The sequence below is a fragment of the Cupressus sempervirens genome, chromosome 1 (assembly GCF_028749045.1).
Source record: "Cupressus sempervirens isolate cs-2001-9-10 chromosome 1, ASM2874904v1, whole genome shotgun sequence".
In the NCBI taxonomy this organism is placed as follows: Eukaryota; Viridiplantae; Streptophyta; class Pinopsida; order Cupressales; family Cupressaceae; genus Cupressus; species Cupressus sempervirens.
Window position 1 is genome coordinate 655,373,205 of NC_143118.1, and position 144,179 is coordinate 655,517,383.

The 144,179-nt window shown below is 32.8% G+C and overlaps 1 pseudogene; it reads right to left on the reverse strand.

Moving 5' to 3' along the window:
* Positions 1-116,365: 116,365 nt before the first annotated feature.
* On the reverse strand, positions 116,366-116,432 carry LOC149579598 (small nucleolar RNA SNORD36; annotated as a pseudogene).
* Between the last annotated feature and the right edge of the window lie 27,747 nt (positions 116,433-144,179).

The window sequence follows — 144,179 nt, forward strand, 5'->3', positions numbered from 1 at the left end:
TGGCAGTGATTTTCATCTGATCTTGAAATCATTGCCAGAAATCATCACATATGTACCAGTCTAAAATGATTTTCAGTTGGGTACATATGTGATTTTTGGAAATGATTTTCATTTGATCTCGAAATCATTGCTAGAAATTACATATGTACCAGACTAAAATGATTTTTAGTCTAGTACATATGGAATTTCTAGCAATGATTTTCATCTGAGCTTGAAATCATTGCTAGAAATCACAACATATGTACCAGACTGAAATTATTTTCATCTGATCTCGAAGTCATTGCCAGAAATCATCACATATGTACCAGACTAAAATGATTTTCAGTCTGGTACATCTGTGATTTCTGGCAATGATTTTCATCTGATCTCAAAATCATTGCTAGCAATCACATATGTACCAGACTAAAATGATTTTCAGTTTGGTACATTTTTAGTCTAGTACATATGTTATTTCTAGCAATGATTTTCATCTAATCTCGAAATCATTGCAAGAAATCACATATGTACTAGACTGAAATGATTTGTGGCAATGATTTTCATCTGGTCTCGAAATCATTGCAAGAAATCATCACATATGTACCAGACTAAAATAATTTGGAGTCAAGTACATATGTTATTTTTAGCAATGGTTTTCATCTGATCTCGAAATCATTGCCAAAAATAACATATGTACCAGACTGAAATGATTTTTAGTCTAGTACATATGTGATTTTTAGCAATAATTTTTATTTTATCTCAAAATCAATGTAAGAAATCATCACATATGTACCAGACTGAAATGATTTTAAGTATGGTATATATGTGATTTGTAGCAATGATTTTCATCTGATCTCGAAATCATTGCTAGAAATCACACATGTGCCACACTAAAATGATTTTTAGTATGGTATATTTTCTATTTGGTATATATGTGATTTCTAGCAATGATAACAAAATCATTGTAAAAAAATATCACCTATGTACTAGACAAAAATAATTTTCAGTCTGGTACATATGTGATTTCTGGCAATGATTTTCATCTGATCTCAAAATCATTGCCAAAAGTCATTAGATATGTACTAGACTAAAATGATTTTCAGTTAGGTACACATGTGATTTTTGGCAATGATTTTCATCTGATCTCAAAATCATTGCCAAAAATCACATATGTACTAGGCTGAAATGATTTTCTGTCTGGAACATATGTGATTTCTGGCAATGATTTTCATTTGATCTCAAAAAAAATGTCAGAAATCATCACATATGTACCTAATTGAAATGGTTTTCAGTCTAGTACATATGTGATTTCTAGCAATGATTTTCATCTGATCTCAAAATCATTGCTTGAAATCATATATGTACTAGACTGAAATGATTTTCAGTTTGGTACATATGTGATTTCTGGCAATGATTTTCAACTGATCTCGAAATCATTGCCAGAAATCATCACATATGTACTAGACTGAAATGATTTTTAGTCTGGTACATAGGTGGTTTTTGGGAATGATTTTTATTTGATCTTGAAATCATTGCCAGAAATCATCACATATGTAGTAGACTAAAATGATTTTTTGTCTGGTACATATGTGGTTTCTAACAATGATTTTCATTTGAACTCAAAATCATTGCTAGAAATCAATGTGTAGCAGACTAAAATGATTTTTAGTCTTGTACATAAGTGATTTCTGACAATTATTTTCATCTGATCTCAAAATCATTGCCAGATATCATCACATATGTACTAGATGGAAATGATTTTCAATTTGGTACGTATGTGAGTTCTAGCAATGATTTTCATCTAATCTCAAAATGATTGCCAGAAATCACATATGTACCAAACTGAAATGATTTTCAATTTAGTACATATGTGATTTCTGGCAATGATTTTCATTTGATCTCGAAATCATTGCCAAAAATCATCACATGTGTACCAAACTGAAATTATTTTTAATTTGGTACACATTTGATTTTTGGCAATGATTTTCATCTGATCACGAAATTATTGCCAGAAATTTCATATGTACCAAACTAAAATAATTTTTAGTCTGGTACATTTTCAATCTAGTAGATATGTGATTTTTGGCAATGATCTTCACTTGATCTCAAAATCATTGTCAGAAATCATCACATATGTACCAGACTAAAATGATTTTCAGTTTGGTACATATGTGATTTCTCACAATGATTTTCATTTGATCTTGAAATAATTGCTAGAAATCATCACATATGTACCAGACTGAAATAATTTTCAGTTTGGTACATATGTGATTTTTGGTAATGATTTTCATCTAATATCGAAATCACTGCCGAAAACCATATATTTGCTAGACTAAAATTATTTTCAGTTTGGTACATATGTGATCTTTGGCAATGATTTTCATCTGATCTCGAAATCATTGTCAAAAATAATCACATATGTACCAGACTCAAATGATTTTTAGTCTGGTACATATGTGATTTCTGGAAATGATTTTCATCTGAGCTAGAAATCATTGCCAGAAATCATTACATATGTACCAGACTGAAATAATTTTCAGTTTGGTACATATGTGATTTCTGGCAATGATTTTCATCTGATCTCAAAATTATTCCCATAAATCACATATGTACCAGATTGAAATGATTTTAGTATGGTACATATGTGATTTTTTGGCAATGATTTTCATCTGATCTTGAAATCATTGTCAGAAATCATCACATATGTACCAGACCGAAATGATTTTCAGTCTGGTACATATGTGATTTCTGGCAATGATTTTCATCTTATCGCAAAATCATTGTCAGAAATCATCACATATGTACTAGCCTGAAATGATATTTAGTCTAGTACATATGTGATTTCTGGAATTGATTTTCATCTGATCTCAAAATCATTGCCAAAAGTCATCACATATGTACCAGACTGAAAATCATTTTAGTTTGGTACATATGTGATGAATTTTGGCAATGATTTTCATCCGATCTCGAAATCATTGCCAAAAATCACATATGTACTAGTCTAAAATGATTTTTAGTCTTGTACATATGTGATTTCTGGCAATGATTTTCATCTGATCTAAAAGTTATTTCCAGAAATCATCCCATATGTACCTAACTAAAATGATTTTTAGTCTAGTACATACGTGATTTCTTACAATTATTTTCATCTGATCTCAAAATCATTGCCTGAAATCACATATTTACTAGATTTTCAGTTTGGTACATATGTGATTTCTGGTAATGATTTTCAACTGATCTCAAAATCATTGCAAGAAATCATCACATATGTACCAGACTGAAATGATCTTCAGTCTAGTACATATGGGCTTTCTAGGAATGATTTTTATCTAATTTTGAAATCATTGCCAGAAATCATCACATATGTACTAGACTGCAATGATTTTTAGTCTGGTACATATGTGATTTCTGACAATGATTTTCAATTAATCTCAAAATCATTGTTAGAAATCACATATGTAGCAAACTGAAATGATTTTTAGTCTTGTACATGTGTGATTTCTGGCCATTATTTTCATCTGATCTCAAAATCATTGCTAGAAATCATCACAATGATCAGATGAGTTCTGATATCATTGCTAGAAATCATCATTATTTTCAGTCTGGTACATATGTGAGTTCTGAAAATGATTTTCATCTGATCTCGAAATGATTGCCAGAAATCAAATATGTACCAGACTGAAATGATTTTTAATTTAGTACATATGTGATTTCTGGTAATGATTTTCATCTGATCTCGAAATCATCACATATGTACCAAACTGAAATGATTTTCAATCTGGTACATATGTGATTTTTTGTAATGATTTTCATTTGATCTCAAAATCATTGCCAAAGATTACATATCTAACAAACTGAAATGATATTTTGTCTAGCACATTTTCAGTCTAGTACATATGTGATTTCTGGCAATGATTTTCATTTGATCTCAAAATCATTGTCAAAAATCATCACATATGTACCAGACTGAAATGATTTTCAGCTTGGTACATATGTGATTTTTGGCAATGATTTTCATCTGATCTTAAATCATTACCAAAAATCATCACATATGTACCAGACTGAAATAATTTTCAGTGTGGTACATATGTGATTTTTGGCAATGATTTTCATCTAATCTCAAAATCACTACCAAAAATCACATATGCACCAGTCTAAAATGATTTTTAGTTTGGTAGATATGTGATTTTTCGCAATGATTTTCATCTGATCTCGAAATCATTGCAAAAAATATCACATATGTACCAAACTCAAATGATTTTCAGTCTGGTACATATGTGATTTTTGGCAATAATTTTCATCTCATCTCGAAATCATTGCCAGAAATCATCACATATGTACCAAAATGAAATAATTTTTAGTGTGGTACATATGTGATTTCTGGCAATGATTTTCATCTAATCTCAGAATCATTCCCAGAAGTCACATATGTACCAGATTGAAATGATTTTTAGTATGGTATGTATGTGATTTTTGGCAATGATTTTCATCTAATCTTGAAATCATTGCCAGAAATGATCACATATGTACCGGACTCAAATGATTTTTAGTCTGATACATATGTGATTTCTGGCAATGATTTTCATTTGATCTCAAAATCATTGCCAGAAACCACATATGTACCATACTAAAATAATTTTCAATCTGGTACATATGTGATTTCTAGCAATGATTTTCATTTGATCTTAAAATTATTGCCAAAAATCATCACATATGTACTAGACTGAAATGATTTTCAATCTGGTACATATGTGATTTTTGGCAATGATTTTTATGTGATCTAAAAATCATTGCTAGAAGTCAGATATCTACAAGACTGAAATGATTTTCAGTCTGGTACATATGTGATTTTTGGTAATGATTTTTATTTGATCTCAAAATTATTGTTGGAAATCATCACATATATACTAGACTAAATTTTTTTTAGTCTGGTACATATGTGATTTTCTTGAAATGATTTTCGTTTGCTCTTGAAATCATTGCCAGAAATCATCACATATGTACCAGACTGAAATGAGTTTTAGTTTGGTACATATGTGATTGTTGGAAAATGATTTTCATCTGATCTTGAAATCATTGCCAAAAATTACATATATACCAGACTGAAATGATTTTTAGTCTATAACATATGTGATTTTTGGCAATGATTTTCATTTGATCTTGAAATCATTGCCAAAAATCATCACATATGTACAAGACTGAAATGATTTTCAGTCTTGTACATATGTGATTGCTAGCAATGATTTTCATCTAATCTCAAAATCATTACCAGAAATCACATATGTACTAGAATGAAATAATTTTTAGTTTGGTAAATTTTTAGTTTGGTACATATGTAATTTTTGACAATGATTTTCATTTGATCTAGAAATCATTGCCAGAAATCACATATGTACCAGACTGAAATGATTTTTAGTCTAGTACATTTTTAGTATGGTAAATTTTTAGTCTGGTACATAAGTGATTTCTGATAATGATTTCCAACTAATCTCAAAATCATTGTCATAAATCATCACATATGTAACAGATTGAAATGATTTTCAGTCTGGTACATATGTGATTTCTAGCAATGATTTTCATTTGATCTAGAAATCATTGTAAGAAATCATCACATATGTACCAGTCTAAAATAATTTTCAGTTTGGTACATATGTGATTTTTGGCAATGATTTTCATCTAATCTCGAAATAATTGTCAGAAATCACATATGTACTAGATTGAAATGATTTTTGGTATGGTACATATGTGATTTCTGGCAATGATTTTCATTTGATCTCAAAATCATTGCAAAAAATATCACATATGTACCAAACTGAAATGATTTTCAGTTTGGTACATATGTGATTTTTGGCAATAATTTTCATCTGATCTCAAAATCATTGAAAAAAATCACATATATACCAGATTGAAATGATTTTTAGTGTGGTATATTTTTTGTCTGGTACATAGGTGATTTCAGGCAATGATTTTCATCTAATCTCGAAATCATGGCCAGAAATCATCACATATGTACCAGACTGAAATGATTTTCAATCTAGTACATATGTGATTTCTAGAAATAATTTTCATCTAATCTCAAAATCATTCGAGAAATCATCACATCTGTATTAGACTCAAATGATTTTTAGTCTTGTACATATGTGATTTCTGACAATGATTTTCATCTGATCTTGAAATCATTGCCAGAAATCACATATGTACCAGACTGTAATGATTTTTAGTTTGGTACATATGAGATTTCTGGTAATGATTTTCATCTGATCTCGAAATCATTGCAAGAAATGATTACACATGTACCAGAAGTAAATAATTTTTAGTCTAGTACATATGTGATTTCTGGCAATGATTTTCATTTGCTCTCGAAATCATTGCCAAAAATCACATATGTACAAGACTAAAATGATTTTCAGTCTAGTACATATGTGATGTTTGGCAATGATTTTCATCTGATCTCATAATCATTGCAAGAAAGCATCACATATGTACCAAACTGAAATGATTTTAAGTATGGTACATATGTGATTTCTTGCAATGGTTTTCATCTGATCTCGAAATCATTGCTATAAATCACATATGTACTAGACCAAAATTATTTTTAGTCTGGTACATTTTTGATTTGGTACATATGTGATTTCTGGCAATGATTTTCATTTGATCTCAAGATCATTCTCAAAAATTATCACATATGTACCAGACTGAAATGATTTTCAGTCTAGTACATATGTGATTTATGGCAATTAATTTTATTTGATCTCAAAATCATTGCTAGAAATCATGACATATGTACCAGACTGAAATGATTTTAAGTCTAGTACATATGTGGTTTTTGGCAATGATTTTCATTTGATATTGAAATCATTGCCAGAAATCACATATGTATCAAATTGAAAATCATTTCAGTCTAGTACAGATGTGATTTCTAGCAATAATTTTCATGCAATCTCAAAATTATTGCTAAAAATATCACATATGTACCTGACTGAAATGATTTTCAATCTGGTACATATGTGATTTCTGGCAATGATTTTCATCTGATCTCAAAATCATTGCAAAAAATCACATATGTACTCAACTGAAATAGTTTTTAGTTTGGTACATTTTTAGTTTGGTACATATGTGATTTTTGGCAATGATTTTCATCTGATCTCGAAATCATTGCCAGAAATTATCACTTATGTACTAGACAAAAATGATTTTCAGTCTAGTTCATATATGGTTTCTGGCAATGATTTTCATCTGATCTTGAAATCATTTCCAAAAATCATTACATATGTACCAGACTGAAATGATTTTCAATCCAATACATATGTGATTTCTAGAAATGATTTTCATCTAATCTCGAAATCATTACTAGAAATGACATATGTACCAGACTGAAATGATTTTTTGTCTTGTACATATGTGATTTCTGGCAATTATTTTCATCTAATCTCAAAATCATTGCCATAAAGCATCACATATGTACCAGACTAAAATGATTTTCAGTATGGTACATATGTGATTTCTAGCAATGATTTTCATCTGATCTCAAAATCATTGCCAAAAAATCACATATGTACCAAACTAAAATGATTTTCATTCTGGTACATTTTTAATTTGGTACATATATCATTTTTGGCAATGATTTTCATCTGATCTCAAGATCATTGTTAGAAATCATCATATATGTACCAGATTGAAATGATTGTAAGTCTGGTACATATGTGATTTATGGAAATAATTTTCATTTGATCTCAAAATCATTGTTAGAAATCATGATATATGTTACAGACTGAAATAATTTTTAGTTTGGTACATATGTGATTTTTGGCAATGATTTTCATCTGATCTCAAAAGTATTGCCAAAAATCATCACATATGGACTAGACTAAAATTATTTTTAATCTGGTACATATGTGATCTCTGGCAATGATTTTCATCTGATCTCAAAATCATTGCTAGAAATCACATATGTACTAGATTGAAATAGTTTTCAATTTGGTACATTTTTAGTTTGGTACATATGTGATTTTTGGCAATGATTTTCATCTAATCTCGAAATCATTGCAAGAAATGATCACTTATGTACTAGACAAAAATGATTTTCAGTCTGGTACATATGTGGTTTCTGGCAATGATTTTCATCTGATCTTGAAATCATTGCCAAAAATCATCACATATGTACTAGAATGAAATGATTTTCAGTCCAATACATATGTGATTTCTGGAAATGATTTTCATATGATCTCAAAATCATTGCTAAAAATGACATATCTACCAGATTGAAATGATTTTTAGTCTAGTACATATGTGATTTCTAGCAATTATTTTCATCTAATCTCGAACTCATTACTAGAAATCATCACATATATACTAGACTGAAATGATTTTTAGTCTGGTACATATGTGAATTTTGACAATGATTTTCATCTGATCTTGAAATCATTGCCAGAAATCACATATGTACCAGACTGAAATGATTTTTAGTTTGGTATATATGTGATTTCTGACAATGATTTTCATCTGATCTTGATATCATTGCTAGAAATCATCACACATGTACTAGACTGAAATGATTTTCAGTCTGGTACATATGTGATATTTGGAAATGATTTTTATTTGATCTCAAAATCATTGCCAAAAATCACATATGTACCAAACTAAAATGATTTTTAGTCTAGTATATATGTGATTTCTGGTAATGATTTTCATCTGATCTCAAAATCATTCATAGAAATCATCACATATGTACCACATTGAAATGATTTTTAGTATAGTACATATGTGATTTCTAGTATTGATTTTCATCTAATCTCGAAATTATTGCCAGAAATCATCACATATGTACCAAACTGAAATGATCTCTAGTCTCATACATATGTGATTTTTGGCAATGATTTTCATTTGATCTCGAAATCATTGCAAGAAATCACATATTTACTAGACTGAAATGATTTTCAGTCTGGTACATATGTGATTTCTAGCAATGATTTTCTTCTGATCTCAAAATCATTGCAAAAAATCATCACATATGTACCAAACTTAAATGATTTTTAGTCTTCTACTTATGTCATTTCTGGAAATGATTTTCATTTAATCTCAAAATCATTACCAGAAATCACATATGTACTAGACTAAAATGATTTTCTGTCTTCTACATTTTCAGTTTGGTACATATGTGATTTCTGTCAATAATTTTCATCTGATCTTAAAATCATTGCCAAAAATAATCACATATGTACCGGACTGAAATGATTTTCAGTCTGGTACATATGTTATTTTTGGCAATGATTTTCATTTGATCTAAAAATCATTGCTAGAAGTCACATATGTACCAGATTGAAATGATTTTTAGTCTGGTACATATGTGATTTTTGGTAATGATTTTCATCTGATCTTGAAATCATTGCCAGAAACCATCACATATGTACTAGACTAAAATAAAATTTAGTTTGGTACATATGTGATTTTTTGGCAATGATTTTCATCTGTTCTCGAAATCATTGCCAAAAATCATCACATATGTACCAGACTGATACGATTTTTAGTCTGGTACATATGTGAATTTTGGAAAATGATTTTCATTTGATCTTGAAATTATTTCTAGAAATCACATATGTAACTGACTGCAATGATTTTTAGTCTGTAACATATGTGATTTTTGGCAATGATTTTCATCTGATCTTGAAATCATTGCCAGAAATCATCACATATGTACAAGACTGAAATGATTTTTAGTCTTGTACATATGTGATTGCTAGCAATGATTTTCATCTGATCTCGAAATCATTTCCAGAAATCATCACATATGTACCAAAATTAAATAATTTTTAGTCTGATACATATGTGATTCCTAGCAATGATTTTCATCTGCTCTCAAAATCATTGCCAAAAATCACATATGTACCAAACTGGAATGATTTTCAGTCTAGTACATATGTGATGTCTGGCAATAATTTTCATCTAATCTCAAAATCATTGTCAGAAAGAATCACATATGTACCAGACTAAAATGATTTTTAGTATGGTATATATGTGATTTCTAGCAATGATTTTCATTTGATTTCAAAATCATTGCTAGAAATCACATATGTACCAGACTGAAATGATTTTCAGTCTCGTACATTTTTAATTTGTTACATATGTGATTTTTTGTAATGATATTCATCTGATTTCGAGATTATTGTCAGAAATCATCACATATGTACTGGACTGAAATGATTTTTAGTCTGGTACATATATGATTTATAGCAATGATTTTCATTTAATCTCCAAATCATTGCCAAAAATCATGACATATGTACTAGACTAAAATAATTTTCAGTTTGGTACATATGTGATTTTTGGTAATGATTTTCATCTGATCTCAAAATTATTGCCAAAAATCATCACATATGTACTAGACTAAAATGATTTTCGATTTGGTACATATGCGATTTCTGGCAATGATTTTCATCTGATCTCAAAATCATTCCTAGAAATCACATATGTATTAGACTGAAATAGTTTTTAGTCTGGAACTTTTTCAGTTTGGTACATATGTGATTTCTGGCAATGATTTTCATCTGATCTCGAAATCATTTTATGAAATTATGACTTATGTACTAGACAAAAATGATTTTCAGTTTGGTACATATGTGGTTTCTGGCAATGATTTTCATCTGATCTTGAAATCATTGCCAGAAATCATCACATATGTACCAGACTGAAATGATTTTCAATCCAATACATATGTGATTTTTGGAAATAATTTTCATCTAATCTTGAAATCATTGCTAAAAATGACATATGTACTAGACTGAAATGATTTTTAGTCTAGTACATATGTGATTTCTGGCAATTATTTTCATCTGATCTCGAAATCATTGCTAGAAATTATCACATATATACTAGACTGAAAAGATTTTCAATATGGTACATATGTGAATTTTGATAATGATTTTCATCTGATCTCGTAATCATTGCCAGAAATCACATATGTACCAGACTGAAATAATTTTCAGCCTGGTACATATGTGATTTCTGATAATGATTTTCATCTAATCTTGAAATCATTGCTAGAAATCATCACATATGTACTAGACTGAAATGATTTTCAGTCTGGTACATATGCAATTTTTGGAAATGATTTTCATTTGATCTCAAAATCATTGCTAGAAATCACATATGTACTAGGCTGAAATGATTTTTAGTCTGACATATATGTGATTTCTAGCAATGATTTTCATCTGATCTCGAAATCATTTGTAGAAATCATCACATATGTACAACACTGAAATGATTTTCAGTCTAGTACATATGTGATTTCTAGTATTGATTTTCATTTGATCTCAAAATTATTGCCAGAAATCATCACATATGTACTAGAATGAAATGATTTCTAGTCTCGTACATATGTGATTTTTGGCAATGATTTTTATCTGATCTCGAAATCATTGCCAGAAATCACATATGTACCAGACTGAAATGATTTTTAGTCTGGTACATATGTGATTTCTAGCAATGATTTTCTTTTGATCTCGAAATCATTGCCAAAAATCATCACATATGTACCACACTAAAATGATTTTCAGTCTAGTACATATGTCATTTCTGGCAATGATTTTCATCTAATCTCGAAATCATTACCAGAAATCACATATGTACTAGACTAAAATGATTTTCTATCTTCTACATTTTTAGTCTGGTACATATGTGATTTCTAGCAATGATTTTCATCTAATCTCAAAATCATTGCCAGAAATCATCACATATGTACCAGACTCAAATGATTTTCAGTTTGGTACATATGTGATTTTTGGCAACGATTTTCATCTGATCTCGAAATCATTTCTAGAAATCATCACATATGTACTAGACTGAAATGATTTTCAGTCAGGTACATATGTGATTTCTTGCAATGATTTTCATCTGATCTCAAAATCATTGCTAGAAATTAGATATGTCCCAGATTGAAATGGTTTTCAGTTTGGTAGATATGTGATTTCTGGCAATCATTTTCATCTGATCTCGAAATCATTACCAAAGATCATCACATCTACACTAGACTAAAATGATTTTCAGTCTGGTAAATATGTTATTTCTGGCAATAATTTTCATCTGATCTCAAAATCATTGCTAGAAGTCACATATGCACCAGACTGAAATGATTTTTAGTCTGGTAAATTTTCAATCTAATACATATGTGATTTCTGAGAATGATTTTCATTTGATCTCAAAATCATTGTCAGAAATCATCACATATGTACCAGACTGAAATAATTTTCTATTTGGTAAATATGTTATTTCTGGAAATGATTTTCATTTGATTTCCAAATCAATGCCAAAAATCATCACATATGTACAACACTGAAATAATTTTTTGTCTGGTAAATATGTGATTTTTGGAAATAATTTTCATCTAATCTTGAAATCAGTGTTAGAAATCACATATGTACCAGACTAAAATGATTTTTAGTTTGTACATATGTGATTTCTAGCAATGGTTTTCATCTGATCTCAAAATCATTGCCAAAAATCACATATGTACTAGAGTGAAATGATTTTTAGTCTGGTACATTTTCAATTTAGTACATATGTAATTTCTGGTAATGATTTTCATCTGATCTCAAAATCATTGCAAAAAATCATCACATATGTACTAGACTGAAATGATTTTCAGTTAGGTACATATGTGATTTCTTGCACTGATTTTCATCTGATCTTGAAATCATTGCTAGAAATTGCAAATGTACTAGACTGAAATAATTATCAGTTTGGTACATATTTGATTTCTGTTAATGATTTTCATCTGATCTCAAAATCATTGTTAGAAATCATCACATATGTACAAGACTGAAATGATTTTCAGTTTCGTAGATATGTTATTTTTGGCAATGATTTTTATCTGATCTTGAAATCATTACATATGTATCAATTTGAAATTATTTTCAATCTGGTACATATGTTATTCTTGGCAATGATTTTCATCTGATCTTGAAATTATTGCCAGAAATCACATATGTAGTAGACTGAAATAGATTTTTGTCTGGTACATATGTGATTTCTGGCAATGATTTTCATCTGATCTCAAAATCATTGCCAAAAATCATCACATATGTACTAACTAAAATGATTTTTATTCTAGTACATATGTGATTTCTGGCAATGATTTTCATCTAAATTCGAAATCATTTCCAAAAATCACATATGTACTAGACTGAAATGATTTTCAGTGTGGTACATTTTCAGTCTGGTACATATGAGATTTCTGGCAATGATTTTCATCTAATCTCAAAATCATTGCCACAAGTCATCACATATGTATCATTTTCAATCTAGTACATATGTGATTTCTGGTAGTGATTTTCATTTGATGTCGAAATCATTGCCAAAAATCATCACATATATACTAGACTAAGATGATTTTATGTCTAGTACATATGTGATTTCTGGCAGTGATTTTTATTTGATCTCGAAATCATTTCCAGAAATCACATATCACTACTAAATTTAACATCATTTTTTGACCAAAAATTTTGACCATCAACTAAATAAATTTAGGGTGGTCGAAATGTAAAGGCAAAAATTTCATTTTTTTACATATAAGACCTGTGTTGGTCAAAATTTTGACCAACACAGGGCTTATACATCCGCAAAGTTCAAAAAATATTTGCCCAATTATGTTTTTCACGCTCGGTTTAATTTGATGTTTTTGGAGCATTTTTGCATGGTTATCTCTACATTTTCGCATGGTTTTCTTTGAACCCAATTTCGTTTCAGGTTTTCTCCACCCACTTGATTAATGATACCTTCTAACCCTGGGAATAATATGAAAGGGGGCCCTGCATTTGCATCAATATAGGGGGGGTGGAATAGTAGTTCAAAAATCTCGATATTGTCTTTCTTTCATTCTTCCTTATGTGCTCGACTTCAAAAGTTGTTCCATTCATGACCTTCAATCACACCTGCATCTTTGATGGTCGAGGAGAGTGATTTCTCTTCGAGCATATCTCCATAGGTACATGTGTATTTTTGTTGTAGGTTTTTATGATAATATTGAAGATGGAAGTGAATACTATTACTATCATAATTATTTTTTATGCCAAAGTTAAGCCATTGTTGTGTAATATAAATGGGAGAGTCTCCGCTCAAGTGTTTTTTCTCAGTGATGTTTTGATGATAAGTGTTAAAAAGAGTCTAGTTGCAAAAAGAATGTAATGTACTTGTTGTTTCATTTTATTGAAAGTGTGTAGATGCAGATTTATCATTTGGAATGTTGGTCTATTGTAACAACTATTATACTTTTTGTTATAGTAATGAAAGAAAAGAAAGGAAATGTATATGCAGAAGCTGTAGTTGTAAAAGCTTAGAAGAAATAATAATCACAAATTTTTTGTTTTATAAATATAGTTGTGTTGGTATCATATTTTCCTTGTATTTTTGTTTTAATAATACATAATTATATTGTATCATTTAGACAATAGTTTCATATTCAAGAAAAGAACAAAAAGAAAAAAAAATTGAGTGTGTTTCTCTCTTCAACTCTAGAACATTCAACTTAAACATCAACACATAAAGATAATAATTTGAAATCTGGCGTGTTTTGTGCTTAGAGTTGTACCCTCAATACCTAAGCCATGTGGGCTATAAAACATGATATTCATGTGATTCTATGTTAGATGATGATGATGATAATGAATAATCACCATCTACTACTAGCTCATGTAGTGATAAAAGGTCTTCAATGCACCTCTAACTACAAGTATGCCATGGAAAACTTTTGATGGAGATGACTCGTCAAACTAATAGACTATCATGGAAATTTTTTGATGAAGACGACACCTAAAAATACTGGACTATCTTCAAAAACTTATGATGAAGATGGCACCTAAATTTACTAGACTATAATTGAATTGATGTCCTTTGGATCCTTCACCGAAAGTCTATGTCATTTTGTTAGAAGATGATTTATCTTCTAGGTCAACCAAAAGAATCTCTCTCCTATATTTCAACATTACATTTAATTGTTGCATTGCAATTAGGTCTTCCTACAAGGGTTTCCATTTGGATGAATAACAAACTTGTTGGTGTTTTAAAACTACTAAGCAACAAAATGCTTAATACCAAGATGACAATACTCACACAGTCTAAAGACTAGCCAATTCTTATTATCAATTGTATGTGCACACCATTTGGGCCAAACTTCTACAAAACCAAGGGTGGGAAGCTGTTAAGCTTCCTTGGAATTTTTCTTGACATGAAAGATACCCAACCCAGCAATGAGGAAGACTAACTAGGTAAAACCAAGAGAAGTAATGGAATTGTGTAGCACATTATCAATAGTAAAATAAATAAATAAAACACTATATCCATTCTTGGTTTATCATAACCAAAACCTATCTTTATCAGTTCCTACCATTTAATGAAATCCACTCCATATCAATACATGGATAACTTAGTAGTGATTATTTAATTACGAAATCATAGCACACCCAATCCACAATAGTATGCACTAGACTAATAATATAGAATAAAACAACATAAATTCTAATTTTCCCATCTAACACATTGGCCCTACCATTTAACACAAAAACATCAATTCACCAAACAATATCTTTACACATTAATGAATTTACATGATGCCACTTCTTTCAAGAGAATAAAATTTCTTTGAAATACAATACTTCCACTGAATCACATTCAATAATTTACATCAACAATTAATATTTTACAAAATCCTTTCTTACATACAACTTTTAAATAAGCATATGAGCAGAGTTTCACAAGTAGCATCAACCTTTCAATGTCTTATCATACAAAAGTTTAATCAAGGATTTTAGAATTTAAAACTAGGAGTATATCATCGAAAAGATAAGAGCAGTGGAGTTGGGGTCATTCTCACCAAGACTCATTGTGTATGTTTTCTAAGTGAATATTAGAATGAATCATTCACTTAAGTCTACTGTAGGGTTTCCAATCTAACTTTCAAATTTATATAATGAGCATGAACCCCTATCTACCTTCAATTACAAATATGATCAAATTAAATTTGATTATTCTATCTTGTGGTAGAACTGAAAAATAAATGTTGATATCATGTTAATCAAAATGTGCATTCCATCTATATTTTTTTAACAAGTGTTAAGAGCACTCAGATAACTACCTATGAAATTATGTAGGCTCATTGGTTAAGTATCATCTTTATTGGTCCTAAGTAAGTATTAATATTTGCATCATTTGTTCTTATTTAACATCAGAACTGCACTTAACTGATCCAAGAAAGATCTTCCTATTTTGTACTAGAATTGTTAGCTAAGAAAAAGAAAGTTAGCCAAAATAGAGTTTCGTTTTTTTTTGGTGAGACTAAAACCATATGCATGGTGATTGTTTACACAGTGCTCTTCTCAGTTTCAAAGTACGTTTCAACTAGTCGGCTTGAAAATTTACAATATTTAGACAGTTTGAACAAAGAATCTCTAATGAAATTCAGCCTTCGCTATATTTTGTATAGTCCAAAATGGTACCGAGACCGAGCCTAACTCATTTCATATGTGATGTATTATACCCAGGTTCAAGTCATAGTTTCACACACCTTATACATGTCTAGCAGGTTATTTGTTTTCTTCTATTTACTAGTTAATACCCAAACCAATGGACACGTTATTAATGGTTTCATATATATACCAATCAATGATAGTAGTTCAGTCACAAATCTATTAACATAAAGGATATACTAATGTATTACTAGCTTTGGCTACAGTGAGCAACATACCGATTATACAACAAGAACGTGGTAAGGAACACAACATAGCCCAACTGATAAGGTGTTAACAATGATCAAGCTTCTTTCTAAGATGGCATTCCCCATTTCTAATTGAATGAAAGAAAATTACCTAAGTCTAAGCTTCATCACCCGGAATGATCAATTACAGTAAATTTCCCACAATCTATTTTATTCACAATTTGGCATTAATTTCTAATCATTCCTACTAAGTAGAAAAAGAAATATATTCTTTAATATTGAAATGAAATCAGAGAACCTGGTTGGTACTAGAAGTGATAATGGAGAGATTCCAATCTATCATTGCTCTGGGTTCACCTTTGAAACTTCTTCCACCTTTCCGACACTATCTAAGACTTCCTGTAAAACTATAATATTTCCCTCAAAACCTTATTCTAAAGCTCTCCCACTCTTTGAGCCACCCTGTATCTTGGAAGCCGTCTTCCATGCGAGAGAGAGAAAGTAGTGGGAGACATCTGAGGAGGGACTATGGTGAATGGAAAAGAATGTAATTGCAATCAGATCTTATTGAGACACATGCAACAATTGGGGAAGAGGCAGGGCATAGAACATAGATGTCATGAATGCAATGCGCCTACCAAGGTTGCAGTAAAAAAAAAAACTATCCCTGACCTCCCTAAATTTGTATATGCATGCAGATTATAACGGTTTGGAAGTTATTTCCTTAAAACACCTTTTAACAAAATTAGTCATTATTTTATTCTAATTCAAGCAATTAATTTAATGGCTTTGTCCAGGTGGCAATCCAATACCGATTTATTTGGTATGTTAAGGAGTGGGTTGCGACACATATGTGATTTCTAGCAATGATTTTCAGTCTGGTATGTATGTTATTTCTGACAATGATTTTCATTTGATCTCATGTGAAGATGTTTTCCAAGTTTTTAATGGTATTCTCATTTAAGGTAGGGTACCATCCATCCCATGGAAATGCCACAACCCACATGGTATTCTCATTTAAGGAGGGGTACCCATGCATCCCATGGTAATGCCACAACACCACAACCCACAACCACCATACACCCAAAAATAAAGCCTCGTATACTTTGTAATGTTTTTGTCACAAATTCTACCCCTTTTTCTTTTGGTGATTGCCTATGATTAAAAAGAATAAGAATGGATAGTTTACGGACTAAACTATCTGACCAAAACTAATATTGGAATTAAATTATATTATTATGTGTTATGTTTTTATGTTTTGTATTAAAAATTGTTTGTTAAATATAAATATATTAGAAAAGTAATATATTACTTTCATCTCAATTAGAAATGTAATATATTTCTCTTCTTTTTCAATCAACCGTATGTAATATTAGAAAAGTAATATATTAATTTGTCAATTAGACAAATTATTGATTCTCAGTGACAGTTCGTAAAATGGTTATGGGCAAAATTTAGGTAAAAAATAGGGGTTTTCCATCGCTTTGACACTTACGACATCCTCAGTGCATCTCTAGTTGAAACCCGAGAAAGTATATTTGTAATGAGGTCATCACAACATTCCACCTACTCTACACTGCTGGGACTATTGCCAGTCTAGGAATGCTTGCCATTTTCAGCTCACTCGAAAAAACCTTTTGCTATGAATAGTGTTCAAATAACCCTAATGTAATGTGGTAGGGTAATTCTGTATTTGTTGACATGTACATATTATATAAACTATTTTATCAATTTAAAATGTTATTGATTGACATGCACACATTATATAAATTGTTTTATCAATTTAAAATGTTATTTATACAAATATAAAATTTGAAATTTACTTAAGTTTTGTAATTTTATAATTAATTTGTATAATTTTATATTATTTTATTAAATCATATGAATTTAGAAATTTTAACATATGAAATTTATGTAAATATTATTAATTAAGCGGAGGGTTGTTTTAATAAAATTTTGAATGTTTTATAAAATGGTGAGCTGGTAGAATGATGAATTGACAAATCACACTTATTTATATTTTAGAATTAGTTTTAATTTATAGTCTATCCATCTATCCATACAGCTATAAAGAATGATGTTTGCTTGTATTTAATTGTGTAACTACAAATATTGAAGAGCCACTTGATAGAACTAATAAAGAAAGATGTTGCTAAATTAGTGAAAAACTTTCTCTTTTCCTAATGACAATATTAGAAAAAAATCTTTTAGTAAATATGTAAATAAAAAATATATAACAACTTATTATTTTTCAATATCTTATTATTAAAAAGTTTACAAGAAGATCTAAAAAAGCCTATAGGAAAATAAGATATTTCTAAATTTTTCCATTGCATTATATTTCTAAATTATTTATCCTATATACAAGATACAAATTGCTTTAATGTCAAATGAATCTATTGTGCTAAACACATTGCATTGAGAATGCTACTAGCTTATATATATATTGAAAGGATATCTCTCCACTTATTATATATATATAGAATATGTATATAAGCTAGTATCTATATTGTAGTGATTTTTATAAAACATAAAATGCAAGGCATTAACATGACCAAACTATGATAAAATGACATCTGTTTTTAAAAGAGTGAATAAATTTTATTTTAATTTATAGAATTGTTATGTTTAAATTTTAGAAATTTGATATTTCTTTCAATTTATTTTTAAACTAGAATTCCCACCTTCATATGCAATAGGTATGCCCAAGAGAAGCTGAAAGTTAAATAGGAGGAAAATTGTTTATTATTTTGCACATATATTTAAGCAACTAATAGTGGTGTGATATATTATTTACATGAACCTTTACCCTAAAACTCCTCAAAATCATAATCATAACCATGATAAGAATCTTAAATTGTTCATAACCTAATTTGTAAATAAAATCTTAAATCTAAGGATGACAATAGCCCCAGTTATGATTCTAACTGTAATTTTAATCATTGTATATTAGGAAAGCAAGGATAGAATTCAATGAGGTAAATACTTTATGTACTTCCATGAGGTAAATATTTTATGTACTTCCATGTAGTCATGCAAGATAGGGGAAGATAATTAGTGTAAATGATATCCTTATGAAATAACATTTTACTTTGAAGGAGTTGTGTCCTTAATGATTGGCACAAAAGATCTCACATTATGTCTTGGTTAATCTAAATTTTAAATCTTATTTCTTATCATTATGTAAATCTTGATAAACTTCAATATAAAGAAAAGAAATTAAAAGTTAAATTAATTCCTACATAGTTTGTAATATAATTTGTAAACACTACTTTAGCTCTAGTTACAACAATAGCCCTAACAATGAACTTGAGTCATTTACTTAGTTCATACTAAACAAGTAACATATGTCAAGCATAAAAGGAGCGAGAGCGCAAGTTCAAATTTCAAATTTGGAGATAGGCGAGAATTCACAGGGAGGCGAACCTCGATCACTAGGCATGCAAGAGGGAATCCAAGCCGGCATCGAGGAGGAGTCAGGCGATGAGGACCCATGTGAGGACATTCCAGGGATTCTCCCAAAGCATTGGGCCTCACTCTTTGGAGTCAAGCCATCAGGTAAATCCTCTTTCCCTCCGGTTAAGGTTGTGTCAGGTCTGGAAAAGGGATCTTACATGATCGCTATTCTAGACGAGATTGTTGATCACAACATTGCCTCTATGGCCTCAACACTCGTTAGAAAGTTTATTGGCCCTAGACCAAATATTGATGTGGTCTGGGCCTATACTTTGAAAAAATGGAGCTTGAAAGGTCAGGTCTTTGTCATTGCAATGGCTAAGGGTTTCCTTTCTTTTGAGTTCTCATGTCATGAGAATATGGCTGAGATTCTGTGTGTAGTCCCTGGAGCTTTGGAAGGGCCACCCACATGCTTCAGAGATGGTCATCCCAATTGGACTTAAACAAATCTTTCCTCTAGCAAGCTCTGGTATGGGTCAGACTCCCAGAGCTACCTTTGGAGTTCTGGAATGAGGATGTCTTCAAGGGAGTGGCCAACTCTTTCGGAGAGCTTCTCTCCATTGACCCAATCACTGCTTTGAAGAGTAGGCTAACTTATGCGAGGATCTACATTGGAGTAAGGGAAGGGGAGGATATGCCCAAAGTGGTTTGTTTTCAGTCCAAAGTTGGTACCCATATCCAACAGCTGGACTTTGAAAGTGTTCCTTTTGGGTGTTTTCACTGCCTAAAAATTGATCATAAGGCATTTTAGTGCCCGAAAGCTAAGATGACTAGCAAGTAGAATCCCCCTTCTTCTTCTCAATAGAGGTTGAAGAAAGTTTGGAAAAAAAAGACCATGGCTCAAGGCTAGAAGGACCTATCTTCGAGGACCTAGGTTGTAGCAGAAGCCCCAAAGAGGTCAGACCAAGCACCTAAGGGAAAGACTAGTGAGGAAGGAGAGTTTCCCAATTCCTCTCTACCTTTAACCAAACCCCGGCCATTAGTGGATGATCAGGTCAAGGAAAGGACCCTCAAGCCTGGAGAAGAGGGAGTTAAGGGTGTCTCGCAGAATGATCTTCAAGAGGATGGTTTGGACCTTCCCCCTAGAGAGGAGCAGTCAGTTCTGGGCTCCATGGAGGAGATCAAGGAAAGAGATAATAGGGAAATTATCATCTTCTAGGATCCAGAGGAAAACTTAGTCTCCACCATTGATGCACCTATCCAAACAAGAAATAAGGAGGATAAGGAGATAGATCAGAACCAAAGAGTTGATCTTTACAGCACCCCAAGGAATGCTAATAAGGCTTTTAGATCCCTGAAGTCTGCAAAGAAGGAAGAGATACTAAGGAAGAATCAAATCAAAGATCCGTCTAAGGCTTCTCCGATAGCGACCAGGAGCAATTGCAAACTAGATGTGGGCTCTACAACCAAAGCAAGAAGGAAATCGGAAAGGGAGTCCAGAGAAGAAGAGACTAGAAGATGTTTGGCGAATGGGTGCCAAAGCACCCTGAAGGACTTATCCAAGAGTAAAAAATGAAGCTCATCTCATGGAATATCATGGGCCTAAATGGTGCCCATAAACAAGAAATCACTAGGAATTTGATCAGAGACCAGAGACCAAATATTTTGATGATCCAAGAAACAAAAATGAAAAAGGATTCTTTGAGAGAGTTCAGTAACATGATGAGTGGAGAGGCTGCAGACTCAGATGGAGCCTCTAGGGGCTTGCTAACTTTATGCAAGTCTAATCTTTTTAGGGTGGAATCAGTTTCCAATGCTAGTAACATTCTATTTTGTAAAGTGTACAATATTCATTCCAATGAATTTTGGTTCTTGCTCAACATTTATGCCCCTAACAACAAGAGAGAAAGAAATTCCTACTGGTCCAGAGTAGTAGGGATGGTTCAAAATAGCAACTTGAAAAAAGGCATCATTATGGGAGACTTCAATACCCCTTTTCTGGATAAGGAGAAGAAGGGTAGTCTGCCTCAAGACTGGGATAGCAAGCATGATCTTTCAAACTTCATCAATGATTTGGCCCTTTTGGATCTGGACCTCATGGGTGGTAACTTCACTTGGTCCAATAAACGCTTAGGTAAGGAGTGTATTCAAGTTAGACTGGATAGAGCCCTCATTTCTCCTGATTGGTTGTAGTCCTCTTACTAAAAATTAGCTCTTTTGCCTAGAATTGGGTTCGACCACTCCCCCATTTCCCTCTCGATTGTCCCTTTTGACCCCTGCAGACCTCCTCCTTTTTGTTTTGAGAAAATGTGGACCTCCCACCCCGACCTTCTAGAGAGATTAAAGGGCTGGTGGAACATAGATGTGGAAGACACTGCTATGTTCAGGGTAGCAAGGAAACTCAGTAATGTTAAAAGGATATTAAAAGCATGGAATAAATTAGATTTTGGTCATTTGTTCTCTATGAAAGAGGATCTTTCTTCTAATCTCTCTTCCATCCAAGCCTCCATTCAGGAAAATGGATATGATGCCTCAAGTAGAGATGCAGAGCTATCCATCATGTCTAATTTACATGACACCATTAGTAAAGAGGACAAGTTCTGGAGGTAGAGATCTAGAATCAACTGGCTCAAGGAAGGAGACAAGAACACAAAGTTCCATTTATCCATACTTAAACATAGAGCTAACAATAGGATTTCTGGCCTGAAAAAAGACCAGGGTGTGTTGACTAAGGAAGATGATATTTCATAAGAAGCTATCTCTTTCTTCTCCTCCCTTCTTTCTTGGGATCCTTTTCTCTCTAAGGTGGATCAGGATGATATTGTCTCTTGCATCCCTCAGATCCTCCAACTGCACCATAATAATTTGATCTGGGCCATTCCTTCTGATTCTGAAGTGAGAGAAGCTCTTTTTTCTCTTCTGGTGGACAAGTCACCTGGACCTAATGGTTTTCCTACCTTATTTTTCCAAATGTACTGGCCTATCATTATGAAGGATGTCGTTAAGGTGGTTCAGGAGTTCTTTGGAGCCAGATGCATCCTGAAGGAAATCAACTCCACTTTCTTAGTTCTTATTCCCAAAGTGCTAGGGGCTGACACTCTGGATAAGTTCAGACCCATCAGCTTATGCAACTCGTTTTATAAGATCATCTTGAAGGTGCTCACTTTGAGGCTGCTTAAGCTCCTCACCTTGTTCATCTCTCAACAACAATCTAGTTTTGTCCCAGGCAGACAGATTTTAGATTTGATTATCATGGTGCATGAAGTGATTCACTCTATGGAAGTTGGTAAGAGAGAAGGGATGTTACTCAAAATTGACATGTCTAAAGCTTACAACCAGGTGGATTGGTCCTTTTTGGAGTTAGTGTTGAAGGCTTTTGGCTTTGATGCCAAATCTTGCAAGCTAACTTCCCAGCTGGTCACCACCCCCTTTCTAGCTATTTTAGTGAATGGTTCCTCCTTTGATTTCTTCAAACCCACTAGAGGCCTTTGTCAAGGAGATCCTCTATCACTGATTCACTTCATCATCTTGGCAAAATGTGTTGGCAGACTTATGGAGAAGAAAAAGAAAGATGGGAGGATCAAAGGCTTTAAACCTTCTTCCAAATGCACTCCCTTCACACATCAGCAATTTTTTGATGACACCATTATGGGAGGAGAGGCTTCGATCAAGGATGTCAAGGCTTTGAAAGACACTTTGGACACGTATTCTAGAGGGTTAGGGCATCTTATAAATTAGGACAAAAGCTCTATTTTCTTTATCAACACTCCGGAGGGAAGACAACAAAGAATCTCTAGAATCTTGGGTTGTCAAGTGGGGAAGCTTCCTTCTTCCTACCTTGGTCTCCCCTTGGGCACGACCACTTCTGATTCCTTCTGGAACAACATCTTTGATAGGTTCAGTAAGAAGCTGGCTAGCTGAAAAGGATCCTCTCTCAGCCAAGCTAGAAAATGTCAACTGGTTAAATCCATCCTTCAAAACTGCCTATATATGCCCTGAGCCTTTTCACCATACCTGGTAAATACACCGAGAGAATGGAAAAAATCCAAAGGGATTTTTTATGGACAGGTACTGATAGGAATAAAAGGTACCCCCTTGTTTCTTGGGACATAGTTTGTCTCCCTAAAAAGAACGAGGGTCTGGGGATCAAGAAGATCACTCATATCAACAAGGCCCTCCTGGCAAAGAAAATTTGGTGCATCTTTAGTAGCACGGGGGAATGGAGAGACACTATGGTGAACAAGTATATAAAAAGACCCTCTTTTTAGTTCACTCTTTTCAGTGGGGATTTACCTAGAGGCTCAGTTGTTTGGAATGGCTTCCTAAAAGCCAAGGATTTGGATAACTCTAAGATCTCCTAGAAGCTGGGAAATGGGGAGAACATTCTTTTCTGGTCAGAAAGCTGGCTTTCTTAGGGCCCACTCATTAATAGCCCCACCTATGGTGTTTGGGCTAATGATTGCATCAACTTTTTTGGGCATAAAGTTAGTAACTATAGGACTGATCAGGGATGGAAGGACCTTTCTATCATCTTAGAGGAACTCAAACCAATTATGATCATGCTTAACTCCTTATCCCTAAGCACCAACAAGGATGAACTGGTTTGGAGGGATAATGCCAACGGCCTCTATTCAATTGCCTCTGGGTACTCTGCTTTATGGAGTACAAATGTGTCCCCCCCTTGGTTGAGGGCTTGGCTCCCAGGCGTAACGCCAAAAGTCAACATGTTTTTTTGGTTGGCACTTCAGGACAAAAATATCACCTAGGAAAATCTCATTAAAATAGGTCATATCATGCCTAGTAGATGTGTTTTATGCAAAGATGAGTCAGAGACCGGAAATCATTTGTTCATTCATTGCTCTTATTTGAGAACAGTCTGGGACTTCCTCACCTTGGACCTTGACCACAGCTGGTGCATTCCTTCCAACCTCCTAGATTTCTTTTACCAATGGCAAGGAATGTTCAATGGGACTACCTTGAAGGAAATCAGCTCTTGGCTCCTGCCCCATTTTTGTTGGAGCATATGGAAGGAGAGAAACAACCAAATTTTCAGAGACAGGGAGGAGCCAACTTTGGTTGTTGGAAGGAAGATCTTCAGTAACATAAAGGAAAATATTTCCATGAGAAAGGGGGGAGTTTTTGAGACAGGAGGTAGGAAGAAGGAGAAGGTAAAAGAAAAAATGAGAAAAAGACAGGAAGCCAAATGGCACCTCCCCCCTGAAGGCTGGCACAAAGCCAACTTCGACGGAGCCTCCAAGGGCAACCCTGGATCCTCCGGTAGTGGAGGTGTGGTCAGAAATGAAAATGGTGATAGTATTGTGGCTTTCACTCTTCCGTTGGGTTTCCAAACAAATCATTTTGCGGAAGCCAACACCGCTTGCAATACAGTTAAGCTAGCTTTTGAAATTGGGGTCACCAATTTATGGTTGGAGGGGGACTCGAGTAACATTATTAAGTGCATTAATGGAAATTCGTATCCTTCTTGGATGATTGCAAATCTTATCAATGAGATGAGAGAGACACTTAACAAATTCAAAAAATTCCATGTCACCCATACTTTCCGGGAAGCAAACCCGGTTGTTGACAAGTTGGAAAATATAGGGGTCAGCACAGACCAAAAAATGACATGGCTTCCTGAAACTTCTTTGCTGATGGATGTCAAGTGTCTGATCAACTTGGAGAAAATCCAAGGAAGTACAGAGGATATCAAGATGTAATTATGAATATGAAAGGGTTAAGATATATGGGTACTTTTCATTATAGAAAAATCAATTTTCGTAAATGTAGATATCCTACTATGATTAATTGCCATGCTTTGTGGGTTCTTCATTGCATTCGTTTCAGGGGCAACAATAGAGTTATTTTTCTCTACTCCTTGCTTAATCTTGGTGATCCTTTCCAGTGTCACAGTGAAGAGCTTATGAATAAAATGGGTGCACAGAGTGAGGAGATGGTGGGTGAGAGATGCAGAAAGGAGCCGACAGGGGACTTTGAGAAATGGAGAAGCAGGCCGAAAGTTTGGGAAAAGCTCGAAGAGGATGGGTTAACCAAGTATCTCATGAATCTGCACAATTATGATCAGGAGGTGACTAACAGTATGATGGGGTCATGGAAAGAAGGCAGGGTTAAGATGAACAACATCAACTTCTAGATAACAAAGGAGGTTATCGTGGCTATCATAGAGATCCCAATCGAGGGTTTCAAATTCTATAGGGACAAGAAGCTCTCAGCCAATGTGGTAAGGGATTTTGTGGAGAGTGAGAAGGAATTGAAGGCATTAAAAAATCTTGACACCTACTATGTCCCCGAATCCATGAAGAAACAATGGAGGTATGTGCTGAAAGCTATCATTGAATATATTACTTTAGACCCAAGATTTGATAGAGCCCGTACCCACCACTTTGTTATTTTAAATCATTTTCAAAAGAAAGCTAGAATTTCTTTTCCTTTTTATTTGTTAACCTCTATGAGTAAGGCAATGGACAGCTTCAAAAAGAATCCCATTGCAAACCCGGCTCTGCATGAAGGGCTGATGCTTCTTATCCATGAGCACTTCAAAGCTGAGACCATCGGTAATGCCCCCCCTCAGACTAAGACTGTGGAGTCTGGAAGTTCTAGTTACTCCTCAGACTTAGATGAAATTCAGAGCCTCAGTTCTGAGAAAGGCAAAGTCTCCTCCTCAGGGAAAGCTACGACTATTAAAAAATTCCCCTCCCCCATAACCCTAAGTAGAAAAGCCCTAGGGATCTTGGGTAGAAGTAGGTTGAGAAGGCTGAGGAGGGTAGTAGTGATGATGAGGAGGATCCGGAGTCTAAGGAGGTGGTGAAGGAGATGCAAGAGGAAATAAAGGTCGATAGTGGAAGGAAGAAGCACAAGAGGGAGAGCCTGCAAGATGTGCGCTCTCATTATGAGGAGATGTCTACACTGCCCCTTTCTCCTATCCATCTCCACCCTGAGGATCAGAAAGAGGAGAAAGCTGGGTATGCAGAAGGGGAAGTGCCAACCAATGACAGGAGGAAAGCATGGATTAATTTCAATGTCAAGACCGCCAAAATGGGAATCTTTAGGGAGACCATGAATCCCCAAATCCTAGTGGATAATCAAGAAGAGTAGCTACTGGAAGAATTAATTGATCCAGCGATTGTGGCTATTTCGGACAGAGCCAGGGAGATAGGGACGAATCTCTTAAATAATGCTCACAATAGCATGATTGATAATTTTAGATCAATCAAATGGATCTTCCATGAGCTCAAGGAGGTTAAAGACTAGGTGAAACACATTGAGGCAACAAGGGAGGGAAAGGATGCCAATAGGAGGATAGACTCGATCGATAGGCTCACTCTGGCAGAACAGAGGATACACAATTTGGAAAACTACACTCATAACCTCACCAACCAGATGTTTCCCTTGTTAAGCTCCATCAACAACAACATTATCTCTCTCATGGGCTGGATCAAAGATATAGAAATGCACGAGGATGAGGATGGAAATGATAGAGATGAGACCAGAATGGAGGACGACCCTACAAAGGAAAAATCCACTCCTGCACAACACCAGGGGAATAAAAGAGGGCAACAAATGGAAATGGAGGAGAATCAACAGGCCTTTGAGGCTGCTCAAGTGATGCAGGATCTGGAGCGAAAGAACGAGGAATAACTCTTGTGTGTTCCTTTTTTTTTCGTTGTATTTTGGCTTTTTGTACTGGATTTTGGTTGTGGCTTTGTCTATTTCTTTTTCCTGGTCTTTTCTCAGAAATTTTTCCTTTGGTTGGGCTTAATGCTTATTATCAGCCTTCTTTTGTATGAACTTTTGGGTTTCAGGTTCCCTGTAAAACCTGTTTATCTAATAATAATAAAATAGCCCTAACCATGATCTTAACTATAATCTCAATCATTAAATATTAAAAATCTTAAAGAAAAAAGGAGAGAATTCAATGAGATAAATATTTTATGTACTTTCATATAGTAATGGACTACATGAATTTAATTAAGAAGTTATTTAACAAATGATGCTTATGCTAGATAGATTTATAAGAAGAGAAAGAGAATTAGTCTAAATTTGATAAATAACATTTTACTTTCCTTATAACTCCCATAAGGAAATATGATAGGATCACCTCACTCTTGTCAAAGTTATACAACAACAACGTGGACTAGCATGACTTGTCACCATTTTGAAGGGAACCAAAGATGCAAATGCCTCTTTAGTAACAAACATTAAAATTAAGTTATAGTTTTGTTGGTTATCAGCTGTAATTAAGTTTTTATTTGGCATGGATGCCTTGTTGGACTTTGGTTAGTTGCTACGGTTCCTTTTTGGTTCTTGCTCTTTGGTTTTAGGTTCTTGTCTCTGATTGCTGGTTCTCCTATTCTTTTTGTCTATTTTTGTTACTGGTTGGTAATGTGCTGGTTACCAGCCTTTTGACTGTTAAGGGCCGACCCCCTTGCTTTTGGTTTCTTTTAATTTCAAAAATAAATATTAAAATTGGAAAAATTAGCTCCATAGATTGCTCTGAGAAGACATGCTCCTCATATCATCATAGACATAGACTTGTTTAAACCACCATTATGCATTAAAGAATCCCCCATAGCCACCCTTAAACATCACAAAGAAAATTAAGCTTGGAAAAAATAAGTCAACTTTATTTTTTTTACACTTTTGGTCTTGAAATGAAGCTTAGTGTGTGGTTTTTAAGTAGTCCACCCACAACTTTGTAGCTTGAGAAGAAAAAATGCACCCATTCATTTTGTAAAAAGTTATTTTTTTACTCTTTGTTTCAGGCACCAATATAACACCTTCTATTTCCACACTTGAATTCTAAGAAAAACAGGGTTGGCCCAGCTGGGATTCAACCTTGTAATGTTGCAAAGAAGAAGGACATTTTTTAGTAGGGTTGACATCATGGACAGAGCCAATGCTGAGTGCAATCATTTGACTGCACTTGTTAGAGAGCACAATACCCACATTTTTATTAGAAATGGAGTCGGGAATGAGGCTATGAATAGGGTTGCAGTTTTCAAGTGTTGTTGAACAAATGCATGACAAAATCAATTATACTATTAGGAATCTATAAGACTACTCCATGTAGTTCCAACCATGATTTCTGAATTATGCAATTGGAATTTAAAATGAAGCAACAACAAAAGAGAATAAGGGTATGATTTTATGTAGAAGGTATAAGACGAATCAATTATAAAACATAAACAACTTCTAGATGGAGAAACCAAACTAACAATTTTTTTAAAAAAATCAATAGACAAGACCTGCAACACAAACAGGCGTTTGGAAAGTTTAAGGAATTCACCCAAAACATCAATAAATGTAACATCTAAACTATATGCACATTTGGTAGATAAGAGCACCAAATCAAATTTAGTTGTTATTGCAAAAATAGTACCCAGGCATAAGGATTTACAACATCTTGATAAAATGCGATATAGATGTTGTTGATAACAACACTTATATGGGTTTGTTTGGTTGCAGGTATAGGAATGGAGAATAGGAATGCATATTGGGAATAAGAATGACTATTTGAATAAGAGCTATTTTTTGGAATGGGTATAACCTCATTTTAGAGGCAAAATGGGAATATGTATTCTTATTCCCTATTCCAATTGCAACCAAATGACCCAGAGATTTAGTAATCCATCCATATCATTGCAATAATATGTGACATAAAAGATAAGGATCAGCTTTGTCAATCAATATTTAGCCACCACAAAGACAAAGGAAGTAACCATCATGTTGCTAACTTTTAGCTTTTCTCTTGTCAGTTATAGTTATTGGTATTTGTTGACATTTTGTCCAAGATTGCATGTCAAAATAGCATTTAGGTAACTTACTTCTCATGAAATTCCCAAGGCTCTCACTTTACATCTTTCCTAGGCATCCCTTTGCTTTGCCTTTCCATATCCCTCCATGTAGTTTTCTTGTTATTTTAATGCATCTAGTGTTTAGGTGATTTAGGCTTGGTTGGGATAAGTTTTAAGTATCTTCCTGATGAGAAGTAAGTTATCCTTGTTTCCATAACTGTCATCTTGAACCAACATTCCCATTTGCTTTGAATTTTGAACAATCGGGTTGGTTTTCCTCTTTGGTGAAGTTCATCAAACATGTACCCAAGGAATGAAGTCATGATGGTGTTAACAAGTTGTACACTTAATTGTCTCATAATGGAGAGATCTAGGAAAGTGCAAGTTGAAGTCAAGAAGGTCTTGAAACGAGTTTCAGAGGTAAAATCTATTTCTATGAAGACAGATGGGTCTAGGGGTTTCTAGTTGCTCACTAATGGAAATAAAGGTTTTTTTGTTTTGTTTTCGAAGCCAACTTGGCTTATGCCCAATTCTAGGTCTTTATGTATAAATAGGACCTAGGCATGATGCCAAAAGAATTATTCTAAACCTGTAATGAAGGATCCATGCTCAAAATCTCACCTCAAAGCTATCTGATCGAGATTAAAGGAAAAATGTTGCAAAATTTTCCCCTCTCTAGAAAGTGTTTCTTTCAGAGGACTTTTCCATCCTTAGGAAATATAAAAGGCCACTTTTCCAAAGACTTCAAAATTAAAAGATAAGTGACTTTGATATAAAAATATTCTATTGAGATGCTTAAAAGATGCTTTCAAAAAATTCAATAGTAGAGGTGTAACCCCAATATAAGCAAATCAAGTGTTAGATGCTCAACGTGGAGAATAAGAAAATGTGGTGAGAGTAAGTTCTCCTTGTCTCCATAACTTTTATCTTGAATCAACATTCCCATTTCCTTTAGATTCTGAACAATTGGGTTAGTTTTCCCCTTTGGCGAAGTTCATCAAGCATGTACCTAAGGAATGAAGTCACAATGGTGTTAACAAGTTGTACACTTGATTGTCTCATAATGGAGAGACCCAATAAAGTGCAAGCAAAGCCAAGAAGGTCTTGAATCAAGTTTCAGAGGTAAAATCTATTTCTATGAAGAAAGATGAGTTTGCGGGTTTCTAGCTGCTCACTGATGGAAAGAAGGTTTTCTATTCTATTTCTGAAGCCAACTTGGCTTGTGCCCAACTCTAAGTCTATATGTATAAATAGGACCTAGGCATGATGCCAAAAGAATTATTCTAAGCCTATAATGAAGGATCCATGCTCAAAATCTCACCTCAAAGCTATCTGATCAAGATCAAAGGAAAAATGTTGTAAAGTTTTTCTCTCTCCAAAAAGTGTTTCTTTTAGAAGAGTTTTTCATCCTTAGGAAATATAAAAGGCCACTTTTTCAAAGACTTTAAAAATAAAAGGTAAGTGACTTTGATATGCAAATATTCTACAAAGATGTCTAAAATATGCTTTGAAAAAATTCAATTGTAGAGGTGCAACCCCGATATAAGAAGATCAATTGTTAGATGCTCAATGTGAAGGATAAGAAAATGTGGTGCTCAAGCTATTAAAGGATCATTCGCCACACTGTGATTCTAAATCGAAGGAAAATTGGGTTTATGAAAAAGTTGAGCTATGCTCTCTCCCCTGCACATATTAAGTTATTGAATAAATCTTCATTTTGGATTCTAAAGGAAATAAGGTGTTTTCTACTAAACTAAAACCTTGTTTCGGTAAGTGGCTTTAAATGATATGAATTTTCTTTAAGTAAATTAATATGGCTTTCAAGATTATGAGTTTGTATGTGCATGGAAATAGAAAGTTTTAAATAGTCATTAATTATGAAATTTATTGCAAATCCTGCCTTTATGATCATTGGTTGAACTTAATTTCATTTGTGTGGCACCAACATTCAGACTTCTACATCTATTTCATTAGAATTGCCTCAAATTTGTTTCCTTAAATATTTTAAACAACTATTTATTGAGAACTACATCCTTATGAAATCATAGCAGATGACAATCAGAGTAGTAGGTTATACTAAACTTATTAGCCTGGAAAGTGAGTTAAAGGATTTAACTAATACATCATTCAAGTTCAATGATTGAGGTGATCTTCATAGAAGATTCAACTCTCAACCCATCCACCCGGTTACTCAGAAGTTGAAAGAGAGCGGAATGGTGGATGCTGCCAGATTTCTTGTGGTTGTACAAGCTCTAGAGCTAGTAAGGGAATGCATAGAAAGATATGATCCAGAGACAAAGAAAATCTTGCTTCCTGATCAGTCGATCCTCCTTTCAATAAACTTGAGGCCTTGATGTAGTTTGCATTCAATGTGCCAGGGAAGGATGAATACTATGATATTGATTTTGGTTCCTCTGCATCAATGGTTAATGAGAAGAAAACCTTGAGAAGAGAGGATATGCAAAGGACCTAGTTCCAAGTGCCTCACTCAAAAAAGAGAAAAATGCAAAAAATCCTTTTTGGGACCAATTTAAAAAGGGAGATTGTTGACATCCTAGCATTGCTACTCAGTTTAAAAGGAAAGGAGAAAATTCTAGAATTCACTGAGCACCACTTCTTCCTATTGCAAGTTGTTTGTGCCAAATGTTTGCAAATTGACTAGGGCTAGATTATATGTGATGAGCTTGCCTCATGGTTGAATTTAGCTAAGGGATTCAAGCATTTTACATGTCTTCTTATCTAATCTATGCCTTGTCTATGTATCACCTATGGTCAGGCCTTCCTAGCATTAAAGACTATGATGAAAATACAAAGGTGTATGAGTTCTATCCACACCTTTAGCTGCAGAGGAGCTTTGAAGAGTATGTGACAGTGAACGATGCCTTCACTATGAGGTTATGCTAGGAATTTCAAGGTTACCCTTAGAGAAGATTTTCACTAGAAGCAATTTTGAACATTAGCTAATCTGGATGCTCTTTCATCCAATTTGCAGGCTTCTCCTGCCTATGGATTGGTGCTTTTGATGGATTTCCCAAAAGACTTCCTAGGTACCTAGAGGACAAGGTTGTTCTGGTTGAATTGTGTCAACAAATACTTAAAGTGAACACCTTGTGTTCAAATGTGAAGAAGATAGTTGAGATGTCCTTCCCTAGTGTGGTTGGACCCTATTCCTATGCCTCTAGATCTGATGCTTGGAATCTTGTTAAGAGTTTTGAAAGCAAAATAAAGTTGATTGATTATGAGGTACTTAGGCCTCAGTATGACCCAATAAACTTCATTAGAGATCATTTGAAGCTGGGATACACCTATAGACATGTTCTAGATATTGAAGATTTTTGGGCTAGATGTCTTAATGAGTATCAAACCTTGGAGAAATTTTCATCTCAATTCACAATTGATGACATTAAATTATATAATGACTCTATTGACATTTTTGATCTTGCAGATGATGGCTCCTATATGCATCCCTCATCTTGTGAGTAGATTAAAGGCATTCTCATTGTGTCTACCCCACCTGTAGGTCTTGTCATTGATACCATGGAGGTCCTCATGCATGTAATCATGAAGAGGATAGAAAAATGGGTAGAGTGGACCTGAGTGAGAAAGAAGAGAATAGGAAGCACAGGATCCACTAGTGGAGTATCTTCTAGAGTTGCCTAGTCAACTACTATGACCACCACTACTATTGCTACTTCAACTTTGGCAGGCCCAACCCAATCTATTGGCCAATGTGGAGACCAACCTCTAGATAAGAAATATCCTCTGCAAATCTCTAGTTGAAACCCTAGAAAGTATGTTTGTGATGAGGTTATCACAACATTCCACCTGCTATGCACTGTTGCTTCTTGCTGCCAGTCTAGGAATGCTCACCATTTTTAGCTCGCTCGAAGAAACCTTCTACTATGAATAGTGTGTTCAAATAACACTAATGTAATGTGGTAGGGTAATTTTGTATTGATTGACATGTACATATTATAGAAACTTGTTTTATCAATTTAAAATATTATTATACAAATATAAAATTTGAAATTTTCTTAAGTCTTATAATTTTATAATTAATTTGTATACTTTTATATTATTTTATTAAATCATATGAATTTAGAAATTTTAACATATGAAATTTATGTAAATATTACTAATTTATATTTTAATTGTACTGATTTTTATAAAATGTAAAATGCAAGGCAAAAACATGATCAAACTATGATAAAAATAATAAAATATAAATTCTATTTCTATGAAGAAAGATGGGTCTACAGGTTTCCAATTACTCATTGATGGAAACAAAGGTTTTCTATTTTGTTTCCAAAGTCAACTTGGCTTGTGCCCAATTCTAAGTCTTAATGTATAAATAGGACCCAAGCATGATACCAAAAGAATTATTCTAAGCCCATAATGAGGGATCCATGCTCAAAATCTCACCTCAAAGCTATCTGATTGAGATCAAAGAAAAAATGTTGCAAATTTTTCCTCTCTCCAGGAAGTGTTTCTTTTAGATGAGTTTTCCATCCTTAAAAAATATAAAAGGCCACTTTTCCAAAGACTTTAAAAATAAAAGGTAAGTGACTTTGATATGAAAATATTCTTCGAAGATGCATAAAAGATAATTCAAGAAAATTCAATCGTAGAGGTGCAACCTTGATATAAGAAAATCAAGTGTTAGATGCTCAACGTAGAGAATAAGAAAATGTGGCGAGAGTAAGTTCTCCTTGTCTCCATAACTTTCATCTTGAACCAGCATTCCCATTTCCTCCAAATTCTAAACAATTGGATTGGTTTTCCCCTTTGGCAAAGTTCATCAAGCATGTACCTGAGGAATGAAGTCACAATGGTGTTAACAAGTTGTACACTTGATTGTCTTGTAATGGAGAGATCCAAGAAAGTGCAAGTCGAAGTCGAGAAGGTCTTGAATCAAGTTTTAGAGGTAAAATATATTTGTAAGAAGAAAGACAGGTCTTTAGGTTTCTAGTTGCTCACTAATAGAAATGAAGGTTTTCTATTTTTTTTTTGAAGCCAACTTGGCTTGTGCCCAATTCTAAGTTTGTATGTATAAATAAGACCTAGGCATGATGCAAAAAGAATTATTCTGAGCCCATAGTGAAGGATCCATGCTTGAAATCTCACCTCAAAGCTATCTGATCGTGATCAAAGGAAAAATGTTGTAAAGTTTTCCTCTCTTTGCAAAGTGTCACTTTTAGAGGAGTTTTTTATCCTTAGGAAATATAAAAGGCCACTTTTCCAAAGACTTTAAAAATAAAAGGTAAGTGACTTTGATGTGAAAATATTCTATGGAGATGCCTAAAAGATGCTTCCAAAAAATTCAATCATAGAAGTGCAACCCCGATATAAGAAAATCAAGTGTTAGATGCTCAACACAAAGAATAAGAAAATGCAATGCTCAAGATATTAAAAGATCATTCCCCACATTGTGATTTTTAATCAAAGGAAAACTAGGTTTACAAAAAATTTGTTCTATGCTCTCTTCCTGACACATATTAAGTTATTGAATAAATCTTCATTCTGGATTCTAAAGGAAACAAGGCATTTTCCACTAAACTAAAACTTGGTTTCGGTAAGTGGCTTTTCATGATATGAATTTTCTTTAAGTAAAGTAATATGGCTTTTAGGATTTTGAGTTTTTATGTGCATGAAAATGAAAAGTTTTGAATAGTCATTGATTATGATATTTATTGCAAATCATGCCTTTATGATTGTTGGTTGAACTTAATTTCATTCATATGGCACCAACATTCAAATTTATCCATATATTTCATCAAAATTGCCTCAAATTTACTTCTTCAAATATTTTAAACAACAATTTATCGAGAACTGCATCCTTGTGAAATCATAGCAAATGTCAATCAGAGCAGTAGGTTATGATAAACTTATCAGCTTGGAAAGTGAGTTAAAGGATTTAACTGATACATCATTCAAGTTCAACGATTTAGGTGATCTTCATAGAAGATTTAACTCTTATCCAATCCACCCAATTACTCAAAAGTTGAAAGAGAGAAGATTAGTGGAAGCTGTCAAATTTCCCATGGTTGTACAAGCTCCAGAGCTAGTAAGGGAATGCATAGAACAAGTCAGACATGTAAAGCTCAATATTATAAGAGATGTTATACAACAGACATAGATTCAACATGTCTCAAAAATGTCTGTAAATGGCTATTTGTAATCATTTGTCATACAAGTACCAATTGATATCAGTGTATCCTTTATAGTCATGGCATTTGTGTGAATGCAAGTTTTTGTTATCAAATCAATCTACTTTGGTTATTATTCACATATAATTATGTATAGGGTTCTATTCTCAAAATGTTAAAGCTATTTGAATTATAGTAGCATTTATAGTAGCATATTGAACTATGGTGTCCTTCTGTATTGCCTAAAACCAATAGATTCACACAATTAGTTGTTTAATATTCTCTACTAATCAGGGCCAACCATGTGAAGGTCAAAGCTCATTTGGCCCCACTCCCCCCCTAACATCTAAATTCCCCATTAACATCTAAAATTCATTCATTCTTTAATATAATTCATTCTTTCCATTCATAAATTCCCCATCAACATTATATCATTGACTTGATAAACTTGTGAATGCCACTCTGAATTGAGAATGCGCATGTCGCTACATTCTATATGCATGGATAATTGGCAGAGCTAAATAAACCCACCATGTTTACATTTATTTAATAGGTCTATGCAAACCTATTGGGTTTTTCAGCTCCACCTAATGGCGTATGCATATGAATTGAGATTGATATTGAACTATGGTGTCCTTTTGCAATTCCTAAAACTAAGACATTCACATAGTTACTTGTCATGCAATCATGGTTAATGTTGAGCTTCACTTGGTTTCAAGAATAGTTTAATATTCTCTACTAATTAGGGCCAACCACATGAAGGTAGAAACTCATTTGACCCCATCTCCCCCTCCCCCCAACATCTAAATTTCCTATTAAAATCTAAAATCTTTAAGAAAAGATCAATATTTAAAGTACCTGGAATGTCCTCATCGCCTCCTGCTACTCTCAGGGGAAGTCCATCTTCATTGATCATGAGTAATTCATGACAATTCTTTTGTGATTCTCGTTCATCTAACATAGGTACATCCAAGAATGTCCTCATCACATCCTTCATAAAATGAATCCAATATTAAAATATTGCCCCCTAAGATAAAATAGTTCAAATGAAATAAACACATGAAAATGAGAGAGAAAAAGAGGAATCCACTTACCAATGGGAATTTTCATTGCATCTATGGCCGTGCTATGTGTTGAGTGAGTTTTATTATTATTTTATTGTGCCAAGATCTCTCTATTTTTATATACATACATACATACATAGACACACACACATATATACATATATACATGTATATACATATACATATGTATATATACATACATACATCTACATATGCAATTTTATCACCTTGGAAAATTGTATTTGAACCTGCTAGCTAGGAACAACTGATTGTTCCTACTATGATATGTTTTTGCAATATTTCTTGTGAACTCCACCATTTTTCCTACTCTACATTATTTTTCTGTAGGATCTTGAGGTAAGTCACCTAGCACGGGTTGAGTGAGTTTTTTTTTTTTTTTTTTGGAATTTTGGAATATATATGTCCCAAGACCTCTCTATATATATACATATATAGGTGCGCGCGCGCGCACGCACACACACACACACACACATATACATACATACATACATATATATATATATATATATATATATATATATATATATATATATATATATATATATATATATATATATATATATATATATATATATATATATATATATATATATATATATATATATATATATATATATATATATATGTATATGGTAGAGGCTTCTACAAGGGAATGGCCTCATGATTATGGCATTTATATAGAAGCATAATTTGTTTCTTCAACTCCTCACACTCAACTCTTCATTGAAGCTATTCTTCTAGTAGTGAGAATAATTGCTACAAATTCCTAGGAGCCAAGGGACCCTAAACCTATGCCACATTTTTTGGAGACATGGGATAAGTTACTACTGGCTTTAGTACTTCATAACATTCTGGATCATATAATGATTCCCAAATTAACATCAGTAGATACTTGGGATCCTTGTAGGGAGAGTGTGTCAATACATGCATGGTTACATCCTTGGCTTTCATTATTGGGCTAGCGTATGGAGCCTTTATATCCAACCATTCATTATAAATTTAGGAATGCACTTCATGCCTAACATGCAAGGGATGCATCTGTATATGCAATTTTATCACCTTGGAAAATTGTATTTGATCCTGCTAGCTAGGAATAGCTGATTGTTCATTTTATTATACCTAAAATGATGAAAGTTCTATAGGAATTTGTAATCAACCCAACTAATCAGAAACTAGACCCATTTAACTCAGTTATGGCTAGTTTATTTCTAAAAATATCTGCTATGATATGCTTTTGTAAAATTTCTTGCAAACTCTACCCATATTTTTCTTAGTTTACATTATTTTTGTGCAGGATCTTGAGGTAAGTCACTTGGCACTGGTTGAGTGAGTTTTATTGTTTTATTATTTGGATTATGGAATATGTATGTAGTTGGATCAATTTTTTTGTTGTACCAAGATGTAATAAGCACCTTAAAAATGATCTCTAAGATATACATGTTTAAAAGGAAATATAAAGAGACACATGTTTAGAAGGAAAAGAAAAGAACATTTACATATCCCTTGAAGAAAATTATAGAGCAAGGGCATGAAATGACAATGAAATCATAGATCAAGGGCATGCTAATGAAATGTAGAGCAAGGGTATGGAAAAAAAATGTAAAGCAAGGGCAAAACAATGTTCGAAGCTCTCCGTCCTCATTCAGAACTCTCCACCTTCTTTCATGCAAAGCTCTCCACAAGAAAAACAAATGAAAATCATTTATGTCATTTAAAAAAAAAATTATAATCACGTGAGTGTCACAATTATGACACTAATGTCGGTATTGTGACAGCATTGTGGACAATTGCAAAAAAAATTGAAAATCACCACAAATTACATCACCATCGCAAATTACCATCACAATTTGACCCCAAATGTTGTAGTGTCAATATAAGTTGTTTCAAAATGATCTATTTATGTTATACATTTTCTCATGAGTGGGATGCACTTCATTTGTATATTACAAACAATCTTCATTGGATGATGGTTTGGATTGAATGATCTCAACAAAATGGTCCCTCATTAACATGGGAAGGTGTTTCTTCATTGGTTAAAGAAGCTCATTGTAATGAAGATTCCAATGTAATGCCAATAGTAATTGATCTAGCAAATAGTTCAAGAGGTGGAAAGGTATGTATAAGTTAATCTGTCATGACCCATTTGTTTAATATCAACTCACTGATGGATGCATAATTTTGATATGTTTGAAAAATAACAATTCAGGCACCATAAAGCTATGTACTACAATGGTCGTAAATTTTTCATAAAAAAACTAGATGACATGAAGAGAACTTATGATTTTGGGATAACTATAGTATTTGAGGTCACTAATATTTTCTCTAGAATCGACATGCATCCTCAACAATCTAAAAATATATACCATGGCATTTTGGATGATATAATTGAGTGTGACTTTAATTCCTTCAAACTAGTTCTATTCATTGTCAAATGGTACAGGCTATGGCTAAATAAAAATGATCCTAATAGAACTATTATTGAACATGATAATGGATTTACAATGATTAATACAAGGTCATTTGAGTTAGTTGGAAATGAGCCATATGTTCTTCCAAGCTAATTTGAGAAAGTTGTTTACTTTGGCATTCCACAAAAACTAGGTTGGTCATTTTTCATTAGACACAATCCAAGAGGAAGACTAGTAGAGTATAATGTGATTGTAGAAGAAGATATTGAACAAGTGGAGGATGAAGTAGATGATGATGATGATGATGGTAGAGATGTTATTGATGATGGTGGTGGTGGTGGTGGTGATGGAAAAGATGTTATTGATGATGGTGGTTGTGATGGTGGTGGTGGTGGTGGTGGTGATGATGATGATGGTCATAGTGACAATCACAACAATGATGATGGTCATTTTGATGATGTTGATGATGTCGATAATGATAATGTTCGTGATGATGAGATGGACAAAGAAGAAAATCAATGACATGATCAATGGAAATGTATGGAATATTGATACATTCATTGAAAATTTGTTTAAGTTGTGATAATTTATCATGATTAATGATAAAAAAATTGGTGACTTATAATACACATGTTATAAATATGTGTTACAATGCTTAATTCTTGGTATTGATTACTTATAATATTTTTTTGTAGAGGTAATGGATTAAAAAGTATAAAATGATTATGATGTATGCATATTGTTCATGTTACATTCTATGTAATTTATAGCATAAGTATCATGTAATTTGTAACTAACTTAAGAAAAATGATTTACATATGTAGGAAACTATACCCCTTTGATGAGGATCGTACATAGTGACATGGATCGAGAGGTATAAGTTGATTACGTGCTTGCTTTCTCTTTACCTTCAACATTAACTTTAGGCCAAATTCATCAATATTAGCCTCATTTTAAAGAGAAATATTTCTCTCATTCAACTATATCTCTCATTTGATGGGCTATAGGTATCACCAAATAGGCATATGTTAGATTTGTCTTCCTCAAGTGAGGGATATATGGGAATAGAAGAGGATAGTGAGACATGTAGTAGGTCTACAAAAGAGAGAAAAACTAGTGGTCAAAAGATTAGAAGAAAATTCAATTAATGCATGTAATTTTTCCTTGCTCAAGGGGGGTCATGTTTTTATGATAAAGAGACAAAAGGAAACATCAAGGTTCCCTTAAGGTACACACATCTTCATAAATAATGGGCACCCAAGGAATTGCCTCCAATTAACACTAGTGTTTGTGTTAACAAGAGGATATATTGCATAACTCTTGCATCATCATTACATGGTTTGGGCCTATTTTCCATGGATGGCATAAAAATCAGTTATAAAAAAATTGTTGAATTGATGGAGTATGTAGGACCTTGTTCTAATTACAATAATTGGATGCAAATAGTTCAATGTAAAAAAAGTATGCGTAGGTATGCACTATTAGCAAATTATCTACAATGGAAAGAAAATGATCAAAGTAAAAGACTTACTGTGTACATTGATGGAAGGCCAAAAGCAACATGAAACATTGCAGGATTTATAAATGGTACATATATTGGGTCAACTAATAAGCAACCCAATTGCATTTCTAGGTACGTGAGGGAAATCATTATTTTGTATGTATGATAAAGACAATAAGTGCCAGGGAAGAGTTGCTAATAGATTACAATTTGAATCACATAGTTACAAAGAAATTTATTATCATGGAACTTGTAAGTACTATATATGTAATATTTAAACTAATTACTTGCAATTAATAACTCGAATATACAATATACCATTTTAATAATAAGTTTTTTTGCTAAGTCGACTATTTCTTTTATTATGCTAATATTTGTATATATATATATATATGTGTGTGTGTGTGTATAAATATATATGTATATGTATATATATGTACACACACACACACACACACACACACACACACACACACACACACACACATATATATATGTATGTATGTATGTATGTATGTATGTATGTATGTATGTATATTCTCTTTGTTACAGGGCCACATGGCCGATCCATTGAATGATAGAGCCAAGGATGTTGGTCCCACCCCTTCTTTAGTATAGATAAACCTTTTGTATAAAAATTGGTGTAATTGAAATTTTACAAAATGTCATATTATTATGTTATTTTCCTGAAGATTTTGAACTAGTTTTGATTTTTTTACTGATGTTTTTGTCATAGTTTGATTCTTAGGAAAAGGGAAAAGAACCAATTACACAAGAGCAATTAGTTGATGATATGGCAGCAACAGTATTATGCGGTGATGACATTGCATATACTATTGACCCTATAAGCATGTGTAAAAATGGCCTAAAAATCATCAATCTAAAAATTAGTGTGCTTGTGATGGATGCAAATCCAATCAAATAGAAAAAGGAAACAAGAAATGAATTGTGTTGGAGAGCATGTTGTTTGGAAGTAAGCAACAATGAATCTTTATCTAGTACAATAGTTCGATAAAGCATTATATTTTTGATGCAGGAGCATCTTGCATCATGAAAAAGGGGTGTGATCAAAATTATAAATTTTTAAAAAAATTGTGGAGAGAGAAAGTAACGAAAATATAAAGAAATTATTATTTTTTAAATGAAAATTAGGAAAAAAAGGAGAAAGAGGAATTTCTATTTTCAAGGTGCATAGGTGGCATAAATAGAAAAATAAGAAAATGGTTGTCATTCCATTTATCGAGGTGTGTAGGTGGCATCTTAGAAGTTTGTGGAAAGTTCATTAAATCATGCATTTAATATTTTTTGTGATCCAAAAAAGAAATGTAATTTTCTAATTGGGCCACATGGTGGTGCTTAGTTGTATTTGGGTGGAAATTTAATATTTGTTTTAAGGTAGTTGTATTTACTTTTTATCCCACATTGGTTGTGTTTGTAATCTCTTGGTTGGTAAGTGCCTATTCAAGCAAGGCATATGAGCTTTTGTAATCAAGCTCTTCAAATGTAAGCTCTTCAAGTGTAAGCTCTTCAAGTATAAGCTCTTCTAGTGAAGCTCTCATTGTGTAATCTCTTGTAATAAAGCTTGGAGGTGAAAGATCTTAGTGTGTAAGATCTTGAGAGGAAGTTTCTTCTTGGTGAAGCTCTTCTTTTTGGATGTTCTCTTGGTGGAAGCTCTTGGTGAAGCTCTTGGTGTGAAGACTCTTCTTGTCAAAGCTCTTATTTGGGAGTTCTCTTATGTTGAAGCATTTGTAAACTTATTTTGGAAGAAGTCATACCTATGATATCATCTTGTTGATGTTGTAAGGTTTTTCAAGTATAATAAAAGCATGCTTTGTGAAGCATTTTTTCATCTCTTTGTCTCTGTATTGTTGTGATTTTGTAAGGATGGAGTGGATCTTCATCAATTTTATACTAATTTATGGATCATGAACCAAAATATGTATGTGTTGTTACAACATTTTTCGAGTCCTCACCAAGTTGTTCCACTTGACTAGGTACTAGTGCAACTCCTACATGTATGTGATTTGAATTTTCAACCATCAGAAGGGACATCATCAATATTACCATATACCATGCTTCTATATTATAGTCCATTAATAGTCAAAATTGTACCATTATTTTCTTCATGATTATTATTGATAGTTTTATATTACTGTTGTCATGTTTTTCCAATCTATATTTTAAAAAGACAATACATTGTATATATGATTATTTTTCAATAACTAATGACATGCATATGCCTCCTTCAGTGAGGTTGGCCAACACTTTGAAGTTCCTACAACAAGATCGAAAAGAAGGAGCATGCAAACATCCATGCTTGTTGCAACTAGAGCTAGTAAATCCTTCTTTTGCTATATTTTGTTATGTGTTAAATATGATTTGATCATACTATGTCATTGATTAACTTTGTGCAGTGACAAGTACACCTTCTCTTGATTATAGAACAGATACCAGTACTAGTGATAATGTACCATTCTTTCTTGGAGCATCCCATGTTACTTCTACTAGATCGTTGGAGGCATCATTGTAATGGTCAAGAAAGATATGATTCTCTTAAAATTGCCTAAGCTTCTAGGTACTTTAAATTTGTAATTATTTACAATGTAATTATAGTTTACTTATTCTTAACTCATTTTTGACTAATGATCCCATGATGATTTTGTAGGAAATGATCTTTCATGAAACTTTTTTTGATTTAACATTGAAGATATTTGGGCCCACATTACATAAAAGGTACGTAGCTTCATATGATTGGTATAATATTTTTTTGTTCATCCATTTTTTATAATATATTCAAGGTTCATAGCTTGAAATGATTTTTTTATCTAACAATTTTTTTCTTGGTTAAAAGGTGGAATGAGCAAGGCCTTGAATTAAAGGATTACCTCGTAAAATCTCAAGAGGATCTCTTTGGTCAAAATATTATTTAACAAAGTCCAAATTCTTAAAAAAGCTTGCAAATATATAAAGATTGTGAGAGGCCAAAACAAAAGGGTTCTAAAGATCAGCCCAAAGTATGAGTGTCCTCCTATGGCTCCAAAGCTAGAGTGGAATGAAATCATTGAAGATGCAAAAGAGATAAGACTAAAAGATAAAGGAATTAAACCACCACCTGACACATATAGCTATAGTAGTATTAATGTAATTATGCACAAATCACTTTATATATATATATATTCATTCTAACATATTTCAAAGTTTACATATATAGGTTGCAGGATACATCAAAGGCCACACAAGCTAGAAAAGATAAGGTTTGTCAACACCATCTTTCCTCTAATGGATATATGAGAACTCATTCACGACTTGTAATTAGCAATAAATGAAATTTTTTATCAATTTTTTAATGTAAAATTACAAATAAGAAATATATTCAATATTGATGATATTATGCAAAAAAATCAAGACAATGAGTTTAATCTAGCACCCATAGAAGAGGACAAACAAATTGGCCTCAAACAAGGCTATAAAGAAGTGGTTTCCCGCCACTGCATAGATTTCAGTGGCCAAAGAGATGTAGAAGATTCTAGTGCATCTTTTCAAACACAAGTAAATAGGCCTAATGAATAATAACTAAAATTGAGAACTTCATGAGAAATAATCTATTTAATGTTAATTTCAAAAAATGATAACAACATGCATGACATTTCACTGCAACCTTCTACTACTAGCACAGATCCTACTCATAACGAAGGCACAAACCCTGTACATGATGAAGGCCTTGATGTGCATCACAGTGATAGAGGTATATATTCAATTTCTATTGAAATTAATTATGTAATTATTAATAAAATTTAACATTTTAAATTGCAATTGGTGTAACCTTTATGTGATAATTTTTTAGTATGCAAAACATCATGGTGGCGAAGTTGAGTGCAATGTTAGTGTTGAGGATATTGAGGTTAGGATAAACAAAATGTGATAGTAGATGATGTGGCATTATCAGGTCAAGAAAACTACCTGTTATATTCTTTAGATTAATGAAATACTTATAACATTAAAAATATATATATATAATTAAACCCATGTATTTCTTATTGCAGGGGCACATCAACCTTATGCTCAAAAAAGAAGAAGGAAGTGTCATGTCATAAAATCATAACCACAAAAGCCATAGGAGGATGCCAAAGATAGTCACGATGTGCCTATTAGTCTTTATCTTCAACAAACATCAAAGAAAAAACAAAAGAAGAAATGAATGTTAAAAGGCTTGTTTGATGATGAATGTGTTGATGAATTATTGATGAATGTTTATACATATTAATGAATTTTATGTCATCTTAATGAATGTTATGTGATTATAATGATTCAATATTATAGTTCTTAAATGAATGAATGAAATATTTACTTAGACATTAATGGGGAATTTAGAGTGATTATGTGGAGGAGAGGCCAAATGAGCTTCCACCTTCACATGGTTGGCCTTGTTAAGTAGAGAATATTAAAGGATTCTCAAAACCAAGTGAGGCTCAAACTAAACCTATCAAAACTAAATACCAATATATGGTACCATCATCGAGTGGATAAAGAACTTCACCATAGTCACTAAAAACTCGCATTTCTTCCATGTTGATGTAGATGTGTCTATGATGTTCATTTATATAGACTCCATATCAATTGCCACTATAGTTTCATCACATGTATACACTATTAGTTATTGTTGCTATATTTCCATAATGAATCACAGTCATCTCGTCTGTGATAAAATATTATCTATTAGTAAATAGACTTGTCACTTTGAAAATCTTGACAACGTGTCCAATAGAGTGTGAAAAAATAAATACAATTATAGGATCAACCACTTCATAGTTTGATATTCCTTTTCATTTAGGAGGGGAAACTCCCTTGTATATATTTTAAGAATGAGACAAGAACATAGGAACACATTACACACTTGGTAATACTCTCAAAATCTTCTTTGTATACTGATAATTTGTTTTTCTTCTATTTCTATTTTGTAGGTATGTAAAGTAATTGAAGCAATGGTTAAACTCTTCATTGCATCTACATCAGACACTTTATTTTCTATCTGTGAGTTGATCCCGTTAGTGAACATATTCAAGAGAAATTGGTAATTAATATGTTGGATATCCTTTAAACTTTATGTTTCAAAGAAAAATTAAAATATTATGCTTGGCTGGACCAAAAAAATGGAGATAGTATTAGATGTTAATTGTGTCAGTCTCTTGGTTTTAGGCAATGCAAAAGGAGGTCCTAGTTCAATATGCAATCTCAATTCTTATGCATAGGACATCAGGTGGAGTTGAAAAATGCAACATGTTTGCATTTTTTATATAGGTCATTAATTAGTTATTTTAAGTTATAGATCATCATGAACATTGTAATTTTGACTCTTATAATTGAGGGTAATGCCCTCAACATGCAAGCAAATGAAGACTTTGTATTTTCTCCCTTACTGAGGACATTATCTCGGCCATAGCAACTAGAGTTCTAATGTTCATGATGGTCTATAAAATTTAGAAAAAAAAACTTATAGGTTTATTAAAATAATGTAAATGTGGTACATTTTTTTAGCTCCACCTACTAGGTAAGTCCACCAAGTTGTGGTGTCAAGAGGGGGGTATAAGTGGCCACTTTTTTTCCAAAATCAACAATTTCTACACTTCAACAAGAATTTGAAGATAGTTACGCTCAAAAATTCAAGATATGACAAAAAAAAAAGTAGTAGTCCTTTGAATCTAGTTTCTAAACTACTATTTTTTTTTCAAAATGGTCTAGTTTTAGGTCCTCAAAAAAAGTGGACACAGAAAGTGATATTATTTTTTTTATAGAAAAAACATAACATAGTGCAAAGTGTGGCCCCCCTAAAATTTTAACTTTAAAAAAAAAATATTTAACCCCTATGGTCAAAAACTATCTAACACTATGTAGTTTATCCCATATTTTTCAGGTAATTTTATAATGTGTATTTTTTTTAATGAATTTTTTAATTGGACACATCTCAAAAATGTGAAATATTTGTGTGCTCCCCCTAGAAATGATTGAAAACTAATCTAAAATCAAAACTTTTTTTTTTAAAGTGTGTAGAATGGAGTCATGTTTCTAAAAAACTATGCTACTACGAAATTTGATGAACGAGCTAAAATCTACACCCCAATTAGTACATGTTGGTTTTTGATAGAAAATGGACATACATTCAAAAGAAAGTATAGTTGAAAGGCTTGAAATAGTTCAAATTTGAAATAAATTATATGGTTATATAGCTAACATAGAGATCTATAATGTCATGTAACCTAATTTTATTGATGTTCAACCATGAGAAAACTTAAAGGAGAGCATACAAGAAAAATCAATCATTTTTTTATGTTTGTTGCAAAACATGTCTCAAACCAATTTAGAGACTCTAAAACTTTGCATTGGATCCCCAAGGCAAAGCCAAGCCTTAGGCTTGGTAGAATCAAAAGTTTTAAATAGAACATGTGCACTATAGCGTGCACACATTATTTAAAGAATTTTTAAATCCAGACTTACTTAGCACATACAAGTTATAGTGCGCACACACTTTGTAAGCCTAAATTTCAATAGAGAGGGAAGGAGAGAGGGAGAGAGGGTAGAGAATGAGAGAGAGTAGAGTATGGGGAGAGAGTAGGAGATGAGAGAGGGAGGGATAGGGAGAGAGGGAGGGAGAAATAGAGAGAAATTAGAGGATGGGAGAAGGTGGTATAGAGAGAGAGGGATAAATAAATGGAGGGAGAGAGGGAGAGAGAGAGAGAGAGAGAGAGAGAGTAGGGGATTAAAGAGGGAGAGTGAGGGAGAGGGAGAGTAGGAGATGGGAGAGGGTGTGATAGGGGGTAGAGAGAGAGAGAGAAAGAGAGAGAGATGTGTGTCTAAGAAATATATAGTAAAAGAGAGGAGTGGGAGAGAGATTTAGCTAGAGAAATATCACTAGTAAATTTTGACCTAAATTTCGACATGAAAAGGTCAAAATTTTGACAAGAGTAGGTTGATAAGGCAACCAAGCTTGCTGTTGGTCTTTTTTGGTTAGTTTTTTGCCACATACATTTTGCATCAAAATTTCAACTTCATAAAGGTGGACTTACCGACGCGAAATTCGTCGATTTCCCTAGTCCAACCTAAACTGTTATTTCCTCATTTACAGGTGTCGCTGGTCAAAATTTTGATGTAAACCTTCACCAATTTGGCATCTAAATTGCAACCAAAACCCCTTACTTTTCTATGCTGGTGCCATACAAGCGATGCCAAAGGCGACCAGTTTGGTGTCAAAATTGCAACCAAAACACCTACCTTTCTATGCATTTGAATCAAAATTGAGACCAAGATATGTAGAAATTTCAACGAGCTGTGCCAATTATTGCAAAAGCTTTGCTCTCATAGGAGCCTTCTAAACTGCACAAAACTTGATTCTAAAGTGTAATTGCTCGGTGCATGAGAGTCAGGGTATCGTGCACATTTCTACCTCCACACCATTGTTTTGTTCGTCGCATGATTCATTTCATACAAAAAAATGGGAAGGAGGAAGAAATGTGCACGATATCCTAAGTCTCCACCGAGCAATTATGCTTTACAACTCAAATTTTGTGCAATTTAGAAGGCTCCTATGAGAGCAAAGCTTTTGCAATAATTGGCACAGCGCATCTAAATTTTGGTTGTTGCAGGGAAGAATAAAATTAGGAAATAATTATTTGTCAGGAATGAAAGCCAATAATTTCATCTATTTTTCAAACAAATAAACATGACAAAAAAAATTACAGTCCCAATCACATCATCATAAGAGCGCATATATATAACTATGTCTAAAACCAACATAATTTAAAAATATCCACAATTCAAATATTATCCCTTGATGTTTTCTTTAATGCAAAGTTTTAAGTCAACTATGTTATCACCCTAGATGTAATACCAAACTATCATTAGGCTAAAGACTACAGCAAGATTTACGATTTACAAATGCAAGGAGAACTACCTAACCAAAGTAGAAAATGACATGAAAAGTTAACAATCTATCAATTCACAATCTAGATGAAATATTTCTAGCAATTGAACTGTACATTATAGAAACAAAAATTACCTTAAAATTGACACCTCACCAGTTGTTCATTTGCATCCGTAATGACTTCACAAAAGTTGAAAGCTTACGATTTGTCAAGAACACAAAAGGCACTCATAGTTCAGCTACATCAATAAAACTAAAGTAGTCTAGTTGCACGGTGAGGCCAAGAGACTGTCAATATCAATTGTGGAGTTGCAGATAGGTAAGCGATAAACATAGAAAGGTAGTACAAGATTTTAATAGCAATTATGACCTTCACAATTTTTCTCAGTAGTTTTAGGTCATTAAATTGGATAGAAAATTGATAGTAAAATGTGAAAGAGAACACACATAATGTCACATCAAAATAAGTTTGCATCCTACATATGAGTATGTATCAAAACTAAATTTTTACCTCCTCAATCTATCTATATCAATAAAGAAATAAGACATTTTTGTAATACAAAATTCTTGAACCCTATTCCATTGTAATCTTTCAAACCTGCAAAATAAAACAAAAGCCATAAGAACTAAAATAAAAGGATTTATTTCTAACAAACTATCACAGATGCTTTGTATATACCTTAGGACATGATACAAGTTGTTTCACAAGCAACACTTACATTCCAATTTTTTTCTCATTTACTAGAGTGATGATAAACTATATGCAAATTAGAAATATTACAACATAATAGATGATTAGCATCTACAATTTTTAATACTGAAAATTATAAAGAATGTAATACTCATAAGTGTCACTGCCTAAGAGAATGCAACCCAAGTTTATCATGATCTCTGCAGCATTCATTGCATTGGGAATATCCTACTTATTTGCAAACACCAATAACACTGCATCTCGTAGTTCATCTTGCAAGAACAAGAAACTTAAATGATAAAAAAATTTCTACGGATAACATGAAAATAATTGGTAAAAGAATAAGGCCAATTTTACACATAATAACCAAAGTTTCCATTAGAAAGACATGAAATCTTCTTGATCCATTTTTTTGGACAATATTTCTCAGGACAATTTCTAGCAAATAACAATTACATGTGGTAATCATAGTACCGCATAGGGGAAATATGTGGATAGATTACTTGACCCAATGATGAAGAACATGCATTGATAAAAATAAACAAAAAAAAAATACCATTTTATGGTTTCTTGTATTATAAGAAAGCTTGTAGATTAATGAAGAGCATAGAAGCATAATCCCTCACTATCAATGTGAGCATCATTAACTTTCTAGATATCTTGATATCTATTTGTAGAGAAATGAGAGCACAAATTTGGTAACTGAAGTTGAGAAATGCATGTTTTGGTTTTTAGAATCATTTGCAAGATAGATTACTCGCGAGTTAACTAGATAAAAGATTTTGATAATTAAAAATGGTTGATCTAGTTATTGTAGTGCCTACCCCTAGTTCGCATTTTTGTTATCATTGCCGAACTCTTTTAGGGCTAGTTTTATGTTGTTGGTTAGCAGCATTGTTTTGAGATTATCAATTATCATGTTATGGATTTAGTTATTATGTGATGAGATTTCTTAGACTCTACATTTCATGTATATATAATGATTATTTGGTGATTTCAGTTATTGAAGAGGATTAGTTAGATGGTTTATTATTATATGTGTTTTCTCATGGATACTTACCCCGTACCTGCATGTGTATGGTGTGCATGTTTGTTCTTGGATGGCATTTCTGATGTGGTTAAGGAAGGGATTCGTAGTTACCTGCTAGTCGGGATCTACATGATGTACCACTTCTTGCCATTGCCTATTTAGTTTAGTATATATTGTGCTTGCACATGCATAGTTTTTATGCAGGTTGCAGGTACTGAGTATTGACTTTCCTGAATTGTCAGGATAAGTGTACCCTATCACATTATCTCAATGGTAAGAGAGGGGAGATAAATTCTCAAGTCCAAATCCCAACCCTTTAAACCATTTGTCCTAATTGAAAATTAGGACAAGTATCCGAGTTGAGTACCCTTCGAATGCATTGGATGACGTAATTCATGATATTAACCCTTGGTTTGATTTTGTATGTATTTTGGCTATGATGGGTTTTCATATTTTACTTTGTGACTCTTTGGTGTATTTTCTATTAATCAAGCCTAATTAAAAGATTTAATTAATGGTTTAATTTAATGGAAAATTAATATGATATTTTAATATTTATTTTATTTAATTAATTGGGAAATTAATTATATAAAATAATTAGATTTGAAGATAAAAGTTATAAATTTAAAAGTGGAAAAGATATTAAATTATTAAAAGATTCTAAATTGCATGATGTGTGCATGTGATTAAAATATAAATCTATTAAGATAAAACAAGTGGAGTTATTAAAGTTAGTGCATGAAATTTAATAAATAAATAAATAAAATTGAAAAGAGTAAAGTAAATATTATATTAAATAATGTGCATTATTTTAATATTTTTTCACATAGGAGTTTGCAAATTCTCGAGAGTTGTCATGTAGGCAACACAGGAGTTTGCACTCTAAGTTTGCACAAGTTGTCTACACTTAAGAGTTAGCATATTATTTGAGCAGTTAGCATATTATTTGAGCACATGGTGTCTACAACCTTATGACTCATCTAGAAGATTGGAGAAGACTCATGCTTAATTGTCATGCTTATCTTCTAGTTCTTTCTAGACACATTCTAGATGCATCTTAGAGGCCTTTAAATAGAGGCTCTCCTAGTGTGTTTAGACAAGCTTCAAAGCTTACATGTATTTGAGAAGCTCGTATGCTTCTACATGCTCATATGTTTCTACATGCTCTTATGCTTCTTCAAGCACTTTAGTCATGTGGGAATTTTGGTTGGCTTGGATCATGGAGGAATTGCGAATGTTGGAGAAGGAAGGGATTTTTCTATGGACTTCTAAGACATGGCAAATTAGCATCAGTGTCTAATGGGGACACAACCCAACCATAAAATGGAAATAACAGGAAAGGGAAAATTGTATTAACTATGTAAATATGCTATTACATTCAGTACAGAGAAAATAGACTTCAACACATGCCCTAAGGGCTTACAACAGTATAAGTCTAGAGATAATTTCTCCTTATAGTACGTCCTCTCAAACTCCACTCCAAACTGCCTTTTACAATGCCAAAAATGTTCTTAAATAGACCCCAAAGGGTTAAGGATTAGGAATACATTCTAAAAAGTGCTAGTTGGCATCCACTGACCAAATAGAAGGCTCTAGAAGTCGGCACAAAATTAGAAGAATCCAGAAATGGTAACCGAACTTCTGGGAGGCATAACTTTTGAACCGTAACTCCGATTGAAAAACCATTTATATTTCTAAAAAGCTCTCGAAGCACTCTATAGCCCTATGGAGAGCTTTGCTCATTCCCCATTTTTTAGCCCTGTTCAAAGTCATTTAATGCCCCTAACTTGACTTTGAAGCATTCTTAGGAGGTCTCCAAAAATAAAAAAAATGCAAGACCTGATTCTTTTTTTGGAATGCTCTAAATTACAATTACAATCTTCTAACCAATTTACACCTTCTAGTTCACCAAAATGATGGCTCAATTACATACTCTTTTTTTTTTGGCATTTACATGTATCCCAAGGTGTTCAAATACTCTATCCTAGAACACTGATAGTGGAACTGTGAGAGTTGGAACCTTTATTTGACCCAAATGGGTATCCAGAAATGAAAACACATGAAACAAAAACTAAATTTAAGTACATTTTTTTGGTTGACATAGGATTGCCCTTATACCTCTGGATGCTCCTGAATCAGTGTCCAGGTGCACTCGTGATTTTCACTTATTCTATTTGCACTCTTTCTCTTCCTAACTTCATCATTTCTATTATATGTGTCTGAATACACTCCATGAATGAATCCTTAATCTTGAAATTGGAATCTAGATATGTATTTATTTGGTTGCAAAGAAAATAATAGAAAACCATAATTTCAAATGAGAAAGAATTAGTTATAAATTAGGTTTGGGTTCGAATTAGAATCAAATTGATAAATAGATTTGAAAAGGGTTTCTAAATCTATAGTCAAACCTATTAGAGAAATTAATGGATAAATTTAGAGAAAAATTACCATCCTTAATTCATCGAAATGAGAAACCCTTCTTGTGTAAAAGTAAATATATGTTCTCTTTGAAAATACTAATTTGCATATGTGTGTGTGTGTGTGTGTGTGTGTGTGTGTGTGTGTGTGTGTGTGTGAATGTTTATAATTTTGCATGTTATTTTCCTGTCGCCACTAGACTTCCTGTCACAATGCAATTCTAGATTTATAATTCTGCATGCTATTTTCCTATCGCCACTAGACTTCCTATCGCGACACAATCCTGGATTTATAATTCTACATGCTATTTTCCTGTCGCCACTAGACTTCCTGTCGCGATGCAATTCTGGATTTATAATTCTATATGCTATTTTCCTGTCACCGCTAGACTTTCTCTCGCAATGCAATTTTGGATTTATAATTCTGTATGCTATTTTCCTATCACCGCTAGACTTTCTGTCGCAATGTAATTCTGGATTTATAATTCTATATGCTATCACCGCTAGACTTTTTGTCGCAATGTAATTCTAGATTTATAATTCTGTATGCTATTTTCTTGTCGCTGCTAGACTTCCTGTTGCAATGCAATTCTAGATTTATAATTATGTATGTTGTCACCACTAGACTTTCTATCGCAATGCAATTCTAGATTTATAATTTTGTATGCTATTCTCCTATCCCCGCTAGACTTTCTGTCGCAATGCAATTCTAGATTTATAATTTTGTATGCTATTTTCCTGTCGCCGATAGACTTCATGTCGCGATGCGATTCTGGATTTATAGTTCTGAATGTTATCTTCCTGTCACCACTAGACTTCCTGTCGCATAAGCTCTATACTCTGCCACTGCAGTAGGTTTGAATAGAATCTTATTACTATGCATTAGTTTTATATGATTTATTAACTAATCTAATTAAATTAAATTTAATTAAGATTAGTTAATAGTAGAAGAAGTGTAATTAATTATTAGTCAATTTAAGTAAATGGATTTTTAAATGAGGTCGATTTAAAAGAAAAGAGATATTAATAAGTGTTTAGTGAAATGAAATAATTGAATTATTAATGAGATTGATTTTACTTAAAATCAATAAGGATTATTTTAAATAAATGATTGTCCTTGAAGTGTTTAAAGGAATTGTAAACTAATTATTTGAAAATAGTAGTTGACTTATAACTTACAAATTATAGTTAGTTATTAATCAACTGATATTCATTGGGTCGTTGATATGGTTATGTAATTATTATTTAAATCAATTAATTAGAGTTAATTAGATTTAATTAATAATTAAGTTATGTTATAGAGTTTTTAATTGATATGATTCTTACATCGAAGTTGATAAGTCTTATTCTAATGACTTGAATAATGACCTTCAATATTTTAATGGTTGTTAGTGATGATTTAATCAAGAGACTTAAAGTTTTAGTGATATTGAGTTTTTGTGTACCTAGGTTAATTGATCATTTTAATAAAGTTATAATCTTCTTATTCAAAGATTGATAATTGGTTTTCTTATAGTTTAACGAATAATGATCCTCTGATTATGTCGAAAAGTTGAAGTAACATTAAAGAATAGTTAATCAATTAGAATATGGATCTTAGTTAAATAAAGAGAACAATTTAATTAAAGGTCAGTGATGATCAATTTAATGAGTAAAGTATTTACCCTTAAGTTATTCTTAGAATATTATTTTTAATTAATGGAAGGATAATGCTATCTAGGAACAAACAAGTTGACTTGTAGGTCAAATGATAATCCTATACACTTGAAGTATACTGGTAAACAAAAACTAAAACATCTACACTTAATTCATCCATGTGATTTTAGTAAACCAAAACATGAGTTTGCATTGTGTATTCTATATGCTTCTTGTTTTGGATTTTTGGGTTGACTAGTGTTGACCAATCTTAGGTTGTTACCAGAGGCTCAAGGGTTTATGAGATGTGATGGCATGTTGATCTTATTTGGTCTCAATCTTTCTAAACTCAACCATGGTTATGTGATAGTATGGTCTATGAGATGTTTGTATTTACTGATTGTTATTTCTTATGAGTGGAGCTGAGATGTATTTGTATGAGATACTTGAACTAATCATTTTTGAGTCATCGATCAGTTATCCGTGGATTATTTTCCAGTTTCCATGACGGGACTAAAATGTTGATTTATGATGTCATGTTGTGACATGTTTTGACTCAACCATTTTGGAGTCTTTGATCATTATGATTTTGAGATATATTTTGGTTATTGAGAACCAATGGATACTTTTGATCATCAGTGATGCTTCAGTTGCCAATAGAGAGTTGTTGTGGTCATGATTTTCTATGGATGCTTTTCAGATGCTCATGGAGATTTGATGCTTTTATTATGGATATTTGATGATTCTTATTGTAGATTATCTTTTGGTATTTTTTTCTAGTCGCTTGCATAGGACTAGGGTGATTTATGATTCCATGAGCTTAGGGTAGGTTATCTGCTTATAGTGTCAAGAAGTGGCTTGCAATGGGGGCTGGGGCCCTAAGTGGCTGCCAGGGTAACTCATTGTAAGTTTTGTTAATAAGTGATAACATTTACACACTAAAAGGGGATTAAATGAACCTAAAAAGATAATTCTTTTGTTCTCGCCCATGCCTCGAGTGCTAGTACAGACTAGGATGGGAGTAGAGAGAACGCTTGGTTGTGACCTTGCATTCCATAGTATGCCTCATCAGTATGAGAGGATACTAGTGGCCGCATGAAGATCAGTAAGGACCCATGTAGTTTAGCTAACTGCCAGGGTAACTTCTACATGATATATGTGATGACACTTTCCCACTTGCATAGTAGGTTCCTACATGTCATTGTGTGCCTCTGGGATTAGATGTCAATTTTGTGATTGGAACCTTAAAGTTAGTATACTTTTAGGATTCCTAGACTTAGAGAGTATTTTTGTGCTATGTGATTTTGATAGCCTGTATGGGACTTGAGATTATCTCCTCAGCACAGTGGGAGTGGACCACTTAGGTTCCACGCGGTTGGGTGGTAGTGCTTTATCACTCTTATCATTTGAGATCTATTCGAGAAATCATGGCTGAAGCATTCTTGGTTGGTATTTATCTTCATTTTTTTCTTGGATCATTATGATAGATGATATACCTTATGATGGATGTATTTACTAGTATGTTTCTTATATTGATGATTTGCATATGTTAGATGATGTTATCTTATGCTTTACTTGCATGTTAGATTTTTTTATGCTTATGTAGTAGCATGTTTAGGTGTGACATTCCTACTATGTTAATGTTGATGATCTCTTTGATGATTTGGAATGTTACGCACGAAGGGATGGCTAGGATCCATGATGGTCTAATGATGCTATTTACAGTTGGGAGGAACCATGCACTTAGTTATTTATGTTTGTGATATATGGTTATCTTTTATGATGGATGTTTATATCTTTTGTGATGATGTATCATGTATGATATGTGGTTTCATTTACTTTAATTGCATCATGGATTAATATTGGATGATGATGTACTTTATTTACACGGATGTTTATTCTTTTAAGCCTTTTTATACCCTGTGACATGTATAGTGGATGATTGAGCAATCTAAAATGTAATTACTAAAAGGACACATGTATATGGTTTAAGAATGTTGGATGTATCATTTTTATTTCATAAGGATGTGATTTTAGATGAATAGTTAATTAAGATGTGATTCAACATTAATGGATCTTTAAATAATGTAACCTGTTATGTTTACTTTCAGTTGGATGTTACTATTGCTTCTATGAATATTGTGAATGATTTTACTTTCATGCTTTAAAAAAAAATGCTACCAAACTTAGTGAAACTTTAGGTTAATTCTTTGGATCCCTTGGTGGGGCAGTACAGTTATGGTAGTGAAAGATATAAATAGTAAGTACAAGATATCAATAAATTTTGATGTTTATTTTTTGATTGATAAGAGGTCAAAGCTAAGATTAATTATTATTATATGTTTTAATTAATTACTACTATTATTATTTAGTAGATTTGAAACCAAAATCATAAGAGGCTCGCAATTTTATCCTTGTGTTGTAGGTTCTTGCCTAAGTTATGAAAATAGTATATCCATGTATATGACCATATGTTTATTTTCTCTAACAAATGCTAGCTAATAGAAAAAATTAGTATGCTAAATCCTTCTTTCATGAAGTTATTGTTGGATATTACAATAATCATAACAATAAGTAATATTGATATAATGTGCCAACAGATACAACAAGCAAATATAAAACAATAATAAATTGTGAAACCATTATATATCTGAATGATATAAGTTTTAAGTAATATTATAGTAAGGCACAACACAAATTCTCAAATATAAATAATAGTCAACTGTCATTTTACTTAGATCCCTATGAAAATGTAGCACTGAAATACAATATACATTGGAGTTAGAAATTTGGTTGACAACCAAAATCAATTGAATTGAAATAAGAAACTTCACCAAAGAATCAACTAAATATGTATCTTTAAGCATATTTTGCTACTCAAAATGTTACGACTTCTTCCTTCTTGACCTTAAACTCATGACATTTTCTATTTTTACTGGGGAAACATGATCTCTCCAACTATTAGTTCTAAATGGCTTCCACCTTAGGTGCATATAGTCTTTGAACTAGATAGATAAAATACACAACCATGTTGAAGACCATGGAAATAGAGGATAACATGGAAAATACCAAACAACAAGTTGGATGATGACAAAGACTACAGTGAAGGTAGAAGATCCCAGACATCATCAATTAATAGCAAATTACCAAATGGATTATACAAACTTGAAAAGATAAGACACACCTTACAACTAAATGAAACTCTAGAAGCTACCATCAAATGGCATGACATTGAATCATTACCAATAAATGAATACAACATGGAGAAGCTACTAGATATGGTATTTCTATTCATTTTTCAAATGAAAGAGTGTAGTAGGTATGCAACCATGACTAAGGAAAGTACAATTTCACACCATTTTCCATGTTCTAATATGATGATAACAGATGCCCAATACCCTAATCTAATAGTATTGTATTGTCACCCAAAATAGAAAAGTAAATGATAAAAGATGCCTAATACCCTTTTTCAATTTGTGCTCTTCCCTTAAATCAATATTTAATTCCAGCAATCAATATTCATAGGAAAAAAAAAAATTGTTATTGAAATTTGTTGGTCATTAACTTTTTCCATGGTATATGCTTTAGAAATTGCACCTGCACATGCTATCCTTATATGTGTCTAATTTCTCACAAACATAAACCATTTGTTATATTTTTTGATGTTATCTTTATTATGTAAGACTTCTGTTAAGCACAAGTGCTTCCTTGGAAAAATAATTATACAAGGCTTTCTACATTCAAGAATCAAAACAATAAAAGAACGTGAAAGCATGATTTTATTACAAACTTAGTCACTTACTCATCAATGAACTAGCAAAAATATAAAAGAAAGTAGCTTTGGCTTCTCCTGCCATAGCTTATCCAATCATCATTTTCCCAGTACCCTAAGAGCAAATTAAATGTACTTTATTGTAAACAAAAATGAATCTCCAACATATAAAGAACAAAGAATAAATCAGACTGGCTTACAAGAGGGCCAAATAAGAGGAGCCCTTTGCCTAGAGAGAGGCAGCCTTGAAAGATGTCAGGTCGTAATAGAAGCCATATGACTATTTCCATCACACACTTTTTGGCATGCTCTAGCCTAGCTTCAGTATAATTTTGGAAAAATAAACATTAATGTTAATGGGTACATAGAAATAAACATGAATAATATTATCATCAATTCATTTAGCCATATTAAATTTACCAATATCATCCCACCGAACATTGGGATCCTAGTCCATTATCTCATTGCTAACATGCTCTATCAGACATGGTTCCAAGTTATGTAGCTTATTAGGAAGCTCACCATCAGGACCAACAAGCATTTCTAAACTAAAAATATAGGACAGAAAAGAAACAACCGTTAGCATGCTTCAGACCAAAACTACTAGAGATGGTTATTTACTTACTTAAAATCAAAATCAACTAATCCTATTCAAAAACAATGGCTATGAGTTATTGTCAAACTACCTTTAGATTTACAATACTTATCTTGGCACAAGATATTTTTATAACCAAATAGTTTGAAGGATCGTGACCAAAGCAACAAACCCAAGAAACCAAGGTTACTGAAGACAAGCAAAGGTAGTCTACTATAGAATATGCATGTGGATAGAGTATTTCCCAACCTATCTAAACATTTGAAATGCAAAAAGATGTTGATTGCATACTTTACACTACAAAAAATTAGTATACACAGACAAGGTTGAATAGGCACTATAGCAACATATTTAGAACTAATCAAACATCCAAATCACCATTAAAGAAAGGAATCATACATGAATAACTCCGCTACCATCTTAAGATGAAACATAGTTGTCTCATCTTTTGGCTTAGAAGAATTTTTATCGTTGCCTAACCACAAAATTATTGTAGTATTCAACTATGTTCTTCATAGCCTATTAAAGCTGACTAAGGCTGCAATGTTTATAATGACTATAGACAAAAATATAAATTAAAACAAGCAATATTATCATCAATGTTTTTAAATGTAGAATGAAATGGTACAGTACTTTCCTGATTAGTCACCACAATCTAATAGAAATAAGGTTATTACTTTTAAAATAACATTTAATCTTCAAAGCCACCCAAATGAAAACACACAATATTTTGGTCTTTTTGTTTCAATAATCCACTTATCTAATGAGAAATCATATCATTAAAAGCTTCATTACAATATTTATAAAGGTCTTAAATTTTGTCAATTACAATTTTCCATAGAAAGAAAAGAAGTTACCAACTGCCCAGCCTAGATAATTTTGTTGAAGGAGATCTATGTTGTGGAACACTTCCAAGAAATTTAAGTTACACTTCAAAACAAACAAAGAAACACAAAGTTAGATGGTACTTTCTGCTTCTATAAATTCCATTTAATCCTAATATTAACATAAAATAGAATGAGTTTAAATGACCATAAACAAATTGGCTTTAGAAACTTTCATTAATTCTTGGAAATTTTTGAAACATTTAAAATGAAACCAAAGTAACATGAATAATTGGACTTAGTTATCAAACCTTATTTTAGTAGCATACTGAGGACTCCAAGAGCCTTACAGCAACCAAGGAGGGTGGAAGTAATCCACCATTGGTAAGAAATAAAGATTGCAGGTGCATATAGCCTCAATCAGAGAGGATGATCTTAACAAGAACATCACATAAGAAATGAGATTAAATATCAGAAACAGAGATAAAAAAACTTCAGACTAGCCATTATATCAAGCCATCATTTGGATAAAAAAGTGGATCATCACGTACACAAAATTGATGAACATCAAAAACAATGATGAGCATATTACTTTGAGATTGATTTAAAGTTCTATATTTGATTGATACAATATAGAAATAATATTCAACAATATAAAACCCTTCGCAATTAGTAGTAAAAACTTCAAGAGATGATACCAAACCCTACTATAGCCCTAGGCTTCTTATAATTTTTGTTGATTTTTTTTGTGATCAGATTCAATTAGGGTTTCTATTTTACTGTTAGTTGTCACTCTAAGAATGATGCCATCAATACTTCCTAATATTGCATTCAATGTCATGAATCTCTCTTATCAATGACTTGAAAACCTCACTTTTCTTTTACAGATGCCTATTATGTTGTTGAAGTTTAAAAAACCACCTTAAAAGTGCATATAAATAGAATAGTCAATTAAACCTGTCTGATGTACCTAAGAAGAGCAAAGTCATCAATCTTTAGGCTCAAATTTAAAAGATCGAAAGAAAATTTTATAATATGCAAAGTCTTGCCTCAAGAAAGTCTGTCATTATTTCCTTAGAATGCTTCAACAAGAGAAATGGCTCAAACAATGAGTGGTTTATAAGATGTGTAGACTATCAACAATTGATAACTTATTATGAAATATATAATATAAATTACCAACAATTATGCATAAATATGTATAATACATAAAACTAATAACCAATGTAACCTACAACATGTGCCTAAGGAAAGAAATTTTCATCAATACATGAGAACGTTGTAATGTGCAAAGTCTTCTATCAAGAAAATCTATGCCTATTGCCTAAATATATTTTCGAAAATGTAGCAATTTATCAAACAATGGTTGGTTATAAGAATGTAGTTATCAACAATAAAAAAGCATTAAGACATTTGTGAATGCAATAAAAATTTGATTGAACATTAAAGATCATGATGATGCATAAAACAAACTATAGTCATCTCTCATAAAATTGTGTCATCATGTGTGTGCAGTGTGCATGCCTGCACACTTAGGCAAGGAAAATTGTTTGATGAGAGGTGACTGCAATTATTTTATTCATCATAATATTCTCCAATATTTATTCATCACTTTTATTATACTAATTCATACCTGTATGTTGTCGATGGCTATATTAAACATCCACAATTTGATGAAAGAAACTGCATATATCCATCGTGATGTTGGAAACTAAATAACTAACTAACTGTGTGTGTGTGTGTGTGTGTGTGTGATATCTTGCTCTTTGTTACTATAGGGGAAACCCCTACTTTCCATAGCCTAGTCCCATGAGAGCATCAGGTTCTGGTCTGTACTTGCATATAAAGATATATAAATACACTAAGTGTATAAATTGTGAAAGGCCGTTGCATTTTGTTTACTGCATCATTATAATCTTTAGTAATCATTTAACATTCTTATTTCTCTCATTTGTTGCCTTTTCCTATCCATATATCTATGTTGATTACCTATAAACTACACACTAATTAATGAACTATTTCTCTTCTAAGCATGTGTGGACTATTTCTATAGTTGATTTAAATTGATATGTTTACCAGGAGCTATCGGGTGTGTCCAAAGACTTATGATATAGAGTATTGGTTGCTTTTTTGCAACAATAACCAAGGTTCATATACCATTAGTGTGATAAGACAATCCTAGAGATTATGTGCTAAAGTGGTAATGTAATGTCAAACTCAAGGTAAAATTACGCTATTAAGCACCAAGTTTCTAACATAACCATCTATATGACATTGATCATAAGAAGAAATAATTTCATCAATTTAGAGAATCAAGTCTCCAAAATAAGCATCTATATGATGTTGATCATAAGAATAAATACTTTCATCAGTTCAGAGAATCTAATTAATTTTGGAATAGTTTAGACCGAATTCCAAGGGGCAAATGTAAACCGATCGATACCCAAAGTCTCTTAATTGTATAGTCTCTTCATTGATCTAATTATTCCATGAAACTAAGGGCCCATTTAGCTGCAAATAAAACATCATTACAGATGGTTTAAATAGATCAAAATGTAAACATGGGCAACTTTGGTTAATGCAAATCTATCATACATTGGACTCACCCTACCAATCACAATCGACACATTGGTGGTTGAGTCAAGGCATTTTATGGAGACCATGCTCCAATTGTTGTCTGTAGCCAATACTGGCACACTGACCATATTAATTTTGTATAGGTGATTATGCCTTTTGAACTTGACTATAGCACTTATTGCTTTAATCATAGTATAGAATATGAAGGAAAATTAACATCTTAGTTAATGATACAAATAATACATTTGAAGTAATAATCAATTGAGTGAGAGTTCTATGAAATGGAGGTTTAAAGGTTTAATTTGGTTGAGATTAAACCTAAAGTGAACTTGTTCATAAACAATCAAAATCAGGGAAAAGAATTAAAAGATAAATCATTATCCTTAACGATTCCTTTTAACTAAAAGAATTTTTACTAAATTCTTTCTTGAAAAAGAATCCGTGAAAAGCTACTTTGTGCCAAGAAAGAAAAACATAAAGAATTTGTTCATGAGCAAAGGAAAAGGGAGAAGAAAAAAACTATACTTTTGGTTGAGTCAGGTGTAAGGAATGATTTTACTCTAAAGAAAGACCTTAATAACGTAAGATGAACACCTTCAAGTTTGTCTTGGAAACAAGTAATCAATTAGGCATCTACCTTCCATCTTGTCATAGTGATGTAATACTTCTTCTAATACAAGAATAAGAGTTCAATATAGAATATTATAATCTATAATCATATATCGAATAGTAAAAAAAAGCTATTTATAATATAAAGTCCAACATAAAAAATGGCCTCACTATGCAAGAATGAAACTGAAGGTAGGTTACTTTAAATATACATCACGTAACCTAAGACAAGCTTGGATAAAAGAGATGCTTTAAGTAAACAATGAAGACATTACAACATTTGATAATCACCTTTATCAGCAATTTGATATGGCTCTATTATCAAAGTAGAAAACAAAGCTTGAAGGATATGTGCTTTGTATATATACAAGTGAAAAGGCATTGAAAGGAATCAGATAGCATGTTATTTTTGAGTAAAGATGCTTAAAATCTTGGATAAAGAATAGTTTTTTTAAGCTCTTCATTATAAACACATGTGAGGTGGGTAAAATCTTTAATAAAGAATAGTTGTCTAAGATTTTGCATTATAAACCCATCTGAGTTACTTAAACTCATGAAGTGAGAACAATTTTTCAAGCTCTTCCACTATGAACCAATCTTAAGGTGCCTAGAATCTTCATTAAAAATTAGTTTCTATTTTTCTCTTGGCTATCTCTAAACCCTAAACCCTATCGCAGCCTCTTCGACTGCATCCTAAGGACCTAAGGATGGATACTTGGATAAAATTCCCAATGTCTTGTGCCATATACCTTGCCTCCCCACTGGAATTGAAATATTCTTGACAATGCCATCTCCATTCAAATCAAACACAAACACATAATCCACTAAAATTGTACCTATTACATCCCTACACAATGTCGAGTCCTCTCTTTCAGAACGCCCCTTGAAAATCTATGCCCTCATGCGAGCAAAATGCTGGAATGCAAAAACATATGTACTAAAATCATTGTGAATTTGATGCTATATAATATTATTCTAAATTTAAGAACATTAAAGACCAATGGAAAGGATTTATATGTCCTCATCAAAGTTTTTACACATTACCAAGAAACTAGTGGGAGCAAGGTTTTATCGCTCAACAGAGTAGAAGGAATTGAAGGAGTTGAAGTGCCCTTGGATTGATGCAGGCAGAACCATATCAAATCTTTGGACATACCATTAACTCGCTCAAGAGTAGAGCTTTCAATTGCCAAAAATTTTAACCCGCATATATTTTGACTTTGCGAATACTCTAGAACCCTCGACACCAAATGAAATGTGATTTTTTGTGCCCCCCCCCCCCTTTTTTTGTTTTATGTTGCGGTGTATGTCGCAATTGCAACCAACATGGGCATACTATTTTAAAAAAATTTAAAAATTCTTTATAAATCGACCAACCAACCCATTTAAAAGACTTAGTCAAAAATTTTGACCAAAATTTAGGGTAAAATGCACTAGTGTATGGAGATGAAGATCAAGATAGATACATGAAATATATATATATATATAGAGAGAGAGAGAGAGAGAGAGTAGGGGATGGGAGAGGGCAAGATAAGGGGGAGAGAGAGAGAGAGAGAGAGAGAGAGAGAGAGAGAGAGAGAGAGAGAGAGAGAGAGAAACTAGGGGATGGGAGAGGGTGCGCTAGAGAGAGATATTTTTCACATAGTAGGAGAGAGAGGGAGAGAGAGAAGGGGATGGAGAGAGAGAGAGAGAGAGAGAGAGAGAGAGAGAGAGAGAGAGAGAGAGAGAGACTATGGGATAGGAGATGGAGAGGGAGAGGGAGAGTAGGGGATGGGAGAGGATAGGATGGGGGGGGGAGAGAGAGAGACAGAGAGAGAGAGAGAGAGAGAGAGAGAGAGAGAGAGAGAGAGAGAGAGAGAAGGGGATGGAAGAGGGTAGGATAGGGTAGAGAGAAAGAGACAAAGTAGGGGATGGGAGAGGGTGGGATAGGGTGGGATAGGGAGAGAGATTTTTCACATAACAAGGGAGAGAGAGAGAGAGAGAGAGTAGGAGATGGGAGGGAGGGAGGGAGAGAGAGAGAGAGAGAGAGAGAGAGAGTAGGGGATGGGAGATGGTGGGATAGGGGGAGGGAGGGAGAGAGAGTAGGGGGTGGGAGAGAGGGAGAGAGAGAGGGATGAAAGAATAAGGGGGGGGAGGGAGGGAGGGAGGGAGAGAGAGAGAGAGAGAGAGAGAGAGAGAGAGAGAGAGAGAGAGGGTAGGATAGAGGAGAGAGAGTTGGGGATGGGAGAGGGTGGGAGAAATACATTGGAACCTCATGATTATTGCAGCAAGGGACATCAAAGACTATCCACCATCTATACCAAAATGTATTTCTAATATTATCATGTATGCACCAATGGATGGGGAATTTTTAGTTGTATGTTTAATAGTGTCATCTTCTCTAGGATTTTTAAACAATGCACATATGCTACCTTTTGTATGTCTTTTTTTTCTTAAATCTTAATAGGATAGCTTATTTGCATAATATCTGCTTTGTTTGTCTCTCTTAACATACCAAATATCCAATTGACCACTAATAGAAGCTACATGGATCATAAGGGACATAAGGGAGGATACCAATGGTGTTCTCATATGATTAATTTTTCCACAAGCTTTCAACCTACCAATGATTGCTTCTAATTCATTATTCCCTCTTTCTATTTCATTCATTATATAGTCTTGGGTGCCAAGAGGAGGTCTTTCAATTGGTGGAGGTTGCAGAATTTCTTGCTCTTCTTGTGGAGGGTTTTCATTTTAATTTTGTTGATTAGGCTAGGGATTTGGTGGTTGATTATTCACATTTGCCAATAAGAAACCAATTGCATTTTAAATAAATAAACAAATTTGAAGCAAAATATAAAAAACAATGCAAAGAGAAGATTAGAAAACATACTTGACGATTCTGATCTTGATCTTCAATGATGAGGAGCCATTTTGAGAAGGAGAATGAGAAAATTCTTCAAATTCCACAAACTGTGTGGGCATTGTTGAGCAGAAAAAAGAAATAAGGGAAAATGGAATGGACCACAGGTTTGCAACTCATTTATAGAGTTCTTAAAAAGCATGCACACACTTTTAGAAATTTACAAATTTGAGGTGTGTGTCATCTTTTTGGCACCACAACTTGGTGCATTTGCCCTACTCTCCATGCATATGTAATGCAGTTGCACGTGCATTCTTGATTCAAAGTGGTTGAATCTTATTTGGATGGGAGGGAGAGAAGCCAAAGACATATGGGTGCTTCAGTGGCTAAAGACAATGATTCTTCACTATTTACATCATAGTTCTATCGCTGAGTTCCTTATTTTGACTATTGGTACATTCTACATTTTGTTGTTATTAAAAGTAATATTTTGTTTCCTTTGTTGAAATGTGTCATGCCTTCATTCACTAAAATTTATCTCTATTAATTGCAACCATATTGGTAACATGTTGATCTTAGTCTTATTAAAGTTGTTGTTATAACACTATAGATCCTAATATGCATATAGCACATTCACCAATGCAACAAAACTAGAACATATCTTAACAATTTTCAACATCTTTTGTAATGCTAATTGATCATGATTTATTTGTATTTAATTGCAAGGTACCAAGCAAAAAAATTAAATGAGAAATAGAGGTTGTAGGGTAAAGAAAGCATCTCTCCATCATTTGAGGGTAATTCTAGGTAAGGACTAAATCTATTTAGGGTTTGAATCTAGAAGGAAAGTATTGATGACAATGTTTTTAAAGGTTCTTGCATAATGTTGTTTTGTTACATGTTTGGTGTTGAATGAGGGACATTATGTACATGTAACTCTCTTGCTCATGAATTTCTTATTTTGTAAATTTCTCTATTTATAGACCATATGCCAACCATTCTCTTTTTAGAACCTATACCTCTCTAGTGGTTAACATACAAAGTAATTGGTATCTTGCATTTAGAACCTTTATTTGCTTTTCATAGTCATCATTTTAGCCTAGAAAAATACAAAAGCCTAGCTTGCATATCTTAGGGAGTTATTTTCTGAATTAGAAGGAACATTTTTCATAGGTCATTACTTTAGTGATCATACATAGTCTCTTGATTTCTCAAATATCATTTATATTCACTCACCTTAGATTAGACACCTTAAATTTGTCTTTGATTGACATTTTGTCATGTCCCCTCCCTAGTTTGACTAGCGGAGTCATGAGAGTTGGCCTATTATTGGAGTCTCATAGGCTAGCAGTGGTGGATAGAGACTCATACTAGATACATAGTGATCAGAGTTGGTTTTACAATCAGTTTGAGAGCCAGTTAGGACAGGTCCTTAATTTTAGAGATTTTCCTAAAATTTAGGAGGTTGTGGTAGTGATTAGATTTGAGACTCCTCAGGACCAATACATGGTTCCAATTTCAGATTGATAGGGTATATTCCCTAGTTTCCAGGAGCATCCCTAGTTTTTAGGGATGGGACTTCTAGTTGGCCCACATTGCCTAGCATCAATCACAGACAGGTGACAAGACCCATTCACTGATTACTTGGTTGGTTTGTCTTTCCATTTGAATAAAAGGAAATATTTTTAATATTTCCTAAATTTTTGTTTGAATAAATTAAAATAAAGTTATTTATATAGCTAATTGGAGTAATAATGGGATTTTGGCTTCATCTGGTAAGGTAGACACTATGTGTTATAGCTCATTTAAAAGGTCTTGAATTATTATAACTTATTTTCATCATCTAGAGACCTTCAAGCACCTAAAGTTATGTTATTTGAGGAAAGGGGTTTTTTCCCTATACATACAGACCTTTTAATTGAGAAGATGCCAACTTATAATAAAGGAAAACGCATATTCTATATTTAGGGTTCGATTGGATTTGAGAGGGAGATAAAAGGAGATGTTGGCTCATTCTTTCATTATCTTTTACATATCCAATCTTGATATTTGCAATTTTGCTCTGAGGAGTGATTCTAGAGCTTTGGGATGCAAACCTTAGAGCCTTGTTATTGGGATGCAAACCCCAATAGGTAGTTTCAACAAGATTCTACAATATTGTTTCAGCAGTTGACAAAGATTATGTTCAGCATTGAGGGTGCTTGTGCATTGCACATTGGGGGTCTTGTTTGGCATAGTGGGATCTTCTTACTTCTCTAGCGTGACTATAGCAATTGTATGACTGCCTTTCAGCTGGCACGTGGTTTGTTGGTTGGATTATGTAATCCATCTCTACACTTTTGGAGTGTGGCTGGTCCATTCTTGCAGCTAGCATCATCATTCTTTGTTTGTAATCACCTTTGCTAGCATACTAATTACATATATTGTCTAGTACAATTTGAAGCTATTCTAGTTGACTGATTATTATATTATTTATTATTTTTAATTATTGTTTTACTTATCTAGAAAATACAAAAAAGAAGAAACAATATTTCTACAACTTTTGTCTAATTCTCTAGGACCACAAGGAAAGCAAAAGAAAAATCCATTATTTTATTAATACTTACAGAAGTTCAGTGAAAGGATCCTTTTGGAATATTTTAGTGGTATTAGAGCTTGAATCTTGCTAGCATGTAGGGTTTTAGTGAAATTATCACAAGTTACCAAAAAGGGTTTGATAGTTCATTTCAGCATTTGGCATCTATTTTTATATATCAACTATGTATCCCGGTGGAGAAATACACAGGTTTTATGAGCATAAGAGAAACTAGTGGAAAGTAGAGGCTGCCAAAGATGCAAAGACACCATGGGTGAGGAACAAGGTGTTGCTGGTGATGGCATGCCTATAGAGGAAAAGGAGAGAGAGTTCATGAGAACTCTGATCGTTTTGCAACCTAGGATAGTCCAAACACTGGACAGATTATAGGAGACCTTGGAGTGGATGGAATTGGATAGACGTGGAGGTAGACAAGAAAGACAGGTGAGTAGGTCAGTTTTCGTTGTGGGAAGCTAGCACAATCATTGATCCCATGTCTCAGCAGAGAGCTCCCTTCATTCCCATAGGCAAGAATGTTCACATATTATTACTTTTCATAGACCATTATTGCCTCAGTTTAGGCAAGTTGAGCAACTAGCACAAGTGGAGCCACCCGAGGTTGGATTCCAAGATTTAGTCGTGGTAGCTACAACTAAGTGGAGGATCCTTATCCCTAGAGGTTAGGGATGTTTTTCCTTTTCCATAGTATTGTGCATAGCACAGGGATAACACTAGGTTTAGAGGAGGTAGGGGCTATAGACAACAACAAAACAATGACCTCAATAGAGCCACTAGGAAGATCTCACTGACTACCTATGATGGTACAAGTGATACAAGTGCATGAGCTTGGGTGCACAAGTTGGATATCTATTTATCATTGAGACCTATGCTTGAGAGAGAGGCTATATAGTTTGTAGTTTTTCATTTGGACAGGGTTGCCTATGATTGGTGGCACCATGGATTGGTCATCCAAGATCACATCATGATTCACTCCTGTGCTGAATTCACTGAGTAGCTCATTGCAAGGTTTGATCATAAAGACACAGAAATTTACTACTAGGAGTTGGCACATATTAGGTAGACATGCAACATGGAGTCTTTTGTGAAAGAGTTCCAACGTATTTGTAGTCATGGTTCTAGACATGTCTCATTGTCATTATGTGATGATGTTCATAGAGGGTTTACAAGATAGGTTGAAGGGATTGGTATGAGCATTTAGGCCAACCACTATCAAGGAGACCATTGATGTTACATTTAGATTGGACACCCCTCCTAATCCTTATCAAGCATATAAGAAACCTTTCAAGGATTCTTGACCTCCCCAGAAGGCTAACATTTCTCAGGACGAAGGGGGACCACCTAGGATGGACTAGGAGTTGAGGAATGAGATGAGGAGGAAGAAACTATGCTTCTCTAGTAAGGAGCCATGGGAGCTTTGACATTGTTTCCTTGGTAAAGGCAAGGTTCATTTGATAGAGGTAACATCTAAGATACCGGATGAGGAGATACCTAATATTGATACTGAAGATAGTCTGGAGGAGGTAGAGCAGGAACACCCACAGTTAGAGCTAGAAACTCTAGAGCCTTTGGCGTTAGCTAATGTGACTATGGCTACTCCTCTAGTTATCCCAAATTTTATGCCTTTCATTTGAAAGGTACATTAAGAGGCCAATGGGTTATGAGCTTAGTAGACACAGGTGCCACACATAACTTTATTAACCAAAAGCTAGTTGACAAGCATGGGTTCCAATCATAGGAGTTTGTTGGTTTTGGAGTGAAGGTCATAGATAGTGACTTTTTGAGATATACTTAGAGGATTCCCCACCTTAGCATCCAAATGGGGGACTATACTCTGATAGATGATTTTTATATGCTACCATTGGAGGATTATGATGTAGTTTTGGGTATGCAGTGGTTATAGGGTATTGGGTGATACATCATTGACCACCACTGCATGCAGCTAGAGTTTCTTTTTGGAAGGAAGAAGATTATCTTGAGGTAGCATCAGATGATGGTCCTAAGGAGGTAACTTCCCACAAGATGGAGACTATCATTCATCATGATGACATACTTTGCGCTATACATTGTTTTGTGAAGTCCAAAATACCTACACCTTGCGATGGTAGGGCCTTTCATGCAGACATAGAGTTCATCAAGGGGAAGAACAATATTGTTGTTGATGCACTTTCCAAGAAGCCATCACTTGTTGCCCTATGTTCATTGAGCAATATTTTGGCAGATTGGAAGGCTCAACTTTTAGTTGAGTATTCGAAAAATTAGCATGCTTGTGAGATCATGGATGGGTTGACATAGGATGACGGATGTAGTGTAGTGGATGATGGCATCTACTACAATGGAAGGGTCTACCGTGTTCTTGAATAACAATTGAAGGAGCATGTTTTGCATGCTTATCATGATACTCCTACAATAGGACATCTAGGTTATGGTAAGACCTATAGGGCGGTACAGGAGAGATTCTCTTGGAAGGGTCTCAAGGATGATGTCTTACGCCATGTTCATAAATGCTTGACTTGTTAGCAAAACAAGTCAGAGCATACTTTTCCAGTTCAAATGTTGCATCATCTACCTATACCAGAGTAGAAGTGGACAGGGATATCTATGGACTTCATTAAAATTCTTCCTCAAGTTTAGGGGAAGGACTGTATTTATGTTGTGGTCAACAGGTTGACTAAGTATGCCCACTTTTTTCCTATTGCAGTAGACTTCACAACTTCATAGGTAGCTAAGTTGTTTTTCAAAGAGATATTTAGACTCCATGGTCTCCCCATGACTATAGTGATTGATAGGGACAATAGGTTCATGAGTTCCTTCTAGCATGAACTTTTTAGGCTTGCAAGCACAGAGTTGACCCCCAACACTAGCTACAATCCTTAGACAAATGGACAGACTAAGGTAATTAATAAGTGGGTGGAGGGGTATCTACACAACTACGTGTTAGGGTAGTAGAAAGCATGGGTGCATTGCTATATTTGGGCAAATATTGTTACAATACTACGCACCACATGTTCATTGACATGACTCCCTTCAAAGCTCTTTATGGCTATGAGGCATTATCTTTTGTTCATTTGGCTTTTAGTGACAACATAGTTCCCTTGGCACATGATTGGTTGCAGGAGAACCAAGATATCATGAGATCTCTCAGGGAAAACTTATAGCATGCTCAAAACTAGTAGAAGATGTGTGTTGATTGAAACAGGATGGAGAGAGCATTTGAGGTGGGTGGCATGGTTTTCCTTCATATATAGCCTTACAGACAAAGCACCCTTAAACAAGGAGGAGCTAAGAAGCTTAGGCCTCATTTTTATGGACCTTATAGAGTACTCAAACAAGTTGGAGAGGTAGCCTATGAGATCAAGTTACCAATAAATAGTAGGGTTCATAATGTTATCCACGTGTCATGCCTGGAGAAGGCATTGGGGCAGCATATTACAACATCATACAATTTACTTCCTTTGGATGAAGAGGGTAAATTGAATTTGGTCCCTAAAGAGATTTTGGAGGTCAAGGAGAGATGATTGAAGAGTAGGGTGATTTGAGAGTACTTGGTGAGCTGGAGAGGTCTACCCATAGAAGACATCACCTAGGAGGGTAAGTCCATTTTGCAGCATCCAGTGTTGCAATTGCTTGTGGGCAAGCATCTCTGAGAGGGGAGGACTATTATATCCCCTTTCTAGTTTGACTAGTAGAGTCATGAGAGTTGGCCTATTATTGGAGTCTTGTAGGCTAGCAATGGTGGATAGAGACTCATACTGAATACTCAATGACCAAAGTTGGTTCTACAATTAGTATGAGAGTTAGTCGAGGTAATTCCTTAATTTTAGGGATTTTCCTAAAATTTAGGAGGTTATGGCAGTGATCAAATTTGTGGCTCGTTGGGACTAGTACACAGTTTTAGTTTCAGGGTGACAAGGTATATTCCCTAGTTTCTAGGAGCATCCCTAGTTTTTAGGGATGGGATTGCCAATTGGCCCACATTGCTTGGCATCAGTCACAAGCAAGTGATAGGACCCATTCACTAATTATTTGGTTGGTTTGGCTTTCCATTTGAATAAAAGAAAATAGTTTGTGTTTAAATAAATTATAATAAAGTTATTTATATAGCTAATTGGAGTAATAAGGGGATTTTGGCTTCATCTGGTCAAGCATACACTATGTGTTATAGCTCATTGGAAAGGTCCTGAATTATTATAACTTATTTTCATCGGTCGGAGGCCTTTGAGCACCTAGAGTTATGTTATTTGAGGAAAGAGGTATTTTTCCTATAGATAAAGATCTTTTAATTGAGAAGATGTCATTTTATAATAAAGGGAAAGCCATATTCTCCCTTTAGGGTTCAACTAGCTTTGAGAGGTAGATAAAAGGAGATGTAGGCTCATTCTTTCATTATCTTTTACATCTTCATTCTTGGTATTTGTGATTTTTCTCTAATTAGTGATTCTAGAGGTCTAGGATGCAAACCCTAGTCTAGCCTGGCTATTGGGACAAAAACTCTAATAGGTGGTTTCAATAGCATTCTACAATATTGTTTCTATAGTTGACAAAGATTGTTAAGTTCAGCATTGAGGGTGCTTGTGCATTGCACATTAGGGGTCTTGTTTGGCACATTGGGATCTTCTTGCTGCCTTGGTGTGACTATAGCAACTGTATGACTACCTTTTAGCTAGCACGTGGTTTGTGGGTTTGATTACGTCAACCATCTCTACACTTTTGGTGTGTGGCTAGTCCATTATTGCAGCCGGCATCATCATTCTTTGTTTGTAAACACCTTTGTTGGCATACTAATTACATATTTTGCCCGGTACAATTTGTAGCTATTTTAGTTGACTAAATATTATATTATTTGTTATTGTTTTAATTATTGTTTTAATTATCTAGAAAATACAACAAAAAAAAATTTAAAAAAAATCTTTCTGCAACTTCTGTCTAATTATCTAAGACCACAAGGAAAGCATAGGAAAATCTATTATTTTAATTAAAATTTACAAAAGTTTAGTGAAAGGATCCTTTTGGGATCTTTCACATTCTTATCACACATTTGTCCTATCTTTTTGAAATCAACAAAACCCACAATCTTATAAAACTATTCAATCTTCTATCAAATGCAGGTAGCTGGAGCTAATACTTAGGAGTATGGTTTATTTTCAAGATTTTGAGGAATTGCAATGAACCCCAACATGATGCTTATGATGCTATTAAGCTCTAAAAAATATTTTATGCTTGGTCATGATAGAGACTAGATGTTCCACATTCTCAGTTTGGTCTTAGCACATGTGAAATTTGTTTTAAAAAATTGCCATCCAATAGGAAATCATAACAATAATATTCAATGTGTGTCATGGTAGTGTTCTGAAATTGCCAATCGGTTCAATGTGTATGTCGAGCATATGGGGAAAGTTGACTTGGGATCATACCTTTATAAATGCTCTCCAGTAAAATTGTCCATGAATCCTCTTTGTTTAAGAGTCTACTATGGTATTACAATCTCAGTCATTATAGATTGAACTGAAGTTTTATGGATGCATGAGTCATAATGCTTATTGTGTAACTTAGTAGAAGAAGTTTTATTTTAAGTAATCACAACTGGATTTGACAACCTTTTTTATATATATGTTCTCCATTGCCACTACAATCCTAATTATAATGTCTTTGAACTCTATATGGATTCATGATGAATTGTATAAAATGAGACTGTACAAATATATAGCCTTTTCTATTTCTTTGATAGCTTTGCATTTGGCCAAGCTTATCGATCATAAGCAAGCTTTGTTTATATCTAATAAAATGTACTTTTCCTAATAAAATCATGGGCATCTATTTGTAACAACCCCATCTCCACTTCTACTTCTCTCCCTAGAGTGGAGGAGCTAGTCCAAACTAAGATAGCAGATGAAAGGGTCAGGCATGCTGTTGAGCTCAACTTGCGAGTCTGTGGTCTCCCTCTTCCTTCTTCTTTTTTAGAGCCGCTTGTGGCGGGTTACTCTTTCCTTAAGGACCAATTGGATATCACTGACATCACACTAGACTGTGCTTGGGTTGGGCATGATAACACCCTCTTTATCCAGTTCCTCTCACTTGCTGACCACCCTCAGGTTCTTAGGGAAAAGAGGAAGCTTTTCCCTCTCTCTACCAAGATTTATCTTGATGAGGATCTTACTAGATCACAAGTGACAAAACTTAAGCAGGCTTGGGTTCTTGTTATGGCTGCCGGTAGGAGGGTAAGTGGACAGTGATCAGAAACCTCAAGGTGGTGATTCAAGACACTTTTCCTACAAGTTGGGAGTCGAGGTCAGCCTCTAAGGCTAATTGATGTATGCAATCTATATAGCTTCGCCACACACAAATATCCTCGCTCCCTCACTCTCTCTCTTCTTCGTTTGTTGCTTGATTTTGTTCTTGTTCTTTCGCAAATACCATTTGGTGTTCTTTTATCGGCACCGTTTGGTGTTCCATCTAGTGCTATCTTATTGGTTGTAAGCTTCCAGTCCCATAGACCCGCGTTGTGGTCTCTCATCAAACATTAATATATTTATCTAATGCAATCATAACACAATGCACTTCACAACTTTTTGCTACTATATAAATTCAAATCTAAAGCTTTTCTTTAGAAATAATTTGTTAGTTGTAGTTTTCTTGCCTCTTTCTTCTTTTGTTATAAATATTTAATATTTTTAATTAATATAATATTTTTAGAAAAATAGTAAAAATGAAATCATCCTTTAAAAGGTATAATTGGTAATTGTATCTTTGTATACAATGGGTATGCCAAAAAGATGTAAAAAGTTAATTAGGAAAATTTAGGTTGATTATCTATATACATCTTTTTTAAGTGTATTTGGTTTATGTATCAAAAGTTTTGATGGAGAAATGATAGTTTCAAAACAACTATACATTTAGGGAGAAAAAAGAGAGAGAGAGCGGAAAAATAAATTATGAGAGAGAGAGAGAGAGAGAGAGAGAGAGAGAGAGAGAGAGAGAGAGAGAGAGAGAGAGAGAGAGAGAGAGAGAGAGATTTATAGTGTTGATATGAAAATGAGAACATTTGAAATATGCATGGACAAGCCAACCACAACAGCCTAAAACAACATGCAAACTATATGCCTAATCAGACTATTAAGGTCATTAAGACAAAGTGCATAAAACATGGAAAATAAACCAAACAAGGCACTCCCTCAATGAAGCTTTCAATTCTTTTTCTTTCTCTCCAAATGTTGATATATTGCTCCTATGTTGGACAAAGTACACATAGAATGAAAACAATTATGATAGGATGATAACGAGAATACTCAAAACTGTGGTTTTCAAGAATAAGGATTTTGAGTCCAATTTATAGAGTTTTGGGACTTGAATTAATGGGTGAGATTAAAACTCAATCAACAATCACCATCACCTTTAGAAATTCAAAATTGGGAATGGACATGACTGCAACAAATTGAAGTTATGTATTTAGAAAATGACAAGTTATGACAAAAATAAATGCATAAATTAAGAGGAATTATTGAAACTAAATTATTTATGGTTCTTATGAATTTATTTTTTATTTTTTTTACAAAACAAGGATATCATCAAAATTTCAACAATTTTTCATCAATCTGTCGACGATAGTTGTCGTCCATGACATGACAACATTGTCAAAATCTCATAACATCCATGGAATACGTGTGGAGGAAAAACTTAATAGTGCTTTTACCAAAACAATTTGCAAGTTTGGGCCACATGAAAGCATAGGCTTGTGATGTGTGCCTCAAATGAAGGGCTCATATGACTTGCCCTTGCCCTTATGGCCAATGCACAGTGCTTCAAGTTTTTTTTTTTGCCTCCATCATGATTTTCCCCATCACTCTATTGCCAATTTTAGAGACTTCTAGAATAAGAAGAGGAAATGCGGGGAGACTTTTTAGAATAATGTATTTGATATATGCATAGAAAATACTTGACAGTAGGTTTTAGTTTTTATATTTGTCTAATTTTTTAATTCAAAATTCAATTTCTTCCTTGCCTTTTTTTGTGACAAACAATAGTATTTGAAATAATTGATATTTTTTGAAATTTAAAAATATCTCAAAAAGGTAAAATTATAGAACAAAGTTATAATATAGAAAAATATTTGATTCTTATTGGTCAGATAATATAGTTTTTAAATGCAGTAAACGATGACATAAGTATCCTTAGTGGGAACTAATAATGTAGAATCAAAATATACATTTCAAACAAAAAAAGTTCCATATTCATCTCTAAATTGAAATATAGTTTATTTACACTCTCACAGAAAGTCAAAGAACCATCATTATTAAATATTTTATTAAATACCTTCACAAAAGATCTTAACATTATAATCATAAAGAGCAATGAAGAACATAATGTCCATAAAGAATACCTTTCATAAAAAATCACCAATTTTATGAACTACATATTAAGTATATATTAACATAAAAACAAGTTTCAAATAAGCTTGAGGAATTGCCCAAGGTTTATTAATAAATATATCAACTTTGAACAAATGACTTTCTTAAGAAAAAGATATAAACTGATTATCCAAAAGGCTATGGGAAGGGGGTCCCAAAATGAATTGAAGGTGTAAACCTTCATCATAAGTTCAAGTTCGTATCACAAATATTTTTAGACTATACAATAAGAACTCTTGTTCATAAATGTGTATAGGTCTTGTAAAAAAGTTCATCTACAACTGGAGCATTGCTTCTTTCAAAACAACTTTGCTCTGTTATCATGATTTTTAAGGATCTACCAATCTATAGAGCTATTTCTCCATTTTTCTTGCAACCCTAACTTATTGTGCTTAACCTTTTTTATGACTTTGTTTATTCCCTCTCCTTTTGTTTGTTTTTCTACTCTCATCCACATATTTTTTGTAATAGGCCCAAAGAATGTAAAATGAAATGCACACACCGAAAATTTTACTATAACAAGGGAATATATACAACCTAAAAATTGTTCCGGGAATTGTGTATAACTATATAAATAGTTACATAAGTAAACAGCGAGAAAACTACTTCCTAAAAAATAAATAAACTAAAGATATCCTAAAGGATTAGTTAGCATTCTCCCCTTAATCTAAAGGGATGTTTGTCATGCCAAGTGGTATTCGACATTGTTCAAATTTAACACGTCCCGGTGCTTTAGTAAAAATATTAGCAATTTGTTCTTCAATGGAACAATGTTTTAGCTGTATAGTTTTGGCCTCAACATGATGTCGAATCAAGTGATATTTGGTATTGATATGCTTGGTTCGATCATGAAATTTAGGATTCTTGGCTAATTGTATTGCAGAATTATTATCAATAAATAAAGTTGTTGAAGTTATATGTTTCTCCTGCAACTCATCAAGAAATTTATTGAGCCACACAATTTCTTTCAGAGCTTGAGTTGTTGCTACATATTCTGCTTCAGTTGTAGAGTCAGTAGGAATTTTTTGTTTCTTTGATCTCCAAGTAATAGGAGCTGATCCTAGAGTGATCAAATAACTAGAAGTAGATAACCCATTCTTTTTGTCACCATCAAAATCTGAGTCAGAATGGCGAGTAAGATGGAAGTCTGAAACTTTTGAATATTTTATGGAGAGAGTTTGAGTTCCTTTTAGATATTTTAAAACTTGTTGTGTTGCAAACTAGTGCCCTTCACATGGTTTATTCATAAATCTCCAGAAAATTCCTATTACAAAGGCAATGTTAGAACGAGTAGTATTGAGATAAATCAAACTTCCAACGAGTTCCCTATACTTGGTTGGATCTTCAAAAGCATTTTCTTCATTGGATGAAACCTTTGAATTTTGCTCCATTGGAGTGGGAACAAAATTACAATCTTTCATGCCAAATCTACATAATAACTCTCCTATATATTTTTTCTGAGAAATATAAATGAACTTGGGATTTTGAATGACTTCAATACCTAAGTAATAATGAAGTAATCCCAAGTCAGTCATATCAAAACACTTTTTCAACTCTCTCATAATGGATTCTATATAATCATCATTATTGCCAATGATGAGAAGATCATCAACATATACAACTAGATACATAATTGATCTACCAATTTTCTTGACAAAGAGAGTTGCATCATCTAGACTAAAATGCTTGTAGTCTAATTTGAGGAGGTGCTCAGTTAATTTTTCATACCAAGCATGTGGTGCTTTCTTCAAACCATACAAAGATTTAACCAATTTACATACCTTTCATTCCTGGCCTTTGATAACAAAACCTTGAGGTTGTAGCATATAGACATCTTCCTTCAAATCTCCATTCAAAAAGGTTGTTTTAACATCCATATGATGTATATTCCATCCTTTTTGTGCTACCAAAGAAAACAATGCTCGAATAGTTCCCCACTTGGTAATAGGAGCAAAAATTTTGGTGTAGTCAACACCACCTCTCTGAGCATATCCTTTTGCTACAAGTCTTGCTTGTGTTTGTCAAGTGAACCATCAACTTTATATTTGTTCTTATATACCCACTTGCAACCAGTAGGTTTGGTTTCAATTGGAGGGTCCACTAACCTCCAAGTTCCATTTTTTATGAGAGCATCGTACTCTCTTTGCATTGCACTTCTCCATGCATCACTTCTTGTTGCTTCTTGAAATGAAGAAGGTTCATCAACAACAGAAAAATTTAATTCAAAATCTTTATACCTTTTTGGAATTTTCTTGGTACGCATTAATCTATGTATTGATTGCTCTAGTGTTTTATCAATCTCAAGAGCCTTTGTATTAGATTCTTCACAAGCTAGTTCATAATCTTTTTCTGGTTCATAATCCTTCTCAATAGGTTCTTCACAAACAATTTCAAATTTTTTAGAACTGTTCTCTTCTCTTTCAACAGGTTCTTCACAAACTATTTCAGATTCTTTAGAATTTTTCTCTTTCATATTGTCTTCATTCTCTGTAACTTCCAAAGATTGACTTAGAAAGGGAATCCCCCCTTCAAGAGTTGGAAGTTCATTATCTCATTCGTAATAGAAATTTTGTGATTGAAATCTATCAAGATGAGAAAGTTGTTTGTCAATATTGTGTCCATCTTTTTCAAATTCAAGAAATATAACATCTCTAGAAATAACAAATTTTTTGTTTTCCTCATCATATAGACAATAAGCTTTCATAGTAGTAGAATATCCCACAAAAATGCATTTTCTACTCCTAGCTTCCAATTTATTTCTCAACTAAGCAGGAATTAAAGCATAATAGGTGCATCCAAAAACCCTAAAATGCTTAACACTTGGAAGATGGCCATGCTACATTTCATAGGGAGTTTTGCTTTGTAGTCTAGCAAAATGACTTCTATTCTTTATGTAGACAACACAAAGAACTGCTTCTCCCCAAAGCATTAATTTAACATTCTTTAAAAACATCATAGATCTTACCATATCGAGGAGTGTTCAATTCATATGTTTTGCTACACCATTATGTTGTAGGTTATAAGGAACAGTTGTCCGATGCTTAATACCATTTTCCTGCAAATATTTCTCAAAATCTTTAGAAGTGTACTCACCACCAATATCAATTCTTAGGGTTCCAACATTGAGTTGAGTTTCATTTTTAATCCACACATGAAAATCTTTGAAGGTATCAAAAGCTTGAGATTTCTCTTTTAATAAATAAACCCAACACATCCTGGTATAGTCATTAATAAAAGTCATTATGTATTTGTTTCGATTTGCCGATAGAAAAGGCATAGGCCCTTACAAATCTAAGTGAATGAGACCCATCTTTCTAGAAGCTCTAAACATAGAATCATGAAAAGGTTGTTTACCATGTTTGCCTAAAATGTAAGCATCGCATTGAGAAATTTGTTTTGGTATAGTGGGAAGTCCTTGAATTCCTTTTTGTTTCATAATTTTGAGACTATCATAGTTAATGTGATCGAATCTTGCATGCCATAACAAGTTGGAAGAAATATTACCACCATGCTGTGAGAAATTTGCATAATTTTAAGAACTGGATGAAGTACCTTTCAAATATAAAAGTTTGTCATCTTCCACTCCAGTCATTACAATCACATGATCATCGTCTCTTCTAATCTCAATAATACCATCAAACATATGGATCAAATGACCTTGTTGCCTAATATGCACAAATGATATTAAATTTCTCTTCAATTGTGGAAGATAAAGAACATTAGAAAGTATGTAATCAACAAGACCTGGTAATTTAAGTCTAATAGATCCAATGCCTGAAGGTTTTAACTCAAAATTTTCAGCAAAATGTTCTACTCCATCCACTTGATCATTGAATGTTTCAAAAAAATCTCTTCTAAATGTCATATGACATGTGGCTCCAGTATCTAACAACCAAGTATCATTCAAACTAGAATTTGAAGTACTAAAAACCTCTTCAATCCCAACATTACAATGTGTTATAACATAATGTGCAGATTTAGGAGGGTTACCTCTATTTGGCAACTTCTCCTTCTTATCACAAATCTTCTCCCATGGAGTTTGACAAAGATTGGCACTATGACCCATTTTTCCCCATCTATAGCATTGCATGGATTGCCTCTTATTTTCTTATAATCCCTATGCTAGTGTTGTGGTTGAGAATATTGTCCATCACCTTGATAATTTTTATTCCCCCTACCTCTAGATTGTCTTCTTCCATGGCCTTTGTTGCTACGGTCATGTCTGGAAGGCTCATCTTTGAATGTTTGCCCCTATTGTTTTTGTGCAAGACACAAAATCTCAGCATTTGAAAGTGACTCTTTCTTCCCAAATGTTTTTTCTCTCTGCAATCTTCTCCACAAGTTTGTCAAATGTTATATCTTTCATCTTTTCACTAGCTTGAAGAGATTCAAGATAGTGTGAATAGGTAGGATAAAGAGTTCTAATAAAAGCAGTGAGTTATAGATCTACTTTTACACCCATGGCTTCAAAATCATGAAATAAAGCCCCAATTTCAAAGGCTAACTTCATCGGATCATTATCTTTCATTTCTAAGTTGAATAACTTCATTAATAATTGAATGATTTCAAGTTCTGAATTAGAATCATACATATCTTTGAATTTCTTTAATGCTGCAAATGCACTCTTACAAGAGATTATATGTCTGCTTACTTGTTCCATAATGGAGGCAGCAATGAGAGCATAAGCCTTTTTGTCTTTACTCTTCCAAATAACGAGTTCCTTTTCGTTTGTAGGCTGCTCCAGCTCTTCATTTTCATCTTTGCTTTCACAAATATCATCCCACAAATAATTAAAAATAAGAGTATTTTTAACTTTTCGAAACCATTCATAGTAATTATCTTTTCCAGAAAGAACTATTCCAACAATTGAAATTAAAGAATGTATTGGAATCACAATTCAATCTAAATTCCTTTTTTCCAACAACTTGGCTTTGATACCACTGTAACAACCCCAAAGAATGTAAAATGAAATGCACACACCGGCAAATTTATTATAACAAAAAGGGAATATATACAACCTAAAAACTGTTCAAGCAGTTGTGTACAACTATATAAATAGTGACATAAGTAAATTGCCAAAAAACTACTTCCTAGAAAATAAATAAACTAAAGATATCCCGACGGATTAGTTAGCATTTTTTACCTATTCATTAATTCCCATTCAGCTCCTGCAAATCTTTATTCAGATTTAAACTGCAGCTCACTTGCAACAGAAGTCTTTAAGGAAGCACTTAGACAAAGGAAACTCATCAGCCAGGGCAGACGGAGATCTTCTAAGTTCTCAAAGTGTGCATGGTGAAAGTAGTAGTAGTAATAGAGATATTTCAGGAGCAGTGATCCTTGTGTTCTCCTCACCCCTCTGCAGCCATGTTTGTAATCTCTCTCCATTCTTCAATCTTTTCTTCATTTATGTTGAATATAAGATGTAATAGGTTTTCCCTTTGTTCCTCTGTTTCGGAATGTATAAATTTTAACCCTATTTTTCCTCAAAGGTAGACAAAATTCGAGTAATGAACAAATAACCTTAATCCAGCTTGAAATGAAGGTTTTAGATTTCCTATAGAGAGTAGAAAAGATCGTGTACTCAAAGTGGCATGATCTCCTCATTTAACTTTTTTCAATGAATTCTTTGACTAATTAATATATTTGAATGCAGAGAACAATTTAGCTGTTAAGCCAGTCATCAGTGAGTCATTTTACGCAAGCAAATTTTGCTATTTCAATCAAAATGTGAAATTAATCTAAGAATGGATGTTAATCGTGATTTGCAGGAAATATGGAATAATGACTCATTTGAGTTGGACGACAAGCTGGCAACTTTCTCATCTTTTATGTCTTAGAGAACGTAAAAGATAAGAAAGGTGTGCCTCCTTGCAAGAAGAACTGCCTATACACACATAGCAGCAACAAGCCCATGCAAAGGACTAAGGTGCAGAAAACTTTCTTGAAGCTTCGCAATGTTGAATCTAGTGTCTTGTCTTAAAGCTTTATACTATTTTCTAGACTGTTTGAACTGAGGCCAGACCAGGTTCATGAGTCCATGCTTGATTGTCATGGTATATTGTATGAATTCTTGTTGATTTTCATGGTTGTCTGAATAGTAGAATCCACGGATGCATGCCTCATGATGCCTTTCACAAAGCCAGTTTATAAATTGGGAAGTTAAAAAACTAGTCCTTATTCAGTGGAACCCTCTTTACTACCATAACTTCTACAGGGGATTCATCTGACTCAGGAAATAGTTCTTCTCTAGAATACTCTCTACTGCCAAACCTTCAAGTGGAACATTCTCAGAAAAATAATTAATTTCTATTTGATTCAGGAAATAGTACTTATTCGGCAGAATTCTCTCTAACAAAAAAAATTTAAGCGGGACACTCTCCATATATATCATTGGATGCTTGACAAGTCTCATTTTTCTACATAAAACTGCCCCATTTATTTTCCATATGTTGCTTCCTTTTCAATTGTCTAGTAGATCGTCCTTTTCTTCTTCATTGTGATAGTTTCTACGATTCCCATTGCTCTAGTATCAAGCGAATTGTCAGCATACTAGATAAACTTATCTTATTTTGCTTCTTACTCAGTCGGTGTTAAACAAATCTTTCATGGGAATCAATTTATAATACCAATCATAGTGTCATAACACTCCATACAAATCTACTGTCAGATGCTGTAATACTCATCAAAACATGTATTTGATTTTCTTTCAAGTGTTAATGATACCATTCATCCTGCTGGTTCTTTAAAACGCCAGTCCAAGTTTCTTCATAACTAAGGGAAATAATCTACGGACTAGAAGCCATGATACAATCTCAAAGTCACAGACAAAGGAAGTCAAGTGTAGGATCTAGGGTGTATCTCCCCAACTATAAGACTTCAGCAGGAATTCTTTCCTTTGGAGTTTTTTTATTGCTTCACCCTTGCTGATCTTGAAATATTGTAACATAGGCAAAAGAGTGTGTTTTTTCATTCTTTACCAATATATATAAAAAGCAGCATTAAACTGTTGAAGCACTTGATTGGAGGAGAAAATTTCAATTAGGTGACTAAGACTTCCCTTTCCACTTCCTTCTACACTTTTAAAATTCTCACAGTGAGAAGATCAGCAAGTTCCCATTTTGAGGGCTGCTCTTTTAAATTTGTGTCATCGGTGTAGCTCTGTTCAGCCTATCACTGCTTTTTTTGCACCTTTATCTCCTTTGCAAGGTGTGAAAAGGCCGACTAGTTCTATCAGTGGTCATTCCAGATCTGTTAGATCAGTCAGATCTCGCAGTGGTTTCTTGCGTCAGCGACACTCCTCCATGAGTTCACAGAGACAGCTCAGGGCTCCTGTCCATTCACAGTCTTATCCTTCAGTGACTGATTTCTTTTTGCAAAGAAAGGACTAATCTTTTTCTCTCTCCTCTTCTTTTTCTTGTTGTTTCGTGTTGTTCGCTTTTCTTGAACACCGTTTGGTGATCCTGCTGTTTTCAGCTTTCTAGCTGTAAACTCTCAGTCCCATAGACCTTTTGTGGTCTTTTGTTGGACATTAATAGTTTTATCTTATCTTATCTTATCTAAAGCCACCATATGTGCCCTGTTATTTCAGAATTTATAATCCCTCTGAATCAATAAACATTATTATTCATCATGATTAATTTCACAACTTCTACAAAAAAATCCACTTTAGCATTTTGCCAATCCTTGGAAGTAGAATTTTCACTCTCACTATTTTGAACAAGCCTGGATCTATTTGGGAAAAATAACCTTCTCTTAAGGTTAATCTACATCTTGTTTTCTCATGGTACTAAGCTAATAAGGAGCAGCACCAATATTACAGATTTTTGATTTGCAGAGCAACCCTGCAATGGTTAGATGGGGATCTTTAAGCTTCCCAATATGTCTAGACTCCTGACTACTCTATATACTCATCACTACTGCTCTCTATGATCATCACTAAATGATATAATAAACGTGGAAATAATATCTCTAGCCAGATTCTTTATGCTTTACCAGCATAATGCATGAATATTATTGTATTCCAGTTCTCATTAAGAGTTGATATCATCTCTCACGGAACAAATCATCTGAGATCAATCCATAAGTACCATGGCAAAAATATCAACACGTTCAGTTGTGTCCTAAACTATATCATCAATATATGGAACTTTTGAATAGGAGCTCGGCTCTTGTCTATAGAAATCTAAATTCAGGCTGAGGAACTAAGAAAAAACATAATAAATCAATGAGTAGTTCCAATGGACACAAAATTGAAATAGCAAATTGTTTAAGGCAAAAACATGGAAGGTGTGAATGGTAGAAAGATGAGAAGCAATCCTCTGTTACAAATTTACATAAAAGCAAAAAACAAAATTGTAATCCAACTCCCTCTTTCCATAAAGGTTTTCATAATGACAAAAGGGTAGGCTCACAAGATACAAATGATGTAAGTTTTATGTTTTAGAGGAGAACATAAAAGAAAAGAAAGTTGTAAAATATAAAAGATAAGAAATTTGTGCTTCCTTGCAAGGAGAACTGTCCATACAGAGATAGCAGCAACTAGCCTGCGCAAAGGACAAAGATCCAGGAAGCTTCAAGCAATGTTGAATCTAGTATCTTGACTTTGTGGTTTGAAAGGTCTGCTTAGAGCCTGACACTGTTTTCTAGATATTTAAACTAAGGCCAGACCAGGTTCATAAGTCCATGCTTGATTTTCATGGTGTGTTGTATGAATTCTTGTTGATTTTCATGTTAGTCTGAATAGTAGAATCTATGGATGCATGCCTGATGATGCCTTACACAAAACCAGTTTATAAATTGGGAAGTTAAGAAACTAGTCCTTATCAGCGGAACCCTCTTTACTACCATGACTTCTATAGGTGATTCATTTGATTCAGGAAATACTTCTCCAGTAGAATACTCTCTACCGCCAAACCTTTGAGTGGAACATTCTCATAAGAACAATTAATTTCTATTTGATTCAGGAAATAGTACTTATTCAGCAGAATTCTCTCGAATGCCAAAAATTCAAGCAGAACACTCTCCATATATCATTGGATGCTTGACAAGTCTCATTTTTGTACGTAAAACTGCCCCATTTATTTTCCATTTCCTATGTTGCTTCCTTTTCAATAGTCTAGTAGGTCTTCCTTTTCTTCTTCAATGTGATAGTTTCTACGATTCCCTTTGCTCTATTATCAAGCAAATTGTCAGCATACTAGATAAACTTATCTTATTTTGCTTCTTATTCAGTCAGTGTGAAACAAATCTTTCATGGGAATCAATTTATAATACCAATCATAGTGTCATAACACTCCATACAAATCTAGTGTTAGATGCTGTAATACTCATCAAAACTTGTATTTGATTTTCTTTCAAGTGTTAGTGATACCATTCATCCTGCTGGTTCTTAAAAATGCCAGTCCAAGTTTCTTCATAACTAAGGGAAATAATCTACGGACTAGAAGCCATGATACAATCTCAGAGTCACAGACAAAGGAAGTCAAGTGTAGAATCTAGGTGTATCTCACCAACTGTAAGACTTCAGCACGAATTCTTTCCTTTGGAGTTTTCCTATTGCTTCACCCTTGCTGATCTTGAAATATTGTAACACAAGCAAGAGAGTATGTGTTTTTTCCTTCTTTACCAATGTATCAAAAAAGCAGCATTAAACTGTTGAAGCACTTTATTGGAGGAGTAAATTTCAATTAGGTGACTAAGACTTCCCTTTCCACTTCCTTCTACACTTTTAAAATTGTCACAATGAGAAGATCAGCAAGTTCCCATTTTGAGGGCTGCTCTTTTAAATTTGTGTTCTAAAGCCACCATATGTGCCCTGTTATTTCAGGATTTATGATCCCTCTGAATCAATAAGCATTATTATTCATCATGATCAATTTCACAAATTCTATGAAAAAAATCCACATTAGCATTTTGCCAATCCTTGGAAGTAGAATTTTCACTCTCACTATTTTGAACAGGCCTGGATCTATTTGGGAAAAATTACCTTCTCTTAAGGTTAATCTACATCTTGTTTTCTCATGGTACTAAGCTAATAAGGAGCAGCACCAATATTACAGATTTTTCACTTGCAGAACAACCTGCAATGGTTAGATGAGGATCCTTAAGCTTCCCAATATGTCCAGACTCCTGACTACTCTATATACACATCACTACTGCTCTCTATGATCATCACTAAATGATATAATGAAAATGGGAATAATATCTCTAGCCAGATTATTTATGCTTTATCAGCATAATGCATGAATATTATTGTATTCCAGTTCTCATTAAGAGTTGATATCATTTCTCACAGAACTAATCATCTGAGATCAATCCATAAGTACCATGGCAAAAATATCAACACTTTCAATTGTGATTTAAACTATATCATCAATATATGGAAGTTTTGAATACGAGCTTGGTTCTTGTCTGTAGAAATCTAAATTCATGCTGAGGAACTAAGAAAAAACATAATAAACCAATGAGTAACTGCAATGGACAAAAAAAATGAAATAGTAAATTGTTTAAGACAAAAACATGGAAGGTGTGAATGGTAGAAAGACAAGAAGCAATCCTCTGTTACAAATTTACATGAAAGAAAAGAACAAAATTGTAATATAACTCCCTCTTTCCATAAAGGGTTTCATAATGACAAAAGGGTAGGCTCACAAGATACAAATGATGTAAGTTTTGGCTGCCACGAAGAAAAAGAATCATCTAGTCGATGAGTTAATAGTTGCCTATTCTTCATGTCGTAAACTGTGACAAAATTGTAACCAGATAAAAACCATACTACACCACCACTTGCAGATACCTTCCAGGAAGTGTGAATATGATGTGACAAATCTAATTCTCGTTCTCGAATCCACAGTTTGTGTTCTGTATCCAGTATCCAGAACACAAAACGCCCATCACAAACTTCCCAGCTTGCTGCCAATTCAAATTGATTTTCCTCATGAGTGGAATTAGATGCACAAACAAAGAGACTTTCCTCCCATTCAGTGAGGCAATACACATAGCCTACCGAGGCAGGAACTAAAATAGAAAAAGCCCATTGGTCTTGATTCACATCATAACCTATAATCTTGTATAAAATGTCATCTGTTAAAAAGGCATCTAAGTCTCCAACTTCTCTCAATTCCTGGTCACCGTAGTTTGAGTCTCCAACAAGCATGTAAATGACACCATTGAAAAAACATCGAATCTCTGGAGAAGCGTAATTCGAGGATTGTAATAGAGGTGCACCCTCATGCCACGAATTTGATTGAGAATCAAACACCAGGGTAAAGTTCCGCCTCTCAAAGAAAGAGTAGCCCGCCATCACAAATTTTAAAGCATTCTCTATATAACAGATTTGAGCAACATATGTCGAGCCTATAGTCATTCTGAAAGGCATGGACAATTTTATCGAAAACTTTCTCACAGGGTTATACACCCACAATGGGGTATCCGAATCAGGCGAATGTGTATAAAGAAACATCAGCCCATTTGATGCAGCAAATAACTTAAAAATACCATTTTGAACAGAACTGTCTAAGCCCTCCCAAGAAAAAGGAGCAGTAGAAAGATTGCCCGTTTGGGAATTGTAAGAGCAGAAGTGGTACCGTTGTAGCAGCGTTCGGGTATCGAATTTCTCTTCTTCTTCGACCGACTGCATGTCAATGAGGCAAAATATCGATTCTCGCTGACAATTCGTGTGATGGGTATGGGCAAAATCTGGGTCAAAAACAAGGGTTTTCCATCGCTTTGAGACTGTGGACATCCTCAGCGCATCTCTAGTTGAAATCCTGGCGAGTATGTCTGTAATGAGGTCATCACAGCATTCCACCTGCTCTGCACTGCTGCTTCCTGCTGCAAGTCTAGGAATGCTCGCCATTTTCGGCTCGCTCGAAAAATCCTTCCGCTATGAGTAGTGTATTCAAATAACCCTAATGTATTGATTGATATGTACATATTATATAAACTTGTTTTATCAATTTAAAATATTATTATACAAATATAAATTTTGAAATTTTCATAAGTTTTGTAATTTTATAATTAATTTGTGTAATTTTATATTATTTTAATAAAACATATGAATTCAGAAATTTTAACATATGAAATTCCTGTAAATATTACTAATTTATATTTTAAGTGTATTGATTTTTATAAAGTGTACAATGTAAGGTAGTAACATGATCAAACTATGATAAAAAATATAAAATGTAAATTTTAAAATTTATGTAAATATTATATAAACTTGTTTTATCAATTTAAAACATTATTATATAAATATAAATTTTAAATTTTTTTAAAGTTTTGCAATTTTATAATTAATTTGTATAATTTTATATTATTTTATTGAATCGTATGAATTAAGAAACTCTAACGTATAAAATTTATGTAAATATTACTAATTTATATTTATATTGTATTAAAACGTAAAATGCAAGGCATTGACATGATCAAACTGTGATAAAATGACATTTATTTTTTAAAGAGTGAATAAATTCTATTTCAATTTATAGAATTGTGTTGTTTAAATTTTAGAAATTTGATGGTTCTTTCAATTATTTTTTAAACTAGCAATCTCACAAATTAGATCCAATAGGTACGCCCAAGAGAAATTAAAAGTTAAATAGGGGGTAGAAATTTGATAGTTCTTTCAATTGATTTTTAAACTAGCAATCTCACCTTTAGATGCAATAGGTATGTCCAAGAGAAATTGAAAGTTAAATAGGGGGAAAATTGTTTATTATTTTGCACATATATTTAAGCAACTAATAATGGTGTGCCATATTATTTACATGAACCTTTACCTTAAACCTCCTCAAAATTATAATCATTTAACCATGATAAGAATCGTAAATAGTTCATAACCTAATTTGTAAACAAAATCTTAACTCTAAGGATGACAATAGCCCTAGTTATGATCCTAACTATAATCTCAATCATTACATATTAGGGAGAAAGAATAGAATTCAATGAGGTAAATATTTTATGTACTTCCATGTAGTCATGCGAGATAGCGGAAGATAATTAGTGTAAATGATATTCTTGATGAAATAACATTTTACTTTGAAGGAGTTGTATTTTTAATGATTGGCAGAAAAGATCTAATCAACACACATTATGTCTTGGTTAAACTAAATTTTAAAGTTGATTTCTTATTATTATGTAAATCTTGATAAACTTTAATATAAAGACAATAAATAAAAAGTTAAATTTATTCCTACGTAGTTTGTAATGTAATTTGTAAACACTACTTTAGCTCTCGTTACAACAATAGCCCTAACCATGACCTTAACTATAATCTCAATCATTAAATATTAAAAATATTAAATAAAAAAGGAGAGAATTCAATAAGAAAAACATTTTATGTACTTTCGTATGGTAATGGATTACATGAATTTAATTAAGAAGTTATTTAACAAATGATGCTTACGCTAGATAGATTTAGAAGAAGAGAAAGATAATTGGTCTAAATGATAAGTAACATTTTACTTTCCCTATAACTCCCATAAGGAAGTTTGATGGGATCACCTCACACTTGCCAAAGTCAAACAATAATAGAGTGGACTAACATGAGCTATCATGGCACAAAATTATTTAAACCACCATTATGCATCAAAGAATGCCACATAGCCACCCTTAAACATCACACATTAAAAAGAAAATTAAGCTTGGAAAAAAATAAGTCAACTTTGACTATTTTACACTTTTAGTCTTGAAATGAAGCTTAGTGTGTGATGTTTAAGCAGTCCACCCACAACTTCATAGCTTGAGAAGAAAAAATGCACCCATTCATTTTGTAAAAAAATCATTTTTTTACTCTTTGTTTCGGGCACCAATATAGCACCTTCTGTTTTCACACCTGAATTCTAAGAAAAACAAGGTTGGCCTGGTTGAGATTTGACCTTGTGATGTTGTGATGAGGAAGGACATTTTTTAGTTGAGTCAACATCATGGGTAGAGCCAGCGGTGAGTGCAACCTTTTGAATGCACTTGGGGGAGGGTGCAAGACCCACATTTTTCTTTGAAATGGAGTCAAGAATGAGGATATGAATAGGGTTGCAGTTTTAAAGTGTTGTTGAACAAGTGCATAACCCTCAAAATCAATTATACTATTGTGAATCTATGAGACTACTTCATGTAGTTCCAACCATGATTTCTGAATTATGCAATTGGAATTTAAAATGGAGAAGCAACAAAAGAGAATAAGGATTTGATTTTATTAAGAAGGTATAAGACAAATCAATTATAAAACAGAAACAACTTCCAAATGGAGAAACCAACTAACATTTAAAAATCCAATCAAATCAATGCACAAGATGGATAACACAAATAGGTGTTTGACAAGTTTAAGGAATTCACCCAAAACATCAATAAATGCAACATCTTAAGTATATGCACATTTGGTAAAAAAGAGCACGAAATGAAGTTCAGTTGCTATTGCAAAAATAGTACCCAAGCATAAGGATTTACAATGTCCCGATAAAATGTGGTATAGATGTTGTTGATAACAACACTTATATGGGGTAGTTTGGTTGTAGACATAGGAATGGAGAACAGGAATGCATATTGGAAATATGAATGGCTATTCCAATAATAACTATTTCTTGGAATGGGTATAAGCTCATTTTAGAGGCAAAATGGGAATATGTATTTGTATTCCATATTCCAATTGTAACCAAACGACCCCAAGATTTAGCAATCCACCCATATCATTGCAATAAGATGTGACATAAAAGATAAGGATTGGCTTTGTCAATCAATATTTAGCCACCACAAAGATAAAGGAAGTAACCATTTGCAGTGAAAGACTGAAGAATAAATCTAATGTTATGAATAACAAGGTCATTTGCTCATCTTTATTAATGCCTAAAAAATAGCATGCTCCTGTGGTAAAAATCTATGCAACATATGTTGAAGTATAGCTTCCTTTGAAGTTGAGTACTCATTATATTGAGTGTATTTATTCATGATTTACATGAACATATGTTTTGCATATGATATTCATGACAACAACTATGTGTGTGTGTGTGTGTGCGCGCGCGCATGCGTGCGTGTGTATATATTTATTTATTTATTTATTTATGAATGGTATTCCTTCTCTAATTGGGCTCTTATTATAAGAAGAGACAATCTAAATATTGTATCGAGTTATTATTGGTTGAAAGACTTTTTAATGTAATCGTTAACCATTGAATTATGATTAGTTATGATCTAGTTGTTGGAAATATATATGACAAGCTAAGTTACTGAGAGGGGAGGGGTGAATCAGTAACTAAGAAAATTTTACTCTTTATTTTCAAATTAAACCTTTATGTGTATTCTGATATAATTGTATGCATGAGAAACTAAAAACAATAAGCATTCAAAATATTTAACACACAATTTTGGTGACCTAGAAACCTTCCAAATAGAAAGTAAAACTAGGGTGGGGATGATACCCACAAGCATTAATATTGTAGTATAAAGTTGGCCTGTTAAGGCTTACAATGATCACTTATGATGATCTTTCCTATTGGGAGCTATAAGGATTACTAGGTCTTCCTTGGAAAAGGATTTACAAACATACAATAAAGTATGCACCTGATAAAGAGATTTACAAAAAATTGTTAAGTCTACCTTGTGAAAGGATTTAACTGATTCACCTGTTAAGAAGAAACAATGATTGATCTCTGATTTGCAACTTGGTTTGTTGATTAAGATACCTTTGAGTGTAATGATCACCTTGTAGTGATAAATAATTCTTTGATGCTCCTTTTACTACTTGTAGCCTTGTCTTCACTCTTCTACTCTTCTCTGCTTATTATATTACTTCTATTCATTAGATTGGATATTACATATATACCAATCCAATTTACAAATTACAAAGTCGACTACAATACAATTTTACACGAAATACACAAAGTTGGTCCAAATTGTAGGAAATTAAGTTTTGAAGACTAGCTCAATGAGGTTCTAATACTCGGCATTCATAGTCAATGCTTGGCATCATCATGTATTCGGTAGACATAGAAGCTCAGTCCATATTGATCACTTTTCAAGTAGTCTAAACTCAATCTGCACTGGTGACTCAGTGAATACTGTGAAACTCGGCATATAAATTGAATCACTTGATTCATACTACATGGCTCAGTAAATACTATCACTATGAGCTCAGTATAAACTAAATCAGTTGGTTAACACTGAGTGGCTCAGTCAACACTAGATTCTCATTGTTCTAACTGCGAACTCGATAAGCACTACATAACTCGATTTGCACTGAGAGACTTGATAAACTTTATGAAGCTTGGTTTACACTGGTGATCACCATTATGTTAGAAATTGCTTAGCACAAACTGAATATTGTCTTTTGGATTCAGTAGCAACTATAGAAATCGGTGGAGACCAAAATACTTGGTTAACTCTTTTAACTATACAATATGCTCGATAGGTACAATCTAAATAAGTGTGTGTCACTAATAACAAACATGACTATAATGTCAACAATCTCCCCCTTTGGCATTAGTGAAAAAAAAACTTATTAGCCAAAATTGAATTTCAAGAACGCTATTTATCCATCACCTTGTGTCTCAAACTCAATGGAGTACTCTATTTTTGAGATTTTTCAAAATTGTTTTTGTAGAAGATGTATTTCTGAGTAACTATACATACAATACTCCCACATTATTTTTCACAATTGATATATACATTTTCTCCCTTTTATTTATTTATGCTCCCTTTATAATGTCCATCTTTTATACAGTATACATCTTCTCCCCCTTTTTGAAATTAATGCCAAAGATATATGCTATTTATTATACAGTAATGCCAAAATGTGACAAGAAATCTTAATGTACCTTTAGGAGTAGTGTCATTGTCTTGTCTTAATTCTCTTACACACCTTGCATGTGTGTAATGTAATCTACACTTCTACTGATAGTTCTATCATTTGATCTACAATTGAGAAGTTAATATCATGGATGAGTGTTTTGGCACGTGCAATCTGATTCTACAATGCATCCATGTTCAGAAGAATCATGCCTTGAATTTCTACTAATGTAGCTCTTATTCTGGCTTCTTCTCTCAACAATTCTTCCTACATATCAATTAGGAATATGATCTTTAAACAGTGGGCAGAGTTGTAACTTAGGTCAAGTTGTAGTTGATGTGCACTTGCTTGTAAATCTTCATCAATCTTTGACAATTTGTCTCTTATTTCCTTTGTAAAACTTAATGTATTATAGATTTTACCAAATAGTGTAGTTACATTATTCCAGGAGGTCTCCAATGAGCCTAGAATAGTAGATAATTCTACTTGATGAAGAGCTATCTATTGAGCAATAAGTTCAAACACTTTATTCTCAAACTTCTTCTCAACCCTTTGTAACATTTTTTCTTGACCATTCACATATTTGTTAAATTTGTGAACTACCTCTGCTAATTGAATCAAAATTGGTTGAGAAGTGTCAACCTCTATGTTTAGTGCCTCAATTAAAATGTTCATAGCATGTTCAGTTATTTGGAATTCCTTATTCATTTCTTCTCTAAGCCTTTTTTTCTTAGCTTTCTTTTGTAAAAGTTCTCCAAATGTTTGCATTTGATCAAGATTGAAATTTTAGATGTCCCAATTAGGAATAACAATCTCCTCATCAAGATCTATTTCTTCTTCCTTCTCTTTCCCTTTACTCAAAAATTTTGACTCAGTTGAGACTTGGCCTCAAATATCTTCTTACTTATTGTTTGCATGCTAGGAATTGAAACAATTGTAGAAATGGTAAGACTTGCTGAAAAAGTAGATACAATACTCATTGTTGAAATACCTGATGTAACCAAAATTGATGTAGAGGGAGGTGTTGTATGCTTGGTAGATGAAGTGCTTGTCACATCTATCAATGAAACTAAGTTGGATAGGTGCAAAAATTGATTGAGTGCTTGGGCTTTCAATGTTTGACACAATCAATCCTACAATAGCTTTATCCAGACTTGATGTTTTCACTGTTTGGCTCAAAGAATGAGGAAGTGAGGCTATGACCACTGCAGCAATCTTCTCTAGGTCGGTCTCCTTAGTGTTATGAGTTTCTTCCTTGGTAGCTTGTTGTCCATGTTCCTCTTCCTCATCATCTATGTTGTCAAAATGAGTTACTTCTTCATCATCAATTTCTTCATCCTTTTCTTGCTCATCATCATCCTTATCACTGACATACACTACAAAATCACTCAACTTGTGAAGAAGATAAATGTTCTTCCAAGTGTTTGTAGCATTCCTCACTACATGTTCTGTGTCATTCATCAGTATAAGGCAAGTGTTGAATCTCAAGGTAAGTTTTTCTTCATTTTTCTTTAGAGATTCTTTCACTTCCTTATCACTTAAGCTTAGCATGAGCTACCTCAGGGTCTGCTCATATATGTCTCTTGCAGTTTTCATGGCATTTTCCCATCTTGGCTTGATCTTCTCCATTAGTTCATTAGGAATCTATTGAACAAGTTGATTTGGGGAATATTTCCATTTTCCCATTTTAGACATTATCACATCTTCTATCTATTTATGTTCTTCTACAGTCCTAGTCTCATATTTTAGTTCTTTAAAATTTTTTATCTCGGCTCTTGACTCTATTTCTTTCAACCTTTCCTAGAAGGTGGGTGGAGGTCTTCTAAATATTACATCTCCTTCTTCTTTGTCAAGTTTCTTTCTTGATGTTCTCCTTGTGAATACATCAGTAGAAGGTTTGGTAGGATTCATAATAATTACCTTACCTTTCTTCTTTAATGGCTCTTCTTCCTCCAATTTCTCTTCACCTTCCTCTATATCTTCACCTCTTCCTTCAGTCAATAGAAGAGTGGAACTGGTTTTTAGTTTGGCAATTTTCTTCTTCTCTTTGTTGACTGCCTGAGAGAGTTTGATTTCCAATTCAATTCTAGCTTTTGCTTCATCATATGTGCCAAAATAAGTAGCTTTAGTGCCAAAAGGCTCATTTATTAGTGCCTCAATGATGTCTTTCATTTCATCTATGTTTAACTCATAACCTAGAGGTTTGACCCATAAAATTCTCAGTCTAACTACCTGAATGTATACTTTCTCACTATCAACCATGAAATAAACATCATCTTTGTAATCATCAATGAGTTTCTTGGGTATCTTGAATCTATTATTCATCTTCTCCTTGAATACATCAAAATAATTTTCGATATTACTAACATGATTTTCTCCCATTTTAGGTATATATTCATTAATTTGATAAAGCACAAATACATCCTTCCTCCATACGACAATATCTTTAGATGGGAAGAACTTTTGAACATAGAAAAATAGACAAGTTAATAGTGAACCAAACTTACAAAGATTTTTCTTTCAAGTTCTTATGCTCTCCATGTTCTTGTTGAACTAGTTCAACATCAACTTGGCAAGCTCAAGTGACAGGTTATTCTTGACCACTTTGTATGACAATCCACTACTTCACACGACATGTTGTTGGGTCTTCTTGAACTATAAATGTAATGGGTAATGACATGTATCCAAAATTTCAATTCCATGTTAGTAACACAATTGATCTTCATTCCCTTTCCATCCCACTTAGCAAGAGTTTTCTTCTCAAGTTTAACTCGACTTAGGGTTTTGGTCATTTCAACATAGGAAGACTAGTGATCTTATGGATCATCTTCTTGGTTATCAAAATAGGTTGTTCCAACCATAATTGACCATTGTGCATATGGCTAAGAATGAATCTTATCCATTTAATCTAAAATCTCGTGGTATATGTAGAATGCAGGTTAAACCTTTTTCTTCTAGGTGTTGATGTTCTAGTTTTAACACATCATTTACATAGCTTTTGTAGGGTTTAATCCATTTTCAATGTTCTAATATCTTGAATAGTACACTTAAAATGAGAAGGAATATCATTGATTAACAATACCTTTGGTGAAATTTGTGATTGATCTTCGCTTAGATCTAGGGCTTCTACAATAATAGGACTCAACTTAAAATGTGGTGCCTTCCATTCCACGCCTCAAACTAACATATCAAATCCTTTCTTTACTTTTCTGCCAATGGATGCCATTTTTCTCAGTAGGGTTTTATGAAAACACAAAAATATTTAATAGTGATTCACTTAGGTTGCTCGGATGCACAAAAATCACCTTGCACAAGTAACTCTATAAAATTTGTGGTGACAAAAGACTTCAATTTCATCCTTTTATCAATTTTTTCCTTTTGATCACCATAAATACTTGGTACAATTGTTCTCTCAAATGATAGACTATCATCCACTTTGTTTGCATTGAAAGCTTGGCAATCATTCATGACTCAGTAATCACACAAAACTTTAGTTGCTCCCAACCTTGCTTAATAGAGTCTTGTAACATGACCTTGCTCGATAAGGATAGTAACCTGACTTTACTTAGTAATGACTTGCATCTTTTCTAGGTGATCTTTTTGCATCTTAAATGCTGATTTGGATCATTCACTCTGCTAACTGGAACTAATATGAGATGTCTTCTTCAGAATCCTAGTTCTAGTTATCCTTGAGAGATCAAGTGGAAATACTTGAGTCACCCAATTCTTGAGTGACATGATTATCACTGCTAGGACTTACATTTTTGGTAGATTTTGGAATCCATTGTTCTCTCATCTATTTTCTAATGTTATCATCTTTTTTCTTCTTTTCATCTTCAATTCTTCTAGTATTCATATAGTTCTTAGCAAGATGACCAAGTTCTGTATAGATAAAACATCTTTTGTTGGTGTTTGTTGTCCTCATGTGATGTTTTACACAATACATTTCAATGTGTCCAAATTCTCCATAGTGATGACATCTACACCAACTATTGTAGTCCCAACCAAATATAGCTTTTACAATATGTTTTGCTAGGTTCAATATCTTAGTTTTACATTCTAAATATTTGTGCCCATGTTTCTTGCATTTCTGACATTTGCCTTCAAATTTAGGTTTTACTTTGCATTCATTAGCTTTATGACCATGCTAATTGCAATTGTAGCATTTTTCATTGAATTTTTCTTTCCCATTGCTCCAACATTTGTTTGATGTATGCCCAATCTTACCACAATGGATGTAAGTAGGTTTTTGATTCTTTTGAGCTCCTTGCTTAGATGATTCACCTTCTTCTGTATATCCAATTCCTACTTTACCCTCTTGTCTAAAGTGATTTTTCTCATTCAATTAACTCATGTTTTCTTGAGATTTCATCATTCTCTCATTGATTTTCTTTTCAGTGTCTAAATCATTCAACAACCTTTCATTTTTTGATCTTAGATTCGTGATTTCTTCATTTGCATTAGTGAGTTGATCAATGAAGTCTACTTGGTGAAGGGATAAATGTTGAATCTCATTATTCTTTCCTTCTATTTCTTCTTTAATCTTGTTGTTCTCTTCCGTAACTTCACATAGTCTTATTGACTGAACTTTTTGATCTCTTCTTAGTTTTCTTACTTCTTCCTAAAGTGAACCATTCTTTTCTAATAGTTCTTTGATTGCTTCATTGGCTTCCTCTGGACTGCTTGTTGAATGGATGTCTTCAACTCTTTCTTTAATGTAGAGATTGTCATTCATTTGGATTGAAAGAGTTGCTCCTTTGCTTTCTTGAGTTGTGCAATAGCCATTTCCAAATCTAGCTTCTCATTTTCAATAACCTTATGAAGTCTGAATACTTCCATAACCTTTGATCTTTGCTCAAGTTGTTAAAATTTTCTCTAAGAACCAAAAAAGCTATGAGACCAATTGTTGGAAATATATATGACAAGCTAAGTTACTGAGAGGGGAGGGGTGAATCAATAACTAAGAAAATTTTACATTTTTTTATTCAAATTAAATCTTTGTGTATTCTAATCTAATTGTATGCATGCAAAATTGAAAACAATAAGCATTCAAAACATTTGACACACAATTTTGGTGACCCAAAAACCTTCCAAATAGAAAGTAAAATTAGGATGGGGATGATACCCATAAGCATTAGTATTGCAGTATAAAGTTGGTTTGTTAAGGCTTCCAATGATCAGTTCTAATGATCTACCCTATTAGGAGCTATAAGGACTGCTAGGTCCACCTTGCAAAAGGATTTAAAAACATATAATAAAGTATGCACTGAAGAGATTTAAATTTTTTTATTAAGTCTACCTTGTGAAAGGATTTAACTAATCCTCTTGTTAAGATGAAATAGTGATTGATCTCTAATTTGCAACTTGGTTTGCTAATTGAGATACCTTTGAGTGTAATAATCACCTTGTAGTGATAGATAATTCTTTACTGCTCCTTATACTGCGTGTAGCCTTGTACTTTACTCTTCTTCTCTTCTCTAATTGTTATATTATTTACATTCATTATATTTGATATTACATATATACCAATCCAATTTACAAATTACAAAGTCGACTACAATACAAGTTTACACAAAATACACAAAGTTGGCCCAAACTACAAGAACTAGGGTTCTAAAGACTAGCTTAGTGAGGTTTTGATACTCGACATCCATAGTCAATGCTCGACATCATCATGCATTCAATAGATGTAGAAGCTCAGTCCATACTAATCACTTTCCAAGTAGTTAAAACTCGGTCTATACTGGTGACTCAGTGAATACTGTGAAACTCAACGTATAGACTAAATCACTTGATTCGCACTGCATGGCTGAATAAATACTATCACTATGAGCTCGATATAAACTAAATCACTTGGTTAACACTAAGTGGTTCAATCAATACTAGGTTCTCATTGTTGTAACTACAAACTCAATAAGCACTGCATAACTCAATTTGCATTGAGAGATTTGGTAAACCTTACGAAGCTCAGTTTACACTGTTGATCACCATTATGTTAGAAACTAGTTGGCACAAACTAAATACTATCTTTTGGATTCAATAGCAACTATAGAACTTGGTAGAGACTAAAATGCTTGGTTAACTCTGTTAATTATACAATATGCTTGGTAGATACTTACAATCTAAATAAGTGTGTGTCACCAATAACAAACATGACTGTAATGTCAACACACTAAATTATGTCCACATAGGGACATGACCCTATGTGGCCTTTGGCCATGTAGATTCATGTCTCTACAGAGACATAATACTTCACATATATAACAAAGGAGATATCATATAGTCTAATCATCAATTACAAGGCATTTTTAGTCTTTGCGGTTACTCTAGCAAATAAAGACATTAAACAATATTCAGTCTCAGCAATTACATCAAGATATCAATCAAAGTAAGTTTGTCCATCCTTAGTGACTACCCAGTTTTGGAGATCTACACATTAAGAATAGCATATTACATAATATCAAATTGGTAAGTAAATCTAAGTCTATTCTATCAATAATAATATCTCATCTATCAAAGATCCTTTTCGTAAAATATATATACTTTAGAATTAAAAGTAAAACTCAGATTTATTAATCTTAAATTTTATCCTCAAAATTTAAAATGGTTAATCATGTAAGATTAGAGGATAGACTTGAGGGGGCATCAAATTTTTCATCATGGAAAATTCAAGTCATGATAGTACTAAGAGAAATGGAGTTAGAAGAGTACATAGAATCAAACAAATCAATACCTAAAAATGATCCTGATAAAACGACATAGAAAAGGAATAACAACAAGGCCATGAAAATTATTATAGACTTAGTAAATGATCATATTATTTTGTCAATCTCCAGTCTTAAAAGTGCATTTGAGATGTTCTCTACTATTAAGAACACTTTCAAAATTAAAAATACTCGTAAATTGTTATCTTTAAAGCAAGATCTCCTATACATAAAAATGAAAAATGGAGAGTGAATTATGTCTTATTTTTCTAAGAAAACCTTCGAGTTAAAAGATCAACTTGCAATAATTGGAAATCAAGTTGATGACAAAGAACTTAGCATCGTAGCATTAAACGAACTTCTACTATGTTGGGAAACCTTTATTCATGGTCTAAGCTCCTGACCTGATCTTCTTAGATTTGAATTACTCAAAAATGAATGCACTCAAGAAGAATCAAGATTAGTTCCAGAGGAATAAGCATAAATCAAGAGGGAGATATTTAAGCTCTTCGTGCTAATACAAACAATAAAGAAAAGAAAGGTACAATCAAATGTAATAGGAAGGAATTCAACAGATTATACAAGAAACAAGATTGGTCAAAAGTACAATGTTTCAAATGTGACAAATTTGGTCATACTCATAACTTCTACCCTAAACGAATGAAAATTCAAGAAGCCCTAGCAAAAATCAAAGAAGAGAAAGAGGAAAATAAGAAGAAAACCTTGCATTTTATCTAGCTCTCTCAAGTGAATTAAACTCAAACAAAAACACCTAGATTATAGATAGTGGATCATCTTATCATATTACAGGTTTTAGAGACAAATTTGAAAGCTTCAAAGAATTATCCTCAGAAGAAGTAACCATTGGAGACAATTCTACTTATCTGGTTAGAGGTATTGGATCATGTACAATTCATCTAAATTTAGCTATCACTCTCCAACTTAAAAATGTTTTACTTGTACCTGGTATAAAAGGAAATTTTGTTTCTATCTCTGGTCTTGTTGATCAAGGGTAAAAAATCACCTTTCAAGAAGATAGAGTTCTATACTAGCCAAAGAACTCCAACATCAAGAAAGCTATATCTATTGGATTTAGAGATGGAAGTTTATTCAAACTTTGTAACTGATAAAATTTAGCCCTAAGACGTATAACATCAAACTCAACTAAAATTTGGCATAGGAGACTAGGTCACCTTCATTTTTATGCATTGTCATTAATAGGGAAAATTGTAAAAGGATTACCTAGTCTCAAATTTGATCACTTAGGCATTTGCAAAGGATGTGCCCTAGGCAAGAACACCAAGAAATCCTTTCCTAAAAGCATACAAAAATCTAAATCTATAATTAAACTTATTCACACTAATCTACGTGGTCCTATAATTTTACCTTCCCTAAATGGGTGTCTCTATTATGTGATTTTTATTGATGACTATTCTAGAAGAACTTGGATCTATTTCCTCAAAAAAAAAAAGAATCAGTTGAGGTATTATCTAAATTCGAAGAATTCAAGGCACTAGTTGAAAATTAGTCTGGATAGAAAATCAAAACACTAAGATTAGACAATGGAGGTGAATACATCTCTCAAATTTTCAAATATTTCTACATTACTATTGGGATTAAGAAGGAGTTTTATGTACCATATAATCCTCAATAGAATGGAGTTATAGAACATAAAAATATATCAATTATTGAATTAGCTAGAGCAATGATACATGATCAAAATCTTCATACTTCTTTTTGGATTGAAGCTTCTAATACTATAGTTTATATTCAAAATAGACGTCCTCACTCAATATTATAAAACACCATTCCTAAAGAAGTATTTTTAGGTATCAAACTAGATCTAAGTCACATAAGAATATTTGGGTGTCCTTTTTATGTTCATATTCCTAAAGATAAAAGAACAAAACTAGAATCATCTAGAAAGAAGGGAATACTCATTAGATAGAATGAAACAACCAAAGGTTACAGGGTCTATCTTCCAGGTCAAAGAATAATTGAGATCAGTGGAGATGTTAAATTTAAAGAAGATATTTCCTTCAATATTTCTAAGAACCTACTACTAAACTAGATGAAAATCACCTAGTAGAAAACAAGGGGGAGAATGATCCCGAACCTCCTTCACCTACTATCTCAAATTTTGTGAACATTGCAAATTCCAATAATAAAAAGAGGCCACTTTGGGCTAGAAAAATGATAGAAGAGAATCAAATTGAACATGATGAAGTAATCAAAGAAAGCAAGAGAACAAGAAATCAATCATGTTATATGGATCTACTAACTAAACTTATCAAAAAAAAACCTTCAAATGTGGAAGAAGCCTTATCAAGAAAACCTTGGAAAGAAGTAATGATTGAAGAATATCAATCAATAATAAAAAATGATGTGTGTGATATTTTACCTAGACCTAAGAACAAATTAGTTGTCTCTTCATAGTGGCTATAAAAAATCAAGCATACACTTGATGTCAGCGTTGAAAAATACAAAGCCAGATTTGTAGCATGCGGGTTCTCACAAAAGGAAAGTATCAATTATGAAGAATTTTTTGCTCTAGTTGCTAGTTACACATTTTTTAGGATTATCTTGGCAATTATAGCATCCAAAGGATGGAAATTTCATCAAATGGATGTTAAAACAACATTCTTAAATGGCGAAATTGAAGAAGTTCATATTGAGCAACCAAAAGGGTTCATCAATCATGACAAAAATTCCCACATGTGTAAATTAAAGAAAGAACTATATGGCCTTAAACAAGCTCTCAAGGCATGGTATGAAAAAAATTGATAGCTATATAACAAAATTAGGGTATTCTAGGAACGAAGTTAATTCAAACATATACTTCAAAATAAATGGTGATGACATAATTATTCTTGTGTTATATGTTGATGATTTGTTAATAATAGGTGAAGAACATATTATAAACAAGTGCAAAGAAGAACTAATAGTAGAGTTTGATATGAAAGATCTAGGTCTTCTCCAGTACTTCTTAGGACTAGAATTCTAGCAAAAGGGGAACTATTTTCCTAAATCAAGTAAAATACACTATTAATATTTTGACAAAATTTGGAATGATTGATTGTAAACTAGTTACTACTCCTATGGAAGTCAATGTACATAAGTTAAAGGATGATATGATTGAATCTGAATCTATTGATCTTGCTTACTATAGGCAGGTCATTGGATCTTTAATGTATTTGGTGAATACTCATCTTGATATATGTTATGCCACTAATACCTTAAGTTAGTTCATGTGTGAACCAAAGAATATATATCTAATGGTAGCCAAGTATATCTTAAGATATTTAAGAGGTATAGTTGGTATGGGACTCAAATATGATCAAGTCAAAATCAATCTTCATCGATATTTAGATTCTAATTGGGTAGGCAACTCTACTGAATGTGAAAGTACTACAGGATGTTGCTTCAATCTCAAATATGGGATAATTTCTTGGTTTAGCAAAAATTAATCATCAATTGCATTAGTTCCACTAAAGAAGAATATACTCCATGGGAGCCATAGTAGTTGTATGGTTATGAAAGTTCCTAGTTAGATTGTTTAAGAAACCCTTGAAGCCAACTATCATTTACTATGATAATTAGAGTTGTATCAAGCTTTCAGCTAATACATTTTTTCACAATCGATCCAAGCATATTGAAATACCTTATCATTACATTAGAGATATGGTAGATTGAGGTGTTATCAAACTAGAATACATAAGTAAAAATGAGCAAACAACGAATGTTTTTACCAAGCCTCTTGCCAAAGTAAAATTGGAATACTTTAGAGGAAAACTTGGTATGATTAAATTGTAATGTTGAATATTGAATTTAAGTTTCAATTTTATATGTGTTTATGCTTCTAAAATTTTCTAGTTGCATCAGATATGTAATAAAAGATGATGATCTTTGATGGACATATATATTCAAAAGGAAATCTTTGTAAGGTGATGATCTTACAAATGATAGGCATGTTATTATGAAAATTTTGTTCTGGATACACTAGAAGTCATCGATAACAAAAGTATTATGATTACTCTAGATATTGTTTTGGACAATTAGGGATTTTAATACATGTTATGATAGTGTTGATAACATTGTGATTGTAGTTATTTGACATCCTTGATACTAATATCTACTTCTCCCTTGCTAAGAGGGAGTATTGAAGTACAACTTTAGTCGAAGTGGACTACTCAATATAAATTTACATGAACATTTATTTTACATTTGATATTCTTTATAAGAACTACACACACACACACACACACACACACACACACACACACACACACACACACACACACACACACACACACACACACACACACACACACACACACACACACACACACACACACACACACCCACCTTTATTCATAAATGGTATTCCTTTTCTAATTGGGCTCTTATTATAAGAAGAGACAATCTAAATATTGCACTGAATGATTATCAGTTGAAAGATGTTTTAATGTAATTGTTAACAATTGAATTATGATCGATTATGATCTAGTACTATGTCCATTTAGGGACACAACCCAACGTAGCCTTTGGCCACATAGAGTCATGTCTCTACGGAGACATAATACTTTTCATATATAAAAAAGGAGATATCATATAGTCTAATCATTAATTACAAGGCATTTTCAGTCTTTGCGATTACTCCAACAAATAAAGACATAAAACAATATTTAGTCTCAGCAATTGCATCAAGATATTAATCAAAGTAGGTTCATCCATCCTTAATGACTACCCAGTCTTGGAGATCTGCACTTAGAACAAAACAATACATAATATCATATAGGTAAGTAAATCCGATTCTATTCTATCAATAATAATATCTCATGTTTCTATTGGAGATCCTAATTTTACAACATAGAGAATCAATGTTAAACAACTCTCACTTGCATCTTAAAATTAAAACACTAAATGCCAGATGTTTTGATTGTTTATATGCAACCTGTTGCAATATTTAACTTCTTGTTTACCTTCCAACCTGCCACATTGAAAAGCTACAATGGTCCATGAGATACATGCCTAAATCTTGTATAATAAATTTGCATAACATCATGAATACAATTTAATACAAAATTGTGATTTCATGATGTTTTTAGATTCTGTTGCAAATAAATATTTGTTTTCTTTGGAACAATTGTTTAATGAATATTTGGGATTGTAAATAATTCATTAAAAAAAAAATTGTTAAAGTTTTAAATATATTAAAAGAGTAACGAGTTTTAAAATCCCTCTTATGTACCATATGTAATGTGTAAGCCCATAAACATTCGATTGAAATGGACAAAAATAAATGGTTTAGATTAATTATGTTGCCTTGCATTGTTTGTAATGAGAAAAGAACTGTTAATTGAAAAGTGAGCTAAAACATCTTAGAATATGTATGCCTTCCACCTAAATATCCTTTTAGATTGATAGCCTACTCATTTTTTGAGAATTTCTTAAAAGTAAGTGAATTTTCTTAGACTTTGGTCTTGATTCATTTATTTTTGATATTTATAGATCAAAAGTAATTAATAATAAATATTATTTATATTAAATGATTTTTATCTTGTTTGATTAGAATATATAAAAATTATCTAAAATTGTCTCTATTTTTAGCTTGTTTGATAAGAATATATAAAAATGATTTAAAATTAACTTTTTCTAGTTATATATCATATTTGCACACCTAAGAGTAAAATCCCTACTAGAATTCTATTTCTACCAACAAGAAAGAGAAAAACCATTTGATTCAAAATATTCCTAAAAATACAATAAGGTCACATTTAGATAAATGTTTAATCCTACCAGATACTCAAATATGAGTTACAAATGAAACTCTATTAACGAACATAGATTGCCTAGTGAATTAAATCATGTTAATGCCTAGCATTAACTTATTCTCTTATGTCATTATAAAATTCTTCTTACTTATCCACATTATATCTTTTAGATTACTTGTAATGCCCCACCAAGGGATCCAAAAGAGATAACCTAAAATTTGACTAAGTTTGATAGCATTTTTTTTAAAACATGAAAGATACACCATTCACAACAAACACATAATAGCGAAAGCAATAACATGTAATCAACAACAAATATACAAAACAGGTTACATTCATTAAGGATCCCATAACGTTGAATCACATTTAAATCTAATCTAAAACTAAGTCCATCAATTACTACATCCATATGAAAGAATAATGAAAAGTCCAATGTCCATTTAACATACAATTGTTTCGAATACCTTTTTGGCAAATTAATTTGGAATGCTCATTCATCCACTGCACAAGTTACAGGGTATGAAAGGCTTAAAAGAATATATATATATATATATATATATATATGTAAAGATAGATATACATCATCCTCTTCAGATCCATGATACTCGTGCAATAAAATAAATGAAACCATCCACCATACATAATACATCCATACATCAAAAGATATAACATCCATCATAAAATCATACAACATCCAACATATAATATAACCATCTATCATAATGATCCATGAATAGAATAAAGGTATATGCCAACAAGAATACTCTAGCCACGGTTTCTCGGATGAATCTCAATGGTAAGAGTGAAAAAGCACTACCACCCGACCACATGGAACCTAAATGGCCCACTCCCACTGCGCTAAGGAGATAGTCTCAAGTCCCAAATAGGATAACAAATCACATAACACAGATACTCTCTAAGTTCAGGAAATCCTAAAAGTATGGTAACTCAAAGGTTCCTAAAATAGATCGACATCTAGACCCAGAGGCACCACAAAGACACATAGGTATCTACTATGTAAGCGAAAAAGAGTCATTGCACAAATCACGTTCGGAGTTACCTGAGTAGTCCCTTAGGACTCCCAGGTCCCTAGTGATCCCTGTGGCCACTAGTATCCTCTCATACTGACAAGGCATACTACAGAATGCAAGGTCATAACCAAGCGTTATCTTTACCACCTAGCCTAGCTCGCATTCATGATGTTTTCCATGTTTCAGTACTTAGACAGTATATCCCTGATGTTGTACATATTCTTGATTGGAATGTGTTGTAGGTAGAGGACGAGCAACTGGCTTTGGAGTCAGTTCACATTCTGGAGCAGAAGGAGTTGACCCTTCAATTTCTATTTCAGAGTTTGTTAACAAGTGAGGAAATATTTCCATCATTTTCCTTATAATAAATTCCAGTATTAGTTTAAACAAATATTTACCCCATGATTTAAAAGTCAATTCCTAAATTTACTAAGGTAAATATGATATTTTATTTTAAGTTTATTTATGATAAGATTCCCATTGTATCACATTGATCAAAACTTATAATTTTTTATTCACATAATTAAAATAATTAATTAATTTAATAATATTTATTTATTTATACATAATTTTAAATCATTATAAATAAAAACTCATCATTATTTAAAAATATATAATATGATTAACACATTTTAATTAATATTAAATAGTTATTAAATAACACACACACACACACACACACACACACACACACACATATAACTTTATAATTTTTTTAAAAAAAAAAAAATATATATATATATATATATATATGTTATTTAATACTATTCTATTTATAAACTAAATCATATTAAACTTTTCATAAACTTTTTTAAAAACAAAACTAAATGAAAATTGCGATTTGATGTATTGCAGGGCGATTTAATATATATCGCAGGCTTATAAAAGCCATGCGGCCCTGCCCTTTGTCAAAGGGCTTGCGATAGTGGGTATTGCTGCCACTGGCAGATGTGATGGGGATGGGGTGGGGTTAACCCCTCCCCCCCCCAATAAAATTTTAATTTTAATTTTTTTTAAAAGTTTAAAACCAACCTTTTTAAAATTTAAAAAAAAAACATTTCTACATTCTTTGCCCATCAAAAATTTCCTTTTTAATAATTTTGAAGATAGGGATTTGGTTTTAACTATTTAAAAAAAAAAAAAATGAATACATATTTATTGTATATATATTTTTTCGTTTACCAAAATTCAGAAATAAATCTGGTAGATGAATACTAGGTACCACCCATTCTTTATGTCCTTATCATTATTTTTAGGAAGATTTTTCAATAAAATTCAACCCTTTTTGGCAAGTTTTCTCAACTATAATCTACTGGAGAGAAATTATATTGAACAATAATAAAAAAAAACATTCCATGTACAAAATAATTTCCCAATATCCAGAATTCACAACATGATATATATATATATTCTTTACCAAAATTATCCAGACAATCATCTAACAAACACGAAGAAGACAGGAATTAAAAGAATGTATTTAAATTATGCAAATTTTCACAAGCGTCTACCTAGACATTGATGCTAATTCGCTACGCTCCAAAAATTTGAAGAGAACAATTTCCCCTTTTAGAACTTTCTCCTTCTTTTAAAACTTCTTCCTTCTCCAAAATTTCCAGCCTTTTGAAAAATGAACCCCCAAATTGTAAAAAGGAGTTCTCTCCCTAAAATCGGGGCACTAATTGTGCGTTCACCCTAGAGAACTCTTTGCTCACACCTTTTTAACTCTTTATTAACTTTTATTTATCTTTCTTTTATCTTTTCCATGCACATACAATAATTCATTAAATTACTTTATTTAATTTTTACTTGACCTATTTTAAATTGATTTATTTAATTTAGTCTCATAAAATAAATTAATTTCTTTTCCCACTTCTAAATTTATTTTTGAACAATAATTTTGATAACTATCTATTAATTTAAATAATAATATTATTTAGCATTTATTTAAAAATGCACTCCAAATATATATATTATTATTAAATTAACTAAATATTATCATGTTCAAATTTAAACTTATAGATTTATTCTCAAATATAATTCTTTTATTTGACTCTTTTATATAGTCAATTTCTCAATTAATTAAATAAAATATTAACATAACATATAATTTTCCATTTAATTAAATCATTAATTAAATCATTTTAATTAGACTTAATTAATAGAAAATTCACCAAAACTCATAAAGTAAAAATACGAAAACCCATCATAGTAAAGCACATACAAAAACAAACTAAGGGTTTAAAATCATGAATTAATGTCATCCGACGAATTCAAAAGGTGCTCAACTCAGATACTTGTCCTAATTATCAATTAGGACAAATGGCTAAAGGGTTTAGGATTTGGACTTAAGATTTATCTCCCCTCTCTTACCATTGAGATAATGCGATAGGGTACGCTCATCCTGGCAATTCAAAGAAGTCAATACCCAATACCTACAACTTGCATAAAATCTACGCATGTACATACACAATATATACTAAGCTAAACAGGCAATGGCAAGAAGTGGTGCATCTTGTAGATCCCGACTAGTAGGTGACTACGACTTCCTTCCTTAACTAAATCATAAACACCATACATAAAGAAAACAAACACGCACACCATACACATGTAGTATGGGGTAAGTATCCATAAGAAAACACATAGGATAATCCATCTAACTAAACATAATCAATAATTTAACAACATTGTAATAATCATCATGCACACATGAAATATAGAGTACCAAGTAATCTCATCCTATATCAACTAAGTCTGAAACAATATCTAATAATCTCAAGATAATGCTACTAATCATCAACATAAAACTAGCCTAAAAGAGTTTGGCAATAATAGCAGAAATGTAAATTAGGAAAATGTAAACTAGGGGCAGGCACTACATTACTAGTATTTGAATAGTGTACTTTAACCTTATCCTTAGAAACAACTACATAACTATAGTCTTACACCTAAACAAACCGGTTACCCTTGCTTATAAAATCAAGCAACATTGTACATCTTATCTACAACCTAGACAAAAAAATTATTTTATTTGCATGTTTAAAAAGGAAAAAACTTCAATATCCTTTCAAGGTGAGAGGAACAATATATACAAAGAAGAGAGCAACTCTATATTTGTTTAGTGGTTGTCCAATTTCTTTTTATGATATCTAATTTTCTATATTATTTTATTAGTTCCCCCAAAATTATTTGATTGTATAATGTTCTTCTTTTGCAACTAAAAAAGACTTGGACTTGCTTTCATTTTTGTTTCCCTTTGCCAATTCCCATGAACACTCACCTCTCATTTGTTTCTTTTATGTTTCCCTTGACTTATTCTTGTGACTATTCACCCTTCATTTTTTGCAAAATATTCTAATTTTTTCACATACTCAATACAAGAAAGCCACTTTTAAAGTAAAATATTTTGCATGTAATTGCACTCCCTCAATTACACCCTTTTATTATTTATATCCAATTGTCACATTCGATTTACACTTTTGAACTAGCATCCTCTATGGAAACATTTTTAGAAACTATTGTGCAACATGTTATTGATGATTAATTCTAATTTAAGATTATTTCACTTCTTTACTCATTAGTAACTGCAATGCTGCTCCAGATTTGTCCCTTGTCTTTTATGAGTAATATATTCATGATCATCATCATTTTCACAAGTGTATCATTTGTGCATCTTACCAAGACTCACTCAATATTCCTCATGAATAATTCAAACCTTTCTACTGAAAATTATTTCCCTCTATGGTTTTTATTTTTCATTCAATTTTTTTAATTCTTTCTTTCTTTTAGATAATAGCTATGAACAATGTCTCTTGTTCATGCTCTTGTTTCTCCCACTCATGATGTATTTCAAAATGTGGATGCTCCCACCCATCATCCTCCTACTATTGCGACTATCATGATTTGGTGGTGTTGTTCATGAGAAGTTCTATACCCATGTTGTTGTGTCTCTTGGTGGATCTTTTGGGTTGTCTTAGATGACCCTCACCAAGTCTCGGGTTGCTGCGGGGAGTTCTGTGATTTCTTATGCAGATGTGGTTGCATTTGAGGTAGGCCTTAGTGGTCATGCCTCTATTGGGAGAGAGGGACATTCGATTGTGCCTATCTCAGTATGTAGCCCCATTGTAATTAATCTTGATACATAAACTATTGATGAGATTTCCAAAAATGTGAAGGATTACTCTCCTTTTGATGTTATTTTTCATTTTATAAGTTTTTGGCCCTCTCTTATGGATTTACATGCTTGGATTTCCAAACACTGGGAACCAATCATAACTGATATAGTTTAGATTTCCCTTGTGGCAAGGGGTTTTTTTATTGTAAAATTTGCAAATGTTGCAGACAGGTAAACCATTTTGTGTAATAGTCATTTCTCTTGGGAGGAGATATTCCCCTTGATGTCCAAACCTTGGTACTAGGGATTTGATTTGGCTACTAAATCCTTTAATAAGATGCCTTTTTGGGTAAGATTGTCGAATCTTCCCCTTCACTTTTGGCTAGATTCAGTCTCAAAGTCTATGGGGGAGGCCATAGGAGATTTCTAGATGGTTGATACAAAGTCTTCCAATATATTTAAGATGACATATGCTCACATTCTTATGGAGGTTGATGTTTCTAAGGGTCTCCTTGAATAGACTATTTTGGCATCTCCAAATGGGTCTTGGACCCAGAGTCTTGATTATGAGGGTATTCCTTTCAGGTGCAAGAAATGTCACAAGACTGGTCATCTCACTATGTGGTGTTCCTTTGATAAGGTTAGATCAAGGAAATCACCTTCTTGGTGGTCGAGGGTTGCAGACTATCATTATACGGCTCAAAAAATTTCCAAGGAAGGGGATGGGATGGATTTCTCATCTCATCATGATCTTTCTTTGGTAGATGATAATGTTGTTGTCTTGGATGATACAAATGTTGTCTCTAAGGTGGCTTTGGTTCAAAATGTTAATGGTGTCCCTTCTTTTGTTGTTATCTCTATCTAGAATATTGATGTTGGAGCTGGATCAACTATCTTTTCTCTAGTTATTGTGGGTATTGATTCTCATGTTTCTTCTGCAAGGGTTTTTGGGGTTAGCAGTGTTGCTACCCCTTTCCCTTCTATGGATACTATTGTGCTATGGCCTAGTTCTTTAGGTTTATCTATGGATTACCAGATGGTTTTTGATAAGGTGTAGGATGGATGGACATCAGTTAAAGGAAAAAAAAAAGTCAAATCCTCTAAACTTTCATTTGATATGTCTTTATGTTCTCGAAAGACTAGGCCAAAATATAAATCTTGATGGTCTTTTATTTTTTTGCTAGGCTGGTTTTTGCCCTCTTGTTGGTAACCATGCTGTGTCCCTCTAGTTTGTTGGGTGGTGTTCCACATTTTTGTTAAGATCCTTCACTAATATATCTTTCGTGTCTCTTTGTACAAGGTTTTGGGTCCTTTGAAAACCTTTTTTTTAACTTATCAAAACATCCTTATGATATCAAAAAAAATTGCCAAACATTCTTAATTTCCTACATCTCTCTATACATAGATTAATCTTTGTCATAACCATGTGAGATAATTTTGGGAAGTGATTCAACACTTAGCAATAAACAACATACATTTTATTTAATCCAAAAAAAATGTTTTTGGATCTTGGCTAAAAAATAGTTCTTCCCCAACTTAGTTAGAATGCAATTCTCCACGATTGCACTAAATCAAAGATTTTGAAAACAATTTTGTGCATTGCCCTTCAATTAGTCATTTCCCCTTTTTATATACTTCATTTATTTGATGGTTTTCCATATCTTGTTCACAACCTCTAGTTTACACAAACCAAGGGACATTTCCATAGATTGATCTATATTTCCATATTTTCCATCCATGTATTTAGAGCATTTATTTCTATACCTAAAGAAAATAACAATTTTGAAATCCACCAAACTGATAGATACAAAAAAAGAAGTTGACAAAGGCTCTAAATTTGGCTTTACATCAACCAATCATATATTCTTCAAATTTTTAAATCTTGCTTAACAACTCTATATCCATAGTCATTACATTTCATGAGATAATAATCTTTATGAGATGGGATTCTATGATAGTTGTTCACATACTTTCTTTTTCTACCCTTTGCAAATATGCTTGTCATTTTGCAAATGCATGGAAGTTTATAAAACATCATGTTAGGACTAACACATTAAACAAAGTGCCACATGAGCAATGTCCTTAAAACTCAGACAATTAGTAAAAAAAGTGTTGAAGCTAAATCACAAGTTTAATCAAAGTTACTAACATAATCTAATGCACAAAAAATATTGATTAGTTATACCTAAGATCAAATACTTTGTATGAGATAGTTCTACAATTATATATCAAATGCATCAAAGTAGTGGCTCATAAATTTACCATAATTATGCCTCATGTGATCCTTTATGTTTCTCTAATGCAAGCATTAAATGAAATTCCTATATTTAGTTTTGAAATTCAAAATGACACAAGAACTAATTTTGGTATCCATAGACTTTTTCAATGTATTATCCCCATTTGGCATTGAAGTAATAACATTCTATTACTCTCTTAGACCTTTTTCTCATAACTAAAATTGGCATAAGTGATATTGATGTATATATCAGGGATTGGGAAAATTGGTTTATGTTATACATATAGTGGATGATATATTGATAAATGGTTCATTGGTGTACTTTGGTATGATGTTATTTTCTTCATTGAAATGAGTATTAGTGATATCATTTGTGTAGTTCTATCCATGTCATCTCACTAGTATTACATTAGACAATCACCTTATTTTATATTTATCAATATTAGTTACACTTCTAATCTCATCAAGGTTGGGAAGACTCAAAATCACTTGGGTCAATAGTATAAGCTATGATGATGATTACTATATCACCAAAGGACATTCTAATAAGCTTATTGGAGATTGGGGTGACTCAAATGAGCTTTAATGCTAGACCTAGTTTTTTTGATGGATTCATTAATATGACTTATCTTGGTGCTTCATTCTACTTACTCAGTGTATGTTTTCCCAATCATCCTTTCATAATAACCTTAAGTATATTTTACACTTCCACCATGCATCCCAAAAATTCAAAATGATACATGTCAATAGTTAGTGTTATGTTGATGAACTCCATCAGTGTGACCTTTTCTAAAGAGGCTTTTCAGATGATCTATACTTCATCAAATGGTGTCTTCTTGATAATCTTAGTGGTTATCAACAAGGTGAATTTTCATTTTTCTAGTAGAGTAATTTTTGCCAATGGTTTTCTTCGGTCAAAGTTTCCCTAATATGTTATATTTATTTTTCTTGTTTAGAGGTCATCAACATGTCTCATATTGTGATGTGGAGCCTAATCAAACTTGGAGGTTTATTTGATGTGGTTTCTTCCTAGACTATTTCTACAAGGGTTTAGAGAAAACACCCTAGGTGCGCTCCCTCTCGTAGTATAGGGTGGGGTCGAGGGGCAATGCCCCCATGGGGGTTTTTGGGGCTAACACCACCAAAGCAAAAAATGACCTTATATTGTAAAAGGGGTCAATTGCTATTTTTCTATTGGATGACTTATTCTAGCAATAATTTTGTAAGTGACTAAATCTTGTATAAAATGACTTAGGGTGTAATGCCCTACTCGGAAACCCAAAAGAAATAAACCCAATATGTTACAAAGTTTACTAAACTATTTTTTTTTAAACTTTAAACAACATCAAATTAACAATAATGTGGAAGAAATATATACATACACATCAAGAACACGTAATCAATTACAAATACAATTTCAATTCCTCAAGGGTTCCTTCACATTGAGCCACATTTGAGAAAGTTTATTAATAAGTTTAAGTCTCTATTACAATGTCCATAATCATATAATGAATAAACACATACATAGTCATATAAGCATATGCATAAGTACAACTAATAATATGAAAGCACATCTAATGAATAATAGTCACTACACATGTTATAAGATATGTGAAAATAGATACAAGTACATCAATATACAATATAATATTTTGTAGGATATCAAAACACATGATACATAGATATATAAAATGAATAGAAGTTATCAAGGTAAGAGGAAAAATGATAATGGTACCACTATATCAAGGAGAATCCAACATCTATCAATCTGAGGGGGACCCAAATGGTAAAAATACACTACCTCTCAATTGCATAGTCACCTAATCAAGCTCCCAATCCCATCGTGCAGGAGAGATAATGTATGATCCACACACATATAATCAAATCATAAAATAATTCTAGGCAAGGAATCCTGATAGCCAACACTACCTCAAGGTTAACACAAACTACTCAAGAAGAAGACATAATAAAAAATGAAAGGACACTCATTCCAATACTAACATCTCATACCAAGTCAACATATAAATACCAAGACCAAAAAGATACAACCACCTCAAAATCAATGTCAAGTGTCACAAGCACAATGACCAACAGATAACAATTGTCATCAATAAAAGTAAACTACTAATCACTAACTCCAACAATAAAATAATAATGAATAACTGATCATTCATTAATAAAAGTCAATTGTCAACAATAAATAACATCCAATCAATGAGTAACAACTCACAATAAAAACACCATCAAAAGTAATCTCCAAAAAGTACACCACTAGAGGCAAATATAAAAAAACCATGAAGGAGATTCAAGCTACATACTATGGAGTTTCATCACATGAGCCAACTCTAAGGTTACCCTGGCAGTCTCTCAAGACCCCAACCCCCTAGTGACTCTATGTGGAACTAGAATACCCTCTCATGATGATGATGAAACTAGTCATACCTCTCAAGGTATCATCTCTATCTCACCCTTAGTCTATACAAGCACTCAAAGCACAAACAAGGAAAAATCTCTAACTTATCTTTTTAATGTATCTCAAGGAAAAGGGCGAGGAAAGATATTTTAATTACTATATTATCACTTGTTACACAACTTACAATGAGTTACCCTAGTAGCCACTTTGGGCCCTAAGCCCCATTGCAGGCCACTCCCATAGACATGCACCTAGACTACCTTCCCAAAAATAAAAAACCACAATAGTATTCCATACGACAAGAGTAATATTGATTGAATTCGGTTCCTTAATAGATAACTTGAAAACAGTATTGGTTCTCAAAACCCAAGTTCTTATAAATGCTCAGTAGCATAAAGCTCATAAAACATAAATCTCAATTCAAGTCATAAAGTTCATCATGACATCCAGTCAAATAATCATAAAAGAAATCTCAAAAATGCCTCTAGTGCACATCCTAACTTGGCCAACTAAACAACCCACAAAGAAAAACTATCAAGAAAATAAACATCACAAGACTATAAATAGAACATTAGAAAATACATAATTTTTAGCCACATGATTTAATTCCACCAATTTCTCTTGTTTAGTTTGGGTCATAAGGATGTGTTTAGAAATAAAGTAAGAATATACATGTTAATATAAATTGTTATGCTAATATAATTATTTAAAACAATAAGTATTTAAATATCCAAACTTTTTGTGCATATAAAAGATCACGCAATATTATCATATTATTAATTTAAATAATCTTAAATCTTAAATAATTTTTAAAAAAAAAATGGTAAACAACCAAGGCCAGGATAAATTTTATTAATAGAAGAATAAGTTACAATAGCTTTCTCCATTCAAACGGGCACTAGTAGGAAATAAATGATTTAATTAATAACATAAATATATATTATTATATTTAAATATTGATATTAATTTCAATTTCTAAAATATTAATATGACTTCTATTTAAGTCTAATATTAATATTTACTTTTCCTTTAATTCATAATGCAACTAGAGATAAAATTATAAATTCAATTTAATTATTTATAATTTCTCTCATAAAGTCAAATGGTTATTAACTAAATGATTTCAAAATGAACTCTACCACAACTTCTCTTAAAATATAATAAAATTATAAATATTTATTTGATAACTTCCCTCTTGCATTAATAATTATAAAATTATTTGTATGTAACTAAGTGTTTAATTAGACTTAAATAATCACTAATACTAACATTCACTTTATGCTAATTGAGTAGTATTAATTTAATTTTTGAAATTAATTAATAATAATTTTTTATTATATTTTTCTAAATAAATAAATCTAAAAATTAAATTATATTTTTATAAAATAAAAATAGACATGCAATTAGTATTTTCAAATGTCTTTGATCTCTCAAATCATGCAAGCATACTATACTTAGTTTTCTATTTTTAACATATTTGTTTTCACATGCATGTAACCATACTATACTTAGCTTTCTAACTTTAGCATATTTGTTTTCACATGCATGTAACTTTACTATATTTAGCTTTCTATTTTTAGCATATTTGTTTTTACATGCATGTATACATTTAGTTACAATGTGTTTTCCTCTCAATTAATCTTATGCTTTCCAAATAAATATTGCAACTAAATTATTTTACATATAAAAATAATATTCATCCATATTTAGAAAATTCATGATAATCACATAGTTCTAATAACAAATTTAAAGTTGAAACCCTAACTATTCAATTTATCGTTTTCTTCAAAATTTCCATAATCAAATATTCCTTATATTAACTAAAGAGGTTTAAAAGAATATAGTCATAATAATTTTCTAGAGTTTTTCCACAGTCATCTTGATTAATAAATTTTCCTTTTAAAAATCTACAACATAATTCCTTGTTCTAAAATCACTACAGTAAATTAATAAACAATATTCAAACACCTAGGAAGACACAAAGTAGACAATTCTTCCAATAAACTTCTACAATGGGTTTTCAAACCTTACCTCAAAACCATAGCTAAAATTTGAGACAATCCATGAATGCATGCAAATTCAAGCCCTTTGAAATAGATTACTTTAGCGGCGAATCTTTGCCATTTGGTGATCCCATCTCATGGGTCAATCATCATTTGAAAAATAGCACATGCAACATAGGTCAACTGCGTCACCGAATATTTATCAGATTTAGGTCCAACACCTATGGTAGTCGCCCATTAGTTATCACATAATTGGTCAAAAATACTGTATAATTGTCAATGCAATATACACTTTTGATACATTTATTTTAAACATTTTTCCATCCTTTTCATGTTGTTTCTTATTGGCCCACGTTCTTTCGCCATTACTACAACCAAATAATTTTCCCTTGGGTTGGGCATCGCCTACCATTTTCTCAACATGTGTCGACCACCAGCCGTGTTTAGCTAATTGTTTCCTATTGTGGGCTTGCATAGTAAGGTGCATTTCTGTTGGGGTAAATATGTATTTACTATTTACACTTAAGTTTACTTAGATTAATGCATTATTTTATTATTTATTTTGTGAGGCACTTAGGAGTTTGTGTACCTTTATGAGTTATCATGTTGACAACATAGAAGTACGTAACTCTAATTAAGCACATGGTGTCTATAACACTAGAGTTTGCATCATTCACTGAGTTGTCATATAGACAACATAGTTATTCACACTCCCTTTTTAGCACATGTTGTCTACAACATAAATTTGTGTGATACACCATTGTAAGCTTATCCTCTCATCATCACACTTACTTTCGTACTTAATGGAGGATAACCCATATCTGGTGGACATGTGCCTAGTTGTATGACTTATCATTATGTTGATTCTTAGGCATTCTATATGCATCTCAAAGGCCTTTATATACATGCACTTCTAGCGTACTTTATTCATGTTGAATCAAATACATATCAATATTCTGATCATACTCTTTCTGGTCTACAATTGTGGTTGTATTTGAGTTCTTTTTTCTTGGGTGAATATTTCCCTAAGAAAAATTCTTACATGGTATCAGAGCTTGGAGAATTTCTCTTCACATAGCCGTTTGAGACCATTGTTGCTTCAGCACCTCGACCCAAATTCAGAGTACCATAGAAATTGGGAGCGTCTAGAGCTAGAAGGAACCTTACCATTGAATCTAGAACGTTGATTTGGTGAATATTGGCTATAAATTTAGCTAACTTGGGCCAAAGTCGATTGTGAGAATTTTTTTTTTTTTTTGCAAATTGGCACCTAGAGGCCCCGATTTACAAATTCGGGTATGATCTTTTAGATCTGCAATTTTAATTTTTAGATTGGTTATTTTATTTCTCTACATTTTTTGGATAGCTTTTTTTGAAATTTTTTTTTGGCCAAGTAGCCCATTAGAGATCTTTTTTCAAAAAAAAAAAAAATGGCTAGGTGGCCCAGCATAGAAAGTTTTTTTGCATAGGTATTAGGTAGTCACACCATGGCCCTATGTAGAGAATATTCTGTAGGAATATTCCTTTATTCTACCTCAACGACATCAATCTTCAAATTTTTTGGCATTCAAGATCAAATTTGGACACTGCTCTGGCGCCATCTTGAACATTGATCACTGCAATGTCAAATTCCAATTATTGGAGTTTCCCTATCAAGCTTCCACATAGTAGCACTACAATGTGCCACATCATTTGCAACCTGACTCTATAACAACCTCACACTGAGCCACATAGATGAATAGCAGAATGCCACATGGCACCTTGTCAATGACAACTATACAAACCCATGTCACCTCAAGTGCTAGTTAAGATCCACATAAGGGAATGACTTACCATGTGGTAATCAAAGCAACTGCCACACAAGTGCCATGTGGACTCACCTATTGTTCACTATGTGTAAACAACGTGGACCTATAACTAGCCACTAGTAAATTTAGCCCTAAATTTTGACTAGAAAAGGTCAAAATTGTGACCAGAGTTGGTTGAATAGATGACTAAACCTATCATCGATCTTTTTTAGTTAGTTTTTTGTCATAGTAATTATGCATCAAAATTTTGACTCCAAAAAGGTCAACTTGCCAACGCGACTTTCGTCGATTTCCTCAGTCCAACTTGAATTCTTATTTCCTCATTTGCATCCACCACTGGTTGAAATTTTGATGTACACCCCCTGAGTTTTTTGACGGTAAAGCCAAACATTCAACGGCAAAAATGACTAGCTGTCATTGAAATTGTGACCAAGCTCCCTTTTAACTGTTGCCAAAATTGTGACCAAGACCCCTTAATTTTCTACAGTGGTACCATATATGCGATGGTAAAGAGAAGACATTTTGATCAAAATTGAGACCAATGTTTGGTAGAAATTTAGATGAGTTGTGCCAATTATTGGAAAGGCTTTGCTCTCATAGGAGCCTTCTAAATTGCACAAAATTGGATTCTAAAGCATAATTGCTTGGTGTGAGACTTAGGGTATCATGCACATTTCTACCTCCACACCATTGTTTCGTTCATATCACATGATTTATTTTATACAAAACAATGGGAAGGAGGAAGAAATGTGCACAATATCCTGAGTCTCCACTAAGCAATTGTGCTTTAAATTTTGTGTAGTTTAAAAGGCTCCTATGAGAGCAAAGCCTTTGCAATAATTGACACAACCCATCTAAATTTTGGTTCTTGAGACATTATTGCTTGTGAAGACTGTAGGGAAAAATAAAATTAGGAAGATCTTATTTATCAAGAATAAAAGCCAATAACACTAACTAATCTCTATTTTTCAAATAGATACACATGACAAAAAAAATTACAGTCCCAATCACATCATCATAACCCTTATTTGGCTGCTTGTTGATCAATTCCTTGGAAAGAGCATCCAGGACATAATATTAGAACACAATCAATCACCGAGCCTATTTTTAGCAATTGAACTGTACTATAGAAACAAAAATTGCCTTAAAATTGACACCTCACTAGTTGTAGTTCATTTGCATTCGTAAAGGCTTCACAAAAGTTGAAAGTTTACCATTTGTCAAGAACACAAAAGGCACTCGTAGTTCAGCTACATCAGTAAAAGTAAAGTTATTTGAATGTTCAAAAAATGTGAAACTTCCACTTAATAGCTAGAAAAGCCATAATTCCTCAGTATACATCATCTTTGATGGAATGTTCATAAGTGAATGATTTTCTCTAAAAGCTCAAATTTATGCACAAAGAAGTACTATGCTCTTGAAGATATATATACAGGTTACAAGACTAATATATCAAAAGGAGAATGGTGAGGGTAGGAGACTATCATCAATATCGATTGTGGAGTTACAGATAGGTAAGTGATAAACATAAAAAGGTAGTACAAGGCACCATTTTCCATGTTCTAATATGATGAACTACTTTGGAGCTGGTTCTAAACCTTGATTTCTTAATGTTTGATTTGATCCAATGGTACCATTATCTGGAGGAGGTCCCACACCCCACTTTCCTGCTAATTCTGAAGGCTCAATGACATAAAATCCTTCGTCAATCATTCCAAGAGTGATCTGATTCGAGTAAGATGGGTGTGATGCAACTACTAGAGGATAGACACTGCATGAATGATCAAAGGATACATTTTGAGTTAAATCATAGAATACAAGAAGGTTGTTGCATGAATATACTGCACTTGAAATGGGAGCATATAGAGAATCATGAGGTTTCCACTACAGTACAAACAAATGTGATATCAGTTTACACTCATAAAGAGAAGGTAGCTTATATCACTATCACCTACTAAATTTGAATTCTAAATTGTTGACAAAGACTTACATAATGCAAACAGTCAAACTTAGAAGCATCATAAATAGCAAGTTGGCTCTCATGAACCCAACAAGTGAACTTGATCATTATGGAACGATACTCTTGTATCCCCAACCGATGGTGGTGATCTTTCTATCTGCACTTGTAAAAATTTTGACTTTCGCTTCTCCCATCTATCAATGCTCTAGAAACAAAGCTGTCAGAACATTGGCCAAACATTTAGTAATTTGAATCTATAAACATGTGAATGTACAAAATGAGATGGAAATGGATATACAAAATGAAGACAAACTTGGGCATTGGCCCCTGAAGATACCAATACATTCAAAGTGTGTGAAAATGCCAAGCCTGTAATTTTCTTTTGGTGCCCTTTAAGCTTCATTTTTACCTGGTTAGTTTAAACAAGTTTTGAAAAGACACAAGTTAGAATGTCATCATATTGAATGACCCCAAATACTCTTCCTATAAAATAAACACCAAAACAAAATGAATAGAATGAGGACAGTTCACTTTGATCATGTATAATATTTTTGCATTGACTTTGCAATTCATATTTTAGAATCTATAATCTAGATAGCGAATTAGTGAAAAAGAGACTACCATGATGTATCATTTAGTATAGTGAGCTTGAAAAGAAAAAAAAAGTCATGCTAGATCATAAATATAATTTCGAAGATACCTGCAATCAAGTCTACAAGCTTTCCAATTTATGATACAACTTAAGACTTTTTCATGAGTGTGGTTAGGTTTATAATGGATTAGACAAGATAATGAGCTAGAAAGGAGAAAAGTTATGATAATAGATAAAGCTATGATTTATAATTTTGAGTTTACAAAAATACACAATCAACTCAAAAAATGAAAATTTAGAGCAAATAAAGATTATGTTTATAAGTAGTTTACTTAGTGTACACTATTTTTCTCAGAATTTAATGAATTTCAAAGATTTTGATATGCCTTCATAAATCTCTTTTGCATCAATATTTATGAGTTATTAACAAGACATTATGGAAATGGTACATACTCCATTATCTATCATGATCAAGATAGGAAGTTAGAGAACTCAAAAGATCATAGAACATGATCTAAAATATTGATAGGAAAAAATGATAAAAATAACTAAATTTGAAAACAAATTAGGCAATCTTACTTTCTTGGTCTATAATAAATTTTTTCAAAGAGTTAAAACACCCATGAATATAATGAATTAAAAAAAAACAAAAAATCTTGATGATGGATTGTAAGAACATGGATCATACTCTATAATGCATTATTGAAACAATGATCTAGAAAAGACAAGGTCATAATGGATCATAGAAAATGTTGACACAAATAAAATATATGCAAACAATTTCAAGAGCATTCAAATTCAAAATAAATTTGGAAATCATACTCTATAGATCTACATTAAAGACCTTAAATAGTTGAATTATTATCTATATTGAAGATACTAAGCTAGATAAGAAAATTTTGATGCATAGATCACAAAATTTTGATAGCATACTATGTGATGCATCAAAAGAATAAATCACAAAGGAAGAGAGCTATACCAATAGATTGCAAGAATGAAATCTAAAAACCTCCCAAAAAGAAATCAATAATGTACAACTTCATTCATCCAAAATTTGAATCAAATCACTATTCTACAGAAGTGCAAATTGACTAGTTGTGAAATAAAGAAACTATTCTACTAGCTTTGCCAAACTAGCTTTTTCAACTTATTTTCAAGTTCTCCCAAACAACTCTCCAAACACATTAGGGTTTTAGATACCCTTAAAAAATTTATTCAACATATATAAAATTTAACAACATTTATTTTGAATCAATACCTCAGACCAAACCCTGCTACCCCTTTCAAAAGTTCGAATTAGGCTACTTTTACAAAGAAAGTGTCCTTTCATCTTGCAACCAAGTTCTTAAATTTTGCACAATGTCTCAATTTATTTCCAAACCACATATTCTTGTACTAGTTTACTTAGCCATACTCATTTTATGCATTAACTCCTAAACCCTCACTATTAAGCCTCAAACTAGGGCATCATCAAACTAAGCCTCCACTTACCTTCAAACCCACCTAAGGACCCCTCACCATGTCCTTAACATAAAAAAAATCTATCATAAAAAAATACCTCTATATGGACAACTTGACCAATCCAATAGTTTCTCACACATTCCATTTACCTTTCTTGAAGATTTCAAGGGAAAATATATTCATAATAGTACTAGAGATGACCACAAAGTTCTGAAAGGCGGTTGGCTACCTCAGTGTTTGTAAATCCAAATCATATATGCATATGTTTAATTCACTCATCCATTCGATATACATTAAACACTATAGATTCCACATGGCCATGATGGTTCACCATGCTCAATTTTAGATTTGATGTCCTATATGTAACTTAAATGGGCAGATTAGAGGATGTTACTCTAATATTTCTCCATAATTTAAAATTTGAATGCTCAGTTATGAAAGGGGTCATTGTCTCTTATAACTAATTCATTAGCACCTACTTTCAATCATTCAACTCATAGCACCTCTTTATTTCCCGAATGTCTTTAGATTCTCTCCCTTTCAACCATGTTACTAAGTCTTCTATTCTCTTCCTTGGTAGAATGTTTTCAACACCTATTTCGTTCTACTAGTTATGGTTCCACATAGAAAATTAACTTCAATCTATAATATAAACTAATCCAAGTCTCTAAGGCCCAACTCTAAAATGTAGCTCAAACATTCTTGTTAAATAGCAAGAGCGATGGGAGTTGAGATCACCATCTACTGCAACAAGGCAATTACTTGAATCTCCTATCTAGAGCAATCTTGTGATGACTTCAAACCAATTTATTTGAAGCCTTGTTGGTAGAAATTTCAAAATACAACTTGTAGAATACCATTCATTTGTAACTTATAAGAAACAACAATTTCAATAGTTGGAAAAGACACATGTTCCAATTGATTAAGGTAACACCTCTAAAACCAATTAGAATGTTGTTGTGCTATATACAACACACTTGCAACATGTTGTGAGTCATTCCAACAATGCTATCACTAATCCACATTGCATGAATAATTTTTATGGCCAATTAAGCTACTCAATGATCATTCGCAAAGGACACAGTCATTTCCATTCGAGGTACATACATTATGAAATTATAAGTGATTCTTGGAAGTGCCCTATTTGAAACAACAATAGTTTACTTCATATACATCTTTGGGAATTCAGGTTAGAAAGAATTTGGCTGAATTTTTATTCTCCAGCGTTACACCACCTTATTCTAATCATTTACATCACCTTCCAACTACTACTCCTAGAATTTATCATAGAATTCATTGCACTTCATCCACCAATACAAGTGGTCCTTTATTGAAACATTCAACCCAAAAATAAAGTCAGCTTGAAAATTAATCCAAGATATCAAAACAAAGTCATAGAGCATCTTTCACTTCAATCAATATTTCACCAACTCAATGCAATTTACATAAAAAGCAAACATAATAGAAAACTAACCTCAACAAACTACATAAAAAGTAAACTCAATGCAATTTTCTAATAAGAACTAACCTTAGACATTATAACCCATGGAATTCTGCCAACCCCTAATGAAAATGTTGCAGTATAGGCTTGTACAACACAAATACAAGAAGATGTTATAAACAATAATTTTTATTAGAAATGGATATTGAATTATTGAGATTTGAATAAAATATTGCTTGGTTAATGATGTAATACTCACCAATAGACCAATCAGAGCTAGCCTACTCCCAATCAACTATAAAATAAATTGTGTAGAGTGTTACTATAGAACAAGGTAGATTGAAATAATTCAAAATAAACATCATAATTTTGATGTTCTATCTAATTGTCATTTTCTGTAATTTATGTACTTGGTAATTATGTTGAAAAATTGGCTGCCAACTTATGGACTAAAGTAACATTAGAACTCAATTATCAAATAGAAAATATATGCTTGTTAACAATAGTTCCATTAATGCATCAAAGTATCAACTTAAGATTACATCCATACATAAAACCACCATTGCAAAATCAAGGATCAAATTAGAGGAAAAATCTCAAAAGCTCACCAAAAGCTAGATAACTCCCTAATCAAGAATATTAGGGTTAGGGCACCTATATGGATCATGGTTCTATCTCCCTTTTAACAAAAATTGGTTCAAGGATTTTGAGGCATGCTCATACATGTGTATCCAAGTGGAGTCAATGCCTAGTACCTGCACACACCTACATCACTGGACAACAAAATACACACACACACACACACACACACACACACACACACACACACACACACACACACACACACACACACACACACACACACACACACACACACATGCAAGGAAGGAGGAGTGTGATATCATGTATATATCCTAAAGAACTAATTACAACTATCTCCCCTCATCCAAAAGTCACACCAAATAAAATAAGCATACATATATGTACATAAGCATAGTCTTTTAGTTGGATTGGCTTAAAATGAAATCATACTTATTCATAAGCAATGTGTTCAAGTGTGATATTGAATTATAACTCTAAGCAACATATTAAGCATGATCCAAGGTATTGAAAACATGATATTGAATAAATATGAATCAAGGTACACTTTTAACGATGCATTTTAACAACATACTATGATCAATGTATGATGCAAAATAAGTTCTAAGCATCATAAGAAATCCCAAGTAGTACATTAAGGTTCTAACTATTAATAATTCAATTGATGCATTAATTAAATCAAGAACCTATAGAACCTTTTAGGAACTTTTCAAGTAGATAGATGTCATATAGACTGAAATTCTTAAAGCTAAACATATAATTAAATACACCCTTACAATTCCTTCATTGATTCAATCTCATGTGTTATTTGTTAAGATAAATCTTATATTCCAAAATGTCCCAAATTACTTATACTAATAGAGGGGTATTACAGGTCATTCTACATTTCCACACATTCTAGTTGACATTGGCATCTCCAATCCTCTCCTTTGGGAGCAAGTTCTCATGGTAGGAGATAGGTTATGGGCTCAACTACTAGATTATGAGGACCTCTCCTTTTGGAGTCATCAATGCTTCTCCATAGGATATTTGGTTATAGCTTATCTTTTTGCATGTCAAAGAGGCATTGTCACTTTTTGGAGGGACACAAGTGATAATTATTTGACTATTTGTGCATCTAACTCTTCCTCTAATGACTCTCCATAGGGTAATGATGACTCCTCCCAATGTTATGGTTCTATTGAACTAGCCTTTTGTGGCGTAATGGATCTGACCCCACCTCTTGTTGTTGATGTGGTCCACTCTAGCCACATGCAACCTTCTCTAAATGTTGTTTCTCCTGATTCACATCAAGGCTTGATTGTTGAGATAAAACATTGTCAATATCTAGAAATTATTGTTGTTGATTCTCTCTCGAAATGGTCTCTTTGACATTCCTCTTGCAGTTGGGACCCTACTAAACTTAAGGCTTGAAATTGTCCAAAGGTGGAAAAAATTAGTATGTAGACTCTCACTCACTTCCCCAAATGGTGGGTGAGTTGTCTACCTATTATTGATGTGGACTAGAAGTTGTGTACTAGTTGGTTTCTAACAATATTTCTTGACTTTGTTGTACATGTTGGAATAGTTAGGAAATGAAAGATGTTGAGGTAGGGGGTAAATTTGTATCCAATTAGAATGTGGAGAGCCAATCATATAGGTGGGGTTGTTCATGCATTCCCCAACAACAATCCACTTAGCACAATCATCATTTTCATCAATGCATTCATCAGAAGTGCCCATTTTAATGAAGTCATATGCCTTCACATGTATCCATTTTGTACCAGACCACTTCTCTCCTTCTATAACAAGACAAATTCCATGTAGACTATTTTCATCAGCTATCCCATTTGGTAGAAGACTGAAGAAGAGAATAGCATCACCTTTTCTTGGCTTCACTATATTAAAAAAAAACATGAATTTTATTTTTCACTTGTACTACAATCATCTCACAGATCATTTTAGTTTTGACTATGAATTAGAAAATAAATTATATTGATAAACATAAAGAATATAAGCTTCACTTCATCTTTCACCCTTAAGATTATTAAATGTAAACATGAATGCTTAGTTAGTGCTAATTTGGAGAAAAAAAAAATTTCCAAAGTATTTATACTTGAATATCCACCTTTGGCACATTTTGACCAAGAACTATCTTTTAATTGGCCATCACTTTCTTGACTACCCAACAAAGACAATTGAATAATATTTGTAAAAGCTCACTTACATTTTATGATATGGATTAACCACATAAAGTGGGCGTTTGATGCAAAGAAACTAACCTCTGAATAGGGAAAAATAGTCTCACCCCCCTTGATCACATCTGATAAATATATGAGCACTATGGAAATTTTATGACCACCCACCTCTTTGTTAAACTTATCATGGAAAAAATCAACACGAGGTTCATATTTCTAGCCATTTTCATCCCTGAGGAAATTCATGTACATACAAGTCTTGTCTCAACTACAAAGAAATTATAACACCCAAATATAATGCAAACAACAAATCAATATTTAACCTAATTAAAAGATACATTTTCTAACAAATATGATGCACATTTAGAACCATTTTATGTATTCAATTCAGTCTCAAACCTAGGTGTCCAAGACAGGTGAGTTACATGAGTTGGATTGAAGGTATTAGATTCATCAATGGGATATTTGAATGCATCACTTTGATCTCTTATTGACATTTTCTTCCTAACCAATAATATCAAACTCAGGAAATTATAAATAAGATTGTATACATTTGAAGCTAAATTGGTCATGTGTATTAGATACATCATAAATCCAGTTGTCAAACAAAGAATAGAATTCAAGAAAAGCCTAAAAAGTGGATGTTGATCTAAACTCTGACAAATTAAAAAACTAATATAAATCGTTGAGTATATTGCTTACAATGACAATAGGACATAGTTTCTATGAAACAAATCAAGTATTTTGGTCTTGGGCAGATTTTCCAACTCCTCTATGTATTCCTATATAATATATTGAATAGATTGATAACCTAATATCAGTAGCAATCAACTATTTTTTTTAACATCTTCATTGGAACTAATTAGCTCCAAAGTTTTACTCAAATTTCAGCTTAAATTGAAATTGGAAGCTGACCTAGTTGATACTAGTGAATGAAATATATATATATATATATATATATATATATATATATATATATATATATATATATATATATATATATATATATATATATATATATATATATATATATATATATATATATATTTCTAGAACAAACAAAGATAGGCACTAGGATTTTAGTTGCTTCATATGACACATCACATTGGCTTCCCTTAAGAGCTTGTAATGCTTCTTTAAAATTGTTATCACGACCAGCCTTTGCCTGGAATGCATTGACAACAAATGTATTAGAAAGAGCACCACATTTCAAACATGTAGGGTTTTTTAAATAAGATATTGTACAGTTCTTAGATGGTCATTTTAAAACATCTCACATTAATATGAAAATTGAGCATGGAAAATAAGATAATTTTGACTATTTAATAGTTTTTGTTTAGAAAAAAAGTCATAAATTATGTTCTTATAGTAAAAGAATATTATGACTTAAGAAAAAAACTACATGATATTAAAACATGACATCGTGCTTTAAAAACTAAAAAGGTACCTGTAACAAAGAATTTCATTTGGACTTGCTAATTGGTTGTCACTATTAACTATAAGCTTATCTTTAAAGTTTGAGCTTCACTTGGTTTCGAGAATAGTTTAATATTCTCTACTAAACAAGGCCAATTACATGAAGGTGGAAGCTCATTTGTCCCCTCCCCCCCCCCCCCCAACATCACTCTAAATTCCCCATTAACATTTAATAACATTCATTCATTCATCCATCTTTGAAATATAACATTCAATCATTATAATCACATGATAACATTCATTAACTCATAAAATTCATTAACACACAACATTCATGAATAATTCATTAACACAAAATTCATTAACACACAACATTCAAGAGTAAGTCATTCATGAATAATTCATTAACACAATATTCATTAACACCCAACATTCATGAATAAGTCATTAACACATAAAATTCATTAACACACAACAATCATTTCTTTTTGGCTTTCTTGCTATTTTTTGTTTTCATGAAATTTCTAAGAGGAATATCAATGTCCTTGTCATACCCCTCCTCTACTAGTTCTAACACATGTCTCCTCCTCATCGATTTAGGAACATCATGAGGCTGCTGCACCAAAGTGGGGTCCGCTGCAATAACAAGTACTTCATGAATTAAATTCACACCATTTTATATTAGTGAATTATGAGTTTTTATTTAAGTAAAAGAAATATAAATCAAAAAATTAATTTAAAAGAACAAAACATATATTTTCTTTACCTGAATGTGCTACATGAGCTACCTGCTAATCAGTCTGAACATCCTCCGACACTCGTTCAACATGATATGATTCTATATCCTCTAAAATATACACAAAAAGGTTACACCAAGCTCAATTAAAGATGTTAAATTGTATTAATAATTACATAATTAGTTTTAAATAGAAAATGATCACCTCCATGGACAATACAATGCACATTAGGGGCTTCATGATGTGGCATATGATCTGTGTCATGATTAATACACTGCATTGCAATGTCATGCACATTATTATCAAATAGATTGTTGCTCAAATATTCAATTTCTAATATATTTTTTGGCATATTTACCTTTGCACATGATATAGGAGACTATTTGGTTGGGGCAATGGAAGCTTGTCATAGGCGTTTAGCCACGATTGCATAGCCTTGCTTGAAGGCAATTCTTTTGTGGTCTTCCGTGACCTCCAGATTAAAATCAACACCCTGCATTTTATTTTCATTTTTTATTAATTAGCAAAATTATTTGCATTTTATAAAAAAATTTCTTTGCAATTCATTTACTGCTACTTACAACTCATGCTTTGATTTTAGAATATCCATCAGAGCCAAGTTTGTGGTGCCCAACCTTTTCCAGCCTAGCCTTTGTTGCCTTTGATGTGTCCTGCAACCTATGAAAAGTTTGAAATATGTTAGATGATATAGATATAAAGATCAGTACTAATTAGTGCATTATTAGATTAATGTACTAGTAGTTAATACTATTGCATACCTTCTTGCACTTGTTTGTGTAGTTTCTCTTCGATCATCCACCGCTTTCTCCTTTGCATCCAAAATGAACTCATTCCATTCCCTCACTGTAATAAAGGGAGGATGCTCATACTTCAGGTTTAGGACGAGACTCTTTCTATATGAGTCCCTCACAACCTTAAGATGTTTGTAAGCTTTTTGTAACATTTTCTTATGATAAAAAATATTATTACCAAACTCATGCTCTAAATCTCTGAGCTGATCTTTTAATTTTTGATCTTGAAAGTTCCACCTTTTAAGAAAAAACACAAAATTGTTAGATATAGCTAGTAAAAGAAAAGACCTAAATGAAAGGAAAATTTTTGCACCAATTAATGATAAGAAAAAAAAATAGTGGGATAAAATTAGTTCACTTATGATGTTCCACCTTGTACGTATGGTGGGCCTCAATATTTGCAATGTGAGGTCATAAAGCTTCCTATAAAATGTATCATTTCCTGCAAAAAAATTTCAGGGATAATCAATCCAGAGCTTCTTATGAATAGGTAAATGTATATTACAATATAAAAAAAATTTATTTAAAGTACTTGGAATCTTAGGAAATTTTAAAGGCATCGATTCATCATTGTCAATCAACAACGATGTCTGCAAAGCTCCCATGCTAGAAACATGAATTATCACCAATACTTGCACTATGATCTATCTCTGGCGTAGCAGACCGTGCATCTCCTACCACAAAAAAAAAATCCACTATGTGATGCACCCAAGATAAAAGTACAAATTATCAACTCATAATTAATACAAAACCAAATATAGAAAAATAAGGATTTAGCAGTTGGACATCCCCTTATTGTCGACATTGCAGTCGGCAATCTCGTATGGATGTCCATTGACCTCCTAGGAGTCTCCTACACTTGATGACCTAAACAATACATTGTTAGCAAATACATTTTGAAATAATAAAATTAAGAGTTAACTTAAGAAGTTTTTGAATGTTTGAAATAAAAAATTCCTTGTAACTTGCCAACTAAAAGATTATTTTACCAGTGGTAGTTAGAGCTCTACTACTACTACCCTCACCATGTTGTCCTTGACTAGGTTCTAGATTAGTTACCAAAAAATCTTGTAACAAGAACACATACTACATATTTTACTTCAAAATATAAAAGATTATAAAATATAATTCTTTATTGAACTTTTGTTATAACTAAAGATTCATTACTACTTACTTCATAACGATGAGCTTGCACTCTCAAATCAGATAGCCTCTTCATCATCTAGTTGGATGGAATATTTGCTTCATCCAAAGTTCTCATTATTTCTATTTTTTTTTAAATTATTTTTTCTTCAACATTATTGTTACATTGGGAGTTTCTACAATATCATCATCAGAAGGGGTAGCAAGTGGCTCTGTAGCTAGTGCAGGTGCTTTTCCCTTATCCTAAACATCAGACTATGACAGGAATATCAGTAAAACTATCATAAAAACTAACAAACTGTAAATAAAATAACATAATAATATAACATTTTTCAACTATCTAATTTGTAAAATTTCAATAAGGTTTACCCTTGTTGAAGAATGGGTGGGAGCAGCATCCTCATGGTCTCTATCATCCGTCGGATCCATATTGTCTTGTCACAAAGATTAAACATAAAGACTTTAGCTAACTGAAAGCAATAGACAACAAAAAAAAACTTATTAACATAATGGTATATAGTACTTACAACCCACATGATAGAAACTTTGTTTGTATCTATGCAATTTAAATGGTAATCTATTAGAAATTCTTCCCCTCCACTTATTGATTTTATTGCACAAACAAAAACTTCATTCCCCTCACGTGCCTCAAATATGCAATTGGGTTGCTTACTAGTTGAGGAAGGTCACATACTATTTAAAACACCTACAATATTACCTGCTGCTTTTGGTCTCCCATCAATGTACATAGAAAATATTTTACTTTGATCATTTTCTTTCTGTTGTATATAATTAGTTGATAGTGCATACCTACGCATACTTTTCTTATATCAAACAATCCACATCCAATCACTATAACTATAACATGGACTGACATACTTGAGTAATTTCACAACTTTTTTGTAACATACCTTTATCCCATCCATGGAAAATAGGGCCAAACCATGTAAAAAGGATGGAACAATGTGATATATCCTCTCATTAACACAAAAATCTGTGTTAATTGGAGGTAGCTCATTGGTTACCCATTCTTTCTCAATGTGTGTGTACCAAAAGGGCACCTTGATGTCACCTTTGGTCTCATCAACATAAGAACATGACCCCCCATTAGCAAGGAAAAATTGCATGTGTTTATCAAATTTTTTTCTAATCTTTTGACCTTTAGTTGATCTCCCTATTTTAGCCGCACTACATGTAGAGCTTTCATCTACCATTTCCTCATTTCCCTCATTCAATGTAGATAGATCTGACAAGTACCTATTCGGTGGCACTTGCAATCCATCAAATGGAAATTTGATAATATTTAAATAATATATATAGAATAATCAAGTCATGACTCGTACATGCAGTTCTTCCTTGTCTATACGTGAGAGGTATACAATGTAGTAAGTTGAAAGTGATTATAAAATTATATTTCTATATGGACCTTCTTTGTCTATATATACATTATATGATTATATAATATGTCTATTTATAACATACATGGTCAATGATAAAAAAGAAGAATATAATAAAATTATGTCTATTTATTGACTTGTACCTACAAATGCATGTCATTGTGCACGATCCAGGCCAAAGGGTTGATGATGTCTATAGTCAATTGACTGTTTGCAATAAGGGTGATAATCAAACACAATATAAACAATGGTAATTATAAATAACATATATTTTAATCATTAGAATTGAACACAATAAATATGTAAACATATTTCCTACATATGTTAATCATTTATCGTAAGTTAGCTAAAAATTACATGATATGCATATGGTACAAATAACTTAGAAGACAACATGAACAATATGCAACATCGTAAACATGAACAAATTTACCTTATATATGGAATGCAAGATCATCAATAGAAGGGGTGACAATGTCTATAGTCAATTGACTGTTTGCAAAAGGGGTGATAATCAAACACAATATAAACAATGTTAATTATAAATAACATATGTCATAATCATTAGAATTGAACATAATAAATACGTAATCATATTTCTTGCATATGTTAATCATTTAACTTAAGTTAGCAAAAAATTACATGATATGCATATGCTACAAATAACTTAGAAGATAACATGAACAATATGCAACATCGTAAACATGAACAAATTTATCTTATATATGGAATGCAAGATCGTCAACAGAAGGGGTGACGATTTTTGTAGTCAATTGACTATTTGCAAAAAGGGTGATAATTAGACACAATATAAACAATGGTAATTATAAATAACCTATGTTGTAATCATTAGAATTGAACATAATAAATATGATATTATATTTCCTTCATATGTTAATCATTTATCTTAAGTTAGCTAAAAATTACATGATATACATATGGTACAAATAACTTAGAAGAAAACATGAACAATATGCAACATCGTAAACATGGACAAATTTACCTTATATATGGAATGCAAGATCGTCAACAGAAGGGGTGATGATGTTTGTATTCATTGATTATCTTCTTCTTCATCATCCTCATCCTCATCATCATCATCATCATCATCATCACCATCATCACCATCATCATCACCATCATCACAATCATCATCACCATCATAATCGCCATCATCATCATCATCATTGCCATCATTTCCATCATCATCGCCATACCATTATCATTGCCATCATCACCATCACCGCCATCATCATCATCACCACCATCATCATCATCATCACCATCATCATCATCACCATCATCTTGATCTTCATCATCTACTTCTTCATCATCTTCAATATCTTCTTCTTCTATAACATTATACTTTATCGGCCTTCCTCTTTGATCATGTCTAACAACAAATGACCCACCCTATTTATGTGGAACCTCTGAGTAAAATACTTGCTCACATTAGCTTGGAAGAACATAGGGCTCATCTCCAACTAGCTCAAATGACCTTGTATTAATCATTGTAAATCCATTATCATGTTGAATAATTGTTCTATCTAGATCATTTTGAATTAGTCGTAACCTGTACCATTTGATGAAAAATAGAACTACTTTGAAGGAGTTAAAGTTACACTCAATTATATCATCCAAGATGCCATAGTATTTATTTTGAGATTTTTGAAGATGTATGTCATTTCTAGATGATATATTGGTGACCTCAAAAATTGTAGTTATCCTAGAATCACAAGTTTTCTTTGTGTCATCCAATTTTTTTATGCAAAATTTGTGGCCATGATAGTACATAGCTTTGTGGTGCTTGACCTAGAATTTTTGAAGCTTGTGTAAATTATTTGCATCGTGAGTTGATACGAAACATATGTCAAGTTATGATCATTAATAAATTTCTACATACCTCTCCACCTCTTAAACCTTTTACTAGATCAACTACCATTAGCATAACATTGGAATCTCCATTACGATAAGCTTTTGTAACCAATGAAGCAACACCTTCCCATGTTAATGAGCAACCATTTTGTTGACATTGTTCAATCCATACTATCATCCAATCAAGATTGTACACAATACACAAATCTATTGCATCCCACTCTCGACCACCTGTATCAAAAAAATACAGCAATTATAAATAACTTATATTGAAGATTTATAAGAATTAATTAACTACAATAACATCTTAGATTTACCTCTCACTTTCCTCAATCTACCTTTGCCCATCAAGTACTCTGCTTCAATTTTGTTAATTGAGTTGAGATCCCAAATACAATCTACATGGATCTTTGTTGAAAACTTAGGAAGATACTCACTAATGTACACCATGGTCTGGTATACCATATATCCCTCCACCATAGAACCCTCGGGATGTGCTCTCTATCAAACCAAGCCTTTCAAAAATTTCAAGTGCCTCTCAACCATCCACAATGACTTGGTTGGTACAAGTCCACACTATTCAATCTCCTCAACTTGATGTATGAGGTAGTTTTCTTGTCCATTGAAAAAATTGGAGGTAGACACTTTTGCATTTCACACATAAGAAGAGGAATTTTTCTCTTCCAATATTTTATATCTTTTTTATTGATTTCTTTAGATGATAACCACCTCGTGTATTTTCTAAGATCATATATAACCTATTTGAGATTGTTGGCAAAGTGGTGTGGGAGAGATAGAGGTAGAACATACTGCAATATTTGTAAAATGATCTTGTCAATATTTTATAAAAGAATGCAATTAAAACTACATGCAGTATACAAATATATAGTGAATACAAAATAACATGAATTACCTTAATAAATGTATGTCAGTTGTATGTTTTCAACCCTAGCCTAAATTCACTTTTCTTTGATATGAGATTGTTTATGTTTGCAACAAATCCTATGGGAAATCATTTTTTTTTATGACTTCTTTTATAGCATTTCTTTGCTACTCTGACAATAACCAACTAAGGGCACTTGTATCAATTTGGTCTCCATTGTTATTTGATCGAATGCCATTTTTTATTGCATGGTTGGATTCTTCAATGTCAATACAAGTTTTGACAATTTGGTCTTTGTCACACCTTCCATCCAAGATTTTCCATAATGTCTCTATTACATTCTTTCCAATATGCATAGGATCAAACAAATGCACAATTGGTAGTTTCTCGTAGTACGACAACCTAGTAAATTGTGTAGGATAAATTTTTAGTCCTTTTGGAAGTTGGTCATTGAAGTAGAGTGTTACTATATAGTAAAGGTGTCATTCTCTGTGGCTTTGACATAGTCTCTTCTTTCCCATTGAAAAGATGTTTTTCGATAATTCGGTACTTATGATTTCTATGAAAAATGTGTCTATTCTCATTGAACACCTGCTTTCTTAAACTTTTTGAATGACAAGATTTCATCTTTGAACCACAAACTAGACATGCAAATTTTTTCTTTGTTTGAAGACCTACAAGATCATGTATAATTGGATTAAATGTGTTAACTTTGTGTTGTCACTATAACATACCAAAAAAGGTGTTAAGAAGAGAACATACCACAAAAATGTGTTAGCCGAGGGGCATCATGTATTGTCCATACAAGCATTGCATGAAATTGAAATTGTCTTTGTCCTATTGGTCTATAGATGTCATACATAGTAACCCCATTTCATAACACCATCAACTCATCGATAAGGGGTTCAATATATACATTGATATCTTTAACTTGGTGCTTACCTTGTTGAATGAACAAAAACATTACATAATTATTATGACCATTTTGATGGATTAGTAATAATAAATTAATTTAGATGACCATTAAATCAAAAAATGCCTAGAACAATCAATGTCAACATTATGTGCTCTCTCTTTATGGACAACCAAGGAGGTATGTTATTGTTGATAACAAAAATAGGCCACACCGAGTAAGTAGATCTCATCTCTCCAAAAGGATTGACACTGTCTACTGTCAATGAAAGCTTGAGATTATGAGGTTCTTCTTTAAAGTGTGGCCATTTTTCCTTTATTTCCTTAAATGCCAAACCATCTGCAGGCATTCACATAATGTCATCTTGACTTCTATTGCATGCATGGTAATCCATAAATTGTGCCAAGCTATTGTACCTAAATAATCATTGCAGACGTGGAATAATGAGAATATGCCAAGAACCTTGTGAGGCACTTTTGTTAATCGATCTAATTGATATCTACTAGTATGACAAATAGGGAATTGTGTTACAAATTCATGTTGTTTATGATATATAATATGATCATTTGGACATGCATGTATTGTTTGATACTCCATTCCAATATCTTTCATGATGGCAGATAATTCTCGGTACGAACAAGGTAGAATGTTTGATGGTGGTAACAAAATCTCACCTATCAACCTATGACCAAAAATATAATTTGTTAATTTCAAGAATATTAATTGCTACATGAACCCAATGTTAATTGTAAGAGAAGTAAGAGTAAAATAATGAAAGAAGATGACATACCTTAACATACGTGTCATTGCTACGTTGGATAAACCATTCATAACCTTCAAGTTCACCAACAACAATACAGTGACAAGAAGAGTTGTTTTGGAACCTTCATATAGGGACTCGTGTGCCTTCTCAAGTATAGGTACATCAAGCTCTACATCAACATCATCATCATCATCATCATCATCATCTTGATCATCGTGATCTTCATCATCATGGTCTTCTTCCATGGTGTCATTACCTTCTACCTCAATATTCACACCTCCATGTTCCCTCATTTGGAAATCCACACTCTTTGAATTGTCATGGTCCATAACATGAAACTCAGGGATGTTGACCTATATAAAAATGATGACCTTATATTAGCCATGACCATGGTGTCATCATCAAATCATGTCTTATGTAATTTATAAATTATTAAAATACATACCAATGGATGATATTCGTTTCCCCCTTCAATGTGACCATCTTGCCTACAATGTTCCTTAGCTATTTTGATTAGATATCTTCAAGTCTTTAAGCCCTTACAATTTTTGTAAGGACAATAACATTTTCCATCACCTTTTCTTTTTAAGTTAGACCATAGTCTAGCAATTGTCTTCCTATTTTTGTGTGTGTTGATATCGTCAAACATAGTCTTTCTTGAATGGAATGACTCGTTGGTGGAAGAAGGTTGATTTATTTACAACCTGCAAATGGAGTAGTAAGACGAAGACACATATAGAAATGAATACTAAAGCGAGACAAATAGAAAGAGGTATAGATAGAGAGATAGATTGATAAAGAGATAAAGAAATATAAAAAATGAAAAGAAAAAAATACTTAGTTGACCTTCTATCACTCTACCTCTACATATTGCACCTTTTGCATACAAGCACTTACTAAGAAAATGGGCAGTAGCAGCCAAGAAGGGAATAGGAGAGTCCATTTGGCTCAAGAGGAGGATGCAAAAAGTGACCAAGGGGCAAGAGGAAATGCTGATCCAGAGAGAGGAGAGTCTCTAATGTTCAATAGAACCTTACTAAAGATTGTCATAGAGCAAGAACCTCCCCAAAGAAAGACATTATTCAGAACTCTCTACAAGGTAAGAGGTAAGGTCTACAAAGTTATTGTAGATTCTGGTTCAAGTGATAATATAGTCTTAGTCGAAATGGTAGAGAAGCTTGGATTGAAGAAGTTGCCTTATCTTAACCCTTATAAGGTTTCATGGCTAAATAAGGAGCAGAAAGTCATAGTAAATGAACAAGTTCATGTTCAATTTCAAATAGGGGAGTACAAAGACAAGATTGTCTGTGATGTTGCAAAAATGGATGCTTGTCACCTATTTTCAGGTAGGCCTTGGCAATTTGATTTTAATTCTAAGCATGATGGAAGGAGCAATGTTTACATAATCTCCAAAAATGGGAAGGAATACACCATGAGTCCATTGCCAGAAGATAGGAAGGAGATCCAACATGCATCTAGTGTGATGATGGTTGGAGATAAGGAGTTTTTGAAGACCCTCAAGGTGAAAAACACCTCTCGCTTTGCCATAGTAGTAAAGCCAAAACTTGGAGAAAAAGGAAAGGAGTTAGATCTATGAACCAACTAGGAGTTAAGACATATTTCATTGTCTTTCCAAACTAATAAACCTCTAGGGTGAACTGGAAGGGAGTTCAAGCCCTACAATTCTATGCCCTTAGCAATCTAAATAGTTTAGCTCAGGGGTGCCCATTTCTTTATAGGCAGATGCAAAGGATGGTCTGGGAACAAAGGATGGTCCGACCAAGAAACTTGCCTACATGCTGGAGTGGGTTCAGCCAAAGATATTTTGGAATCTTTAAGAACCTAGTAAAGGGTATCTAGAAAGGTGAAAATAAACAAGTAATTTTGCAGCTACAAAGGAGGAATCAAGAGCATTATAAATAATGAAGAAACTTAAGTCCATACGGCTTCACCTCTATTTACAATTTTATACAAAATTTCCAGTCACATTTTTACTTTAAAAAGAACACCAAATATACCTTTGGTACAATATCTTCTTTAGCTTCTTCACTATCAGATTCTTCAGAATTGCAAGCTCTTGTGCAGAAGAAAGATGAGATGTACCAAGTAATTTTTGACGGGAAATATTTAAACAAACCAACTATCAAAAAAAAAATTTATGAAATTCAGTTGCTTTATTATGTACTGAAGACTTGGCTTAACCATCGAGTACCTCATCAGAAGACTCGTCCTCCCTTGATTCTTCTTTACCATTTTTTAAAGCTGCAATTGACCCATTCTTCACTACAAATGAGTTATTCTTTCCCAAAGCATTTGTTTTTTTATGTGTTTCTTGTAATGCACTTTGAATAATATTAAACACAAATTTCTTATCTCTCTTTCAAAAAGTACAAACAAAGTTTATAAAATGAAAAATGTCATGATAGTATAGAAATATTTAAAGATAAAAAAAAAATATCTATTAATGTTATGCTAGAAAAGTACAATGAATGTCTTCATCATTTATAGAGCACCGATTTTTTTGTTTGATTTTCAATTTGAAATAAGACAATTCAATAAATCATTTGTTCACTATTGAACATCAAAATTCCATAAGCTTGTGATTCCATTGAAACATGATTCTGTTCTATAGATAGTTATCCACAAAAAAATGACTAACCTCCTCAAAAGAAGAATCCTCATGCTAGAATCTTTTGTTGGTAGCTTCTTTGCGATGGCAAGATTTTTGCTTACAGGATGCTTCACCTTTATCTATAGAGAATTAACACAAAAATGAGTACCATAAAGTCAAAACATATGTTATATTATCACTATGATCCCAAAAAGAAACAAAATAATTGGCATTCTTCAAATCTGGTATTTTTTCAACATAAATGTTCTAGTTCCCAGTGTATGGAGGTAAGAGTTTGAGGGAACTCTAGTCAAATTAGGTTTGAGTCAAGATTCAAGGATTGTGGTCTTGCAGGGCCCAAGAGGTCAATAATTTATGAAATTTAATCATTTGTAGTCATCTCACAACTCTAGTGTGAGTTTGGAGAGATAAGGATAGCAGGTGTGATGTCCCTTCTTAAATTGATGAATTGTCATGCAAAGATGTGGGGTATAGTTATGTATAATCCTATTGGTCTATGATAACCATATACAATCATTTGCTATGTTATAAAAATATTTAAAAGGGGTATTAGGAAGTGTCTTTAGATTGTCAAACATTTTGAGGAAAACCAAAGTTGTCCCCATTCCAAGCATGCAACATGATTGATAGGTAGGGTATTGTGCATTTGAGCCAAATTTATAGAAGTATGGTATTGTCTTTGAGTCTTAAAGATCCTCATGCTAGTTAATTGGGTGTTTAAGAAACCAAATCAGCATCTAGGTATATTATGATAGACTTAAACAAGTTAATTCCTTGAAGAATTTGAAGTTGTCGATAGGCACAAGTATCTAAGTCTATTAAGTTTGCAACTATTATTGTGTATTTAATACCAACCACCCTTCCTCTGCATTAGTAGTTATCATAGAAATTGCTCTAATTTGATTTCTAATTGTTGGAACACAAAAACCTTTAGGAATCTATTAGGGAACTATAAATAACTTGGGGTCAATATGAAATGATCTTCTACTTTTGGAATTAATCCCTAGGTGGATTCAGGCATACCTGACAAGGTGACTTGATGGTTATAGGGTTTGGATAGAGGAGTAGTTTGATTGGTTTTTACCAATCAAGGATTGGAGTATGTATAGAAATATCTAAAGGTATATTTTGCAAGAACTAAGAAGGATTTGAATCTTTTTGTGTTCCTTTTGAATCTTTTTAAGGCCCATGAACAAGTAAAGTCTGAAAACCCTTGTAAGTAGGCTATTTTATAGGAATGAGTTGTATGGAGGGGTTGAAGAACTAAAACCTTGAAAATATTCAAGCTCTCTAAAACCATAACTTAATTTGTATCTTCTTGATTTTTTTTTGAAATATTTTCAAAATGGAAAATTTGGAGGCCTAATTAGGGAAAAAGGCTACTAGCCCTAAAATAAGGGTTTGAGAAGATCGGTAAGAAAGCATGGAATTTTGTGAGAAAGAACACTTTGAACCTAATCAAATAGACTTGTATGGGATCCCTCCATCCTACTACAACACTAGTGAAGTACTTGCTAAGTTGAATGAATCTTGATGCTTTGAGTCTTGCATCTTGTTAAAGTGGAATATTGAAGTAGGAAATTGGTAGAGATATCCTTGGAAAGAATAGGAGGATTAAGTAAAGAATTATCCTAGTGTGGGGTCCTGGTGTAAACCCTAAGAAGGCTTATTAGTGAGCCTTGGGAGGTCCTAGTAAAGGTTAATTAGTATTTACTTACCATTATGACAAGTTGACAACTATAAACTTCCAACAACATTCCATACATCTTTTTGGCCCTAATTCATAGTTGTCAAATTATTTTTGTAAAAAGAGAAGTAGTCAGTCTGTTCAGCAAGAGAAGAGAGTTAACTAATTCACTTCATTTCTTTACATTATTGATAAAGATTGTAACTTCTAGATATATATGAGATTATTAATTTCTTAAGCTTTAATTTTGTTGCTTTATGTGAACTCTACTTTGCAGATTCTCAAATATGATAATAAAAGCATTCAAATTCGATATGTGCTTTCAATACTTACCTCATAGCTGCTAGAGGCTTTGGAGGTCTTTGAGCTGACATTTCTATCTTTTTCTATTTTAAACCTTATAAAAACAATGCAAATGTATACACTTCAGAGAAGTTGATGGAGGTCATCTAAATTATCAAAGTCCTATTAAAATGGAGTTCAATTTACGATATAAGGTAGTTGATTTCATGTGAAAAATTCATCTATAATGACAATAAAATACTTAAGAAGAATTCATTATAGGCAATAATATAAGAAAGACAATAAACTTATAAAGTATAAATCTTATATCAACTACAAATTATACTTATTGAATCGTGCAGAGACAATTCTTCTATAAATTGGGCAGAGCAAGCTTTTGAATAAATTATACTTTGAAACAAGGAATCACCATTTGGCCTACAATATACACCAAGCATCATGCACTCCTTGAATTTAAGATAGAGTTTAGTAGAGGAGAAGCACTACAAAGGAAAAAATCAATTCCATATTAATTGCATAATACTTACTACCTAGCACAGAGGAAGCTCTTCTAGAAAAATTCCACAAACCTCAATTAAAACTTTGTGAATGACCCATTTCCTACTGCATAGACTCCTTCAAGTTAAAAGGTAATCAACCAAGTTGATTTGATAAAATGCACCATCGATTATGTATAAATAAATATAAGCCTAAGATTTAATATAGAATATATACAAAAGCCAATATAACTCCTATTAATTTAATAAATATACTTACCCATTAGTGATCTACTTGTAAAGGGAAATTCCATATAAATCCTAGATCAACCTTCTTTGTAGGGCATTCATCAAGTTTTATGCCAATACATTACTATGCACTAGTTTGTTAACCCATTTTTCCTCTCTCGAATTCTTCATGTAATTGCATAAGGATCCATAGTTCATGCATGTTTTACCATATCTATGAAAATCTCCCTAATAGAACTGGGACCTTCTCTATGGAGATTGAAACACTCAATACAAGCTTAGGGGAGAGTACGAGAATCCCTAATGTGGCATTTAGCCGTGGGATTAAAATCTGAGGACCTAGTTTTATAGGTTAAGCATTTGTTGGAATATATTATGTAATGGGGTTGGGGAAGGGGCCTATTTTATAATAACGCGGTAATGCTTGAAATCAATTTAATAACGAACATTTAGATTTAATGACCTTTTTAGACTCATTGATGATAAACTTAAATGGTAATGTCAGGACATCCTTAGGAGACCCTGTATTTGTTTCTTTTATACCTATACTTTAACATGTGCTAATTAACATATCAATCTTATTGATGTTATGAATCTTTTTCAAAACAAATTGGTGTGTTTTGCCTCGGGTTTTGGGGATGACATTTTGGTATCAGAGCCAAGTTTCGTGACACTTGGACAACAATGGGTCCATGTAAAGTGTGGACTTTTGTATCTTGCTATGCGAAGTAGGAATCTCTCCTTGCGGTATTTTAAGGAGCTAATGTAATTCTTCCTAAATCATGATACTGATGACTAAAGGTAAGAAAAACTTGGAATTTGTATTAATGTTGAAAATGGTTAACCACATTGGATAAAATTAGTC